This window comes from Tachypleus tridentatus, chromosome 13 (genome assembly GCF_004210375.1).
Source record: "Tachypleus tridentatus isolate NWPU-2018 chromosome 13, ASM421037v1, whole genome shotgun sequence".
Classification (NCBI taxonomy): domain Eukaryota; kingdom Metazoa; phylum Arthropoda; class Merostomata; order Xiphosura; family Limulidae; genus Tachypleus; species Tachypleus tridentatus.
In genome coordinates this window covers 245,728,303-245,872,481 of record NC_134837.1, presented here as the reverse complement: position 1 = coordinate 245,872,481, position 144,179 = coordinate 245,728,303, and the positions used below count along the sequence as shown (strand labels likewise).

Below are 144,179 nucleotides of genomic sequence, written 5' to 3'. Positions count from 1 at the left end.
TTTCTTTCCGACTTGTTTGACAAATTAAATTCTCTGAACTTAAGTGAAAACACTATTACTGCAACGTCTAAACTGAAGGCCTTCGATGAAAAGGTGACGCTGTGAAAGAATAAGACCTCGAAAGAAGTCGTTGAGTGTTTTACTTCTGTTAACGAATGTCCGTCAAAGAAAAAAATTGTACCTCAGATTTTGAACACATTAAGCGACCTACAGTCCGTATTAAAACATTACTTCCCGTCACTTGCTGTCGACGAATATAACTGGGTGATCTATCCATTCGCAATCAACAAGACAACAAATCTTACAACTGAAGAGGAAGAACAGCTCATTGATTTACGAAACGACAAATTTTATCAGTCATTGTTTCCCGAAAAAAAGCTTGGATTAGTTTTGGATCTCCATTAAATATTCATATCCTGCAATCAGTTCAAAAGCAGTTGAAGTTCTGCTTTCATTTGCATCTTCGTGGTTTTGCGAAATTGAATTTTTAGCATTAACTGAAATTAAAGCCAGAAAGAGAGAGAGGCTTCTTACAGTCGATGATGAAATGCGAGCTTGTTTGTCTACGTTAGAGCCTCACTTCAATTTGATTTGCTCTCGGAAGCAGGCACAAACGTCACATTGAAAACATATGTAAAAATAAAAAGTTTTGATATTTCTGCTGTACCACAAAATCGTTAAAATGCCTTAGAACGACACTCACGACCAAAGCAAGTGACAGTATTGTCAATGTGCAGATGACATTATTATAGCTTCCTTTGGCCATGATTTTCGTTCTAAGGCTTTTCACACTTGCCATATAACGTGTACCAAAAAAATCATTAAGGCTTTCCAGGTGTGACGCGAAAATTTTCAGATTGTCGTAATGTACCGCAAGTCAGAGAAAATTGAGAACCACTGGTCTAGATTTATACTTTGTTCTTGAAGTAAGTGGAATTAAGTCCAAAAGATCGTTCACTGCTCTGGTTTTTGCTTCATCCAACTTATGACGTACCGCTTCTGTTACTTCTGTTACTGAAAAAGGGGAAAAGTTTTGAAAATGATGTCTGTCATCCGGAAAAAAATATTTAGCCGAAGACAAATAAATCTCATTTATACTCTTGTTTGGAAATCTCTCTGCCTAGAAGTATGATTAGCGTGGTCATTTACAGAAAAATTGTACAGAGAATTCATTACAACTTGCTTAATTTATCACACTGAAATTAGTTTGTCTGAGTAAAACACTGGATAGAGGAGTATCTTTGTGAAGAGTTTCTCACGTTAAACGTATTTGTTTGAACTTAAGCACAAAACTATACCACGGGTATCGAAACCAGGTTTCTGACTCCCCAGTGGGGAGCTAGAGGTGTTTGATTAATATTAGTTCTCTTTTGTCAAAGCCTTATTCTTGTCTACGTATTACGAATAATACTAGTTCTATGTAACTGTGTAAGAAAGTTCTATTCACCTTGTACCTTAAATAAAAATTTAGATAAGAGTTGTCAACTAAGTAACTAAAATGAGCTTGCTTGGTTTATTTATGTTTTACTTTTTTTTAACTAATTTTCGTAGAATGCCAATGACATTCTTTCTGTAACATTATGATAATATTTACAAGCACAATGGCACAATTTGCTCACGAGTCAAATAAAGATTTGTTCTTTAAACTTGAGTTCAGACTACAATATTTAAAGGTAGAATAACCATATTCAAATATTATATGTGAGTAAGAATGTTTTGAAGATGTTAATGTTATATTAGGTTTACCAGTACGTAATTTCAAATTGTTATGCAAGAACATGCAAATTTTTGATTACCGTCGTTTTCTAGTTTTAGAAAAATATATCCTAAATGGGGGTATACAACCTTTAAGCAAAATGTAATTTACAGCTCTAACAAAAATGAACAGTGAACAGGAACTGGAGGCAAAATAAACAATGTGATAAATTAATTTAAACCAACGTTAAATGAACAAAATATAGCACTTTATATGCTATTCATTTTATAGACGATTGTTTATTACAGTAAAGCTGACTTAAAATAAACCCCCTCCTGCTTAGGCTTTAATCTTGGGATAAACTAGATCACACAGTTGCAAAATGTTCCCTTAAGTGGCTAATCAATGTGTAAAATAGGTATTTATGATAGCTTGCAACGCTATGTAACGTGGTTTGTTGGTAATGCATGTTCGAAGATAAAACGCAATAGAATATTTTCATGTCTTGAATTTGTTTTTGGAACTGACAACGATACACAACACTGGGAAGGCAATGGTAGAATTTCTCAAAATTAAATTAATAATCACTTTTGATTTCCGAGTCGTTGGGAAAATGTGCTTTAGATAACGATATGAGCCATTGGGATACTGCTCTCTCACCCAAGTCGTTGCTCGTTGTCTCTTAAAAAGATGTCAAAACATCTAAATGTTTGTTATAATGTTTTGTGTGAAATAATATTCGTAAGTTGTAAATAAGGTATTCTATAAATGAGTTACATTAAATTATTTTGTTTTAGAGAATAATTCAATATTAAATGCAACTACACTTCATATGAAGAATCAGTAAAAAGAAATTAATTATATATATATATATATATATATATATACTCTTGCTCAAAAAGGGTATTACATGTTCGAAAAATGTGATTTTTGGCAATTGATATCATTTAAAAATAAATTCACTTTGTGTGTTGCTCTTAAAATTTCAAGTTTTATTTCTCTACTACTCTGCATTATCTAAGTTCATTTTGAATCGGTTTAATCCCTTGAACATGGGAGTGTTCTGAGACTTGTCCCAAACGCAGTATTTGAAGTGAGGTATAAAAGCAAGGGATTTTGGTGTTACTTTTTACCCTACCTGTTGGCGACGCGTTTTCAACTCTGTAAATATTTTAGACATTATGCCAGCTCCTACTAACGTAGGTTTGAGAAATCAGATGGTTGTCTACAACAACGCTGGGTTGAAACAAGGCGATATTGCAAGATGATTTGATGTATCCAGACAGACCGTCATCAGAGTTCTCAGAAGAAGAGCTGCAAGCGGAATTGTGAATCCCAGCAAACCTATGAGTCGTCCACGTGCCACTACAGCACGCGATGATCGCCGGATCTTCACCATTGCTCGTCGAAACCGTACTATGTCCTCCAGGTTGATCGCTTCTGAGTTACGTGCGCCACAATTGATCCGGATTTCACGCCAGACGGTAAATCGACGGCTGGTGCAAGCTGGATACAGAGCGAGACGGATGGTCACGAAACCTAAACTGAGAGCTAGACATCGCAACAACAGGCTGCAGTGGGCTCAGCGATACCTTCATCTGACGATCGCACATTGGAATCATGTAATTTTTGCTAAAGAATCCAGATTTCTGCTCTACTCCACTAATGGACAGATACGAGTGTGCAGGCTTCCTGGAGAATAGATGAATGATGAAAATTTTCAACCCAACGTCGTAGGAGACGAAAGTTCAGTGCACGTTTGGGGTACATTCTGTTCTTCAGCTATCAGTCAATTGGTCATTCCAGATCAAAACGTCACTGGTGCTGTGTATCAGGATATCCTGAATCGCCACTTATTGCCATTTGTCCAGGGTATTTTTCAGGACAATGCACCTGCTCATAATGCTCGCAATGTGCAAAATTTCTTGCAACAACGTGGTGTGCTGGTCCTTGAGCAACCGGCCTAGCATGATCAGGTGGTTAAGGCACTCGACTCAGAGGGTCACGAGTTCCAATCCCCGTCACACCAAACATGCTCGCCCTTTCAGCCGTGGGAGCATTATAAGGTGACGGTCAATCCCACTATTCGTTGGTACAAAAGTAGCCCAAGAGTTGCCAGTGGGTGATGATGACAGCTGCTTTCCCTCTAGTCTTACACTGCTAAATTAGGGACGGCTAGCGCAGATAGTCCTCATGCTGCTTTGCACGAAATTCAAAACAAACAAACCTTGAGCAACCACCTGAAGCTCAGATACCAACCCGATAGAGCATCTCTGGGATGAACTTGGCCGGGTAGTCAGGAATAGGAACGATCCTTCTACAACCCTACAGCATTTACGCCAAGCACTGGCGTTCCACAAGAGTGAAACAGAATTCCAAATCAAAGACTCCTGACGTTAGTTGAGAGTATACCACGCCGCCTAACGAACATTATTGCAGCGTGTGTGAGCCACACACGTTATTGAGTTAAATATTCTGCACGTTTGCTGAAAGTTTCAGATTGATACTAAATATTTTCACAAAATGACAGTTTATTTGTTTTGACTTAAAAGTGGAGGTGTAGAAAAAAGTCCATTTCTGTTGTACAGATATTAAGTTCTACAGAAATTTCCATAAAAAAGACATAATCACGAAATATTACACGAATGTTCATATTATAAACATACTTACCAAAAATTACCAAAGGAAAGACATTGCACACATTAAATAAGAAATAAGGGACTAACAAGCTCAAAATATCATATGATACAACCATTTTGAGCAAGAGTGTATAAATACTAACTTAACAAATACGTGTTGGAACTAAAATTAACTGTCTGGAGCAGTTTTATGAGAAGTTCGAGAAACTTACTTGAACTTTATATAACTTGAACAGAGGTGAATTGAATTTGTCATGTGTAAGTGTCTAGATCTAAGTGTGCAATCATAAGTTGAAAATAACATTTTCAGAAAAAACGACATGAATATACTTGTTTAACAAAATGAAAATGCCTTACTTTTGTTGTACCGCGGAAGTAACTGAGATCCAGTTTTGTTGGATTTCATGTATTGTAATGAACTTTGCGATACAGCATGACAAAAGCGGTACTTGTACAGACCACATATATGTATATAAAATATATATGACTTACTGACGGTAACAGGCAAGAATAAAAACTTATTTTGTTAATACAAGTTAAACAAAGCAAAATCTGAAACAAGCGTGATAAAACTCTAAGAAACTTACAACTCATGAATGTTAATTTTATTGCTGAGAAATTTCGAGAGGTTATGCCGTGGACATTGATTTCTTTTTGAATGGACAATGTTGTTCAAAAACATTTCGTCGATCTGATGTACATGATAAACACCTGTCTCTCTCTTTCTCTCTTTTGTTTTTCACTTGAGTAAGTAAAATATGTAAACATAAATAAGAAAAGTTCTCCATCGGTCGAAAAAGTTTGTCACTCGCTGGTACAGCGGTAAATCTTTGAATTTACAACCTTAAAATCAAAGGTTCGATTCCCCCTCGCTGGACTCAGCAGATGGTTTAATGCGGCTTTGCTATAAGAAACACACACAACTCGAAAAAGCTTAAAATATGTTGTTGTCAAGAAAAACAGATGGCTAAGTTTTATTATCTCTGTTGCCTTGGTGGTAAAGTGAGAATTTATAATATATGGTAGTTGTAGTGCGGATACCTTATTGTGTAGCATTGTGTTTAGTGATAATTAAATAAAGTTTTAACATTGAAAATACTAGTGCAGGAAGTTAAGTAAAAGTATATCTTTAGGTTGTTTTGAATTTCACGTAAAGCTACACGAAGGTTACCTTCTCTAGCCGTCCCTAATTTAGCAGTGTAAGACTAGAGGAAAGTCATCACCACCCGCCGCCAACTCTTGGGATACTAACGAATAGTGGGATTGACCATCACATTATAACGCCTCCACGGCTAAAATGACAAGTTTGTTTGGTGTGACGGGGATTCGAACCCGCGACCCTCAGATTACGAAGCGAATGTTCCACTACCTGGCCATCCCAGACGCGATATATCTTTACAAATTAAAATAATGTTTCGGGAAGTTTACGTCAAGTTATGTTTAAGAGTCTTATGCCAGGTTGTATAAAACAATTAGATATGATTTAGGGTGAATTTGGTGGTATCAAATATCTGAGAATTACAGCCAGAAGTTTTTTTACAGTCATCCCAATTTTCTACCAACAACGAAACAACGTGTAAATGACTAGAGTCGCCACCAAACGTTTCTCGTGTTGAGGAAAGTAATTCTATCAAACTGTTTATAACACAACAGTACTTGTACAAAAACTGCTTTCATACGAAAGGTTCAGTAAAAAAAAAAAAAATTCATACAAAATGGCGGAAGATTGTTCATGCACATTAACTCCTATTACACAGGAGATCTTCTTACGGAGAGACAAAAACTTAACCTACCCACATGAGGATATCAGTAGGATCGCATTAATATTTATTTTACAACACGACAAGAAGGTTTTCTTTTTTTACATAAAAATAGTAGTTAAATCTATTCCCAAATTCTTATAATTCACTTCCTGTAGAATGAACACGAGATTTTGTTGTTAAAAAAAAATATGCAAGTCTATGTACGAGTAAAATCGGAAATGTTAAGTAATTAGATTCAACAAAATTTCATTCCTAAGTCGTATGATAATAAATACTATTGCAGCTTCCGATTAATATACTAAACTCAGAAACTTTAAAAGAAAAACAATTTTTGTAATGTTTGTAACACAAAAATTATTTGAATGCAAGAAATCTGTGGTTGATTAAAAAATCTCTTTGAAGCCCAAACACTGTTTATCTAAAATCGGAATTTTGAAACACATCTTCAAGTTTTGTTCATAGATGGCACTAGTAGAATGGTTGTATTATTCTGTTTCGATACGTCTACTTTAGTCTTATAATATACTATAAAATAAGACATCCGTGGCATAGAGATAATTTCACATTGCTATGGATAATTAAAACACTAACGCCGACAAAAGTTATAAAGTTAAAAATAGTAACTGCTATTTTAGGCAAAATAACTGTAAAATTTAATCCTATCAATATAAAAACAATTCATGATAACATATGAAGTGAGCAAAATGTATGCATAATTTTATTGATATTCAATTCAAAATATACAAAATGTATGAGGTGTATTTCGCCCGTTTGAAATTTAGCGATAAATGTAGAGTTTAGGAATACAAATATATTGTTTCTAAAAATAAGACTTTTTATGCTGATGTGACAATGCAGTTTAGATTGCTATGTTTTACGTATTCGCAGACCAAGGTAAACACAAACAAAAATGTATATTTTATTTGTTTGTTTTAAATTTCGCGCAAAGCTACTCGAGGGCTATCTGCGCTAGCCGTAACTAATTTAGCAGTGTAAGACTACAGGGAAGGCAGCTAGTCATCACCACCCACCGCCAACTCTTGGGCTACTCTTTTACCAACGAATAGTGGGATTGACCGTAACATTATAACGCTCATACAGCTGAAAGGGCGAGCATGTTTGGTGTGACCGGGATTCGAACACGCGACCCTCAGATTACGAGTCGAACACCTTAATCCACCTGGCCATGCCGGGCCCTATATAGTTTATGAAAAGAAATATTTCGAAATGAAGACTTATGTATGTGCAAGTACTCTTGGTTCACATAATTTTCCCCAATCTATATCACCACGCTAGTATCGAGGAGCGAATTACACGTGAAAGCTATTACAGTTCCTATTCAAAATGTATAATTTGTATACAGAAATGATCTCATATTACTAGATAATTGACCAAATATTTGCATGCTGGAAATTAGTTTACAGGAAGTTAACTTTGAATTATGGCTTCCGACATAAAGATAAAGATCTCAACTAGGCTTAAAGAACGTACTATATCCATTCATATATCTATCTGTACGTACCTATTGTCTCGCTATTTGTTTTTTCTTTCCACTACAATTTGTATACATGTCTCAATTACTGATTTAAATTATTTTATTTCTTTTTCTCTATCTTTATAGTATAACAATACGTAAAGACTGTTCTCGATTTATTATAATTACAGGAACTTGGAATTTTATATCGTTGACTCTTTTATTAAGTTCTCGTCCTTCTGTAGCTCAGTAGTAAGCGAGTTGGTTTATAACACTAAAAATTGGGTTTCGATACCAATGTTAGGTAAGCACAGATAGCTTTGTGTTTAACAAAAAACAAACAAATCAAACACCTTTTCCAAACAAGATCAGTTCTATCAGACTTGCACTGGAGATGTGTGCTAAGATTACATAAACTAATGCATATAATTTTTTTAGATTTGTTTTTGTAGTAGTGACGACTCGTTTTTAAAATAACAACTTTCGTATCGCAATAAAACCTAAGATATTTGTGATATGCACTATTTAATGTTATTTAAATTATTTTAAGTGTTTGTTCCTATGTTCCTATGAACTAGTAGACCAGAAGAAAGGCAGATAAACAAAATAATTTACCACTACCTCCTATGATATTCTTATCTGACTTATGTTTTAAAAATGAGTTTTGACCGTCTCTCTTATAACGTACCCACAAACCCTAAATGAGGAGCAATTATTATGTTGGAGAAAATTTTTATGATAAAGGGATGCAAACCATAAATGTTCAAATCCAAATTCCGAGTACGTTAAGCAATGGACCATTTCAGCTCTTTTGATAAATTAAAAATGAAATAAAACAGGACTCGAACGCTTATTGCTTGTTTTTCAGGCATTTTGTCTAACACAGCTAATTGGTTTAATGTACATTCTTGGGGAAAATGTTTACTTATTTTGTGGTAAATAAAATAATAATTATTAAGATTAAATACAAATACTCTTATTGCTGTCAAATGAGAAGTGCATGTTGTAGTAAACATCTACATATGAAACTTATATAATGAGATTGAATCTATGAACCTCATAAACGATTTATTAGAACAGAAAACAATTTCATCAAACAATTATCACAACGACACTTTATCAAAACATACATAATGACAAAATATTACATCAAATTATTATAAATAGCGTCTTTAATCTTAAACCATTCCATATTAAACACTCTGTACTTTGTTAGTTCTCTTTGTACTCTATAATATCTGCAAGGCAATGTGGTTTGCCATCGACGAAGTTATTTGCATGTTCGCCTTGATTTCATCCCAGCTTGTCACCAGAATAAGCTGCAACTCTTCTACAGTAGCTGTTTTATGATCTTGATTAACAATTTTCATACTTATTTTTGTTCAACAGTCTTCTATCATTTTCCTGGTCGAGATAATCCTGTACAATACATGCACCATGGGCAGTGACATTATCATCATGGAACACATAGTTATTGCCAAACCTTGTCCTTGCATATGGCAGAAATATCCTCTCCGTGTGTTGCCTATAGGAGAAGCCATTCACGTTTTCTTAATGATATGAAAAGCAATTTTTCCACCATGATGAACAGCTGTCTAAACATGTACTGCACCACCTCCTGTGTGTTCCCTCTTCTCTTCTCCATGCAAACAACGAACGCGAATCCAACCTTCAGCTGTAACAAGCCATAAACATGAATCATTAGAATAGATGACATGTAACTAGTGTTGTAACTGTAAGTTGGCATGCTTTCTTGCCAAAGTAACACGGAGACACAGGTGAATTGTGGTTAATATTAGTTTACAGGTAGCCCTTCTTGCAAACTAACCTCATTTGGTTTGTCTCCTATTCACTGTTATTCTAAATACTCTGGAATTAACGTATTCACGCAACTCCTGTCATAAGATATTGCAATATTTCTTTAACCTTGATGTGTTAACCTGAACAAAAAACGGTCATCTCGAGCAGTAGTTTTTTTTGGCATATAACAGTAGAAAATATTTCCTGTAGCCCAATGACGTTTTCGGATTCTGGATATTGGATGTACACCACTGTTCTGGTGATGTCTGTTTGCTTTGTATAATTTCTTATCTGTCGAGCAATTTGAAGTCGTACAACTTCTGACGCGTGACAAGGCATGACTTTTCAATAAGTGAAGATAAACTGTTTGAACAAAATGTTGATCTGTTTCGAAAAATAATATTCCAAAAGCTCACCTTTTATCACAAAATAGATGAACATATGTATTTTGACATAAATGCTCAAAACAACTTATACCAATCAGAATAACAACTCATGCATGTTTGTCTGATCATTTGCTAACTTCTCTGTTACTGGTGTTCATTCAGTAACTACTCCATGTATGTAGAAAAACAAGTCAATATAGACCATTGCAGATATTTTAGCCAAGACTATATTTCAAACATATGAAAGGCCATTCAGAACATCACAAACATCTTTGTAATATACGTTACGATAAAAATTAATGAAGTAATAACTGAGGTTTGTGAAATTGCGAACAAGGAAGAATAATTAATTAGAGCACTTCTTTGGCGAAATAAAGATTGGTGAAAATCCCACTTAAATTATTCATTATATATTATTTATACACTTCTGCTTGGTACTCTTTAACATATAGTTTTCAGTGGATCAGCTGAAACTTACAGCGTGAAAATCCAAGATTCGATTCCTCGCGATGGCAATTTAAAATATATTGTCCTGAAATTTCACGTTATGTTTATAATATGTTACTGTTGTCTATGTGCAATTTACATTTTCCATTAGAAATCAGTTACTCTTTCCCGTGACAGTGAATAGAGATGTTTCAAGTGAAGTTGTATAGTGAACAGCTTTCATATAGATGATAGCTTTTAAGATATAGTAATAGCAATATATCATAGTATTCTTAGTTAAATATTTAGACATTACATAATGAACGTTACAATGACCATTTAATCTTCGAAAACTATATATAGTTGTTTGATTTACTGATTGACTATAGTATACACAGTTTAAAAGCTTATGTGGTTTACACCACGTAGCTTAAAGTTCCCCCTTCCCAAATACTCACCGATAAATTCTGATGGCTTTACAACGTTAAAAATAATATTAGCACCCGTTGTTGCTGACGCACAGAAATCCTGTTGTGTTGTTTTGCGCTTAACAACAAACAAACAAACGCGTAAATTACATTTCTTTGCAAGGAACGGTGTGAAAGTATGTATATCCATTTTTTCTTAATGTTTATTTAAGTTAACTTATAACTATTAGTTTATTTTAGCATTTTATTTGATGCTAAAATTGTTAAACGTTGTATAGATATTCAATAAGGAAATCATAACAGTTATATAAATATTAAGATTTCCGTAACTTCCATAAATTCCCCCAGCCAGTGGCACAGTGATATGTCTACGAACCTATAACACTAGAAACCTTGTTTCGATATTCGTAGTGAGCAGAGCATAGATAGCCCTTTGTGTAGCTTTTTGCTTAATAACAAACAACAAAATGTTATAATATCAAATAATTAGACCAAAAATCACAGAACACTGTACGTTAATTATGACATACAAAAAAAAATTTTACACTACAGAAGAGGGTGCTAACCTGTGTGGATCAGGAATAAGATTACGGACTTACAATTTTAAGATCTGAGATTGGATTCTATGCAATAGACAAGGCTTAAAGAGCCCATTGTGTAGCCAATCGTAAAAATAAAACACACAAAAGGAATAATAGAAAATATCATCGTAATATCAACATCGGTGAAACTAGGACTTACGAACTTATGGGAATGTATTGTTTATTACATGTAATCTCTCTTTTCTTTTCTTTTTTTGCAAGCACCAAATTTGAAATTACATTAGTAAGAACATATATAGGTTTTCAGCCTATAGCTCCATACATTTGAAACTATCGTTTACCACTTATTAAGAATTATGGGAAGTAGATTGTTCCTAATGAAACAAAACAACAATAATAAGGTAACATATTGCTAAAAATAGGTCTCTCAGGATTAGAATAGAACTGCATAAGATAACGATTACTGTTAACCCTAAAGGTCTGTTCTCATTAATCTATTTTATTTTATCGTTTTTCTGGTATATTAGATTCAACTGACTTATTGAAAATGTATTACGTCTAGGCCTGGCATATGGCCATGTGATTAGGGCTCTCGACTCGCAATATTAGGATTACGGGTTCTAATCCCGTTGCACCAAATGTATTCGCCCTTTTAGCCGTAAGAGCGTTATAATATGTCTATCAATATCACTTTTTGTTGTTAAAACAGCTCAAGAGTTTGCGGTAGGTAATGATAGCTAGTTGTCTTCCCTCTAGATTTATACTGCTAACTTAGGGACGACTAGAGCTGAATATCCTCGTGTAGATTTACGCAAAATTCAGAACAAACAAAAATGTGTTACATATAAAATATTATAGAATTCAGATTACATTTTACCTTTTAGGATTTAAGTTCTAAGTTAATTCCCTATGTGATTCTTACAAATAAAATCTTAGTCATACATACTGCTGTGTGGGATCTAATCCTATTGATATCTTTTCTATTAACAAAGCATTTATCATCAATAGATCCCACTTTTTTATCTCAGGAAGGCTATTATGGAAATTAACACTTTTATTAATAAAGCAGAAAACAACGTTTCGACCTTTTTAGGTCATCTTCAGGTTAACATCACGAAGATCCTTCTTCAATTTTTTTCTCTTACCATTCCCAGTACATAGTTATATTTGTCTGTTTGCCTTCCCAGTCCTTCATTGTATTTACCTAAACTGCGTATGTGACACCATTTATGTTTAGCCTAATTCTTTGATTATATACAGGTGCTTTTTTCTCTTAACTCTGCAAATTTGTTTCCGTTTCTGATATAGTGATGTAGTTTTATCGTCTTGTTTGATATACCTGTCATACAACGAATTCTTGTTGTGAAACTAGCTCTTTTCGATTATTTCTTTAGATAATTGTTGTTTTTAGGTGCTTTGAAATAGCAAAATCTGGTTCACATACTAAACCAATATTTTCTGTTGGTAAACTACACACACTCACATTAAATGAAGTAAACTATAGTGACACGTTGTGTTGAGAAAAATATTTTTTACATGAGCTAACCGTAAACCTAATGCATTAAACACAAAGCCTATCCCAGTTTCAATAAACATAAAGTTTGATTTATATTTTCAGTAATATATTTTAGCCGGTGCATAGCGACTCATAAAACAGGTCTGAATCTTTTGTTTATTTGTTTTTTTCAGGTACGAACTTTTATACGATAGATCATTCATCTCTTCGCCGATTTGGGATGTAATTACAGTTTTGGACTCAGGAGGTGACACTCTTTTGATTGGTGTATTTGATCATTCCCAAAGTCTTATAGATTAATTTAATCTAATCCTGTGCTCCTAAGTGACACAATGATACATCCGCGGATTTAAAACTCTAAAAACCGTGGCGAGAAGAGCATAGATAGCACTTTCCTTTGCTTTTAAACTTAATTAAAAACAAAAATTCTCTAACCCTGTCTATAAGAATTTTACTTTGATGGTAGACTTATAGAGGTTCTGATGAGTAATAAAATTGAATCGGATATACACGTGCTCCACAAACAAATAACCATATATAGGTAATAACTGAGGAAAAAGTATGGCCATAGATTAATTTACTCTAAACCAGCCTAAAATAATTTCAACTACCGCGTTTATTGAGGACTCTCGCTTGTTGGGATTGGAATAAGTTTTACATTATGAGGCGAATTTTTACCATATTTCTTAAATGTATGCGATATCAACTTCAATCATTTCTTGTGCATATTTCTTCTCTGAGGCGTAATGGGACAAACATCAACATAAAAAAGGATACATAGAGTAAGAAAGTGCTATTAGATTTTCTTGAGCAACTTTTTGTGGCAGATCTTTCAAGCCTTTAGTGTATATCATAATTTCTCCAAGCAGCTCTTCAAAAAACCTTAATCTTTCTCATAAAATCCTTAATTGAGATGCCATAAAAACATCCTCATTCCAGAATGTGGTAAAAATTAATATTCACAGTATCATTTGATTTGGCTCGGCATGGCCAAGCGTGTTAAGGCGTTCAACTCGTAATTCGAGGGTCGAGGGTTTGAATCCCGGTCGCACCAAACATGCTCGCGCTCCCAGCCGTGAGAACGTTATAATGTGACGGTAAATCCCACTATTAGTTGGTAAAAGAGTAGCCCAAGAGTTGGCGGTGGGTGGTGATGACTAGATGCCTTCCTTCTAGTCTCACACTACTGAATTAGGGACGGCTAGCGCAGATAGCCCTCGTGTAGCTTTGCGCGAAATTCAAAAAACAAAAAAAAAACAATTATTTGATTTAAACACCGAGCTAAGCATTTCTTATATATAAATCCGTCAAAAATCTTAATGACTTAGAACAAACACAAATGTTTACAGATAATACAGAATATTACTTGGTTTGTATTTTCCATACTTTATACTGATTTGGTCGCTGTTACGACATAGATTTGGTTATTTCGGATATTCAAATGATTTTTTTTTTTTTTTATAGTAAGGATTTACTTCTTAATTAGTAATTTTCACATATTAATAAAATATAAAACGCCTGGGATATATACTAGTTAAGATCTACTACCAAGTCGTGAGATATTCTAATCCGATAATGGGATTTACTGTCAATATCGTAAGGTGCCCAAACCCTAAACTGCCTAGCATGCGAACTTTGAACCCTCAAATCTACAGTCGACAGGCCCACTGCTAGGCCACGATCGACGCTTTACCATCGGAAACCGATAGTTTATGATTGAAGCGTTCTAATATTTGTTGCTCAGATATATCTTTAAAACAAGATGTATCGGTTTTTATGCTAAAGACGAATCTAAGCATGCTTTTCCATTTTTCAATTAAAGTTCGTAAATATTTACTAATGATATGTTGTTTTTTCATATTTTTCATACAATTTCTTAACTATGATCCAGCAAAGCTGTTTCTTACATCGCTAGAAACCGGATTTTGATACCCGTGGTGTGTAGTTTGTACTTTGTTTCAAAGAGAAAAGAAAACCAACAGAACTATCATAATTAAAGCTTAGTATATAAGCAAACTTTGTGTTTGCAATTTTTTTCAATGTAATTAAAGAAACAATAACTGTTTCCAGATGAGACAGAGATAAATCTACAAACTTACAACACTAAAATTCAAGGTTTGATTCCCATCGGTGGACACAATTGATAGCCCAGTGTGGTTTTACTCAGAAAAGAAGCAACTATTATCATTCTTTCTTCCAATTTTATAGTTCGTTATTACACAACAGAACATCTTTATAAACTCGTTTTTTTTTTTTTTTTTGTTTTGGTTATGGCCCGGCATAGCCAAGCGTGTTAAGGCTTGCGACTCGTAATATGAGGGTCGCGGGTTCGAATTCCGGTCGCACCAAACATGCTCGCCATTTCAGCCGTGGGGGCGTTATAATGTTACGGTCAATCCCACTATTCGTTAGTAAAAGAGTAGCCCAAGAGTTGGCGGTGGGTGGTGATGACTAGCTGTCTTCCCTCTAATCTTACACTGCTAAATTAGGGACGGCTAGCACAGATAGCCCTCGAGTAGCTTTGTGCGAAATTCCAAAACAAACAAACAAAAACTCGTTTTGGCGCAAAGTCTGTCGCAATGGACTATCAGGACTTTGTCCCTTATGAGTCGAGCCTGGATTTAGCGATTTAGTTGTGTAAACTTACTGCGAATCTAATGGGGAACCTTTTTTCTAAGATCGAGAAAACTCAAATAAACAAATATATAACTTCATTTTTCCTGCACCACAGTACGAATGAATAACCAGGCAGGTTTTTCTAGAACTGTTCCTTTCTTTAAGTACATACTATAAGCATCATACTCCTAGGAAAAATTACCAATCGAGAAGGGTTTCTTTTCGCTAGTTTATAAAACGACAAAGAATGTCCATAAACTGTGAATTACATCAAAGCCGATACGTTATGTGACTCACCTTTTCCACAAATAACATTTAATGTAGACTGTAAACGGACCATATGTTTACTTCATTCGCATAGTTTGATGTTAACAAGCGGTTGATATTGAATGAACATATCTACAATTTGATAGTAATGCGTTTAAGTCAATATCAAGTTTTAACAGTACTGAATGTAGCATGACTTTTTTGTCATGTGTTTGTGTTATAAATGATTGCGAATGTTGTACAATTGTGCTCTTTTGGATCAAAAAATGAGATTTATCTAAAAGTACCTACATCGCTTACACGTTATACGGGTAAACAAATTTTAATCGTATTTTAAACATTCGATTCTAACATTTTCGCTATTACTTGTACATTATAGACCACTGACAAAAGGATAAATGTAATACTGCAGGGTATTATATTTAATGTATTGAACTCATGTATGAAATGTTTTTCATTTTAACTAATTAACAAATGATTGTTTTCGAAATGTTTAATTTTAAAACAAAATGTGCAAACATAACAACCAATAAATAATAACTATATGCATTGCTTAAAACAATCAGAGGTGAGTTATAGTTTTTTGTTTTCTAGCTATGGCATGACACAAATACCATTATTAATGAATTATAATGACACCACTTAGCATACTTTTTATGCCAAATGACTGGCAGGTGGTCTCCTCTTATTTGATGAGGTATGCACGTTGTAAGTTTACGTAAAAGCAATAGAAAGCAAAGTTGTTGTCGTTTGGTTTGGTTTTAATTATTATTATTAGCTGTTTGAACAACATTAGAATGTGTAAAGAGATTCAGGTTGGTTATGGAACACACCAGGATGCAACAAAGACATATCGATATGATGTCAAGGACTTCAGTTTCACTAGAAGCTGGTCTAATACAACTCGTTGTTGAATGGCTACAAGTCTTACAGAGTGTGATGTAGACGTAGATGTGCTTTGAGACCTGGACATAATATACCACTGCCTGTATCTTCACGATATGAGTTATACAAGACTGATGAGTCTTGGCTTCCCATCTGAATAAACAGTTCAAAGCAGAAACTGGATAACAGGTTAGTGTGCCCAATGGTTAGAAACAAGTTTTAAAAATTGTAACAAGACACAATGATCGCTAACCAGTGTCATACATTTAGTAGTAGTTTCAAAGAGTGTTGATTCATCAAAGGACATTTGCGCGAATATATTTCTTACCGACGAATAATACTTCACATTATAGCCAGGTGGGAGACCTGTACACATTTCCAGAGTGCTCTGGATCCAGTCTAATATATATTTCAAAAGGAAAGGCTAGTTTGAAGTGGGATATGTACTGGCGGTCATATTACGTTTATGTGCTAGGCCATGCAATTATGACTGCCATACTACAAATGGGTGCAGCCTTAGAACCATTAGTGATGTCAGATGGTAGATGATAATATATATCCCTATATTTAGCAAATTTCTTGAAGAAGAGCGTATTGAACAAATGTATACTACCCAGCATAGTCACTGGATTGGAATTTAAGGTATTATTTTTTATTATTTTTCTATTCTCTTGTGGCAAATACTTCAGAATAAACAGTAACAAGAAATATGGTGATGCTCAACTGTAAAGTTGCAGTGCAATAAAACAGAAAGAAAATCTCCTCTTCACTAATTATTATTGTTGTAAAAATAATGCATTAATTAAAATACTACTTAACAAACTACGATTCACTGATTAAAGATTAAAAAATAAAAACTTAAATGGACAATTCTTACGTTTAATGTGCTGCTGTGATCAGCCAAGTAAGAAGAGCGGTTGATGTTGCAGTGATATAGTAAAATGTATGTGAAAAGTCTCTCGTGGGGAACACCAAATATGCTCGTCCTTTCAGCTATAGGCACTTTATAATAAAACAGTCATCCCACTTTTCGTTAGTAAAAGTGTAGCCCAAGAGTTCGCGGTTGGTGGTGATAAATAGATGTCTTCCGTCCATTCTTAAACTGCTAAATTGGGGATCGTTAGCGCAGATAGCCCTCTTGCAGCTTTGCGAGAAATTAAAAAAAACAAACAAACTTATTACCAGTTGATAAGATAAAATAGAATGTTTCTTTTGAATGTCTAATATCTTTCTTTAAGAGAAGATTATGAAAATGGCAGAAGTACTAGAACTGTATCTGAAAATAATCTTAACGTTTTTGTAAGCTCTTTAGAAAGAAAAGTAAATAAAAGCTCTGAGGTTTGTTTGTTTTTGAATTTCGCACAAAGCTACTCGAGGACTATCTGTGCTAGCCGTCCCTAATTTAGCAGTGTAAGACTAAAGGAAAGGCAGCTAGTCATCACCACCCACCGCCAACTCTTGGGCTACTCTTTTACCAACGAATAGTGGAATTTACCATCACTTTATAACGCCCCCACGGCTGAAAGGGCAAGCATGTTTGGCGCGACGGGAATGCGAACCCGCGACCCTCAGATTACGAGTCGCACGCCTTAACACGCTTGGCCATGCCGGGCCTGAAACCTCTAAGGAAAGAAAGTCATAAAACGCTAAGAAATAAAATAACAAACAACAAATGCACTGTTTGTGATTGAATTTTTGTGAAAGATATTAAGCTTTAACTATGTTTCAATTGTATAAACTATATAAAATTTTATAATTACGACCAAGAAAAAACGATTACAGAAATTATTTCCTGTATTCTAAACGAGCAACCAATTTGGTTTGATTTGTTTTGAATTTCGCCCAAAGCTACACGAGGGCTATCTGCGCTAGCCGTCCCTAATTTAGCAGTGTAAGACTAGAGAGAAGGCAGTTAGTCATCAACATCCACCGCCAACTCTTGGGCTACTCTTTTATCAATGAATAGTGGGATTGACCGTCACATTGTAACGCCCCTTTCAGCCGTTTCAGTCCTCGTGGAACTTTGCGCGAAATTCGAAACAAATCAAACCAAATTGCTTGCTCGTTTGAAGTTAAGCATAAAGTGTCAAAATGAGCTACTTGTGCGCTTCCCATCACGGGTATCGAAACAAGATTTCTGGCGTCTTAATTCCGCAGACGTAACTCTGTGCAACTGGGAGGCCTTAAAAAGATTACTCCACACTTTGGCAGTTTTATACACTTATTTTTAGGCCAAAGTAAAGATTAAATTTGTGATTGTGATATAAATTATTGTAAAAGCTATACCTATCAGTGGTATTAATATACTGAAAGTTTATAGATATCGTGTTCGTTCCATGTACCTCTGAAAACTGAACACATAAATACAAAAACAACTAATATTTTAGTAGAAACTAGGATTCGTTGATTATCCATAAAATTGCTATAAGAATTATGCAAAACAAAACCAATGCAATGATACTAGTTGGATAGATTCCAAACCCTTCTTTCGTTGGCATTGTGATCCGTATAGTTAAATGAAGCAGTCTAAATTTGTCAACCAAAGTAGGATTGAAAATTGTTTTGAAATATATCCAACTAGTATTATTTTACATGTTTATGTACTTTTTACTGGAGACTTAAATTCGGTTTGGATATTTTTATAGCAATTCTACGAATAACTGAAGATCCCTACTTTCTATTAATTATTTTTCCTATTTATATATTAAGAAGTTGGTGTATTAATTGGTGGAATTCAAACTTGGTAAGCTCTCTATTATTGATTTATCACTCCTAAAACGTGACAAACGGGTTCAATAATGTGTAATTTTACAAGTGTATTGTGTTCCTTGTGACTAATCCAGAAACTTAATATTTTGGGCTAGGCATGTCATACACTTGACAAGAGAGAATAAAGGCTGTATATCACAAATGGAAAACATAAAAAGAGTGATCAAATCCACGTAAAATATACTGGATTTATCCCTGATTCACTTTTCAACAACCCTGCATATTCCAAATGAGAATTTATTTTAACGAAGTCAGTATAAATGCTATATTTTAATATGCTATCCTTCGTAAGCTAAAATTATCTTAAACGAGAAATGAATGTTTTAGTACTGCTCTTAAGCAATTAATATTAATAAAGTAACAACATATATTAACATATTACTATATAAAAGATATTCCAATAGACATTTAAAACGATCTATTATTTATTAGCTGATGTTTTAAACCAGCAAATTAGAATGTCCATATCGTATATTTACCCTTTCATTTTTACGTAGGTTACCATATAAGAAGCAAAAACAGAAGCACTAACATTATACTTGTAGGATATAATTATAACATCTTCTAATTTTTTTCATACTTAATGTTTAAAGGTTATTGATAAATTAAGAATACAGTAATTAAAATCAAACGAATCAAACGAAAAAGATTATATTTTCAAACCTACAACTAGAGACTCTTAAAGATAAGTAAAGAAAACAAACTAGGGTGGAAATATTCCAAATAATATAGGAACAAGTTGAATCAAACGAAAAAGATTATATTTTCAAACCTACAACTAGAGACTCTTAAAGATAAGTAAAGAAAACAAACTAGGGTGGAAATATTCCAAATAATATAGGAACAAGTTGAATCAAACGAAAAAGATTATATTTTCAAACCTACAACTAGAGACTCTTAAAGATAAGTAAAGAAAACAAACTAGGGTGGAAATATTCCACATTATTTTCTCAACCTGCAAATCTCATGGACTCCATGTCTATAGTATTTACAAACTCCAATGGAATCCCTTTTTACAATCTCTAATTGTAGGCTTGAAAATATAATCTTTGAATTTTGATTGAGCTTGTTTCTTTACTGTTTTGACGATCCTTATTCCCTTCCTTTTAAATTAAAAAAAAATAATTATTTTGCTTCTTATGTCTTTTATGTTCATTTATAGAGAATACATTTTCAAATACATAGATGCATATGCATTCAATTAAATATCAAAACTTTTTCAACAGTTTACTACTGCACTGGCTTTTTCCCCACCCAACTGTTATTTAATAAGTCTGTCGGTTTTGCGCCTGAGGATTCGTGTAAATATACGTTTAACAAGCGTCGAGTACAAAGGAAGCTGCTCATAGCAACATCGCATATATTATGTACTTATAGCCAGATAGATAAACTTTCAACGCTACAGTCCGTATGAAGTTAGGCACAAAGCTAAATAATGGGCTATCTGTGTTCTGTCTACCATGGGTATCGAAACCCGGTGTCTAGCATTAGTCCGTAGACATGCTGCTGTGCCACTGGGATAACAACTTTCAAGAAAAAATTATTAATGTTTTAAATAGGTCATGGACATTCTTAGCGTTTCATATAATGTACCTATTTAGGTTTCAGTACAAAATACGCAGCCGATTTTGCTGTAGGCTTGTAAATTAAGAAATATGAATATTAATAATAAAATAATATTAAAATACGTCACAACTTCAATGAAGTACGAAAATCAGTAGAATAAATCGTCACTCACAAGAGTAGAGAAAACTACTATGGTAATCATCCATTTTTAGAAAATTCAGTTAAAGAGTCGCTGAAAAACACGCAGAGAAAGCGTAAAACAGCAAACTCGAGAAACAATGAGGAACAGCAAATTCGAGAAACAATGAAGATTGTTTTGGAATTTCGCACAAAGCTACTCGAGGGCTATCTGTGCTAGCCGTCCCTAATTTAGCAGTGTAAGATTAGAGGGAAGGCAGCTAGTCATCACCACCCACTGCCAACTCTTGGGCTACTCTTTTACCAACAAATAGTGGGATTGATCGTCACATTATAACGCCCCCACAGCTGGGAGGGCGAGCATGTTTAGCGCGACGCGGGCGCGAACCCGCGACCCTCGGATTACGAGTCGCACGCCTTACGCGCTTGGCCATGCCAGGCCCAACAATGAAGAACAGCAAACTCAAAAAACGCTGCTTCCTCAACGTGGCAGTTTCTAATTAACATGTTATACGTTTCACAATTTATTTTAAAATATAATAAACATTAGTAAAACAATGGATTTTTTCAATGGCAGAAAGTGAAGAACTTAAAAATATTCTTCGGGGCGAAAAACGAAGATGCTAAAATAATTTTATAACTACCCTATGAGGTACTCAGTACTGCATCATTACTATTGTCTGGGTTTCAATAAAATATTCGTGCCAATTTTTTTTTCTGTAGGAGATTGTAAAATTAAAATCAGTAACAATAAGTCTAGAAACACTGTTGAAAATATATACACTATTTACTCTAACAAAACAATGCATTTCCGATTATCAGGTTTTTATGTATGATGTAGGCAGGATTCTTTTTGCAGTGTAGGCGTTCGACTGGTAATCTGAGGGTGGCGGGTTCAAATCGCTGTTGCACTAAACATGCTCGCCCTTTCAGCTGTGGGGGCGTTATAATGTCAATCCCACTATTCCTTGGTAAAAAAGTAGCCCAAGAGTTGGCGGTGGGTGGTAATGACTAGCTGCCTTCCCTCTAGTCTTACACTGCAAAATTAGGAACGGCTCGCACAGATAGCCTTCGTGTAGCTTTGCGCGAAATTCAAAACAAACCGTAAACTGTCGATAAAAGATTCAATTTCAGATCAGATAATAGAGTGAGTATTGTTTCTAAATGTGTAAAATTGTTGTATATAAACTGTTATTTATAATAGCTGTTATCATAAAAAATATTGTTGTTTGTATATTTAAATATAACTGTGTTAAGAAAGATACGTGTGTGCATAAATCTTGTTGGTAAATATAATAAATTTGATACATATCAACATTCAATTGACTAATCAAAATCTTAATTCGTAACATAATAATAATCTCGTTCGAGATAAATTATGGTACGTAACAATATATATCAATTCCAAATATTATACAAATGGGCGTAGTACTGCGCCCGGCATGGCCAGGTAGATATGGCGCTCGACTTGCAAACTGAGGGCCGCCCCTTCGAATACCTGTTACACCAAACTTGTTCGACCTTTCAGCCGTGGGGTCGTTATAATTGTATAGTTAATCTCCCTTGTGTAGCTTTAAGCGAAATTCAAAAAACAAACAAACTTTTTGCAGTAGGTATTTGTGACTTGTTGGTGATACATTTCAACAATAAACGGACAGCACGCAGTGCACTTTTTAAAAAAAACTACTGTATGTTTTAACCAAGTCAAGAGTATATACAAGTATTTGTTAAACAGTTAATCACTACGTTTTTATTCTAAAGTTCAAACAATTATATTTTTATCAAAGTACACACAGGCTGGTTGAGTTACTTAGAATTTAACTGACACGACGAATTATTCTTTTTTAGTATGTTATCATATGACAACCGGTGATAAATTCACTTAAGTTACCCCGTGAGTTACCACAGTTGTATTCAGAGCTTTAAGTATGTTGGTTCGATCACTTTAGAACTGCCAAGAGGAATTATTCTTCTATACTCTGTTATTACAATAACGATTTTTTAAAAGTCACCATTATGCACAATTTACGGTTAAACTCACTATCACCCAATCTATATTTTTATTTCTCCTTACCTGTTATATTAAAATAACTTACCTCCTCGCACTAACTTGCTCGCCTACATATATACATATATATGTGTTGCCTGACAGAGGCCTAGAACCTTCGATAAAGAATAAGATGTTAAGATATAACAATTCTCACTAAAACAAAATGAGAAAAATTCATAAGGTTCGAGGAACGAGACATCAATTAACAATAATTGAACTACGCAACAAAAATAACCTACTTTAATATTCGAATCAAACCAAAAATACCCTCGTGTTGAAATTGAGATTAACAGTTATTATATGGCAGTTTACCATGTAACACTAGCACTTAATGCGTCCCTAAATCATATAGTATTGTATATTTATATATATATGCTGTTATGTGAATGTTTAGCCCATATGACTGGCTTTTGATGTCTCCCTGAAAAGAAAAGAAAATGTACCAACTAATGTTTCAGTCAAGCATTAAGGTACCTTTATGTATTAGGCCTAATGCTTAAATTAGATTATCTACTCTTCAGAGTTGGTATTATCACTAAATATTAAAGGCTTATTCCTTTGTCACACTGTCAAGAGCGCTTTCACGCTTCTTTTTTTTTTTTATAATGCTGAGCAATATACATCGTTCCTTAGCAACAAAATTAACACCTGATATACCTTAGGCCAGCTGTGGTGTATATGTTGAATGGTTATGTTGATTTGTTAGAAAGGTTTATTGTTGTTTTTTCTACTTTACTTATTTTTTTGATAATTTAGTTATGTAACATTAAAATAGTTTAATTCAGAAATTGTATAATATTGAGTTGTAGCCAAAAAGAAAATAAAGTTTACCAACTTGTGTTTCAACTAAGTCTTAAATAACGTTTTTGTATAAAGGCCTAATACCTAATCAGACTACAAATAGGCCTACTATTACTAACATTACATTAGAAAATAATATTTTGGTATTTTAATACATATTTGACCTAAGTGGCCTTAAAACACAAAGCCAACTAAATGTTTATTACTACCAAATATTTTTGTCCTTTGTACAGTCGAAAGAGTTGAACATTGTGCCGGAATTTCCGTACTACGTTTTCAACTTCCTGATCTAGAATACAGGAATAAGTCTAAATAGTACAATTTAACTTTATTTCCGTGTGCACACGTACTTTTGTCCACGAAAAAAAAATCATTTTTCTGGGTAGTTTTTATTTAAAATGATTAAATAATAATTTCGAGACTGAAGAGTAGGTACAATTTAGTCAAATTCGTTAAAATCTGTAATTTTCGTTACTCATTTAACAACAGCTTCCAGTCATTTTTGACGAGCTTCTATACTAGTCTTGTATATATTTTATGACTTTTTTATGTAAACTAGGGAAACGAACTTTTGTTTAGCCTGGGCATTTTCAAAATAACGTTAGTAGCAATTAAATCCATCATTCTTTATCATAAACAAATCTAGACTAATTATTTTAGACAAATATTTCTTGCGAAGCGTCGTTTAAAACTTATTTCCTGTGTTGGTATTCAAAATTGACATTATGATTGTATTTACAAGTATTCGTTATTATATTTATCATTATGAAAAACGCACAAGATAATCTCAAAAGTTTTACATTATTTACACCAGTTTACTTTATGTTCAAACATGGTTTGATGTTTAATGAATATCAATATAAAGAGTTTATTGATTAATAACTATAATAATGTTACTTGGATAAACATTTTCGATATTTTTAAACACAGTTTCAGTTTGGCAAGACATTTGGTCATCATTCCTCAAACTAAACCTAAATGTAATATAAATTAGAGTTTTCTGAAATGACTGAAAATGCAAGCTATGTATGTATAAAAATATATACTGATGTGACAGTTACTAAACACTTAATATTCTGCAAAAGTCTAAGATTAAAAACCTTTTATCGTGAAATTATATTGGGGTTTGTTTTGAATTTTTACGCAAAGCTACATGAGGGCTATCTGCGCTAGTCGTCCCTAATTTTGCAGTGTAAAACTAGATGGAAGGCAATTAGTTATCACCACTCACTGCCGACTTTTGGGCTACTCTTTTACCAATTAATAGTGGGATTAATCGTGACTTATAACGCCCCCACGGGTGAAAGGACGAGCATGTTTGGTGTGAGAAGGATTTGAACATGCGACCTTCGGATTACGAGTCGAGTGCCTTAACCACCTGGCCGTTATATTATGGAAGTGATGGTAAAAATAATGCATATTCTCTATGCCTAGAATCTATTTTAATATGAAGGTAACTCAAATGCTTTAAATTAGTTATTATGATAAACTGTGTGTTCTATTGATAAATCATCACCCTTACAATGTAGTAACTGACTGAATATGCCTGTATATTTTTAATTAACTACGCATGAATGTGGTCAGAACAAATATCAATGTTTTAGATTATTTATTTTTAATCATTCGTTCGTAACGTATTCATTCGGAAACTGAAAGTGTAAAAATAATAAAAGAACAATCACTAAAATATTAAAGTGTTGTAGTACGGCTCCCGGAATTTCTGCTAGCTTTTTTAGGCTATCTAATGTAGAAGATCTGATTGGTTTTGACCAATATCTCAATATACACCATTGTTATATACATACTGCTGTTTATATTAACTCTTAAATGAATAACACAAAAAGACGCCAGAAGTCACGAGACCAGCAGAAACACATTTACTCTTGTGACCTTTTAAAGTCAGTTGTGTTGATTCATATACACGCTTGCTTTCAATTATTGTGTCACAAGTCATTTCTTCGATTCCAGTTAATACATTCCAGAACAAACAAAAGGTGTATTTATAAGCTATTTAACTGAAGTTAAAGCAGAAAAACGTTATGAAGTCATAGAGAACTACTGGTGTTCTTATTTTCACTCGAATTCTCTGATTGTGTGTTTTCTAAGGGCTTTTGTACTAAAACGCCTTTATAGTGCATTATGATTCACGTCTAAGTCGTTACAATAGAAACGGTGGTAAAGTTTACATATATGCTAGACTGCATTTCTAGTTTCTATGAAAAAAACAAACAAAACTTTACTTTAAATGCAGCACATTTAGAAGCCTTTGAGGAAAAGGATATGAAAACATTTCCTTACTTCCACTTTAAAATGTCTATGTATTTAATAACGTATGATATTTCTTACAGTAATTCCATCCAGGTAAAAATCTTACAGCAGTTTCTTTTACAATTACTTCCCGAAAATTTTTCTATGTTTAATATATGAAACTTCTTTTTGTAAACTGAAAGTTCTACCAATACTTCTGCAACACACAAGAATGTTATGCAAGTTTGTTTTTTGTTTTTTTTTGGGGGGGTCGTTAAGATTTTGCAAGTATGTGTTATTTCATGTGTGGTAATTGAAAACCAATACAGTTTAATCAGTTGATTGTGTTTGAAGTAAGTGTTGTAACTGTCATATCTGACAGTTATAGACATATCTGTCTTACCTGTACTAATTAATCACTTTATCAGGAACCCAAAACACATACTTGTAGAGCACTACTTTGGTTGCCCATGTGATGACTCGTATAATTACATGAGTCGTATACGTCTAGTGATGAAATTGTATCTTGATTATTCTGCAAGACAATCACTGAGAGCAAGGATATCTGTGATTTTTAAAGGACGATGTGTGGATAATTATTTAGCATAAGTGTCTATATATGAATTTTTCTTTAACTATTTATTTCAAACCATCTTCCATCATCTTTCAAGATAGATTTCTTCAACAGTGAACAGCTTTCAAATATGTCAAACCGTAATATTTAAATGACATTACAAAAGCAACCGATAATCGGACCGAAAACAGTTTATCCTAAAACACAGAAAATAACTCGGCTTCCGTGTTTCTTAGAATGCAAACTATGAATATTAAATGGTTGAAAGTATAGTATGGTCTGATGAGCTATGTTTCAACATGTGATGCACTGATGATAAAATAATATATGTCGAGAGCGTAAACTGCAATAAACGCTTGAATATTATTGTATTTTTCTAACACGTTAAGTTGCTGGAAGTGCGACAACAGTGTGGCAAACATACTGTTCTCAAAAATTGTCTTCTAGTTCCAGAGTGTGTGACACGTCAAATGCATGCTGTCACCTCAGCAAAACGAAAAGGTCCATCACGGTATTAAGTACGTGGAATGTGATGATAAAATGGCCACGTAATTTAGTAATTGATAATTTTGTGTGGTATATTCTTTCACGTGACTGGTAATTATAATAAGTCACAATCGCACACTACTACATATACATTGGCATTGTTACTGGGAGGGCTATTTCATGCATTTCGAGATATTGGTTTTTGTTTTACAACAGCATTGTGAATGCCTAAGAAATAAATATCTGTTGGATGGAAATTATTGTCAACAGAACATAAAGAAGTGTTTTCTTCTCACGAAGTGACTTTATTAAGTACATCATACAAACTAGAAATGTGCAGATCACTTGCTAATGTTACACTTTATATCATTTGTTACAGCAAAAGCCAAATCTGAAACTTAAAATGCTTCATTAGAATTATATATGTTTCTTGAATTCGTAATTAAGAATGTTCACTATATATATATAAATTTCTTTAACAAATGCTAAAATCGAGTTTACATGTAAATACACTCGCGATATTTTAATAAATTTCTATTACTACAATCAGAAGTTTAAAGTAACACTGTATTTTAAATTAAATGAATACAAATACACATCTGTTTGCTTTTTAACAAATTCAATACAAAATTCAGTGTTTACAATAAGGAAATTTGAACAATCACTCAAACGTTTATCTAAACACGGTAGTATGTATTACTCAACAGTTGTATTCCAATTTTATGATATTCAGAACCCAGTTTATTTACATAATAAATCTCGCATCTTTAAAAGCTTTGATACAAAAAGAGAATTATTTAATTATGCATGAAGTAAAATCACTCTCAACTTCCACTGTTTTATTGTTGTTTTTTCAGAGATCTATAGTGGAGATTTTGTAACCGGCACAGTTACGTTCTACCTCCATTAAACATTTATAATATGCACGAAAATATATGTATGAAAAAGAAATTAGATTTCTGCTAGACTTATCTTTGACTAAGTACCCTCTTAAAAAGCGTAATTAGTGCAAAAATAATTAGATTATATTTACGCTTTATGATATCGGAAATCCTTGATTAGACTGCGAGTTAATTTCATCATGAATCAGAAATAAGAAATTACCAAACTAGAAAAGGAAAAGAGAAAGAGGTTATAATTTTATGTGTAAGAGTAAAACTTAACCTGTTAATTTAGAACTGAGGTTAGTTAGAAAATTAAGAGCGTTTACTGACTTCTTAGCTACGTTGCATTGCTCATTTGTCAATTTGGTAACATCTAACGTTACAAGATGATTAAAAGTTGTCTGCGTATATTTGGAAATTCTGGAAAAATTATTACTTTTATTATCTGCATGTTCTTTTAAATATTTTAAATGTATTCCTTGGCACAGCCAGGAAAAATAAATGTATATACTATACAAACGTTGTTTTGTTTTACACAAGTCTCCATGAAATTAAAGCAAATCTACGATTCTAAATACTGGTTTAACAAATGTACCTAGTTTGGACTCATGGATATGCTCGTTAATTACTGGGTTTTATGCCTCTTAACTACATTACTTGGAGTCCAAACCACGAAAGCATAATTTGCAGTGAATTTTTCTGTACATTGAACTGTAGAATTGTATAGTTAATAATCTTGCTTAATATTTCACGAACGTTTGTAGCAATATACTTACTACAAAATTAATTTTGTTTCAGATATCTTATGTTTAATATTTCTTAACCATAACTTATTAATAACAACATTACAAACTTGATAAATCCACACATTTACCATAATCACGTTAGGAACAAAACGATAGGTTGTATTAAGTGCAGAGAAACGTAGGGGTATGAAATTCTGATTTATAACCTGAAATTGTTTTTAGTTATTGTGTTCTAAAATATCAAGAAACGATTATTTGAATTATTCGTTCTAAGCTGTAAATTTACTATATGGATGATGTTTATTTTAGTATTGTAGAATATACTTCCTTGAAGACGTTGCCACGCTGATCGAAGCAAATCATGTTTACGAATTAATGATTAAGAAAGGTTCCTCAATTAATTATTTGCCTACTTGCTTGCTTCGAAACCTTCGAGCAAAACTACAATATGGGCTATGTACGTTTGGAAGTCCCTAATTTGGAACTGGTAGAACAGAGGAAAGACAGCAACTTTTTGGGTTATTTTTATCTGATCGAATAGTTTGATTTCAATAGTCAATATTATAACTCACTCACGGCCCCAAAACTCGTTTTTGCAGAAACGGGTCACGAGCCATACATCTCCGCATGCACAGTCCGGGCACGCTGACTTCTTTAACCCTTACACAGTGGCCATCATTAGTTGGTGCTGCTACCTACAACTTTCCCACTGTTTAAGGGATAATTATCAAATTCAAACCAACTCTAAAACACTAGAAATCACTTCTGCACATGTACGCTCTTGCCTTATTTTGTTTTGAAGTAAAGCTTATTAATTGTATGTTTTGAATTTCGCGCAAAGCTACACGAGGGCTATCTGCGCTAGCCGTCCCTAATATAGCATTATAAGACTAAAGGGAAGGTAGCTAGTCATCACCACCCACCGCCAACTCTTGGGCTACTCCTCTACCAATGAATAGTGGTTTTAACGTCACATTATAACGCCCCCACGGTTGACACGGTAAGAATGTTTAATATGTGACGGGGATTCGAACCCGCTACCCTCAGAGTACTAGTCGAGTGCCTTAACCACCTGGCCATGTGGACCCAGTTTATTAATGATCATTATGATATAAAACTGACTTGTTTAAATTGAAATTATAAAATTTGGCAAGAAAGAGACATGAATTATTCGGAAATACTGAATCTTTATATTATGATATTCTGATAATGTTCAAAATGTATCATAACATACAGATATAGTTTGTAAATCGCTAAACGCATTTTTCTTCTCTTAATTTCAGAGTAAACATTTCATGATTTTTGTTTTTTAAAGTTTAATATTTTAATAATATTTATTCAATCGTGTACTATATAAGCTTTAGTCTCTTATACTTTTTTTAAATAACAGCATGGAATTTCTTAATGTCTGAAAAATATTCATATTGTCTCGAAATAAAATATCGAAATAGAATAAAACCATTTAGGTGCAATTTATGCGAATATCATTTTCTTAAAGTAAATTATTACACTCATTACCCCCCCCTTCCCCTGTGGTTCTGTTACGTCCGAGGGCTTATAACAATAAAAATATTAATATTCAAAGTAGGTAGATCACAGATAGCCCATTGTGCAGCTATACTCTTTAACAATAATCAGACACAAACAGTTATGAAATAGATGTGTGAGCGCGCGCTCAGTGTATATCTACATTTAAGGTATCTTAAGTATTTATTTAAGTCTTTTTACGATGACACTGCTTTGCTCATTCATTCAGATCCCAAATCCTTATTGTCTTAGCAAATATAATACCAATCTCAAAACATAAGAGTATTTTATACCTTCGTCTGAAACACAAATAAATTTTATGTGGTAGAAACACATCAATACTAATATAAAAAAATGTCTGGAGTCCTCAGTCAGCCATAAAAACACACGAATAACACTTATATTTAGTGAAAATTGTCTTTAGCTTTAAATTATTAACACGTGGCAAGGACTACTAAAACACCCTTTCTACATCAAATATAATAATTTGGTGTTATAAAATTCCTCTAGCCATCTGCCTTTATTAACACGGTTGTCATTAATACTTTTGTTTTCATAAGAAGTTAATTTTCATCTATGCTATGCCAAAAATAACCTATTAAAAACATTATAAAACAGTAGTTACTCTTCGGAAATTCATCGGTAGAGTTTCTTGGAATGATTATAATGATACGAAACAAGTTGACGTGGAGCATAAATGTAAGTTCGACAGTTATAAAGGTGTGCTATATACAGTCAATATGATGTATAGTGACACTAATGAGAGCTAGTCTACTACAGTAAAACATATGACAAACAAGTGCACTTTAGGTAAAATCTAAAACCTGAAAACGGTTAAGAAACGCTGTCAAGGAAAGAAAAATATATATATATTTTAAGTTTTAGTTTTTGACAGCGTTATTAAATTTTTCTTTTTGTAATTGCAGAGCATAATACATTACACTGTAAAATGTTAAATAACGTATAAAACTGTCATAAAACTTTCAGACTTGTTGTTTGAAAGCTAAATATACTACTACACAATGTATTATTAGTAATTATGTAAAGGTAAAAAAAAAATAAACACCTTCTAAGTATGTTTATAACAATCTTGAGGACCATATGATGACAATAAGCTTCATTGTATAATGAAGATAGTTTATTAGGGGTCAAAGTGCTTTTAAAACAGAAGACTTGATGATCACGAATCTTTTATTTTTATTCTACACGTGATTTACCATATTCACTAAATTTGTTTCATTGTAAAAAAAATTGATAGATATGAAAACTATGATGATGATTTAGGTAGTTTATAGCTCGTAGGAAAAGATACTTTAAAATTTCCAACAAAAAATGAATTGCTGTTTAATAGCCATTAAATAAGCGACATGCTTAGTAAAATATTTTTACATGAAACAATATACTTATAATGTATAATTACTACTGCTGTCTCTAAGTGAAACACACACACAAAAGACGAAAAACTGTGGATTTCATACAAACCAGTGAATTTTCCATATCATCTTAATGTCATTTTTTTACCTGTAAAAAAAAAAGGACGGAATGAATACAATAAAGTAGAAGTTCACGCCACATATTTCTGAAACACCTTTTATAATTCATTTAGGCAGAGACGGTTAAGGCAATAATATATAACCCCATCTCTTGTTCAAAATGTCACTAGCTAGATACCCGAGATGACTGAATGACATGTTTTATGGTCACTCTGAGACAGGGTAATGAAGACTGGTCGCAGAAGACGAAGAGGATGGTCTAGCCGGTGAAAAAGCTGAATTAACACCTCCCATTCGTGGAATATTGTCGCTAGGCTTCGGAGCTTCTGCCTGTGACTGACTAGAAGGCGTTGTTGGCTTGAGAGAAGGTGAAAGGGGACTCGAAGGTCCTGGAGACGAGGTTTCTATTCCGTTCATAGGCTTGAGGATGTTCATCCGCTGATGACGACGCCACTTCGCTCGTCTGTTGGAAAACCACACCTGTTTCAAACAATTAACATTGGTATTGTGGGACTGGAGGTTATTGTTAATGTTATAAATCAGAAACTTCCGACATCAAGTCAAGACTAACCTGTTTAACATGCTTGCACTGAGCGTATTACCCCACGACATTATGAGTTCAGTTATAAATGCGATTTTATGAACAAGCATAGAACAACCGCAAGTTTAATAAATGAATTTCGTCATGATGATTTCTTGACAACTTTTATTTTACTGTTATTGGGAATACAACATACAAACATAATGTTCTTGTATAAATATACAATATAATATTCGGTGATTCAGAATTAACATCTACAGTAGATGCTACTATTTTTGTTTTATTCTTGAATTAATTCATCTCTGAGTCTTTATGGAAACATCAGAATATGTTTTTACTTATTGATAGGGCTAAAATCAATTACTTCGGTTAAATGTAGTCGCTAATACTGCAAACAGTAGAACCTCTGAATGGTTTTGTGTAGTTAGGCAAAAGGTTTATGCTTACTCTTTAGTATAAACACAAAAAATTATTATAGATTTGTAAATTTCAGTTAAATTACATTTTACCTTCTAGACGTATTTGCCCTCAAGGTAAAAAATACCTAGGGTACATTTATAGTTCCACATTATTGTTTGTACCCTGGGATCTTTCCAATTAGTGCAGCGTTTTTGTTTAATCTATTTTAAGTTACAACAAACTAATATAATTAGTCAGAAGTTTGGATTTACTGTTTTTAATGCAGTCCTTCCTTATAATTTTCTTAACTTTATCAAAATGAATTAATTTAAACTGAAATATCTATGAACATAGACACACATATATATACTATGATTTTTCATACATCTAATGCTATTTCAGTTTCCATTTCTAGTTAAAGTACACATAAATAATAAAATCAACATATATTTTTCAAACATGCGCATACACTTGCACCACATGAGATCGGCTACCCAAACGTACGATAGTCTCTTCGGACAATGAACTTGGTTAAACATTAGGTGTGGACATATACAACAAATCAAATCAGTTCTCATTTACTAGTAAGAATATTACGTCGGAAAATGAAGAAGGCTAAATACTGAGTCTCGATGTAAGAATGTGTTCTTTCGGATGAAGGTAGCTGTAGTTTCACTAGGTAAAAGAAGTTAAGAACTAGTTGTGATATGAAACTTCTACGAAATTAGTTTAATTAATTAACGTCGTATTTAGTTTGATTGGGGAAGAAGAGGTTATTAATTGGGCGTAAGAGTAACAAGACATAAATCAGTGTGAAATTATTTTATAAAGAGATTACTAACTCTTTGACGATATGTTGAAAGTAGTTTTCGATGGCATAGTCCAATAAATAAATTATGATTGATGAAATCATTTTTACTGCCCATTCAACAGCTCTTTTACTTGTTTGGCACATGAATCAATCTGTCAATGTTTGCGTTACATTGAGTAGTTAGTGCAATATCTAATATTTTCGAACAATGCATCTTCAATTATCAAGGCCTCCAGCTGATGGGGAAATGGTGAACTACTGAATAACACATCAACCATCTGGAGGTAAGATAACACATATGTATTTCGTATCTATGTAACAAGACATCAAACACTCATTGGATGATATAAAGCTTCCTTTACACATTTGCGTTATTATTACTCCCATTCAACATTCAACTATGTTTTCTAAAATATCACACATTGTAAAAAAAAATAAAAAATAGATATATTTTGCCAGAACCGTTAAATATTTTCAAGTGTACTGTATTATTCAACGTATTATGATATGAACATTACATAACTAAACAAATGATGTGATTCAAGTATCTATTTCTTTGTTTTTTGTTTTTTGGTATTCATTACAAGTAAAAAAATAAACTCCTATTCTACATATAAGAAATTATAATTCCTGATAAACATTCATATCGGTATATATTTAATTCAGGAAAGAATAAAGATAGACGGTGGTAGTTGGTTACAGATAAAGCTTTCATTACTGATATTTAGGGTGGTAGTAACTTGTCGTAACTGACAAGTAGGTAATAGGTTGTCGTTACTGGTGACTTGTGAAAGTGATAACTAATCGTTATTGGCTAATTAACGAAGTAATAATTTACAGTTACTAATTATATAATGAAGCAATAACTAGTCGTCACTGGAGTAGTAACTTGCTATAATTTATCAGTTAATAAACCGTTAATTTTCCTTTACTTAAAAGCTATTAAAATACTAGCGTTTTCTTATTATTCAGCTAGTTAAGTGTGAGTTGTTTATAATAAATTATATAGTCAATTAATTATTACACAGAAGTAAATTCTCAGTTGTTGTAGCTAATTAATTAGTGAGCTAATAAAATCATCATTATTGGAGACTTAAATCATTCCTCATAACTTTTATGAATTAAGTATAGCTCTTAATGTTAAGTTTTTAAGAAAGTTATCCTTATTCGATTGTTAATGTCAAATATTTTATATTTGTTATAAATGTACTTTATAAAACTTTCAATGAAAATAAGTGATATACCAAATAAAAGTAGGTCAGACTTTTGTAAAATGAGTTTTATGCTTTCCATACTAAAACAAATTTTGTTTCTGGAATGTTACTGAAGGAAGTTGAATCTGCTGAAAGACCACATGATCATTATACGGTAGGAATGAATATAACTAGGTAATTATATGTTTGTGATGACGTTAAGATATGTGTACGCTAAAATAAATTATATTCACCCAGATTGTGTTTATGATTTTTTAAGTTGATACATTGTTGTATAAACGATCAGAAAGAAGTGTCATGTCTGTATTATTCTAATCAGTTTTATTTAGCTTGATTGGGGTGTGTGACACAAGTAGCAAATATAGAAGTAAGTTTTAATCATTTGCCAGTTCCTTCAGGAAGCGACATTGAATTAACAAAGTAATTCATAAACACTTTATGATGAAAACATAATTTATATTGTTCTTGTATAGATGGGAATAGATTGCTGTGATTACCTACTGAAATAAATCAAGTTGTTTATTGTATCAAAATGTCTAATCCTAGCAATATATAGATTACATTGGATTACATTTAACATTATTAACTGATAATTAATGCATAATAGTTAACATTTAAATATATAAATGAAGTTGTTAGAACAAAATGCTGGATATGCAACGTATTTCTTTTCGTAATAAGTGTAACACATTTATCATATGTTCATTTTCCAGGCACATTGATCTTTCTTTAGAACTAATAATATAAATAAATATAATGAAGACAAAATGCTAGATAAACAGTTGGTTTCTTTCTGGATCATGGTAAAAACATGGCGCATATATTAATTTACCACGTACACTACCTTCTCTTTTAAAAAAAAATGTTTATTAAAATCAAATTTTGAAGAATCTTTCTGTAATTTTAAGAATGCATAAAATTCATTTTTTTCAAGCAACATAATCCTTTGAAAAATTGTTATAAGAAAACAAAAAGTCAAACTTTGTAAGAAACATTTCTTAGATAAATACACAGTAATTAATGTTAGTGAAATTACTGCTACCTCCCTTAATTAGTTCTGAAAATGATATTTAATTTTAACAAAGCAAAAAAATCCGTTTAATGAGTTTCGCTGCAAATTAAAATATATTCTGATTTGGGGATTATGACTGTTTCGAAAGCCTTTGTTGTATTTTTATGTCTTATCAACATTAGCTTTCGAGATATATGAGTTTAAAGCTCTCGAAATGATTTATATGTTAATGTAACAGTAGTTTTTATCTAACAAATGTATATATCTTAAAATCTAGTGTTACATATAGAACACGTTGTCACCAAACGATAACGAAATAATGTAACGCTTGCTGTTATATCCTAGTTGCCCATACTGTGTGAATTTGCCTGATCACCCTCCCAGTTTCCGCAACCAGCTAAAAAAACTCACCAACCAGAAACCACGTTGGTTATGGTTATCGATTGCTTCTCCTATAGCAGAAAACGAAACTGACTTTCAACTGAAGTAACAACTACCTATAGAGTCGCTCTCGGTCATTGCATACCCGCCCTTATAATACCAGGAACTAGCTCTGTGTGCGTAGCTAACAGTCGCACTAGTCATTCTCAGAGAATAGGTTTAGATATTGGTGATGAAACACTCACAAGAAAAAAAATGGAGATATGTACACACTGAGAGACACTTATTATTATGCAAATACCTGAATCTACAAGTTTGAAATTATATGCAAGTATATATTTCGAAATACTGACAGATAAAATGAACGTTGAAAAATAACATTTTTAATTGAAGCCAGTAGTAGGAAGATGGCTAAATAATTATATTTTCTTGAAGAAAAGTAGTGAAATTTACGAACGTTCTCGAATTTTGGGTCTCGTTTGAAAATATTACAAATTTTGGAGGTGATCCTGTATACTAACAGGATTGATTATATGTAAAAAGTGTTATTTTACAGTCACTTCTACACTAACGGTGTAGATTCGTAGTCACTCTTTCACTGGTTGTGTGTGATTTCATACCTTTCGTACACTGAGTGTATAATTCCATAGCTTGTTCACAGGGTGTGTATTTTTGTAGCCTCTCGAACTTTAACTGTATGATTTCATAGGCCTCATACACTCAGTTTGCAACTTCATAGTTCTCGGTAAGCAAACTTTGAAATATAACTTAAGAAGAAACATTGCTGGATATTGTTAGTTTAAGATCAACTTCTGTTTAGCATTTACTCGACTCTCTCGGATTAGAAGTTATTGTTTATCTTCGGCTCTTTGAATACCTGTCATAAAGTTGTAGTTATGGTAACATTATACCTAATAAAGATTAGATAAACGATAAAAAACATCAATGTTTGATTCATATCAGTAGCGTTAAGGTGACTGATTGATTATATATAAGAAATGTAATTTGTAGTCACTCGCGCACTGACAGTACTCAATACTAAATGCAGTTTTAGGTTGCCTAGAGCACATTCTTACACGAAAACAAACAGAAACCTAGTAGTGAAGCCTATGCATTCAGCCGTTCAGCCAAACATATAAATCATAAACGGTGGCTTAATTTATACTATATTATACTCCTTGTATATCTGAGAACTGAGAAAGAATGGAACAGTAGAAGGTATAATATTACATATACTCTTGGCATATTTGTTATAGTTAATTCAGCTGAAAATGAGCAGGTTTTTACTATGTAATTACATTCGCAGAGACATGTGTACTGACAGTAAATGAATAAGATATGTTTGTTGGTCTTGGTAAGTTACAATATTATTTTGCATAAATAAATGGTTCATTATAAAAACAAAACATTCAAAACCTATTCTGTACTACTTAAAACACACCCGTGACTCCTACGGTTTCAGTAATAGTAAAAGTGTCGTGGAAGTAAAGCTTAAACATATATCTAAACAGCTGACAGTATTATACTTATATGAATGTATATGTTTAGAGAACTGTCAGTGTTACGTAGGTATTGACGTTTATATCAATGTTCAAGGACATCCGTGTTACGAAACATTAGTAATTAGAGGTATCAATGTTGGAACGATACTTACATGGACGTTTACAGAATTATCAATGTAACAAGATTCTGACATTTCATGTCTGGTTAAAGACCTATCAGCATTAGAAGGATAATGGTGTTTATATAAATGGTTATGATAGTTTTCAATATTAAACAAAATTTTATCTTGTGTTTATGTATTTATAGAGAGTATAAGAATATCAGAAGAATATCAACGCTTATATTTGTATTTTGAGATGTACAGATAATTGTTCAGAATTTCAGTATTCCTCTAGTCTCTATATTAACACGTATTTTTAATTTAAACTGTTCTGAGAAATATTTATTTTTAAATTATCCTGCAGTTATAATATTAGTGTGTGCATTGACTATCTCGTGTTCCTACAATCCTTGTATTAACATGTGTGTTTAGTTTACCACGTCCTTACAATTCTCTTGTTAATTTCTACGTTGAGTTTGTAATGTTCCTTCAACTTTTATGTTCAGGTGTGTATTTAGTTTCTAGTAGTTTGATAGTTCTTATGTTCACAATTTGCATACTATAGTGTATATTTAGTTTCTAGTGTTTCTTTACCTGTATTCTTATAACTAGGTGTTAAAGTGTTTATAAAATTTTTAATATTATGAGGATTCCCTTTTTGTTTCTGAATGACTGTCAATTAACATGAATACCTATATTAAGAGATCTCAAAATATAGTTAATGAGATAACGGTAGCTTACGATTTTAACAATAAATCGTATTGAAAATTATTTAAAAAACAAGTACTAAGCACGACAATATTATATGCTCTGCAAGATAGAGACATTTTCGAAAAGCTTTGTTAAATGAAATTAACAAGGCAAACCAAACCAATATTTTTTTTGTTGAAATGTAAGTAGCACTGACTGTAGCAAGAGAAAAGCTTTAAAGATACGAAGAAGTACACACCTGAACCCTTGCTTCTGACAGATTTGTTTTGGTGGCAAGACGCTCGCGCGTACTGACACAAGGATAATGCGTTTTTTCGAATTCTTCTTCCAGAATTTCTAACTGTTCAGGATTGAAAGTAGTTCGGTTCCTTCGGAACTTAGGTCTATCACCTGTGTCCGAGCTTGTCCCTTCTTCACTGTCTTTATCAGTAAGGCCTGAAACCGAATTTATAATTAAAACAATCTTCCTGCTACGGAAAACAGAATCAAGAACAGAAACTTTTTTTTTTTTTTTTGCTGGGGGTGAAATACAGATATCCCTCCCCTGATGCAGAAACAGAGTTGATAATAATAATAGTTGATTTTTATTTTACGAACCATTTATGGTGAACGAAATACATAAAAAATAATTTTTAGACTGTGTAGAGAAAATCCAGTCTTAGCTGGAATTGTTTAAAAACTGGGTAAAGGCACTACCAACCCAGATTATTAATATTGCTCCCTTGCGAACTAAAATCCTGAAAACGTGATATACACAACCAATTACATTTATCAATTAGATCCCACTGTTTAAAAGTGACATTTCGATCAGACAAACCACTATGTTTACTACGTGTTTATAGATCTTTTTGGAGTTATATTTAAAAATTAGTATTGATATAGATTCAAAGCTGTTCTTCAAATACATACAAACGCAGACTTTGTTTCTAGTTGTTGCTTTTTCTGACACCAAATGGAGCAATTCAAAACTATCAGAACTTTTGTACTTGTGGATGAACTACTGTTTCATGAATAGATGCAAAAATAATGCAAACTCAAAATGATACGTCGTATTATACTAACATATAAAGCGTAGGGATAGTGTAAACAAACTCGTTCTTCCTTCGACACACAACTATTGCCTGTTCTAACAGAATATTCTACGTTATACCACTTGTCATCTTTACATTATTTGTACTTGTTTACATCACGACTAAATTTATGTCAAATGTCTTAATATCTCCCATTACTATGTAAAATAAAACTATTATATACATCCTAATATATATATGTATATAATACAGAGAGAGAGAAAAATAGCCAAAGTTCGGATTATCTCTTAATGACAATTTTTCGCTCGAAGTTACTCGAAAGGCGAGAAATAATACGTGTTAGGTACAAACAGTATTCTGAGAGATGTATTTATAAGAACCATCTGAGACAAGAAGTGAAAATTGAAAACGTACTATGCAGCATTTCGACATTTTCTCACGAATATATTCACACAGCTACGTTTGTAAACAGCTGTTTGTAATTTTGAATCAACAAAATTAAAATAGCTAACAGCTCCCATTATAACTCAACGTTGGTCATAAAATTCAAAGTACGATATTTGTGGCAACGGGACACGAATGATAAATCCTAAGATTCACAGTCGGTATATTAATCACTTTCCGACATATTTGCTGAATGATAAAAGCTAGCTTTAAATTTTGTTATAACTTATTTATTTAATAGTTTTAATTTGGTTTAGATGATGCGACAGTCGAGATGGACCAACAGTTCCCTTTTTGTCTCTTAAAGTTATATGTTTTGATTACGATCCGATGAATATGATATCATAATATTTAAACTGGCGATTCCCGGCTTGAAACAATTATCCTGTCGAGATACAAACCACTTAGTTACATTTCCTCAGCTTCACTAGTTAAATGTAAATAAACAGAAGTTTGAAGTAGTTTCGTATTCATATATTTTTGTTGTTTTCTTAGAAATAACTTTGAAAAATTAGCATTACTTGTTTTCTCTCAGAATATATTTTACTGTTTAGAACAGCCTTTAAGAAACGTTTGTGTATTTATTGAAAACTGTGGCAAAGTTGCATTAATCAAGTCGGAGATTGATGTTATATCAAACATTGTATCACTAAAAACAGGTTCACAATAGTTTACACTCTTTGATAACTTAGCTGTAATCAGTAGTGCATATTTTGCAACAGTTTATTAGGATAGTAATAGTGTAAAAACTACGTACAATTGTAATATACTATAGAACAGGCTGTTTTTGATATATAAGTTTAAAATGTTATTCTTTGAGTGAAATACAACCTATCATCATTCATTATGATAACTTTTATGTTGTATTAACCACTTCAAAATCTGAAATTCCTCTTGTTTAATACATAAGCTAAGCATAATATTGACAATATAATTTTATATAACCTCTGTAATATGACAATATTATGTATATATGTGTGTGTGTGTGTGTGTGTGGGTACAATAATTGATATCCTTTACAGAAGGATGGAATTCTGGGTTACTGCAACATTACATAAAGAGGTTTCAGAGGTTTTGTGAAGCCTTTGCATCTTTCCTAAAATGAAAATCGCTTTCATAGAAACTATGGAACATCGTGTAGATTTTACACTTAAGTCAAACACCAAATATGTTCAGACCACAAGCAAAATGAGAAAAGAAAATGCATTTACTTAATCTTATATTGTGAATATTTCACACACATTTGAAATAGCCTTACTTTTTGAGATAATAAAAATGTTTTATATCTAAAATAATACATGCTACTTACTACTCAGGAATTAGGCTTGAATGTGATTATCTATTTGTGTTAAAACATACAACATGTTAAATCAAAATTAATTTAACCCACATTATATGGTTTCTGTTTAAATTTTTAGAGGGGACAGAAATGTATAGCAGGGTTAGTTGATGAAGATATTCCAAAACAAATCACTGGTATTTCAAACTCTTCCCCGTTTTTGTTTATCTGTTTGGAACTAGCTTCATACCTTCTTTATAAAATTTTCATCATTTAATGAATCATAACATCTTTAGTATTTTTATTTTGTATATCAATAGCAAAGCAAGCTACTAAGGCCACCGTTCCTATATTTCGGTTACTGATAAAGCAGAAAACATCTCAGCAGCACCAACTATTCACCATCCACACCAAGGGAATGACTACCATTCATATAACGCACCTTTAGCTTAAGGCACGTGTAATATTTTGTGGTATCGCGCGGATTGGAATCCAGCTTGCTAACTCCGAAATTCAGAACTTTATTACAGGACCAACTGGCACCATATAAGCTAATGATTTGTATAAAGTATATGCACGTTTATAGTAAAAATACTTTACCTTGTTGTTGTTTCGAAAGTTCAATGCTTCTGAACATATGAAACACAATGTACTTTGTTTGTTTCTGGACTCATAAAATTATTGAGTCCATTAATACTCATCCCAAATGGTCTGATGCGTTGAAGGCTGAATATGTCCACACCTCAACTAGCTTTTTCAGTGGTAATATTTTAACAAATGCAGTAAACAAAAGGCGTCTTTGTATCGAAGTTTGATGCGTACTTCCAACACAACATAAATAATCCAAGTCAAACATACCTGTTGCCCGGTGTTCTTTTAAAGCAGTCATTGTAGCAAGCGCTGCAGGATCGGTCGTTGTTCCTAGTGGAAGATGTGCTCCAGGGAAGGACGACCACATGGGTGGAGTTGCTGCTGCGGGTCCCCATGGAAAGGCCGCTGCGTATGGATGATACATAGTGTAACCGGCAGCGCGAGCAAACTCGGCCGCCGCTCTCTCAGCTGCTCGATTTCGCAATATTCGATTAATAGAACTAACACTTGGTGCAGTGTTATTGGTGCAAATTCCTAAAACAGAAAGGTAATTTTTGTAAATATATTTTGTTTTTCAAAGTAAGAAATACGAACAAACATTTTTTAGTTTACTGATACTATTGTAAACAAATATACAAGTGTTTCAACTTATAACTGTCAATGTTGTTTGTTTTTTTCGTATAAAGCGGTATTCACTATGTAAACATTTTGAATATATAACTTAATTGCCATTTGTTTAAAGTTTCTAAAAAAAACATCACTTGCTTTACGAATGCGAGAAATAAATGCACTTATTCCAACGTATATAATAACGCTAAGTTGATGTATACGCAATAATGAACAGGAAATGAGTTTCATTAAGTTACATTAAGAAGCAAACTTGTAGCAAAATTATGTTGGAGACCAATTTTAAAGCTGAAGTATAAACTAAAACAGTAAGTATGATATATGTAAAAAAATGTTTAACATTATACCGAAAATGCGTTGAAGCTTGAACTTAAAAAGACATGCCAAAGGTATATAATATATAACGAAACTGTTATAAACATTATGTGTATGCTGAATATTTAGGTATGAGTTAATTGTATAACGCATGCTAGAAAAAAAAAAACTTAAATGGAGGTTTTGCTTTACCTTGAAGAAGAATAATAAAGTTACATTACTTTTGGTTAAAGCCGAAAGAAGTCTATAACAATATAAGCTTGTCATTCATAGTCGTTAGGCCTAGTTACAAACAGCTCACAATCAAACGTAGTTGATCCATGTGACTGTAATATCTCCTAAACTTTCACTACGCTTAGTCTGTTGTGCACAAGCTACTTCAGAAAATAAAACATTTATTATGTTCTCATTGATCGCGATTACAGTAGAATTTCAAAGGCCATGTGAAATATAGTGTATAAATATAAATCATTTATATCCACAACACTGACAATAAATGTAACCGCCCCTTGTATGAATGATTTTTTTTTTATTGTTAAAAGAACGTCCGAGGTAAGCTCTGGCATTTTAAATTCGAAATAGTGATTATGTCTTATGGGTCTAGCTAGCTAGCTACATGTGTTAGGCATTGAATCACTCGATTTCAATAACAGAAACACAGAACCCCCAGACAAAAGAATTAATCTATGCAAGTTATATGGAGCTTCAAAAGCATTTAAGTGTAAATTATAAATGGAACAGTGTATATACTTTTTTAAAATAAGTTGGCTTTTCACACACTCAAGCTCGTTTGTGTAAGTATGGTATATACAAAAAATGAAGTGGAGTCGAAAAAAACAAAACTTGCGACTTTCAACAACAGTCAGAATAAGCTCCGCCCATGTAGTTGTCAAAACTAGAGACTTATATGTGGCTACTGCAAAGTTCCATTTGGCATTTCTGTTGCTTATTCTACCTTCTCGTTGTATTCCCTTTGTCAAATTTCCAGCGTGGGAAACAGCAGAAGGGTGTACGAACTACAATTACAAACCCATTATCTTTCCTCACACTGGACGACACCGAAGTTCTCTGTGTAAATGATTTTTTTAAACTAATTTTGTAAAATGAATAAAATGTAACTAACCTAAGCAGGTTATGAAATTGGCTATAACTTAGACCGTGACTATAAAGTTTAGTTTGGATAATGAAATTTAAAATGTTTTAAACTATTTTTATTTGAAATATCTGTATTTTTCAGTCTTGAATTAGTCTCATAGCAATTGAAAAATGTTTTTGTCCTGCATTGCAGACAAAAATTAAACAGAAATGAGTACACGTAAATACAGTTATGTTTTGTCAGTTCTTCATACTAGAATATGAATACATCGATTGCTGTTTTTGACTGAGAATAGTTATCTTAAACTGAGTTTTGATCAGATAATATTTTGAATATTAAGAACACTGAAGAAAGCGCGGCATAGTCAGGTGGATAAGGCACTCGACTCCTATTCTGAAGGTCATGGGTTCGAGTCCCCGTCACACCAAACATGCTCGCCATTTCATCCATGGGGGCGTTATTATGTTACGGTTAATCCCACTATTCGTTGGTAAAAGACTAGCTCAAGAGTTGGTGGGTGGTAATAACTAGATGTCTTCCCTCTAGTCTTACACTGTAAAATTAGGGACGGCTAGCGCAGATAGCCCGCGAGCAGCTTTGTGCGAAATCCAAACATGGAAAATAATATTAGATTATTTAATTTACATTTACTTTGAACCACAATAAACGTGATATAAAGCTGTTGTCTAACGCCTTACACAATAAAGCATCTTTCATCTCAATGAACAATCGATATAAAGATTATGAATTAGGGAAAAAGTGGGAAATCAAAGTTACTTGATTATTTTGTGCAAACAAATTTAATACGACTAGTTCATGCGTGATGGCCATTCATATCTTGATACATGATTTTCTAGGTCATTCATGTCTTCATACCACAAGTTTTGTATCACTGTGTTTTTTGATGAAATGCATTATATATTCTTGTTCTTAATTTTCCGAAACGCAAGCTATTTGGGTACATAAAACAAGAAAAAAGTAATATATTTATATTTATTTATAGATATTTCAAATGAACGGTTATGAACTTGTTAAGTTGACTAAATCTCTTAAAAACGAAAATGTGAAAGTTAAGCCTTTTTTCTGGCATTATAATGATTTTCACTGATGATCGAATTATCTTTACAAATGTGATTGCTAGTGATTTGTAATCAACAGCATTTACTGTTTTTCTACAAATATTACTTGTTAGACTAGAACACATGAAATCAATCAATCATGTTTTTACTTGTTTAGCGAAAAGCTTCAAAATGGACTGTCAGCAGTTTCCACTGCGAGTAATCGAATTCCGAATTTTTCAATTTTAAGCCTAGAAACGTACCACTTATCCATCGAAGTATTAACATACCTAAGCTCACATTTTATGCTCTGACCAGCTGAGATTAGTTATTTTGATCTATAAATTAATTCAGCTAAATCGATTTTAAGCAATGTCCTTCCAAATAAATTTATTACTCTTGTTTTGGATAAGGTGTTGTATTGATGTATTGTAAACTTTATTTATATAAGAACTTCTATACTTAAACTTCATTGCAGAAAAAATAAGAATGCAAATAAAAATTATACTAGCTCGCTTTCCCCACCTAAAATAGTCTAAAGTTATATTGATTAATACACCATATCTTTGACCGAGGCCCGGCATGGCCAGGTGGTTAAATCACTCGACTTGTAATCCGAGGGTCGCGGGTTTGTGTCTCCGTCACACCAAACATGCTCGCTCTTTCAACCGTGGTGGTCTTATAATGTGACGGTCAATCCCATTATTCGTTGATAAAAGAGCAGCCCAAGAGTTGGCAGTGGGTGGTGATGACTAGCTGCCTTTCCTCTAGTCTTACACTCTATATTAGTGACGACTAGCACAGACAGCCCTTGTGTAGCTTTGCGCAAAACAAACATCCTTGACCGAAATAAAAAGTAGTATAGTCCTCAAAACTACAGTTATCAAACGGTTTGATTATGCGTTTTTTGTTGCTCTGACACAGTGTGTTGTTAAACTATTCTTCCATTTGAGAAACTCACAAAGTATTTCGTGTTTATTTGATTTACTTGGTATTATTAACATGATTAATGAACTCGAGTCACTCTAGGAGTTCTTTTGTGACAGTCTTTGAAATTACGTTGTCATTACATCAGACCCTTAAGTTGCTTTATTTAAGCAAACGCTGAACTATTGCTTCTTGGTCGGGTTATTTGAAGATTTCTACTCTTCTATTTTTATGAAAAATTAAAAATCATCACAAAAGTGTGTTCTTCAGTAGTCCTTTTTATGTCTATCCTAAAGACGGTAGGATATAAAATAATGATTGTTTAATATCTAATAATAAAATATTAGTAACTAATTTGTAATTATATTTAAATGACAACAATAAAATTTTAACACGTTTTGAAAATCAATTATTCAATGCTTTGAAGTCCTTTTAATGCTAACATCTGTTGAATATCAACCCACTAAAATAATATAAAAGCTCATTGAATGGTATAAATATAAAACTTGTTATGCTAATTTAATGATACAAGGAAAACTTACAGTTTTAACATGTGCTTTGCAGCAACAATAATGACCGGAAATACGTATTTTTTTCTGTCATTAATAATATTTCAAGATAGACACAATGAATTTTTTCATCATTCATCATTATTATTGTTTGTTTGTTGAACAGATTTGCCTCTTGGGGTTAATTTTCTTCTGTTACCGCTTCAGTTGGCGCGCGAACTTAGTTTTTCGTTGCCCAAAGTATTCCGCCAAATGAACCTTATTTCTTATTTATCCCCGCTAAACACTTAACTCTCTCCCTGCATTGTAATTGTTGAGCATATGGAGAAATAGGTTAAATAATGCTTGTTTTTTTTGCGTCAGATGTCATTACATAATATTTTTTCAGTGGTGTACCTCAACTACGAATATCAAAACAATAGCGAAGTACCATTTAACACACGTTTTCTCACTCAAGCGCACGTGGTAACGTGTTAACAATGCATAATACTTTGGGACGCTCGAGAGACGATGCGCAACTTGATCCGAGACGACACGCGATGAGCGCGTGTTTAATATCGTTAAAGTGTTTTAATTAAACGGTTAAAAGAAATGTGTAGTGCTTTTCTTATAACTTTATACCCAATCGTGCAGGCAATTTTCCAATAGCAACTTTCAATTCATACGCATTGAGCCTTTCGATGAAAAGATACTAACTTTTTTCATTGTACACAGAAATAATGTAGTATTTCATGAAGTGATTCAACAAGGTACCAGAAGAATTTTTGCTTGAAGATAATTTTTGGTGACAACATGCTGTGAACGTAATTTGATGTCACAACAACATAGATCTATCCAACCATTTGTTTATCAATCTATTATTCCTCATCTTAAATATTCCATAAGCTGTATACACTCAGACTTTCTTAATCTGTATCTATAAAGTTATTAAGAAGTTCGTTTAATATCAAAGTAAATTATTATTGTAGTAAATATATAATAATTGCACTATCCCCCTGCGGCACATCAGTATTTCTGCGGACTTACAAAGCTAAAAACTGGGTTTCGATATCCTTGGTGGGCAGAGCACAGATAGCCATTATATAGCTGTGCTTAATTATAAACAAACAAATGCTAAAGTAAGTAAAGATAATCTTGAACATTTCGCAGAAATAAACATTTCTTAACGTAAAATTAACTTTTGTATTAAGAAAACAACGTTATTTCGAAAAATATTATTCATTGTAACGTTGCCAATACTTCATAATTGAGTTGTACTAAATCCTTTCTGCAATTTAAGTTACTATAAAAAAGAAAAAAATATTACTAGTGCAAATTATCTTCATCTGTTGAGAGTCCCCAGTTGGGACAACGGTAAGTTTACTGAGTTACCAGGCTAAAATCCTAAGTCCGATTGTTTCCCGATGTTCAAACAGCAGATAGCTCAATGTCGCTTTTATTTCAGTAGTTCTGTTGAGAAAAAGTATCGAATGCAAATGCAACATCTTAATTATGTATTTTGTGGAGTTTTTTATGTAGATTTTAAGTGTTTAGTATTTTTTTACCAATAATTTTCTTTTCTTTATTAGTAACTACTTCGTCATTATTGTCATAACAAAAAAAATATTATTATCACAAACAGTGTACTCACTGGATGTGACATCATTTTACATGTAAGTTACACAAAAAATTAGGTTCAGTTATATATTTTGTCAACTGAACAAAGTTTTTGTGTTATGGAACCCAGTTTACCGCGAACCGTATCTAAATAAATTGATTATCAGGTTAATTAAAGACTGTTCAGAGATACTTCGTTCAAATTACCTCAAACTAAACTATCGTTTTAAGTAACCTGTTTTAATACAACACTTTCTGAATGATAACATAGCAGTATGGAACTATTTATTAGAATTGTAATTCCTTACTAGGGTTAGGTACAAACTTGAACGTTGACTTTAAGCCTGCGGCTGTCTATTCGGAAGTAGTTTCAAAATATATTACAGAGAAACGAGTGCGTTTGTTAAACCAATTGTTAATAGGCAAATCAGCAAAGTCCGTGACAGGTTCAGTTAATATATATACTCGGGAACGTGATGTATCAGAACTATATTTTGTCGTGGATAGCTTTTGGATAGAATATATAATAGCCCCTTCAGTCACAAAATATTTATAAACACAGATAATTGAGATGTGTTCTGATCAGGATTTAGAATTTCCAAGATGGGAATATCCCTTGCATCAAATAGCATGGGGAATCAAATGAATGTGGGTCAATTTGGGGAATAACCATCCATAAAGGGACCTGAAGCAAGTCGTTCCCCAGTTGTGGTAAGCAAAGTGTGACGTCTTGTAACAAGTAAAAATCCACGAACACAAAGATTGGTAGCAAACAGCCGTCCACGTGTCCTAAGAAAGAATTCATTCTGAAAAATGGACATAAGTTTTTCACGCCATATGCATTAAACTGTCGTATACCTCAAGCAACTGAAAATGAAACAGTTATTTATGCTATTCCATATGAAGAAATATTGGTTTGTTGAGACGGATGATGAGAACAGTCGTCCACTTATACTATATTGCTAATGGAAGACCTCTCGAAAAGAAGGGTGTGTTTTGGAGAGCACAACGTAACTCTTTTCAATAGAAACCAAACTGCAGTATTATTTTTAAAATAAACGATCATCAGAGCTCACATGTTCAGAAATGGTAACATGAAATGTAATGACATGCTAATACTCCAAAATCGTTTTAACGTAACGTACTCAATCTTTATATTGCACATAATTTTGAGACAGCGTAGCATTTGAAAATTATAATATTCTTATAAGGGAAATAATATGTTACCTGCTACAACATGTTACATTCTTCCAGTTCTTTACCTTTTTTTTTGTCGAATCTCCAAGTTGGAATAATTACATTTAATTTTTCTTTACAGTAATATCCCTGAACACAGCAGTATTCTGTCAGAATCTCATGTTTTTAGTATTAATAACTATATCCATTTTATATAATTTTTTATTAATTTAAACCTCTGACTGTTTTCTAATTATCCCATCAAATACCTTGCTAAAAGATAGGAATATAGCCACAGTTATAGTTCTGACAGCTAAGCCACAATAAAATAGGAATTTTGCTTTAAGATCTTCATACTTCAGGTCAAATAAAGAAAGTTTAAAAACACATTCATGCATGCCAATTAAACTTTTGAAATATCCCACAATAGTTGACAGAAAATATCTTAATATATGCTTTTTGCTGATTAAATGAGCATCATAAGTCATTAAATGTAGTTCAGGGTTCGCGTCCCTTTCCCTTCGTACTATGCGGCCACGGATACTCTATAAAGTTGTCGGTCAGGTCTCATTATTTAATCGGCCAAGAGTGGTTAGGAGTTGGTTGTGAGTGCTGTTATCTAACTGCATTCCCTCTAGTTTGTCAATTCAATATTAGGGTTGTTTATTCGCAGATCGTTCTCATGTAACTTTCCTCAAAAATCCACCCGAGAAGTTCGAAGGTAAGTCTGAGGCTGACATCGCCTCACATTAGGTTTTGATACTCGTGGTGAGCATAGAACAATAACCCATTGTGTAGCTTTGCACTTAACAACAACATAAATACACAAATAGTTGTTTAATAATTCTACAACTAACATTATTTAAGTACAAGTGAAGTTTTTGCATTATACATATATACAAAAAAAAACACGTTGAAATACATACTCTCCTTCATACACACAAATACATCTACATTTAATACATTTAAAATACTAAAAGATTAAGTAAAGTGATTTGCTTCTGAAACCTGCAAGATTATATTAAATTTGTTTATAGGGAACTTGTATGAACAATATAAAAACTACATAATTCAGAATCGGACTTTCGGTAGATATACAGAATTTTAAAACAGTCGCGTCTTCTGATTTTGTTTGTTTGTTTGTTTTGAATTTCGCACAAAGCTACTCGAGGCCTATCTGTGCTAGCCGTCCCTAATTTAACAGTGTAAGACTAGAGGGAAAACAGCTAGTCATCACCACCCACCGCCAACGCTTGGGCTACTCTTTTACCAACGAATAGTGGGATTGACCGTCACATTATAACGCCCCCACGGCTGGGAGGGCGAGCACGTTTAGCGCGACAGGAATGCGAACCCGTGTCTTCTGGTGGCAAGAAAATAATTTTATTTTATTAGCTTTCTCTCATTACTTGGGACTAGAAATGACTTAGTGATTATTGTGGTGGATTGTGAATCTCAGAATCTAACCTTCGCGTCCGTTTGCGCAAAACAGGATCCTACATTTTGAAGCCGTAGTTGCATTTTAAAAGTCACTGTCCAACAGTTTGCACTGGATATTGTACCTTTTCTGTAATCTGTCAGATTAACTTTGTGCGACTGCTGAAAACCAATAAATCGATTGACTGCTGACCAGTTGCATGAGATACAAACGATTTACCAACATACTTCTGACACAACTTAAGAGTTCCCTGCTGGTACAACGGTAAGTCTGCGGATTTACAACCCAAAAATCATGCTAAACGCAGTAGATAGTCTCCAACGTGGTTTTGCTCTAAGAAAACACACAACTTAGATGTTTTTGTTGTTATGCTTTGAATGATTTAGAAAATGTGCTTTAGATTAAAACTCAAGCTTTAAAGCACAAAGAGTAACAGCATACATTAAAAATTGAAAGAAATAAAAGATATGATTGATGTTAATAAGTTAATTTTTCAAATTTATTTGTCTAATCCAAATCATGCTTTGGTTTCACAATTTTTTCGTGATGTATAGCTAACCCTTTAAATGTGCTCTCGTATCTAAAGTACATCTTTATATAATACTCTGTTCATGTTTTAATGAATTATATTTTAAGCAGTTTTGGATAGAGGTTGAATGCAGAAATAGAAAATCCTGCTCCTAGAACATTATACGATCGTCGCGAAAGAGTGAAGTTTCGTAAGTGCTTACCATCTGATGCTTGTGTTTTAGCGATTGGTTATCTCCCAACGTGTTTTTAACAATCACTGTTTCTTTGATCTCTTTACTTCTGCACCACAAATGTTTTAGAAAGTCATACGATTGTGTTTTGACTACAAATTTATAGAATAATACATTTAGCAACTATCTAAACTCGCATTAAGGCATTAATCACAGCAACCTTACTGGAGAGGAACTGCTTGACTAGCAAATTGTTTTACTTTAACAGTTTCTGCTGCAAAAATATTGCGTTTTATATAATTAAAGTCCTACATGAAATAACTTTAAGTAATTCGATAATTCATATCTTTCTTCAGTGATGTTAGGTACAGTGTGAAGCAATTTGATTTGTATCCAAAATCTTGTTTGTAAATTATTCAATTAATTAGACCAGATAGTCAAGTAATAACAGGATACCATTACGAAACTAGCTGAGTTTCTAACGAGTATGATATATTTTGTCTCTCTTTTTAAGCACAGGCAAAACTCGCTGCAGACTACCCCGTCATTTTAGGTTATTATTATGCTATTGATATAAGATGCCGCAGGCAGAGAATTAGAGTACCCGTACACCTATATCTGTGATACAAGCGTTAGTACAGATGCAGAAAGGAAAAACCTTATTATTTACGTAACAGCTCAGTACCAGTGTCCGATACTTTTGCGACTTGTAAGCAAATTCAGGTCATTCGTTACAGTAAATTTGAATACGTTTCGAATGTATTAAGGTATACGTTTAGTCAAAGATTATTTCAGAAACGTGATTTTCCTTATAATTTTTTATTCGTTGTTTCACTTTTTCGAAAATAAAAATGGTTTGTTTGTTTTTTAATTTCGCGCAAAGCTATACGAGGATTATTTGCGCTAGCCGTTCCTAATTTAACAGTGCAAGATGAGAGGGAAGGCAGATATTCATCACCACCCACCGCCAACTCTTGGATTACTCTTTAATCAAAGAAAGGTAGGATTGACTACAACTTCATAACACCCCAAGGCTTAAAGGGTGAACATGTTTGGTGCGACGGGAATTTGAACCTGCGACCCTTAGATTACGAGTCTACTGCCCTAATCGACTGGTCATGCCAGGCCAAATAAAAATAAGCTAAATAACATAGGATTTGAAACAAGGTCATCGATGATGTACAACGGAAACAAGATTTGAAATGTACAGAAATTGTTGCGCCATTTAAAATCCTTAGAATCATTTGTTCACCTTAAGTATATAAGATTGTCACTGTGGCCATATTAGTATTGTTTCTGACGTTATAAGTGACGACAGCTTTGATCGGCGAAAACCATTGGCTATTTTTATAGTACTTATAGAAATGCCTTAGCGGAAGTGTTTTTTAATGCTAATATTTTTTACTGTTTGTTCGAGTTCGCGCAAAACTACACAAGGGATACCTGCGCTAACTGTTCCTAATTTTGAAATAATAGACTAGGTGGAAGTCAACTAGTCAACACCACCAACAGTCAGCTCTTAGACTACATTTTATCAGCGAATAGTGGTTTTTATAACTGTCTCATGACTGACTAGCAGCTACGGCCCTTAATCACCAGACCGCGCCATGCCAAGTTTGAATACTAATTAACCTGTTATTTAATACAATGTAATATTTGAAAAGTTACATAACTCTACGTTTTCTCCTGAACATACACATTTATTCGCAATAAGTCTTTTACACGTAGTGATTTTATTTGCCTTATTTTTGTAGTTGTAGGTGCCTTAGCACATGTGCCTTGTAACATTTATAAAATATAAACATATATATGCATTGCAAAATAAAATCTTAAAACTTTTCAAAGAAACATCGACACTTATGACTAGCTTGATTTTGCTTTGTCGAAAGATTCTCCACTTTATGTACTTCACCATTTAAATTCTGATAATTTTTACTCGATTTCATTAATATATTTAACAAAATGTGTCCGTGTATGTGTTCAAGTCATTCTCTTATAAATGACGATAAGTCATCGTAAAATCCAACAAAGCAATGAAGTATGAAAGAATGACGCGAACATTTATTACTCACGCTAAATACAATAAACTTCACTCTGTAAGAACGTTGTTTATCAACGTCATGAAACAAATAAACGGAAAGAACGTATTTTACAAGTTTTCTCTGTTTACTTTCTCTCTTGGGATATTATATTTTATAGATGTTCTTTAGAAACCTATATGGGCTACTTTAAGATGTCAATTTAACCAATCGTGGCTACCACTTCCCGTTCATCCGGTTCATTCATTCATTTATACTTAACATAGAAAAAAACAGCTTCTGCTTCTCCGCTGCCAACATTTTTCTTCACACTAGACTCGTGTAGCTTGGTAAAGACAGCATGTGTAAGATATAATAGCTGTGAACATTACTAAAAATGTTTCTGCTACTTCATTCCACGGCAGGTGCTTCGTGTCTGAAGGCGCCGTGTATGTCATTTACCAAACGATTCAAATACTTATTCAGGACCGGAAATACTACAGCACAAGGTAATCATGGCCGGCACGAGGCTGTGACATGCTTACTCAAGCTAAGAAAACACTACACATGTTCTGTTACAGTGAAGTACCTTCTATGTTTCACTACCTTTATGTAATACAGGAAGGGAGAGTTTTTTGCTGCCTTTTTGCAGGAAACGGGTGAGTAGCCTCTTGGAATCAAGCTTCCTCTTTTTGGTTCCTTACCAAAAAATATTCTGAGTTCAAAATGTTTTGTTACACCAGCTAATAAAATGGCTAATTACGAAGTTTAACACTTGTTTCTCATGGTCACTATGACTCTACTGTATTGTTTAAATTACCTACACAGGTTGAAAAAGGCTCCAATGTAATAATGAAGCTCCTCCGTTATCCCCAATTCTATAACTAAGCAAAGGAAGATGCGTAACTGAAATGAAAAATACATCAGAATACCCGTTTATCAAATTTATGTTGAGTACAGTGGTCGTATGAAAACGGTGACCCCAGTAAGAACACTTGCTGAGGTGCCAAGTTTGAGATCAACGACCATGAAAACGCACTCTATACTATAATCATGCTTGGGTGACCTTACGGGAAAGTTTTAGTATTATTTGATACACACTCGACCGTAAAGGGACAATAGCATATAAATAAGAACACACACTTCGCATCACCTCGAGACCGCCTGTCAAGTTGGTCCTTCTAGCTCTAAAACTGATCGCAGGGTTTACGGACAAACCAATAAATTCATAAGTATGCAGAGTGAATAAATACAGAATTTTCTTGTTTCTCTCTTCAATGAATCCATAAAAGATGGAGACAATATTTATATCACTTTGGTAATTTCAGTTGGTTGTACTAAGAGCAACCTTCCACTTTAATTCTCGACTTCAAGATATTAATGGAACGATTTTTTTCTGTATGTAACGAAATATAGACGAGATTATGCTACACTTTTAAAATAGGAGGAGTTCAATATATTTCGTTCTTTGTATGTTCGCAAGATGGAATATAAGGTACGTGAGACATGATTATGTACATATTAGCCTAATTTTGTATTGGAGAAAGAAAACAACACGAAAAATCCTCGCTAAGAAATAATTGTTCGCACTCGTTTCTTACAATCCCTGTAATTAAAATCTCTGTTTGCATTGACGATTAATGACTATCTATTCAGTATTTAGAAAGGAAATGCCAGTTCACTTTCCTAACTACATTGGTATTTGTAGTTTCTCTCGCATTCTTCCCAGTTGATGTTCCTAACACAATTTCTGTTCCTCGCTTGTACAGAAGTAAGTCTACAAATTTACAACGCAAAAATCAGGGGTTCGATTCCCTTCGGTGAACTCAGCAGATACCTTGATATGACTTTACTATAAGAAAAACACGCACAGACACAACTTCTTCGTGAAGTTGTATTTTTCAGTTTGGCAGAAATAAACGAAAATGCAGCTTGGGTTCTTCTTGAAAATAATGTTTCAAGTGAGAAATATGCTCAACAAAACTGACTCCAGTTAGTCTAAACTATTAGTCTAACATTTGAGATAGACGTTAGAAATTATTTTCCCCCAACATTTCCATATGTTAGCCTATCAAGTACTTAATAGCAGACTAATTACTCGCATCGTTTGTTGAACCATTAACTTAAATTTCTGAAAGAAAATTAACATTTAAATAGAAATAAATTTACATATTTTAACGATGAGAAATTCAAGTAATTTGCTCTGATGTCTATGTCAAAACATACTAATTGTACACACATGCACATATACATGTGTAATTGTATATATACTTTATAAACAATGCATGTGTAAATAAAATCAATACATGAAACTACTAATGATTAATTTTACGTTCAGTCTTGAATAAGATACATTTGTTATTAAGTGTTTTCGATAGTCCACCTGATACGTACAAGTTACAACAAACATTGAGATTATGACACCGTGCAGATTCACGAAAGCTAGTTAGTGGTCAGGTTGTGGCTTAGATTATTCCTTGGTGTAATAAAATGCCGTCTTAGTAATTATTTGCGCTGTCATTAATAAGGAGCTCAGGCTAATGAAGTAATAAAAAGAAACAGCTATATGCTTGGTTACACCAAGGAGGAAGCACATCCGTTAATTTTGAACAGACCAGAGTGACGATGGTTCTACCTGTGCACAAATAACTTTAAATTATTGGATCCAAAAATGGAAGCACATTGACTTTTATCTTTTTTAGAAGGGGGGGGGAAGGATACTAATTATACTTGGATAAATTGCTTGCCCTTGAGGCTTTTGATATTATACACACAAGCAGTCAGCCTCCAGAGGATTGGGTGATGCTATCGATAGGTACGCTTGAATAGGTTCGTGGTAAATAATTCAGGCTATTTTAGATAGAGAAAAAAGTGATGTGTCAGCAGTAACCTGCTGTCCACACCCACTTGTTCTACTAGACCCTCGTCTTAGTTTGAAATTGTGAAACGCTTACCACAGAACTAATGATAAAATGTGAAGTCGAGCGAAGTGATTACTAGAAGAAGCGTGCAGTGTTAATAACAGAGGTTAATTGTATGTTAAGGGGTACGTGGGACCGCAAATTGAAGAAAATTGGCAGTTTAAGGAGAGGGAGTTGGCAGGGGTCGGGCGTTAGCCTCAGATAGCTCACTGAGTGCATCATGAATTGATCTCCGAATCTGCGGGATTCTCATGAAAAGGGATCATCCATTCACATTCAGGAAACTAAAAGTAGCTCACTTGACAGAAGAAATGATTAGATTATGCATATGATGTTTATTTGGTTATAAAAAATACAATAATTTATCTCTAACAGCATGATACATATATATATAGAGAGAGGGAAAGAGAACTAAATCGATTATTTATTTGTGTCTCCCCTTTAAAAATCTACATCCTGCAAAAATCAAATCTAATTAACAAACGTTATAAAAAATGTTTTGGAAAAGTGAAAGAAGAGAAAACAAGCATATGACTTTACCTTGAGTTAACCACAACACAAAACGATTTCTAACGTGTGTTGACGCACTTCATCTTTACAACTGGTGTTTTATCTACTTAATAAGTAGAAATAGTTGCGAAAAACCATTTTACAAAAACGTATTCACACTTTCCAGTGTAATGTTGAGCTTCTGTTGTTCTGGAAACAATTCTTTTAGATACGAAATGAACAAGTTTATAGTTGAATTAATGAGTGAATTCAATGGCTTCACTAAAATTAAAATCAGTTCTTGACTTATCATATGTGATCAGTTTGTATCGTTAATGAGACCAGAAGCAACAGGTTAAATGCAAGTATAAACTTAGTATTACCTACCATAAAGTTATATAAACTTCATAATGAAAATACTTCATTAACACTACGTTTTGGTCCGTACTTTTGATAACTTATATCCTGCTGTTCTGATGTTTGTTTGTTTTTGAATTTCGCGCAAAGCTACACGAAGGCTATCTGCGCTAGCCGTCCCTAGTTTATCAGTGTAAGACTAGAGGGAAGGCAGCTAGTCATCACCACCCACTCTTGGGCTACTCTTTTACCAACGAATAGTGGTATTGACCTAACATTATAATGCCCCCACTGCTGAAATGACGAGCATGTTTGGTGCGACGGGGATTCGAACCCGCAACCCTCGGATTACGAGTCAAACGTCTTAACCCATCTAACCATGCGGGGCCGCTGTTCTGATGAGAAAGTGTTTTAAAATTATCTGATTAAACAACAGTATTTTGTTTCTATGTTTTTTCTTTATATCGTGCAAAATTACAGTACATAAGAACACAAACGTCTTTAATCATTTCTTTAGTTATGTTTTGGCAGAAATTTCGTGAAATGCAAGTATGAAAATATTACCACATGTCTCTAAAACTTATTCGTTCCAAATACAAGAGCGGTAACAGACATGGAAAGTAACAGATTTATAATACTTATTTTAATGAATTTCTACACGGTACACGAAAAATGAAAATGAAAGAAACCAACATTTTTGTATTCATTAATAAGTATCCAGATATGCTCCTTACGTGCTATAAAACTGTTTTTCTTCGTCTCTGTATTTTCTTATTTATCTACAAGACTTTTTTATCACCTATCTGTATATATGTATATGCGTCTGTCTTTGTCTACTTTATTACCTGTTTTACCTATACTGTATTTTATTGTCTGTTTAGCTTAATGTCTTATCCTCAGTTTTAACGATTTATGTTATTATCTCATTATCATTTTGTTTGTAAATCTGCATATATATATACACACACACACACGTATGGCTATGATTTCACATCTGTTAACCTCTTTATATATTTATACGTATAGTTGACAATATATTTATATGTGCACGTGATTATCCATACATCTAATTTCCGTTTTTTATCAGTTTTATCCGTACAGTGGTTAGCGTGTCTAGCTGCGGATCTCGAGGTACAGAATCTGATTCGCAATACAGCGCTGGATACGTTGTACGCCTTCAGCTGTGAACGTGTTTTAAAAGTGACAGTCAGATATTCGATTAAATGCAATCATATAAGCTGGGGATACTATTAGTGGCTTCACACCTTATATCCGACTGTTCTTAATCATAGAAGGTTATACATGAACTTTAAGGTGTCCGGCCTAGCGTTCAGCCCACGTGTCATATAAATTGCCCTTTCACGTCATAAACACCGTCTATTATATATCTGATACTGTTTTTGATCCTAGTTATTTATATATCTGGTTTCCGTTTTTTTAATTTACATTTTATATTTGTTCTTCTGATTACCATATTGTACGTATTCATCTATATATCAGATATTCTGTTTATCTGTATAACTGAATGTTTTTATCCATATCTAGCATATAATTTTCGTTTCCTTAACTCATACGAATATGTCTGTTTGTCTTTGGTATTTATCGGTGTATTTGATGCCATTATATATAACTTTATTTAATAATACATCACTTTGGATATTCTGACCTATGTAATATTTAAAAGTTCTAAATATTTTTACAAGTAATTCTAATTTTAAAATAAATCATATTAACAATAATTTGTAGAAGAATAGCTCTCTTCTATCAAGACTTCTTTGAACCACGTGTTTTTGTAGCATTATAAATAACAGTTTATAATTTGATAGATTTGAACAAGTGTTTTTTATTAAAAACCAATACATGATGTCTTACTTGTTTTCCTTGCTGACGAAAAAAGAAAAAGAAAATAATACCTATTTGATTAAACATAAATTCGACGTTTCTAATTTATACACAGTTTTGCGGGCACATTTTCGCTACATATTATCTGCATACAGGACAACATGCATATCACTAAGACTGATGAAAGTATTAGACAAAAATTGCGTGGTTTTGAAGATAACGAAAGATTTATGTCGACTATTTAAAATGAAAGTAATTTTAATCAAAAGATAAGAGGATGAAATATTATTTGTTGTGAAGACTGAGAAAGCTTTCGGTGAACCTATCAGAGGGAGTGATCGTTCTCATTTATTATAGTTTTGATAAGAGACTGTTAATTAAACGTGTACTAAAGACAGTCATCCAAACAATTGTTAATCGTGTTCAAGAACGTAGTATCTGGATCTCTCATGCAGACCTTATAGCAGGGCACATTTTTACGGTGTAAGTCTCGACTTATTTTTCAAAATAGTTTATATAAAAGTCGTTGCAAATCATTAATCGATGAATTGATGTTTACATTGCTAATGGGGGAAAGTATCATACGAATTATTATTTTTAATATAAAATTCAAAAGACATGGACACTCCTTGATGAAGACTATTGCAGTATGTCACAAAAAACAATGGTAAATATCGTATTACTTTAAACGTGCTTAATAGATAAGGTAACTACGGCAATTTTCTTTTATTACGATTGCCTTATACAATGTTCAAAATACAACTTATTAACTTTTTATAATTTCTTTCGTTTTATAACTAAAAGATTGGAATTCCCTAATAATCTTCGGAAATTGTTTGTGAAAGTGTATTTCGCAATTATACACGATCCCTATATGATATTGCAGAATTATAGATAAGTTTGATTTGTGTAAAGCACTTGACTCGTAGTCTGGGAATTGCTGGATCGAATCTCGTAACTGAACATCCTCGTCCTTTCAGCCTTGGGGTGTTATCATGTTACAGTTAATCTTACTACTCAGTTAAAGTAGCCCACAAATTTGCAGTAATGGTGTTGATTAACTGCTTTCCTTTTAGTTATTACTTAAAAATGAAGGACGATAAGAGTAGATGCATTTCCCCTAGCTTTGCTCTCAAGATAAAGTGTAGTGTACTTAATAAACATAAGTACATGATAAAATAATATTATTTGATTAAATAACCGCAATTATTATATTAAGTTATCAGTACAGCATTTAACTGCAATTTTGTCCATTTGATTTTTTGGTTTAATTTTCTAACTCGAGATTTATATCTTTTGAAAGATTTACCTTATAATTAACATAATTCTTGCAATAAATTCTCCATAACTGTAACTTGACGAGTAAGTTTTTCTCAAACTCAACATTGGTAACTATTTAACGTAAAACTCATATTCTACTTGTTTTCTTATCTAATTATTGTATATTGTCAAAATTTCAATATAATTTCAATACAATATTGTTAAATTCAGTAAAATTTCTCATAAGAAGTTCTTGTTAATCTCTTGTGATTAATGGTTAAATATTTTAACTACATTTCTCAATTAACGTTAGTCTTGGTGAAAATCAAACACCAAATCTTCTCATGTCAAACAACAATTTATAAAGTGCGGGGGGCAAAATAGTGATTTAGATCTGTTGCTTTCATAATAACTAATCTTAATTCATTGAAGAGAGCGATATCTTAAGAAAACAACACAAAATATAACAGACACAACTTCATTTCCTCTTATTTTTGAAGATAATAATGCACTCTACAATTTATCTTTTATTTGGATAGAATATTTTATTTACCCTATCAAATAACTGGTAAAATAATAAACGTTAATAAATAGCGTAACTTTAAAATACATATAGTATTTTTTGCAATAAAAACTTACTATCGGATTTGCTAATTTAAATGGCAATTAATAAAGATTAAGATTTATTAGGTGAAATTTATTTTTTATAGAAGGTGTAATGAAGTGTTTCAACACATGGATATAGTTTTCCAACTAGTAGAAAAAGTATAAAAAATATTTCTATAGAAACGCTATTAAAAGATTTACTGAGAGCTAAATTATTTGTCATGATAAAAATTTTAACTTATTGGACAGTCGACTTCCTACCTATGGAAACGATTTATGAAGACAACTACAGAAGTATGCTGATTAAGATGTTAAATAAAACGTTTTAGTGGGTGGTTACGCAGCAGTACGCCACGACGTAATTCACGTTCAAACTAACGTTAATGACGACTTCCTGTGGGGCTTAAATACTAAAAGTCTGTCTGATTTAAACCTCAATACAAGCGGGTTGGACTTAGAGAAGTGATGGAAGATATAAAGCGTTTGATCTATAAACTTTATTTTGAATATTTATGTGTTATTGATACAATAATTTAAAATATATTTTTAAACTAGCCTTTACATTTTTTCATATTACCATGATTTGTTTCTGATGTCAGTAGCCCCATGTGTGTATATATATATATATATGTATACATGATTTTGTTTACTTATTTGGCTTAATTTGGATGTATTTATCTAATTTCACTGGAATATACATATTTGGTTTTGTTTTGAGTTTCGCGCAAAGCTACTCGAGGGCTATCTGTGTTAGAAAATTAGAAGGAAGACAACTAGTCATCAACACCCAGCGCTAACTCTTGGGCTACTCTTTTACCAACGAATAGTGGGATTGACCGTCACATTATAACATCCCCACGGTTAAAAGGGCAAGCATGTTTGGTGTGACGGGGATTCGATTCGCGAAATATATATATATATATACACACACAATTGTGTATAGGTGTGTGTGTATATATATATACACATCAAAGGATAAATAAAAATGATAAAGATTCTTCATGCACAAAGTTTCACTCATTATTATATATCATATTCTTTTTTTCCTTAACTCTTTATAGAATATTAGCTAAGAAACAGAACTTATGTTTGAAATGTGCCTCTTGAAGGAACGTAAATAGATGCACTGAGGAACATTTTATTTAATTCTTTTTTGTGTTACTTAGAATACGCAGACAAACTGACACATTATAAAATAAAACTCTATGTAAGTCAGGCTGAGTGCTCGTTGCGTTTTAGATAAGAAAAACCTTATTTGGAAAGGTACTCTGTTCAATTATCTAGCAAAAAATAAAAATACAAATTAAGGGGCTAACAAAATAATTTCGGCAATCAAGCAAACATGGGAATGTTTGCATTTTCAACTAAAATAAAACATTTTTCAGTTGTATCAAAATGCTTCTCATAAATTACCGTATGGCTTACTATCATGTGCTAAAACATTATCTTCTCTTTAAAATTAAATTTTTAACTACATAGAAATAATCTATAAAATATATTAGTATGCGTATAATTCTGAGCTTGAACATGTGTTCAGTCTGGTAAAAAAAAAGAAGAAAAGTATCTTTCCAACCAAAAAAAAGACGTAAGTATATTCAAATATAACTAATAGTGACTGCTATACTATATGTAGAGCTATTCTTTAAGACAAAGATGACGAATGTTTACCATAATACATCGAGCTAATATTACACAGTTACGAAGAAATAATATTAAGAATTATCTTTCACTATTTATTTTAACATTTTTTGAAATATTTCTTTGCACTACAGCCGTAAATATGCTTTGTGAAATTAATTTAAATACAAACCTCTTAAAACCATGAAGTTTCTGATCGTCGTTATTATGTATACATCATACGATCAGAAGCGTTAACTCAATTAGGTTTATCCGTATTAATCAGAAAAATGAAATTGTTATCGGGTATAATGTTTTTTATTCCCTTTCTCAGACATTTTCTGATAAGCAGTCTGAACACCTAAGCTCACTACCCAATCTGCCAGTCATTAAAAAAGAAAAATACTTATATATATTACAAATAAACTTTTCCTGATAGGCAGTATCTCTCATTTACCTTTAAAGTTTCAAAATAAATGGGCTATTATTTAGGATGAGGACATGTTTTATTTATATATTTTCTTTGTAATTTTCGTATTCATTGATTATATTTCAAATTCAAAATATATCAATTTTGCAAAATGGTTAACCAAAATTTGCTTCGCCATTTCTTCACTTGGAACGTTTCAGAAGAATCAAATATCTCTTTATATGTTTTACACAATGGGTAAAAAAAAAAACTCCTTCTGGTCACAGAAATAATTAATTGACGAATAACTGAACCATTGATTTAATTCATCTAAAATATCACCTTTTAGTGTTCGCTCTTTTCAAAAACAAAATCTTGGTAAGGAAATTACTTAGATTACCTATATGCTTTGTCTTCTTTCTCTAACTGTACAATTACAGATATTGATTGACATGAGATACGATAATCAATATCTATTGATGTTTTAAAAGAGATTGAATCTAAAGTAATTGATATAGAAGCCTGAAATATATTACTTACGTTCAGAAATGAGACGTTCTCTGATTTCCCAAGCAAAAATTGTTGGATTTTCTCGCTTGTACTGCTCTATTTTAGATACTACCGCTGGAGTTGCTACCTTTGGTTTGCTTCCTCCTATAACACCTGGTCGTAAGGATCCTGTTTCATAGTATCGTCCTACATAAAGAAATAAGTTTTCATTCTGAAAAATATAGTAGAAGGAAGTTGAAAATCGTACAGTTTTAAAATTATGTTGTTGTTTTTTTAATATTGTAAATGAAGTAATTTTACTGGTCGTTTATCTTAAGTTGTTAGTAAATAAAGTTTAAAAGAATACATAGTTACGAAGACAATAATTTCGTATTCTTATTTGCCAAAGTGACTTTAAAGAGAAATATATGTTTATAACACTTTTGATTATTTCAGGCACTGTAATTATGTAATTCTGCTTGATGAAGGATAACTACATATATATATATATATATATTTTGCCGTCTTGAAAAGATGGCAAAATAGAACGTGTATGTGGGACAAACTGTATACATAAAAAGGGACTTGAAGCACAAAGCGACGATTCTAAGATATGATTTTTCAGAAGTTATACTTTAAGAAAGGTTAAACTTTAGCGATTATAAAACATTTTGCTATTGTTTGTTTGTTTTTGAATTTCGCACAAAGCTACTCGAGGGCTATCTGTGCTAGCCTTGCCTAATTTAGCAGTGTAAGACTAGAGGGAAGGCAGCTAGTCATCACCACCCACCGCCAACTCTTGGGCTACTCTTTTACCAACGAATAGTGGGATTGACCGTAACATTATAACGCCCCCACGGCTGAAAGGGCGAGCATGTTTGGCGCGACCGGGATGCGAACCCGCGACCCTCAGATTACGAGTCGCATGCCTTAACACGCTTGGCCATGCCAGGCCCTAATTTTGTTATTAGTACTGTGAGTGTGAACTGTACGACTTGGAAATAATTGTATATATTTTTGGCAATTTAAATAGATGTCTGTGATTCAATGTCAGTTAGGCTACATTTTCCACGCACACACACGACGAACTTGTGGTAAAACCACGTGCATTGTTTATCACTCTTGTTTCTCGAGTTAGCTGCGCCATCACGAGAAAATATCCAAGACATATATATATATATTTAAAATTTCTTGGTGCTATTCCCAGAACAGGTAGAAATGTTATCTCAACAACTATGAAAAAGAGCAACACACTAATTTGATAGACTGTTTTTCTCCGGTTATAAGTTTAAACTTGTCACAGAGAGAAGAAGTTTTGGCTAATTATTTTGTTTGCTTTTTAAAAATACATTGTAACATTCCGACGAGTATAATGTGTGATGTTTTGTATGATAGATATGTTCTGTCTTAACTTACTTTATCACAAGCAGTTTACTAACATTGTTTCACTATATCAACTACACACAAGGTGTTGGATGTGTAAATTCCATGTTATATTTCTAGTTATTCAGTCTATTGATTGAAATTACACGGACTAATTACTTTTCATGAATTACAGAATGAATGTGGTTAGCAATCGTTTAGAAACTGATTTTAGTTTGCTTACAAGTGCAAAGCTACGCGATAAGCTATATATGGTATGCCCACCGTATGTATCGAAACTCGAATTTAAACATTATAAGCCCTAAAACTTACTGCTGAGCCTCTTGAGTGCTTTTTAAGTAGAACAACAACTATAATATATTACAATAATGTTATCTACTCGTGGTATTTTTTAAAAAATAATTTGTTATTTAATGTCAAATTTTAAATTCCATAAAAAAGTGAGAATTTTAACTTGAAAATTTGTGTTTAATTTTTATGAAGAAGCTTAGCTTAAATTTAAATATACTTTACTTAAACTTCATCTAATATTAAACAATGTACATAGCATAAAATTGAGACTTTCACATACCTAATATTTTACTGACTGCAGTTTGTGACGTCAGAAGGTGGCGTGCAAAATCATAAGGGCGAAGTCCGTAAGGAGAATATTCAGAAGATAATGCCCTAGGTGGCGCCAGGGTTTCGCTTAATCGAGAAGTTAAGTACATCGGATTGAGGCTACCTATTAGATATAAACAATAAAGAAAATTCAAGACATGAAGTGAGAGACATCGGGGGGGGGGGATAACAATAGTTGCAAGTCGAACTTCCGGCTAAAACAATAAGAAAATGTAAATGTAAAAAAAGTTAAAGTACGTGATAGAGAAGATTATCCGAACCACATTTTGTGGTTATTTTATTATCTGTAGAATGTATAGTGATATCATTTCAAATATCATTACGATATATTCTAATCTACACAGGAAAAAAATCCCTGAAATATCTAGTACCTGTTTTCATAGTAGTTTGACACCTGTAGGCATTTATGCTGCTTTGATTTCACTGCTCAGTGTTGGAGTAGTTTTCTGCAAAGAGTCATCTTGCAATAAGGTGAATTCGTGCATATTATAATACGTTATTCGATACATTGCTCTTGGGTATGGCTATTAAAGCACACTTTACTGATAAAGAAAGTTGGATTTTCAAAGACTGAGTTTACTAAGGTAATTACTTGAGTATACCTTTAAAAGACAACAGTGAAATGAGTTTTTTAGGTTTCTAAGCATAAAGAGTTGCAATGTGTTTTCTCGCGAATATTCCTTGTAATATTTGTGCACAAAGTTAGAGTACCAACTGGAACCTGGCAACAGTGTTCTGACAGTTAAATTGCAGTAATCACTTAACATATTACAACTCATTCGACGGAATTACTTTTAATTTTCATTCAAAAGCAAGGCACTGCCATCTCAGTTCTTCACGAAGGCTATTCGAATAACCATTAACAAATATCTTTCACCAAAACAAGGAATGACTAACAAGAAATTATTGCCGCATGCAAACAAAAACTAAAAGTGGTCTATAATAATAGCAGAAACAATGCTAAACTACATTTTTAATCTTTGCCTGAGAATAACTGACCAATCTGGCCTGAAATACCATAGCATTGTCCTACTGGAAAATTATAAGATATCATTTGTATAAAAAAAAAATTACATTGTTACAATGTACATATAAATCAGAAAAAAAATATAATAAACGCGTTATTAACTTATGAGATTGCATTATTAGAGAAGCAATAACAGCCTAAATTTTAGCGAAATTGATAAATCAGTAAGCAGGCAATCTCACATGTGTTTTGTTATTTTATTCAGATGTAAATATATTTTATCCCATTTTTGCCGATTTCAATATATATTAAGTGGAGGCATCTGAGAAAGTCCTTAAAATAAAATAAACAGACATCCTCTCAACACATCAACAAACAGGACTAGTTCCAGAAGAAATGATCAATTCCGATATTTTTATAACTACGTTCCCAATATGGCGTTGACGTGAATATGAAGCCATGCCAAAAGAACAAATATATGCTTGTCGCTTATCATCTACGCGCTTCTGAGACTGGATCAATACCCATGAATCTATACATTCGCCAAATGATTGGGTGAGGGAAGCGTGGACTTTGGTTGCTAGTTTCAGCCCTAGTTATCTGTTTTACGGTGGCTTCGAGGAATAGGCCAATCAAATATTGTTTACGTCTATTATAGCCTTTCCTATGCTGGAGCAAGAATATTGCGTGATTTACAAGACTTCATTACTTATGAACTAGGATAGTTTAATCCATCTTTTATTCGATGTTGAAAGTGATGTGTTGTTTCTGATTCTTGAAGGGCGGAGTAGTTGAACAGAAAGTCGTTTAAGAAAGAACTACGTCAATCATTGACGTCACAAAGTACTAAGTATTTTGGTTAGATGGTCTGTAAATACCTCGTACATGAACTAAGGACATGATATATTCAATATTTCTAGAATTTTCAACCATAAAACACCTAGATATCTCTAATTCCCATATTAAAAATGAAATGAACTGGATTGAAAACAAAAAATTCAATGCAAGTTAAAATACGAACCAAACTTTTAGATTTTTAAAGATATATCATTTTGGAGAATTGATATTTGCCTTCATACTAACACATTTTAGATTGCCAAGTATTACATTCAAGGTGGATTTCACTAGATACACATTGATGTAATATATCTGGTCAGGTAACATACCTAGAAGTTTATTCACCTTTTTTCTTGGTCCAAACTCGATGAAAGTTAACTTTAAATTTTTATATTAATTAATCGAAACAAGTTTTACAGAATCAGTCTATTCAGAATGTCTTCTGCTTACGTTAAATAATTTTATAACTTGTAATCCTTGGAATAGTAGAACAGAGAAAAATTTAATATAATTTTTACGTCATATATTTTATTGAAATCTTTTGAAACAAATTTATTAGACTGAGCAATATTTTAAAGTTACATAACTATTTCTTTTTATTTGAAATTATCAAAAAACGCAAATCGTTCTCTTAATAGAAAGATGGAGTGCTTTTATTCACGATTCTTTGGCTTTTTTAAAACTTCTTATTCAATTTTTTCTTATTGGATAGTCACTAATACAAATACATAAAAACGTATAAGTATATTTACATATATTGTACTGGTTATTTGTATGAATTTCTGGAGCATACGACTAGTGTTTTTGTTTGGTAAATGATGACATGCTCCATCGTTCTCTGTATTTAGTTTCATTAAATTGTGTTATTACTTAAATGTTACTATTTATTGGATACTCTTGTTTTATTCTAAATATATTACTTTTGATTGTGATATTAATATGTAGACTTAGAAGCAAACTGATTATCCAAATCTGGACGAACATCATATCAGGTGTTATTAAAAGAGTATCAAACTACTAATCTATAGCTTTCCATCCAATTTGACATTGTTACATTTACACATTGTTTTTCAGTTCTGATCTATTTAATGAACTTATTGTTTTAATATTTTGTAGAACACTTTGAAATGTGTATTTATAAAACGCTTGTATAATTTCTAAACTGTATTTTGATGACGTGAAGTGAAAAAAGTTAATATGTTCATATAAATTGTTAATGATGTTATATTTTATGTTTTTAAATAATAGAACAAAATACTTTAATTAAACAATATTGTGTTTAAAAGCAACTATCGATTTTATTTGGTAGTTAGCTTTAATTTACCGAAACTTAAAACTAATTTGTCTCAGTTAATTACAGCAATGTACACATTATTCAAGGAGACACACAATTATCGAAACATTGCATCATACAATATTGAACTGAGCAACAATTTAATTACCACGAGGTGGAGGAATGTCAGACATTTAAAGTTATACTCAATATTACATAAGTTAAGGTAAATTAACATTAAGGTAATTCATTTCTGTTTATATAGCAATGAAAAACAAAGAAAAAAAAACAATAAAATGTATCATATTACTTTCTTAGGAAGTGCTACATTAAAATGGCTTGTTTCTTAGTTTTGGTTTTTATAGTGTCATATCTATATATGAAAACAATCACTAGGTCACTGTTTTAATATGCCTACAGACATACGTAGTGATCGAATTACTTTACTTTTATTATTTTATCGTTAACGACTGGGGATATTAATTTCTAGAGAATCGTATCTAATGGTACTCGAGTTTTCAACCAGAATGGCAATATATTCAGACTCAACATAAGGCGTCTTGTCAGAAACTCCTAATACATAGAAATAGGTTAAATATTTCTGTCTGGTTGCAGCAAAAATGTTCTCCCCAATTTACGACCGTGGGTACGCTACAGGAGGGACGAGCAAATCCCGTTGTTCCGTCACATAAGAGAAATCTAGGAATTTGCACATTAGAGATGGTTACGCGCAAATAGCTTTTGCTTTAGCTTTGCCCTAAATTTCCGAAACAAACTTATCCGTTCTAGCAATTAGATCTCTAGTTGCTGATTCTAGTGATATAACTTGAAGAATTAAATCAATTTACTATATATCTGTATAACTATAATAGTATTGTCTGTTATATGTCCATGTAACTACCTCGTCCCTTGTAGATGGACCCTCACCAAATTTGGTATGGAGATTCATGGAGACAAATACAAATTTTCAGTTTTTGCATTGTGTGGCTTTTATAGATGTTTTTTTACCACTACTTTGACCCCTGTTGGTGTTTTTTTACCGAATTTGGCATGAAAGTTTGTTGGATTCAGAGATATACGAGTATGTAAGTATGAGGTTTCACATTTTGTGTTTTGCAGTTTCTATTATGGTTTTGCGTTTGCTGATAATTAAATATCAGGGAAACAACTTTTCATGTTCTAAAATAGCCTTTAATTATTCTTGAATTGAAGTAGCTTCCTTCCAGGGGAAGGGTATACCAGTTAGTACTATGTGTGTAAATATATATTAATGTAAGCTTGTGTGTGGGTGTGTGCTTGTTTTGAAATCGAATAAGAAGAGAAAAAACAATAATAGATGTGTTTATATAATAAAAAAATTTAGTGATGTTATACAAGTTAAACAAAGAAATAAATAAAGTTAGTTACCGGTGTTTACTTTATTATCTTAATAGACCATCTGATTATATTGTCTTAATTTTGACAACGTGTCTAGAAACAACTGAATGAAGTTAGAAATAAAAATATTTAAAATAGAAAAAGTTAAGTAACTTTTTGTATTAATAAAATTTCATCATGTCACAAAACAACATAGTAGTTCACATAAGCGTAAACTATAAATTTTCACAGAAAAATATATTAAACCACAAAAACATACAAAAAATAAAATATTCCAAACCACCAAAATACAAATAAACAACCATAGGGTGCGCAAAACAAAGAAAGTGAGATTCATAATCAATTATGACAATTACTTTTATTTATTAAACACAAATACCTTAATTTAAATGCAAAAGCCAAACGACTTCTTACTCAAAATGCATTGTAAAACTGCGCCACTACCTTTGATTGCTGGAATTTTACTTTTCATGACCTTTTATCAACGTCATTTTTTGTATTGGTGTAAAAGTATGTGTCTGTATTCAAAGTAATTGGGATATATTCATAGCATAAAAAGGACGTAAGTGAAAAAATATAAAAAATTGATAAAATAACTTAATAAGTCAACCACATAATTATTTCATGTTGCAGAAATATACTATTAAATAGATCGATTTAGGCAAGAACAAATTAGGTTCGTGTTATATGAGATTAATTCTATAAAATGTGCATAAAAATTCATAGTACAACGACACCTTTTTTCAATACTTTTTGTCACTGTCATGTTCTTTAATCTGTGATATGGGATTTCGGTTTTCTTTGTGTGTGGTTTGGTTTATTTAGAATTTCGCGCAAAGCTACGCGAGGGCTATCTGCGCTAGCCGTCCCTAATTTAGCAGTGTAAGACTAGAGGGAAGGTAACTAGTCATTAAAATCCAACGTCAACTCTTGGGCTACTCTTTTTCCAATGAATAGTGGGATTGACCATTACATTATAACGCCCCCACGGCTGAAAGGGCAAGCATGTTTAGTGTGAGGGAGATTCAAACCCGCCACCCTCGGATTACAAATTGAGTGTCTTGCCGAGTCCTTTGTGTTTGAAAAATGCATTCTAATTCGACGATAAAAAAAAAATCAGCTACGCTTGATAATGATCATAAAGACAAATAAAATCCAAATCAGTTTGAGCCAAATCTTAATTTTAAGCTAGCAATACTTAACCATCTTAGAAACTGGATCTACAACACTATTATACGTTCCAAAAGAAAACATTTTACATAACCACAAACTACTCATTTTCACTTATACCATGTTTCAATAAACATGACCACTAATGTCATAGTTACATTTTGCGCAAATCACATAGTCTGTAAACGAATATAACATTTTATATTTATTTTCTCTGACGAGCAAGCAGTAAGTATCCGGACTTGTAACGTTACAGTCTGGAGTTCGATTCTTTTTGCAATAGCTCATTGTATAGCTATTGGCTAAAATAACAATAACTCTCTGTCTAGGTTTCGCCCTTTTAGTTATGGATAGTATGATCGCTTAGCCCATGTGCGCAAAAGGTACCTCTGAGGTTAAAAATGACAATACTTCTCTCTTTATGTGCGATCCGGAATGGCCAGGTGGTTAGAGCGCTCGACTCGTAATCTGAGGGTTGCGGGTTCGAATCGCCGTCTCACCATACATGCTCGCCCTTTCAGCTCTGGGGGCATTATAATGTCACGGTCAATCTCACTGTTCGTTGGTAAAAGAGTAGCCCAATAGTTGGCGGTGGGTGGTGATGACTAGCTGCCTTCCCTCTCCTCTAGTCTTACACTGCTAAACTAGAGATGGCAAGTGCAGATAGCCTCGTGTAACTTTACGCGAAATTCAAAATAAACAAACTGTCTATGCGCATCTACCTATTCGTATAAAATTCTTCGCTCTACATAACTATTTATATTAATCAGCCATGGCTTACGACAAATCCATATAGCTGAAATATCAATTTTTATTTAATTATGGAATATTTTTGGTTCTTTTTGTTTTGAATTTCGCGCAAAGCTACAGGAGCACTATCCGCACTTGCCGTCCCTAGTTTAGCAGTGTAAGACTAGAGGGAAGGCAGCTAGTAATAACCACCCACCGCTAACTCTTGGGCTACTCTTTTACCAACGAATAGTGGGATTGACCGTCACATTATAAGGCTCCCCCGGCTGAAAGGGTGAGCATGTTTGGTGTGACGGATATACGAACCCTCGACCCTTTGACTGGAGGTTGAGTGTCTTAACCACCTGGCCATGCCGAACCAATTATGGTATAACAATAAGTATTATTTTTATATTTAATTTGTGTATATCATCTTACTATTGATAATCCAGACATACGTATATTCACAGTTTTAATGAAACTCTAGCTTTTTGCAAAGCTATCGTCTAAACGCGAGAAAAATCGTGAATACAAGGTAAAAACCAGTTTTTCCACGCTTAAGTAGAAGAAAAGCCTTATTAACAAGTTTCCAAACCTTTCTCAGTCATGAAACATTTTAAACCGATGCAAGTCGTAAAAGAAGGTTGAAAGCTTTGTCAATGAAGTTCTGAACGTGGCCAAACCTGTTTACTGTGTGCTGCGTTGCGTGAATTTATTTCATATATATTTTTTTAGTTCACCATAAGAAAATAAAAGTACAAAAACTGGCCAAATAACAATTACACAAGAATATTTCTGCATCTAAACTATCGTTAGTTTTCAATAAGATGAAAAACAAAACATTAAATAAATTGTTAACTAACTAAGTTTTGACTAAGGACGACCGTGACCCAGGAATTAATTAGCATACTGGAATCTGGATGTGTAAGTCTATTGTTCCCGTTTCATTACTGCAAAAAACAAAGCAAAAAATATTGTTCCTTGCTCTGAGGCTGTGGATACGTTTTCGATGGTCAACTTTCATTATTTTATCAGACGGAAGTCGCTCAAAATTTGGCGATTGATACTGTTCACTAGCTGCCATCTCTGTGGCGTGCATAAATCAGGAAACGGCAAATAATGCCCTGATTTCAAATGTTCCTTCAAGTTTAAATAAACCAACAAAAATTTAAACGTTGGAATAGTAACAAATAACAAAGAGATAGCTAACAACTATAAAGTTATTTTGAAATTAATTTAGTTGTATATAATATGTTAGCTTGTTTATATGCACAGAGTTAAACAATGGATTGATTTCACCACTGGTATTAAAACCTTATTTTTAGTGTTTATAAGCCCTTAGACGTACTGATTTTTTTGAAAAAAACAAATAAGGTATGTAAACTATGTACCAGCTTCTAAAAATTAATTGACAACTAAGTGTTTGTTTATTTAGAATTAAGCACAAAGCTACACAATAGGCTATCTGTGCTCTGCCTACCATGGGTATCGAAACCCAATTTTAGTGGTGTGAGTCCATAGGCATGTCGCTGTGCCACTGGTGGGCGAAAACGTAGAAATCATGTATTACATATATTGTTTATTTGTCGTTAAGTAAAAAGCTACACAATGGGCTAGTTTTCAAAAGTCAAACTTGCCGATGAGCAATTGAGGGGTGCAGTTGCACATAATTTCAGCCGACTAGTGGTGTTAACATGGTTAATTATATATTATCTCTTAAAATTTTCTCTGATATGGTGGTTGTAAGATATAACGATATTATGAAGCACGAGCTTATCAAAAACAACATAAATAAGTTGACTTTTGGGAATATAATCAGAAAATATGACAGTTTTCCTTTCATACATTATTCTTCCACGTTTGTTTTTTAATGAAAACAGTATTTTATAAATGTCATTAAAAATCGTTTAAGAAATTTAAATCTTACTAAATATAAAATTGATACTTCTTTCACATATTCAAAAATAAAATAAAGAAGGTGCCAAAATAGTTTATTATTATTCCTTTTGATAAAGCATATTGCAATTACGGATTTATTTGTAAAAAAACCACCTTGTGTATGAATTCTAGTTGAAGAAATTAATAATACAAGTATATTTAGCAAAAGTACTTAAAAATAATAATATGGTTACTAATATAAAGAAGGCCATAAAAATAGAATATACATATAGACTCTTCATCTTCTCGTGTACTATTTTTATGCAGATCATAAATTGCATAAAAATCCCATTAAATTCAAATTCATAACAAATAATTTAATTACAGTTACTAAATCTGTATTAATTACTCTTAATAATATTCTGTATGTTGTGTTTAAAAAAATAAAAACAATATGTTTAAATAATTCAGATGAATACGTTTGGATTATTAAAAATACTATTCTGGTTTTGACATGTATAAATAATTTAAGTATTTCAAATAGGACTAAGAATGTTTCTAATTACCATTTCACTAAAATATATCTAAAAGATCTAATAAGTGTTTTTAAATACCTGTTCGAGAATTTTATACTTAGAAACAAATATTTCTAAATATAAATTGTCTAAAATTCAGCATAAAAACATTCTTCATTTCTGTGTCTATAATAGTAATTTTTATATGCAGTTATATAAACAAACTGTGGATATTCCAATTGGAACTGGCCCGGCGTGGTCAGGTGATTGAGGCCCTCGACTCGTAATCTGAGGATCGCGGGTTCAAATCCCCCTCACACCAAACATGCTCAAATTTTCAGCTGTGAGAGCGTTATAATATCACGGTCAATCCCACTATTTGTTGGTAAAAAAGTAGCCCAAGAGTTGGCGGTGGGTGGTGATGACTAGCTGTCTTCCTTCTAGTCTTACACTGGTAAATTAGGGACGGTTAGCTTTGTGCGAAATTCAAACAATCCAATTGAAGCTAACCGCTCTTTAAATATAGCCAATTTGTATTTTTTAATGAAAATGCATCTATAAAACAGGTTTCAAATCGTATATAGCATAAATATACTTTTCGTTATAAAGTTGATTTAATTGGTATAAATAACTAGTACTTTTCACTAAGTTTAACATATCCAAAAGAACTTGAAACAGAACAAAGTAACAGTTATCACGTATATGCTAATTATCTAGATTTAGATATTAAATTAATAAATGGTAAAGTGCAACTGAGTATTTTTGATAACAGAAGTGTATTTAATTTTCCCATCCTCGGTATATCCATCCACACTAGTGTAGTTCCACGTATGATGCTATAAGTTATCATTGTTTCACAATTAAAAATATTTTTAACTGTTTGCAATAACACTAAGTTCTTTATGCAAAATTTTATATTATTTATAACCAAAATAGAAAATGGTGGTTACAAATACTGGCAAATAAAAGAGCTTTTTGCAAGGTTTTATAACAAATTTGAAAATACATTACAGATAAATAGTCAATGAGAGAATAAATCCTTTTTGTCACCAGAGGTAGTAAGCTACCTTCAACATTTAACATTAAAATTGTTTCAGTATACATGAAATTTGAAAAACTAACTTCAAGTAGCTGTACTTGTATCAATTTTCCCGTGTTCTACTTGAATAATGTTTAAAAAAGTGTAACGGATTTAATGTTATGCATTTTTTTTAATTTCTTTGCTTGTTTCAGTTGTGATGCATGTGATGTATATTGTTGGATGTGTATTGCGCAACTCCAGCCTACTCTCTAAATTTGTAGAAGATTCTTGAAAGTAGAATTCAATAAAATATGTTTTATAAGAACACTAGCGTATCTTCAAATATTGTTGAACATTTCAAAATCTCGCCTAATTGGTTTATTATTATTCTAGCCGAAAGAGAGTAAGAGAATACTGTTGGTGAGCTGCAGTTGGTAAGCCTCGGAAGTTAAAATTATGGTTAACGCTTATTAGTTGAAAAAAAACAACTTTAGAATTTGACCAGAAACGTTTATAGATTTTGAACATTACAAACCATTCAACTTCAGTGAATTAATCTCGGATGTTAATATTTCTACGAGGACATTAGATATCTTCGTCAGTAAAAAGTTAGCATGTAAGCGGTATGAAGCCAGCCAAGAAAAGACAATGCTAGTTTAAGCGAGGTGTAACAGTATTAACTCAGAATTAATTTTTGTTCTAGACCACATAGAAGATTCAGTAAAGAGTGTAAGTTTGTAAAACTCTCGTATATAAACTAATAGTTGTTTTAACTCTTATTACAGATCGCATTGTTTTTTGTATGTTAAAATATATTCGTATTAAGAAAGAAAATTATATGTATCGATGTTGAAAAATATCATACATTTGATACATATTAACATTTAATTAACTTAAAGTTAAAATTTACGGCTATTTTAAATCGTAATATAATAAATCGGAAACTCGTCCGGAATAAATTATAATACATAACAAAAGAAAAATATTTAAGGTAGGTTTTACAGTTATTTTTAAAATATATTATAACATTTCTTGTTTTAAGATCTTTTATAAAATATGTCGTTTTCAGAAAAGAAAGGAGATTGGCAGTAACATGTAGTAGTAGAATTTTTAGGGTGGTTAGTATTCTACTTTTGACTTCAATACATCTCCTTTAAAAATATCTACCTCCCCACAACTGGCCGTAGACAGAGAAAGGCAGTAAAAATCGAGGCGTTGTGGGTGTAAGCCTCAACTCTGTATCATTAATCAATTTTCCATGACTGATAACTGGTTTTTCATCTGCTCTTTGGATTTTGTCTGATAGATGAGATATTCCCAACGATTTTGGGTGCTATTGTCACAGGCAATCTTCGTCATGGTTTTTGGATTACGGCTGGAAAGTGTGATGATTTTTTTGTAAAAGAAAATTATGAATTTATATATATATATATATATCGCATTGCAAAATCAGTCAAACAATGCAAACTTGCTATTATCGCATACCTTTTTTGAGTGATAGTATTTAAATGTCTATTCTAGTTAATTTGCTATGGTCAAGGTTTCTTCCACAGCTTGACAAAGAACTGAGTTTAGTCGTTCTTAATTTTGAATTGCTAAACAAGAAGGAGGGCAACCAGTCAACAGTAATCGCCACCACATCTTGGACTACTCTTGATTGACCAAATAATAAAGGGAATTGTCACTCTTGCAGTACACCTACGTCCCGAAAGTCCGGAGCGCATTTTTGCGGCAACGAACCGTGAACTATGGACTCGCGCTAACCATTTGGCTACGCCCAACCCTCTTCCTTCAGCCTATATCGATAGATCTTTTGTTGTATACTACCTTTACAATGTAACGAAAGCGGTGGTGACTCCATAAGTAACAGAATCTGCTATTATATTTGGTGCTACTAAAAATTCTAGTGCGCACGACGTGAAAAAATACACGTTGTTATACCACATGATGTGAATGGACTTTTGATTCCAACAATTTAATATAACTTGATTTTTAAGCTTATAGCTTGAAGAGATCTTTCATTTATATGGTAATTAATTACTTTGTCATCTTAGGAAATGTTTTAATCTCTGAAAAATGACGAATGATTTAGTCATATTATGTAAAAGATGCTGTTATTTTTACAATTATAGCACAAAATAAAATAAATACAACTGATTTGTAGAGCCTTCCGGGATACATCGACTTGATGGTACTCTCTTTAGATATAGCTATTCATTAAGTGTCTCTTGTAAACACTTTAAAATTGTGTCTCAATAATACAGATTGCATTGAATGATGTATTCGAATATAATAAAAAATAATTAAAAACAACCAGTTAGTATAATTTTTTTTTTTTTACTTTCAGCATTAGAGATAATTGTTATTTACCAAATAGTGTATTATAATAGTTAGCACAATATGTTTTCGACGAGATATGCTTGTTGAAAACAAGAAATATTCGAGCATGTGCACAGAATTAGGCCCCTAAATGACTTTAGCAAAATCCCGAAATCAGTTATCAGACTGTATACGTCATTATGAAAATTAAAAAGCAATAAAATCATTTTTCAATAATATTTGACTCGAATACCGCCAATGTGAAGTAATTTACTTGTTCAATGGGGAAGAAATATTTCCCTACCTTTCCCTATTAATTACTATTTTAACCTAACAATTAAAAAGTTATATGTTTTTTCAAGGTCTCTGAAGTTATTTAGTATTGGTAGATTTTCATTCTTTTCTATAAATAAAAATTTCAAGTTGGGTTTTTAGATAACTTTTACATGCGTTTCTTCGTCAAAACAAGTAGAAAACTGTTAGAATCTACAGACTTGCGCACTCGGATTTGAAATTACTATTAACGTCAAACAAAAGGTCTTGCCATCAACAACACTGCTTAATTAAGTTATCTGTGCCACCATTATTGAAACTCGTCAAAGCAATATGGTGGCACAAATAATAATCAAGCAGTGTTGTTGAGAAGTTTTTCTTTTAAAACTACTTGTATATATATCAAATGTTTTTGTTTTGCATGTTAATAAATACAGTTTATACTCACAAAGTTATTTTAAAATGAGTTCTTAAGCTTGTGTTAATCTTAAGTGTACCCATCTCAAAATTCTTTGTGAAATTAATTCTTCAAAGTAGTGAGTCTTACATAAAAATTCCGTATCCGACATATCTATTTTAAAACAAGTTAGTGTAATATTACAAGTACAGGTCCAGAAATTATTTAATATCCCAGTCTATTATTAATATGTCACATATTTCTACTTTATTTTAGATCTTGGGGATGTAGGACGAATATAATACACAGAAATTTCAGATATTACAGTGAACGTAAAGATAAGAAACAAGTAGTTAAGCGTATATTGACTTTAAACTCGTGGGATATGTCCTGTCACGAGGTTAACCTTCCCAGCAGTGATTAACAGCAATACATGAAAGGCAACATATTAGTAGTTCTACTTAATAATAGTAAACTTAATTTAATAAAATTGATAAAAGGGTTATTGTATATTTGTATGCGTAATTTGATTGTATTGAAACAAAAATAGTTGAGATACTTTTTACTAACTAATATTTACAAACTATAACAGAAGGTGTTAACAACTAAAACATTCTGGCTATATAAAATAATTACTGTTCGATGTTGTAAAATTATTTACTTTTATTCTAGGCATTTATATTATGCTATATTGCAATATAAAACCTTTACGAAAAACGCAACTTATATTTTATGGCAGGTGACAGGATTTATAAAGATTTTTTTTTTCTGTTTCAACGTCAATAACTGTTTGGATTCAATACTGACATCTACCCGACGATTTCGTTTTTAAAAACGCAAATAACTCAAAGACATAAGTAGCCTAACAATATGTTTGTATTAGATAAGTGAGTTTCTACTTTGTGAGACTCGTTTGTCAAAGACTTTTGTTTCAGTTAGTACACAATATACGGGTGTGAGAAAGTATTTCCTGTTAAAGGTGGTTAATTATCAAAGAACTACAATCTTGAGTGTATTGTTAGATTTATACTATTACTTCTTTATACACCTGAAATAATTGTTTACCATCTAAACGGTTTAGAATAATACAACAAATAATTTACTTTTATTCACAGGTACTAAACACTTAGAATTCTTTGGCTAAACTGAATTAATGTTTTACCTAACAGCCAAAGTTCAAGAAATATATTCCAACTTGTCCATAGATTAGATTAACTGTCATCTTTATACAACGAATAATAGTAGTTAGAAATTGACATTCACGCATACACACACACGCAAATATGCCATATTTATCTAACGTTCCATCTGGTTTTAACTGATATATTTGGAGAAATGAATAGAAAATGTGATGCTAAATTCTTTAGAAAACAACTAAAATAAGTCTTATAGTGAGAACACTATGATATAAGCAATAGTAATATTCTTCATTTTGATCACAAGGATCCATGCAAGTGATAGTATTGAAAAAACATAACCAACATGCAGTTCATAAAACAAGATCGCGCATTTAGAAAGTATACATTTACTTCAAAATTGAAAGACAAATGAATAAGAAAATATATAAATAAATATCCATGGAACGTTGAATACAAACTTGGAATTCTTCAGATATAGTTTTTATATAGTGTCAGATCAAGTCTTTCAGTGTGTAGTTATCAGATGTGGTACAGTTGTATCTCAATAAATAAATATTTGTAAAATACATCGCAACGTCTTTACAATTTATAAATATTTATCATATTTTTACTTCAATTTTATCATAATCATATACGTATATATATATATATATATATGATTATAATGTGACATAAGTAATCTTCGAAAATTCAATACAGAAAGTGCATCATCATTTCTGTCTTTGTCATTTTCTGTACTTTGGTCATTAAAGTATATAGTAGGGTGTGTATAAAATGTTCAGACAAATAAAAGAAACTAACCCAGCTCCACTTTTTCAGATCATTAATCAAATAAACCCTCATCAAGATGGATGTGTCTGAGGAGCTCATTAGGCATATAATACTTTATGAGTTTAAAAAAAGGCAATAGTGCAGCAGAAAATACCCGAAACATTCAAGGTATTTACGGTGCGAGTCTTTCAATGAAAGAAAATGTCGAAGGTTGTTTGAGAAGTTCAGATCAGGTGACTACGACTTAAGTGATGCATCACGTTCATGTCGCCCTTGTTAAGTTTAATAATGATTTGCTGCTGGCTGTTCTTGATGACGATTGTGCTGTAACAGTTGAAGAACTAGCACAGAAGCTTAATTCAATCCATTCAACAATTCACCGTCATCTGCAACTGCTTAGAAAGGTGTCAAAACTTGGAGAATGTGTTCCCCATGATTTGACAGAAGCCAACCTTAGAGCAAGAGTGGACATTTGCACTTCTTTGTACTCTCGTGAACGTAACTCACCTTTTTTCGGACAGGTTAGTAACTGAAGATAAAAAATGTTAAGTGCTGCAGACAATGGCACAGTGCAGGTACACTGGCTAAATCACAACCCAACATGGACCTCCACCCTAGGAAAGTCTTGTTAAACGTTTGGTGGAATATTGTTGGTGTGATCCACTTTGAGTTGCTGCCACTCAATGTAACAATTACATTAGAGCTCTTGAATGTTGCATTGAAAGAAAAAAGGCCTGCTTTGATCAGTCGTAAAGGTGTTGTGTTACACCAGGATAATTCACGGCCCAATACAACAAGGATCACATCTGCATAGATTGAAGAGCTAGACTGAGAAAAACTTCCACATCCTCCTTATTCTCCAGATCTTGTCCCATATGATTGTCATCTATTCCAAAGTTTACAGAACTCGCTTGATGTTGGAACATATGAAGATGTCAAAATTACCCTCTCTACATTATTTTCCTCCAAGCCCCAAGAATTTTATAGAAGTGGCATTCAGAAGCTTACGAATCGTTGGCAGGAAGTAATTAATAATATTGGAACATACATTATTGATTAAATAACATTAAAAGCGTTTGAAATCCTTTCTTTTTTACTTAACCTAAAATCGGACATTACTTAAGGGATGACCTGATATATATATATACATACACGCTGAAAAGAAAGATTTCAGATTTTAATGGACGTGAAGCACTGGTATAGGAGAGCACCCACAAATGTATGAATTCACATATTTCTCCAGAATAATTGAATTGGAACCATCAAGAGGATTGGAAAGTATCAAAAATTTGTATTTTCAAAGAGACACGTTTTACAGAGGTAATCTTAAACGACACATTTTGAAGTTACTGTTCTCAAGTAATGTTCGTACTTTTTACAGAAATCACAAAATTAGTGATGTTAATAGTTGTTCTTTTAATTTTTCACCACCTATGGGACCAACTGATCTCTTGTTGTCCTTATATTTTATGTTGTATATTAAGTCAGTTAAGGACACATTACTCTGGAATTCCAAAATTATTGTCTGACAAACCTTGTACTTTCCTTTCTATGTCATAAAACTATAAATCGCTGGTTAGTAGAAAACCGAATTCATTGAAATAAGTTTTATTCATCTTTTACGTGATTAAAGGAACTAAAATCGATTGAAATAATTAATGTAAAAGTTATTTATATTTTATGCAGATAAAACAAAATGGTTATTACAATTTTTGACTAGATAGGTAGAGATCTATAAACACAAATTTTTTCCATTAGAGCAAAACATTAGATTATTTGTTGTGTTCACCCACGGTAATCAACCTAGAATTTTAGTGTTATGAGTTTATAAACTTATTGCTGACATACGGGGAATGGCCCGGCATGGCCAAGCGTCTTAAGGCGTGCGACTCGTAATCTGAGGGTCGCGGGTTCGCATCCCCGTCGCGCCAAACATGCTCGCCCTTTCAGCGTGGGGGCGTTATAATGTGACGGTCAATCCCACTATTCGTTGGTAAAAGAGTAGCCCAAGAGTTGGCGGTGGGTGGTGATGACTAGCTGCCTTCCCTCTAGTCTTACACTGCTAAATTAGGGACGGCTAGCACAGATAGCCCTCGAGTAGCTTTGTGCAAAATTCAAAACAAACAGACATACGGGGAACTCCTAATCAAAACAAGTGCACGACTTAATGTAAATTTTAATAATATATTTATAAGATTCTTTGAATTATGATGTTTTGATTAATTCGTAAAAATAGCATAAAAGTAAGAATACTATAAGTAATCACGAATGTCCAGAAAAGTTCATACATGTGTATATATTATGTCTAAAATCAATTGCGTATACGTTTAACTGACTTTTAAAGTTCGTCGAAAAACTAGTTGCAAGTCACTGTATAAACTAAATATTAACAACTTTTACCTTAAATATTAACAACCTAAGTCTTAATTCAAAAGTGAGCTTGCAATATCTGTGTTAATTAACATCCGGGAATAAAAACTGAGTCATCGACTTAGTAGCGAATAAATGCTGATCTGTCATATACCAACTAACTCTACACATTTATGTTCACTAACAACGTATTTAATTATCGTTTGTTTCCTGGTCGATTTAGTTCTCGAAAGAAGAACATGTAAGAAATAAGAAATTTAAATTTAAATACATCTGGGGTAATTATAGAAAACTGCGGTAAAATGTATATGAATAGGGGTTGGGGGATATTGAATATTAAACCCAAACATCTTTAGACAAAGGCTTTATCTGCCTGTGACTTTCAAGAATGCCATAAGATCAGATGGAAATCTAATACACAACCTGTATATTGTCACCGCGCACTTAGTTACTAAAAGTTAGTTTATTTGGCATGTGCGGAAACATACGAAACAATTTTACCTTATTAGTACGTTCGAAAATGTAATAAGTTTACGTTCGACAGACAAGGACAAAACCGTCACTGTGAACCACTGCAACGGCTGGTTTTTATTATCATTAGAGCACTTCAAATGTCATTCAGTATGTAACATTAAGATTTTCCTGCATAATCATAACTTGGAATTGCGTTTCTTATTTTGGTTGAACAATGACTCATTAGAAATCTGAAAACTTACATTTGTATGCAAACTATGTTCCAAATTATTTTAAATAGGTGCCATGTATTGGGTAATCCCAGGTAAAAGGAAAAAAAAAAGACGTGATTGAATTGAGAATTCTAAAATGTTCTGAAATATGTTCTATATACATATATTATCTAATTCTTAGATACTTAGCTTAAATTTCACATGTCACAAGTAACATTTAAATCGTGTATTGATATTATGCAACGACTAAGCTGTAAATGTTAAAGATCGCATTTACTGCATTGTTAACCCTACAATGTGAGCTATTGTCCATCGTAGCTTCTACATTTTTATAACGTGGGGCTCGTGTAGCAGTTACTTGCATGAATATTCTATTTTATGTAAAAATTATCCGCATTTAAAACTGTTACCCTGTGAAGAACACTTGTATAATAAAGTGGGCAGATACTTTTACAAGAAATAGCATTATAATATTGTTAGATAAAAAATGTACTGCATTCCTACCTGACAGTAATGGAGAAGTCGTGACGTTACAAGTGAAAGCTGGTGGCGTTGTTACCTCGCCGGACCCGTACACAGCGTTCGGAGAGAAATCCAAGGGCCGCTGAGGAGAAATCGCCGTTGGAGCCGGAGCGAGGGGATAGTGCACCATGCCGGGCACAGCGGCCGAAGTTACGGTGGATGTGCCGGCAGACGAGGGAAACGAAAGAGCAATGCCTTTTCGAAAAGAGGGCGCCAAAGAATGTGTAATGGGCACCGCGGGTGGCGATATGGAACGTTTAGGAACGCTCAAGTCCATTAAAGTTGTGGGAAGATACTAAGGATAACAAATCCGAAAGACAGAGTTTGTTTAAGACAAGTCTTCATAAGCTTACACTGATTACTTAACAGTATGACGATAAACACTGTCTTGAATGGAACCGTACTTGGCCGAAATAATTGCAATTTAGTTGCAAGTGAAAGCTTGATTTTTGTTAGCTTAGGAATGGTAATTCAAGGGTTAACAATTATAGTCAGAATGCAGTGAAGTTCACTTGAAATAAGAAAATGTAACGGACGTAAGTGGAACGTAGAACTATCTTCTTACTTGATAACCCTCAAAGATCTATCTTTCAACAGGTGTAACAGTTTGTTCGTAGCTTGCGTAGACAAGTCTCTTCTCTACTCACTATGATGGCTCATTAATGTTCATAACGTAATTAGGTTAAATGTGAATTTTCATTGGCTTTTGCGGCTCCCAACCTCAAGCCGTCTAGTCGAACGCTTGGCTGTCTCTTCGGCTCCACCTGTCAAGAAACAGAGAACGAGAATATAGTGAGAAAACCAGTAGCTGTTGGGCTCGTGGCGTGCAATCTCCGCCTCAGGCTATTGAATTCACTGCTTAACTAAGTATCTCGCTATCCAAAAGGAGATCAAACAAGTCGGCGCGTGTTCGTGCAACTGCATTTAAAAACACAACACGACCCTATAGCTACCCGTTACCTAAAAGGATGTGCAAAAGCATGCCCGAGTCCTGTCCTTTCAATTACTATAATTCATTATCATCGAAGAAGCAGTTTACCTACCATTGTAGCACCTAAAGAAGGATTTGAATGTGTTATTGCTCTTTCAGGTGTCATTAAGATTCCTAGTGGATGTTTATTTAAAATATCAAGGACACAAAAATAATGTCATTACAATATGAATCTTGATAGTAATATGAAAACCAATATAAAACTGATAAGGCTCTAAACTAGCATTCCCTTAGGAGTTTATGGTGTAACGACAGTAAGTCTCAAATAAGTTTAAACAAACATACAGGTGTAAGCCATATGTATAAGTTTGTATGCTGATGTAACTTTACGTAGCTATGACAGATATATTGTTAAAAAGTTGAAAAGTTAATGTTTACCATTGCTTTTGCTTTTATCTTTTTCATGTTTGCTTTCGTTCCTCCAACAAATAATCTATGCTGATATGTAAGTTATACAGATATGAAATTATTGTATGTTTTGCACATGCATAGTTCCCATTTAACAGCAAAGGAATACTTCCGTGTTATTGGCAGTGTAACACTGACTATTTATGTTATGAATTCGATTTGTCTGTTTTTCTACTAATTAAACCCTCAGTAAATCACTTGTAAGTTTAGTGACTTATCACACTAAAAATCTGGTATCAATACCCACGGTGGATATGACATAAATAACCGTTTAGGGGACTTTGCCAACAAACAAACGAAAATCTACGAAGTCCGTACTTGAGTCTTCTTGTGAAAAGTAGTGCATAACAGAATATTTAAATAGAGTTTACAACACTATGAATGCATACATACATATATATATATAAGAATGTGTATTTTTGAATGGATATAACGTGTAGCAGATCAGGACGTGAGCCACCTCATTATATTCCTTCTGTAATTCAATATCATTAGTTGTTATAATGATAACGATCTGTATAACCAAATTCTAAAAATATTAGTATTGAATATTAATTAATTGATGGTTCAATTAGTTTTAATGACAGATTCTTAATTCAGTGTTAATCAATAGGAAGTAGACAATTTTGAATGTAGACTATTTATTTCTAGTCACGATTAATCAATTATAGTATAAAATGTGTATCTGGATAGAAAGATATCTAATTACTCTCAACAGTAAAACTGTCTATATGAATATATATGTTTTGTCACTGTAAATTGGTTTGTTCGTTTATATTTCTATCTAAGTGGTTATTGAACTGTATAAACGATACACGTCTATACTGAATAAGAGTAAGATATATAGCTAATTATAAAACAAAATGTTTGTATGCAATGAAACAGATATAAAGTTTATTTAACTGAAAATCATTTTAAAATACAAATGCAATTATAAAATACAATAAGTTTAATCTACGTAATAAAAAGTGTTTAAATACAGCCTTGTTGGATAGTATGTTTAGCAGATTACGTAAATATATATTTTTGTTTATAGTGACTCAGGGTAAGACTGAAAGTTTATAACCCAAAACATCTGGTGGGCACTGTACAAACAGTCCATTTTGCAGCTTTGTACTAACAACAAAACAAATAGTATTCAAAATAAAACATTAATCTATCCAAAGTAAGTAGTGTTAAATATCAGAACAAGATGTTTAGTTAACCTATTTTTACAACACAGTATTTAGTTTAATGTTAATCTGATCACGATATATAATGTTATTTATTCCGTTAATTAAAAAAAAATAATTTAGTTACAATAAATAGCGTTCCATTAAACTTTGAATAGTCACAATAAATTATTCTCTTTGGTATAAATCACATGAGGTTAACCCAATGGTAATAACTGATGTTTTTCACTGATAATATATTATATTAAAACATTGAGATAAATGTTTCTATTCATAAACAACAAAATACTCAGCCAGTTTAAAAATATCTGTGTAGCCTTTATAAAAAGATATGATGGTTTATAGATAACATATATTGATTTTAACCAATTTTGATGACACTTCTTTTCATTAGTCACAGAAAATATGTATCAAATTCTAATTACAAAATATGACAGCTACAGATGTTTTTTGCAGTACGGTAAATAGCGAAATTTACCATATTTTGGGTAACGTTATATGCCATGATTATTTGACGAGCCAGTCTTTACCCTTCTGATAAGTGTTCCAGGTTGCGGATCAGAAAGTCCAACGTTCGAATCGTGATATGGCGCTAAATTCGCTCCTTATGTCAAACAGCTGGAGGATTATAAACAAAGACTCTGTAAATGTTTACTATACGTATAGTTGATGATGTTGAATGGTTGCTCTTACTCTCTACTCAGCATAATTCTAAATAAAGGTGGCTATTCTCGAACCTTGTAGTCTCTATTCTGAGATTTTGACCTATTAAGCACTGCTAGGATTGAGAATATTGTGTGCGGGTGTGTTTGTTTTCTTATAGCAAAGCCACATCGGGCTAGCTGCTGAGTTCACCGAGGGAAATCGAACCCCTGATTTTAGCGTTGTAAATCCGTAGACTTACCGCTGTACTAGCGGGGAACTGAAATGAGTTAAGGTTTGTTTGTTAGTTTGTTTTTGAATTTCGCACAAAGCTACTCGAGGGCTACCTGTGCTAGCCGTCCGTAATTTAGCAGTGTAAGACTAGAGGGAAGGCAGCTAGTCATCACCACCCACCGCCAACTCTTGGGCTACTCTTTACCAACGAATAGTGGGGTTGACCGTCACATTATAACGCCCCCCACGGCTGAAAGGGCGAGCATGTTTGGCGCGACGGGGATGCGAACCCGCGCCCCTCAGATTACGAGTCGCACGCCTTAACACGCTTGGCCATGCCGGGCCATGTGTTAAGGAGTTTTTTTTATGGTCACTAGAAGTTGTTGGGAGAGATTACAGAAAAGCTTCGCTTATATGGGTGTTTCACGTTTAAAGGGACAAAGAATCGGTGATAATACGTGAAATAAACTCTATTTTTTATGTTTCTTATGCAGGGGCATTTGAGAGTATTGAGAATGTGTATACCTAGGCAATTTATAAATCAATATAACACAAAAGGTTTCAATATTTTCTTTATGATTGTATGTAAGAAATGTTAATTATGAATCAAAATTTATATATCACCAGCTTAACGCTGAATAACTGTAAACAGGGGGGAGATGCACTAAAGATTACGATTCAAAAATATTAAAACGGTTGATTTAATGTATGTCACTTTAACTTGTTACGTGCCTATGTGAAGACATCAGTTCACAAAGGAAAAAAATTGGTTTAATAAATGCACTTCTAATACACATTTTTTGTGTAGAACCTTATTACCTGGATTATGCATTTGCGACGAGGAAATGTAAGATAGTTATTTCGATTTGTTTTGTTTTTTGATAATCAATTTAGTATTTGGGTGAATATCTAAATATCCCACAGCAATGGGACTATGACCAATTAAAATAAATGGCTATTTACTGTCTGTAAAAGTTTATTTATAACAGAATTAGCATTATGTTTTTCTCAAGTTGTTGCTAAAGTTCACTATTAATTTCTGGTGGTTTTTAATTCAATACAAGATACATTCCATGCACTGTTGTTATACATTATTCCGAAAGAGCTTAGATTGTTATTAAATTCATTCTGAGAAAAAAATAAAACTTTTAAAGTTTAACCTTCTTTAGAGGTATGTGGTTCGACAAGTTCGTTAAACTCCGAACACTTTCTTTTTTAATTTATAGTTTCTTTATCATTACCTTCTAATCAACATAGATTCGTGACTGGAATGGCGCTTATGGTGACCCAGGTCAATACAACGACTTGCCATGGGCGAGGCAAGCATCAAACAATCAAACAAACCAGATCAGACAACCATGGAGAGAAGTCAAAGCTTGTGTTAACTTGTAAGTTTGCTTTCATCGTTCTTTTTTTTTTTTTTTTACGATAACACCGAATAGGATTTTCGGTCTGCTCTCTCTTATTATGGAATAGACCTATTTTACCATGTATGGAAGCAAAGGAAAGTATCACTGCATCTTGAGTGATTCTTACCTCACCCAAACCACACAAGACAGAACAAAGATTTATTTAAAAAACTGGATCAAAACAACAACAAACAAACCGAATGTTTACAACGAGGAAACAACCAACGAATTTATTTTCAAACCTTAAAAAAACTGTAAAAGAGCAACTCAGAAATTAAAAAAATGAATAAATATAAATAATAAAACAAAAATGATTCATCACAAACGCAAAATGGTTAGAAAAGCGCCTTCTATATTATAAGTTTGTTTATTCCATGTGACTACTTACTTTTCGCTTTTGTTTCTACAGTCCATAAATATAAATAATAAAACAAAAATGATTTCACAAACGCAAAATGGTTAGATTTGAATGTTTGTCACATAAGCATGATCCTCAGTAGATAATATATTGTAAAACAAAATGATTCATCACAAACGCAAAATGGTTAGAAAAGCGCCTTTATATTATAAGTTTGTTTATTCATGTGACTACTTTTTTCGCTTTAGTCCATTATATATTTTGGAAGATTTGAATGCAAGATGACAGAAAGATAGTACACAAGTTTTATTATCCACAAAGACATTTTTGTTTAGAGAACAAAACAAGATGACAGAAAATAGCACAGATGCGTAACAGCAGGAGTCTTGGCTGATTATCAAAAAGAAAGCAAAACAATAAACACAGTAAAATTTTAAGTTTTCTTTAAGATGCAAAACAAAAACAAAAATAAAGCCATATTTATTATCGTGTTACACCTCGTGAATTTAATAATACACACAAATGTACAGGATGAATCTTGGAGAATCTCCCAATAAAAGAAGACTTATGATTTTAAACTTTCTTTATGATTTTGTAGTATTTTAATGAGTATTAAATCATCTTAAATGTTCAAAGTTCCCACCCTAGTCATGCACACGTTCACATATAAAGAAGTTTCAATAAACAGAATAAAATTAGTATATTTATTAGGGCGTACAGTACGACCGACTTTCTGTGACTGATGTTGATGCGGGAGAAAATATAATGAATATATTTATATACATAACAAATAACAGAACAATTATTTTGTATCAGTTTTTAATGTTTAATGCTCATTTTTATAGAATTAGAAAAGCATGGCATTAATACATTTAAGAATATTTTGTACTTTAGAAGAAGTAGGACATATTTGTGGAAAAATAGCTTCTAAAAGTCCCAGGGAATAATCCATCTTTTCAATTGTGCATTAAATCGCAGAGTGAAGAACAAATAGACAAACTGCATAAAATTAAAACTTACGTGGGTTTGATTACTCTCGCCATCTTGGAAGCTATCTATGTAAACATATTTCTCCAAAGTTAATCATTTTTGCATTTGTGGAGATTGTATTATTTAATTTCTCTTATTTGTCTGTGAGATTTTATCGTAATCGATTCTGTCCTTTAATTTGAAAATATAAAATATTAGATATGAATCAAACAAAATTACCGCATTTGTTCTTTAGTGCTGAATACTTTGTTCGTACAGATTATTGAGTTAAGTTATAGCCAAGGTGTTTTCATAATTAATATGATGATTAAATAATCTTCATAAAAACGATATTTGCCCAAGTTTTCTTCCGTCGTTTGACCACACATCTTGGTAGACTTTCCATGGAAGCTCCATGCAGGCCCGGCGGTTAAGACCCTTGATTCGTAATCCGAGAGTCGCGGGTTCGAATCCCCCTCACACCAAACATACTCGTCCTTTCAGCCGTGGGGCGTTATAATGTTACGGTCAATCTCACTATTCGTTGGTAAAATAGTAGCCCAATGAGTGTTAAATTAATGACGGCTAGAAAGGATTGCCCTCGTGCAGCTTTGCGCGAAATTCAAAACAAACCAAAAGCTACATGCAGTGTAGCTGAACATTGTTTCCGCGAGCCACATTTAAGTAGATCAAAGGTGAGAACATCTATTGGAGAACCTGACAAGACAGATAAGACTGGTGTGAGTCTGGCTTATTTGTCTAGCTTTCTCATAAAGATAACCGTTGATTCTCGAGTGAGGTTAGAAGCTTGTGAGTTTTAAACGTAGTAATCGTTGTCAATCTCAAAACCTACTTTCTAGTTCTGTTAACATTATTAGGGTCGTGTTCAGATCCGTCGTAATAACGTTTGGAATAAGAAACTTTTATTTTGCAATCATAACTTTCACTTCGCAGATGTGGGCGTTGCTCTAGAACAGCTTGTAATGCGGTTTCGAATTCCATCACTATCCTAAAGTGTTTCCAAACTGTGAAAGTCTTAGCAGCATTGCACTAGCTAATCATGTCGTACACAAATCGTTTTATGAAATACAATTAACTGTCTACAAAACTACAGAGACGGGAATACTAATAAATAAGTATACTCTAAATAGTGCTATTTATGATATGTATAGAAGCGGTCGACGGAATTTTTGTGCTTCTATAAAATAGCAACAAAGAGGATAGCGTTACAGTTTCACTTTTTAAAAAGTGTGTCCGGAAAGATGAAGAGACCTTCGAGTTTGATGCTGTTGTTTAATAACTGTTTAAACATTCCACATTTCATACCAACTGATCACAGTTTATTAACATTTAGGGGATTGTCTTCCTTAGTGAAGGCTTATGTAATTTAAGTGCTGACGTCTAATATGAATGTGGGGAAAATTAAAATTCTGTAATAAGAACGTACTTTGTTTCGTGGAGGAACACGCTTCGGACTATGTTGAAACCGCTTGCACATTGGCTCTTTCATTGACTTTTGACTCATTCGACGTTTAGAGCCCAGAGATGATGCACACTTTAAAAATATTTCAGTATATAGGAACTGATTGAAAACAATAGCACTTTAAGAATTCGTTGTCAAGAGACGTATTTCTTGTGAGTTGTACAAGAAATTATTAGGCAATTTGTGTTTATCCCTGAATCAAAAGAATTAGAAACGTAATAAATATAAAATGGCTCTTGAAATAACGTTGCTTCAACGTACTTTATAGGAACCATTTCATAAGTGCGTAATATGTTGAGGAGACGAATTTTATGTAGTCTTCAGTCTTTATGGAAAAAAAGTTTTGAAAATATTGCAAGTATTTATATTTGTCACACAGTTTCTCTGCTTTATTGAAAATTGTGGGATAGTGGATATTGAGGGGCTGGAATATCTTGCTGGCTGTTTTGCTTTGGTTTCTGAGGAAAGCAATGTTTCAGACTATGTTGAAACTGCTTCCACCTTAGTTCTTTGGGGTAGAGGGGGGAGGGGACACGTTTGAGCGAACGCAGAGACTGCTTCCACCTCAATTCTTTTGGGGTGGAGAGAGGGGAAGGGTATACGTTTGAGACAACGCTGGGACTGCTTCTATCTTGGTTCTTTGAGATACATGTTTAAAATAACGATTGTCTCGATTCATTCGATGTTTCGAATCCAGCGCTGAAGCGTGTGTTTAAAAGTTTTCAGTACATAGAATTTGAAGAATCATCAACTTGAAGAGCAGTCTTAGCGTATTGCAATTTACTCATCCCAAGATTTAAAATAAGAATATTACCCAACATAATCCGAAACATCGTTGTCTCAAAAAGTAAATCAAGTGCAAAATCCATAAGACATTACAGCCTTACTATATTTGCAATTCTTTATGTTATATGTTAATATTTATTACCTGTTTCCATATTATTTTTAAACTATAACATCAACAGTACAAATTGCTGTTTTTATGAATAATTTACATGCAGATTACACTAATGTATTCCCCATGGTCATTCACGTACAAACTATTAGCGCAGTGTCTATTTGTTGCCAGTCTTTATGGATTATAGTGTTTTATCTTTCATTTTTGGGCGGTCTCACCTGTTTATGAGTAATCAGTCAGTGCGCATGCTCTCGTGAATATGCATACTATTACACTTGATACGCGTCATAGACTCTGACAATAAATTGTCGTTGACAGACCACTTCTTTTGGGTTGTCGTTGTCCCCACTGTGTACAAATTATAGGTGGTTGTTGCCATGCGCGGGTGTTCATTGGTTGAATGCGTGTTGTCAGCAGAGCTGATACGATTAGATTTTTTTTTTATCTTCATCCGGTTCATACTACCAGTAGTACGTTATGTGTAGAAAACTGCTGGCTATTCCATGGCCAATTGCAAATGAAGGAAATGGATTATTAATGAAACGTATTTTTACCGCCTGTCTTAAAAACTTATGCTATATAAACTTGTTCTTTGTAAAGGAAACAATGGAAATTGTTTTTAAGTTTCCGGTTGAAAGACTGAAATTTTCCTTATTATTTTTTTGTAATAAATGGCAGGAAATATAGATGGAATCCCAAAACGGTTTCAATAGAAGGTGACACCGATGGGTACAGTATAACAATGCATTTGCTTGAGTTTTTCACACTCATATAGAAAAGTTATTTATTAAATAGCTCTTATTCACACTACGTAAAATGTACCACTGCATAAATCCGTATACCAGTTTTTGTTTTTCTTTCTTACGATAAAACTAAACTGGATACTTACACTGTGTATAACATTTATTAGTATCTATACGTAATATATCTATAAGATGTTAAAATCTTCATTTTTCACTATGCTCAAATGAATCATAAAGCAGTAAAGTCATAAAAAATAAATACCAATATCAAAAACAAAATTATATCACAAACATGTTCCAGTTATATTTGAATAAACTTCATGAGAAATAATAGTTTTAACGTTAGTTTTAGCGCATGCTTTGTTAGAGAATGCATTAAAAGAGTTTCTTGCACTCACAAACAGTTCTATTGTTACTATTGTAGGCATGTTGACTGGTTAATAAGTGAATACGTTTAATTAAGTGCTATGAAGCGATTACACGCTTAATTACTATGTGTTCCCTTTACGTTGAATAATTTATTGTTAAATTGAGAAATAATAATTTCCCATGGTTATTAGATTAAAAAAAGATTAGCACAGTGTGTTTTAAAATTATGTTAATCGAGCTGAGATTAGTTAAGAAAATGTTCTTATTTTGACTTATTGTTGTTTATGATTGAGTTTTATAATCAGTCTCAGACACAACCGGCACGCCTTCCTGTTGCTGCCCCCCGAAAGAAAAAAAAAAAAAAAAGAAGATGGGAATCGTCATTAGCCACAGCACTTGAAATTCTTTTAGGCCGGATTAGGGTAAATTAATCTATGAACACTCCAATGTGATCGAATACATTAATTGAAAAAGTTTGACCTCCTGAGTCAAAAACTATAATTATGTATCAAATTAGTCATGAGATGACAGAGCTATAATCTAAATTATTGTAACTGATAAATTCAGAGCTAATGTTAAGAAAAAAAAAAACAACCAAAGTAATGTATGTCGTGCAGATACCTTGTCAGTTAACTTCTAAATCTTGAATTATATGATTATCATAAGTTGTTAAAATACATATTAAAGAGGCTTTTTGCATTCACCAGTCTTTCTGTTTAATGCTTTAGCTTAAAAAATAACACTTTTGGTAATTTTTAAGTTTTGCCTCTGTTTCTACTTCAGCAGTTAAGTTTACGGACTCTCAAGTACCCCAGTGGGTCAGTGACAAGTTTACAGACTACAAGTACTAATCTCAGGGGCTCGACAGAATGCAGATAGTCAGTCCATTGTGTAGCTAGGTTCACATAACTGATGTTTTGTTGTTTCAGGGTCATAATCGGTGATCAAATTAAATGGTTTATTCGACTAAAAATCATGTGTTTTGACAAATGTAAAACAATAAAGTCAAATTTGTCACGAACAAATGTGAAAAACCATCAATTGTAAAAATTAAATTCAGTCTTAACTAAGAACATAATTTTTCTCATCACGCATAGTGTTTCAAGGTATTCGTATTTTTTACTTGTATACAAGAAATAACATTGGGGAGGGATGTAAAAAAAAAATCCCGGTTGCAGCTGCCCGACTAATGAACGGTTCCGCTTCTTTGAGCATCCAAATTTATGTGCGCTTATGAGATGATTTTGTACCACAAAACCTAGCCTTGGTAAAGAAACTTTCCTGAAATTTGAGCTTACCATCTGTTTGTTTCATTTGTTGATTATTGTTTCCGTTAGGACGTGTGTGCACTGTTGTTGAGAATATATTGTTATTATAATCACAAATAATGTAAAAAAAAAAGACTAATGTGCTGAGACCAAAACATGATGTGGGAACTGGGACAACAGGGAAGGCTGAAGAATTGCAAATCAACAGGGGAGGATAGACAGGTGTCTTCTAAGAAACAACTGAAAACACTGAGAATCTTTTTTCTTAAAGAAAGAAAAAAAAACACCCAAGACCGTAATAGAATTTACAGAATATTTTAAGATCTATTCTATATATCAATTGAGCAATTTGTCTCGAATAAGCTCTTAAGTTTAGATTACAATTGTCTTTTAGATTCATTAAACGTACAAAGTAAATACTATGCGAAATAGTAAAATATATAAATTCTATATTCAGTATAATTTCAGTTTTTTTTAGTAAGAACTGTAATATCGTATACTTACTTACTAGGTTCTGAAAACTTTCTTGAGAAATAATTGGGAAACCTTGAAATAAAATCACAAGAAAGCAACTTACCATTTCTGTTTTTAACTGCAATGCTTACAGTTTTATAACGCAGATTATAAATTTGTACAACGTAGGAACCAAAACATAACAAATATGTTCCAGGATGTTAACCTTCAGTTGATCGGGTATATTTATTACAGTTAAACGGTAGCAGCACTTTTTCTTTAATTTAATTGTGAAAGGAAAATTATGTACATATTAATACTAATGGCCAAACACTAGTAGTTATGTTTGTTATTTATTTTAAATGTTATAGGATAACTACATACATACTTACATAATATTTGTTTAGATTTTGTCTTTACATGGAGTCAACTAAACATTTTCAAAGATCATTTTATTATAATTTTGATCACCTCTTACCGTTCATTACATCTCTAGTCCCATTCTTTCAGTTCAGATAAAAAAACTGACCACTTGCTTCCAGCTAATTCGTTGGTTGTATACACTTATAATGTATTTTTTATTTGAAACTTTTAGGTTTCTCCGCGCCCCCTCCCCCAGTGGCAAAGCGTAATGTCTGCGGTCTTACAACGCTAAAAACTGGGTTTCGATATCCGTGGTGGGCTAAGCACAGATAGTCCATTTTATAGCTTTGTACTTAATTCAAACCAACAATAAATTTCTTTACCTCTTTTTGCGTAGCCTTTTTACTCGTGTTACAGATGTCCAAATTTTTGCTATCTACATATATGAGTAAATTAACCACTAAAAGACGTTGTGAGTCAAAATAAAGTACTTGTATTAAATGTAGTTCTCGGTGGGTCAACAGTAAGCTTGGAGACTTATAACGATAAGATCCCAGGTTCCATTCCCCGAAGTGATCGGAAAGCAAATAGTCCATGGTGTATCTCTGCGCTAAAATAACAACAATTAAATGAATGTTCAATCTAGTCTTTGGCTATATTGGCGTGAAGTACAATATATGTATGTATAAAGAAAGAGCTTATGAGATCTAATTCTTTCTACGAAATAGATTAAATCTACATAATATAAACATATCGATTCAGTTAATTGTCAAACATTGTAAAAGGTAATTGCAGGTGACTTTTGGAATGACGAAAGGAAACGAGCAGTTTTCTAGTAATTTATTGTTTTACGAGGCTTATTCTCGTCATATATAATTAATCATGCTATTAATTCCACTTCCATATGTAGGCAGCATAAGGTAAAATACAGTGAAACCTCCATGCTTCTAGCGTTGTGTGGTTGGCGCTACACTGGTGCATATCGATTCGTTAGTAATTATAGTCGTTTGGTCTCATTTGTAGATGCTATAGCCCTGTTATGCAAGAGAGTTATCAGGTTTGTTGTGTCTCTTTAAAATACAGCGAATGAGGAATTCTGAACAAGGGCAATTACCATAAGCTGTGCCATGTGTACGTATCATGTTTTCTAACCCTATAACGGTTGATCCCGCCTCTCTGGTTTGACGTTTGTCGTCATTATGTACTCTAATTGTAACCAATTATTGATTCCTCCAGTCCTCTTCTTTACTGCCGCGTCTCTTGTTTAGTTGTGAATCGTAGCTTGTTGATTATTAGAACACTTCAAAAGGGCACCTCATTTATCATGTCTATTGTTTTGTTTTGTTCTGTTGCACGATAGAATGTTCTTAACCGATATTAGAGTGTTTCTATATACATATAATAAACAAAATAGTACACTAATGCACGTGTTTGTTGCTCTGTTTTTGTATTTTGCTGGTACACTATTATACAAGCATCGTTACGTGTGAATTTCAAACACTTAAATATAGTCAATACATTTACTTATTAGAGGGAATCCCAAATTTTAGTTATTATATTTTAACTTTTCTGGACCACTTATGAAGGCTGTACCTAGAAAAGTAAAACCTTGCCAGTTAATCAGGTGTTCAAAAATATTTGCAGAGGTTTATTTTAAACAAAATATTATTTACCTTATTGCACCTTCAAATAAATACTTTATTTCTATAAGTAAGTTTATTAATTTATTTATATAAATTCAATGAACAAATGAATAGTCGGAACGAAAACGAAAAGTCGTGTATCAACTAATTTATAATAAAAAATTAGTATACTCGTTAATCAACAGTAATGGCGTAATATTACGTATTATTCAACGCGAAAATATATATACATATGAATAGATATATAAAAGCCTTGTGAACCATAGATTATATATAAATCACAGATGTCTTTTTTAAATACCACTGAATCACTGTAGGACTGTTAAAGTAACATACTCTCCTTGTCTTAATCGTTACAAATGTCTCAAAATAATGTCTTGTCTAACTTTATAATTGTCCAAAAACAGCTAAAATATAATGTTAGAAAAAAACTAACCCATTAAAAATGTTTTTCACGTTAACTGTAGGAGTTTCAAATTATCCAACATTAAGTCAAAATAAGGGTATTTCTTTGGGTTACTTTAAAAGATTTGAAAAATACATATATTCAACAAAAGTCCAGATTGGGATATGAAGAACATTCGTAAAGTTACTAGTTATCCCAAACTGGACAAATACAGGAATAGTGTAAACCGCTTTTTACCCAACACTAGGTTTTTATGAAAATAAACTGTATAAGTACATTCTAAACAAGCACCTGTACAATTAAGACTTCTTACAATATAATCAAGTTATTGTACGAGTATTTCAAGCAAACTCCTGCCAAATAATCAGGTATTTGTCACAGCATTTGAAAAAGCTACGTAGAGATTAACTAGGTCACTGTATGAATTCTTTCTAAAGTAGATAGTTATCAAATATTGTGAGGATAGCTGCTGACGTTTTGCTAGCATAATCATTCCAATTTTATATTTAACTTTGGAGGAACATAGGATGAGCTGATTTTATAAAGAATATTTCCAAGTCACACCTCGATAAGCTTTAGATCAGAATACGACCGTTATTAACAGCTTTTTGCCCAATAGGTTAATAAAGAATTATTCTAAGCAAATTTCTTTAAGTGATTTTAAATGTTTCCTTGTAAAAAACATAATTAATTACCATATTATCTAAAACACTTTTTATTAAATTTTAAGATGTTTCTTTTTTTACCAATACTGGATCATTATTACATAAACATAAATATTATTTGGATTATTGTTTATTTATCATGTACGTTATGTAAACATCTACTATAAACAGTATAAACAACTCAAAATTAATTGCAGATTTTCTTTAAGGCGTTAAAATGTTATTTTCAAATAATGAAGCTCTTTCCCCAACATGTAGGAATAGGTATCAAACCACGTCTTTCAAATTGATTTCACTTGTAATATTACATACAATCCACATAGTATAATGTGTATATATTGTATTTATCTAAGGAAAATATATCATAACAGTAATAGAAAAAAATGACAGATATTCTTTGGTAAATAAGGTTTTATAAAGAGATAGATAGACATTCTTAAGTTTTTATTCAGAGAACCAAGCTGTGTCGAAATGGTTTCGCATATTCTCAAATCGCATATAATTTCATTCAAGATTTTGTATTAGGGAATCATAAGTACATATTTTTTTCATTCAGTATTTTTAGGTGTTGTGCTCTAATGCGCACAATGTTGTAATGTGTAAAACGATTTCTTTTCACACGAAACGGAATGGATGAAAGATGGCATTTTCATTATACATATAACAACGTGAAAACGATTGCTGTTGTATCAGCAGGAGTCATGGACGATAAAAAAACAATGATTTGAATATATAATTTCAGATGAATATTATAAATATGTCAGTAACTTGTAATTACACCTGACAAATGACCTGAAAAGTAAGAGCCTACAGAACTCGTGGAAATATGAAGATACATATTCATATGTTCATACTTCACACACAAAACCTATTATTTTAAAAATATAGCAAACATCAAAACATAAATGAATAAAAAATTAGGTTTAAATAAAGGAATATGGTTTTTCATGAATTTCATAGTGAGCCTTTTTATAATCTACGTTGATATAAAATTAAGATTTTTATACACACTGTTAGTTAAACACCACTAGAGTTGTCAAGCAAAGATAAATATATACGTGAACTAATATATATATATATATATGAAAATATACTGAATGCTGTAAATATGTTGTGTTTATTGTATCATATCTAGAACATTACGTTGCTTGTTTTAATCCTTTGTATTTTTAACTTAATATTTTGTGGGAGTCAATGCTATCAGTCGTAGGACACTAACGTTTTCATTGGTCAACTTGGATGAACTGCTTGTAATTCATTCCACACTACTGTATATGTCAATTTTCATTTAACTGAACAAATTAGAAACGATAAAAGGGTAACAACTACGCAAATCTTTCAAGACACAAATATCACTTGATAAACAATGGTTACAAGGCAAGATTCATTAAAGATGGCTGTAAAATAAATAACTAATTACATTTAGTTTTTTATAGATTATCTGTATTTAATTTGACTTAAATTCTTAATTGTTTGAATATAATGAATGTATCTGATATCATTTCCGTAAACTTGAATTATAACCTATTCGCTACTATTGAAAAGAGTTTTTTCTGACATCTTTGAGTCGATATGTAACTTACCTTAATGACGGCTATATTTGAAAGACTGAGTAAATCGATGCGAGATAGTCGGTGTTGGATGAATGTGTATAGAAAACACTCGAAATATGGCTGTTGTTTGTAAAGTGTAATTTTCTTTTCATACAAATACTGGCTTAAGCACAATGCATACCACAACCGACTCACCTGTTCTATACGTGAGCATTGCATAACTTTCGTCCTGAACAATGGCTACAATATACGAGTTGCAATCTGCAAAGAAATCTTTACTAAAAGGAATGAGCATAGCGAGCTGAAAAGACTGACGTTCATTATGTGTAGCTTACATATAATAAAAACCTTAAGCCTCGTAGAAAAACTTCGTAACATTTCTTAAGAGGCTGTTGACCAGGAAGCTTTTTATAAGTACTTTTTAATTACCTACAGCAAGTTAGTAACGTATACTTTTCTATCGATATATAAATTTAGTTTCTTTTACGATTGGTTTGCACGGTGCGTCTTTAAATATCATTCATATTGCTATTGTGGAAGAAACAGCACATATACGGCATTACAAATTCCTCGTTTACAGTCAGATACGCTTTACTGTTTATCTCGCTCAACCTTCATGTTGAAGAACTGACAGCTTACACAATAGCTCAAGAACAAAGTTCTAACGGATCTTCTTCTTAATGTAAGAATGATCGAAGAAAACACCTGCAAGATGTATATGATATATCAATAGGTATTTTGAAACTCATGATACATAAACATTTTAATTGAACAATAATATCAAATTGTACTGTTTATAGTATTCACCTGTTGTATAGCTCTACATATACTTTGGAAAGATGTCTTATAACATTGGAAGTGTGTGAAAAGTTACAAATTTACTCATGTCGAAAGTCGTCAAAATGATTTCAGTTGCTTCTTTAAAAATTTAGTTTCACATAACACTAGTGTCAAACAAATTGTGAGACACTAGTCTCAGGAACCTTTGATTAATATTAGGTTCAGAGCAAGCTACCTATTTCGAGAGAAGTTTAAAATCAATCTGACAATGAATAAAATGAATGAAGTATGCATTATTTTACGTTCTTGCTTGTAATGATTAGAATGCTTTATTTTCTTAGTTGAGCATCCTCGCTCTAAACAGTATTATTGGCCATAAATCCAATGATATCTCGCAAGGTTCAGGCAGCTTAGGAAATTTAAGTTTATCCTAAATTCATATATTAAGCTAACAACGCAAAACAAACTCTATGTTATTTTCAAAAATGAGAATACTAAATATTTTACCACTCTAACCAATAATGTTAACGAACGAAAAAGAAATGGTAAAGTAAATCTTGCTTATGGAACATACATACATTAGTTTTCAGCTTCTAATACTGTTGTAGATTTAATGAACATTTAAATACTTTTTTATGTTTAAAATATCAAATGTATACTGCATTATCTTTGTTTAAATTTTCATCTGGATTCAATTAAAAATTAACGAACCTTTGAAAACGTCGAATGTTTTTGAATAACCGTATAATTGTGTGTTTTTGTTTGTGGTAAAAAAATTAATCTGTTTTATTAGTAATGTACAATTGTAAACGTCTGTTAGAATTTCCTTGTATATTGCAATGCATTTCAAACTGTTATTTCTCTTTTCAATATCACACCTTCAAAAATTACGAAATTTAATTTTAATAAGTCCTTCTGAAGGATCAAGATAAACAAGGTATAACCTTGAAGTTTTTATGACTTCATCACTTCAAAACTGGTTCTGTTCGAGCAATTCATTAGAACCTACTAGATCAGCGCACGCATGCTCACAATCTTTTGATACGATCGTGGACCATTAAGTTCTGCTGAATATGTTTTTTTTCTCGATTTTTTCTTCATCGGTGTGTACCTTCTTTTTAATAGCAATAATGTGACCTTCAGCATATCTTGATCTTTGTATCGTCGTTAAGAAAACCCTGCATGCAAGTTATCATGTTGTTATGTGTGTGAGTAGGTATCTTATAACGTCGTGATAGCTGTTTGACAAAGGTATAAAGAGAAACGAGAACGGAAACCTGTTTTCTCTCAGGTAAAGACATTTTTTTCTTACTCACCCATATGAAATATTATTGTTTAACAACATATTTTACAACAATATTTATATAAACTTTTTAGCATTATATAAAGACAATATTTATATTAATAGAAAAGTGTTCAAGGTACTATAATAATTTATATGGTTAAAATGAAACTGAACTTGAGAATATTACGAGAAAACGATCACATTTGGAAACAAAGTTGTCAAAATGAAATGTGCTTCGAGAAGTTGGTTTCTTAGGCCATTCCTTATGTACGCTTATCATAATTATCACACGTGATCGGAGATGCGAGATATAACAATGACCCAGTTTATATCTGAGGTGTATTGTATGCTGATCCTACTTCGTATATTACTCGATATATTATTGTAATATTTAGCACAGTTAATTCATATTTGGAGGTATACTGTTTCCACCGCCTTGAACACTTTCCAATTTCGTTTAATGTCAGCTCTCTCGTCAGCGATTCTAGGTCAATAGAACAAAATATCAAACAAAAGAGCCTTTACGATCGTAGGTGAGCAAGTTCGAATAGTATAATTACTATTTAAACACCTTTCTTAACAGTTCGTTCAGAAGAATGTTTTGTTTTTTTTTGTTACTCAAATATGAAACGAAACACATTAATTCTCATGTATGTTATAGTAGGCTTAATTAACTGGTTGTATAAGAAGACATTAGTGATATAACTAGATGGAAGACTGCATAGCTTTAGATACATGTTTTAAGTAAATAAAGACTACACAAGAGTTTCTTAATTAAAAACAACCAATCAATATTATTATTTGATCTGTATTATTTTGTTGTGTGAAAAAAAAATCGTAATATTCAACTGCTATAAAATAGTAGAGCACTTCAAAAGAGCGTAACTACACATCGTTAAGCAGTTTATATAAAGTAATGTTTATATACAGAGTTATATAACAGGGAATATAAATAAGAAACAGCAAAGAAAGGAATCTAGAACTTTTATAACTCCATGCTTAATTAGAATAGTGGTTAAGATTTCACTAGAGTTATTCTTTAAAAACTGCATTATAAACAATTGGTGTAGATATCTAATCACACATTTTCAATATATTATATGTGCTCTATGCATATATATATGGATTAAGTGATATATATAATGAATTAGTTATCGGCGTCTTTGAGAAAAATACTGTCTTATGTACATGCACTTAAATTAGTCACAACTATAGATTTCGCGTGTATAATCGATTGGAAATTATTATTTTGAACATACACGAAGTAAAATTTCGCAGTGAATCTCGTTACACTTAACAAACCTACCAGTCGCTTGCTTTAATGTAAATACTTCCAGCATATTTCTCATGAAAAACGCCCAGATGTCATAATGCGTCGAAAACAGACACGCGTATATACCCTTGAACATCTCTCCACCGGTTATTTAAAAATGTAGTTCAAATCACATGATTCTATGTTATTTTTATAGCATTAGCATGTGCAAAGTGTCGACTTCCAAATAGACTTGGGAGTGGCTACAATACGACTCCGCCTGTCAGACACGTTAATAATTCCTTGGCTAAGTTCGACTAGTTTTTCTGATAAGTTGTATTTAACAGGCGCCATCTAAATTTCTGGCAGTCCTGATTCTAATGACTAGAACTGTGTGAAATGAAGGATGAAATCAAAACGCAAATTACTTTTATTCCTGTTTCTTATTTCTCTTGAACTCAGGTTACTTAGACTGTGTAGTGGAGATATTGAACTTGTTATAAATGTTGTTCAGTACTTTAGCCCCAGTGTTAGAAATACACTTATACTTTCGTTATAAAAATAAGGCAGAATCTTATTTAGATAAAGAAACCAGTTCGTCAAACATCAATAGAGCGATTAATCTAACTTGAAACGCATGTTTGGTGACCATTTACCCATAAAAATAAATGGTCGTTTTGATGATCAAGAATCAGCCTACGGTGCCCAACGCTAAACAACATACACTTTGCCTTGAAAACGAAAGGGGGAAAAAAGCAATGCTTTCTAAAATATTACTCTTCCCTGCTTTTGGGCCAAGCGGTTAAGGCACTCGACACGTAATACAATGGTCGCGGGTTCGAATCCCCGTCCTTTTCAGCCGTGGGGGCGTTAAAAAGTTACGAACAATACCACTATTCATATGCAAAAACGGCTTGTTTGGGTTGAGAAAATATTTTACATAGAAGAGCGAACAACGTTTCGACCTTCTATGTAAAATATTTTCTCAACCCAAACGAGCCGTTTTTGCATATAAATTTCTCAACTAGTGGGTTTCTCGACATCACTGAATACCACTATTCGTTGGTAAAAGAGTAGCCCAAGAGTTGGCGGTTGGTGGTGATGACTAGCTGCCTTCCCTCTAATCTTACACTGCCAAATTAGGGACGGCTAGCACAGATAGCCCTCGTGTAGCTTTGCGCGAAATTCAAAACAAACCAAACTGCCATGCTTTTGAGCAAACGGATGGAGATGTAAACTCATAACAAAAGTAAATGTTTGGAATTAACGACATTTTTAGTACTAATTCTCTTGTATATAAAATCAGTGTAATGTTTCAAGTATATAAAATTTTATCCATTCATGACTTGAACAGTTTGCGCTCGTAAAGCAACTTGTAGATATTCATAGGACAAAGTGAGCTTATATTGCACAAAAATAAACAGTAGATGTCTACTTTCGGAGTCTGCGGATTTACAACGATAAAATCAGGGTTTCGTGTCCCCTCTGCAGACTCAGCAGATAGCTCGATGTGACTTTGCTATAAGTAAGCACAAACAAATAAACAAACACTATTTTCGGAAGAAGGCGCTACAACTAAATGGCATCAAGAAGCCAATATTTACCTTACAAGAATACGAAGTTACTTTCTAAAGAAACGAAAAGTTGGTAAAGGTAAATAAATGCACAGAATATATTAATAATCTCGTTCACACATGTATTTTTTAACGATTATGAGACAGTACAAATTTAATTGCTTAAGAAAAGACGTAAAGACCACCAACAATATATGGTTCAATAGATTTATTTTATCCGCTAACGAACCCTTATTATTTTGTTTTCTCTTAATTAAGAAATATTATTCAAAGCCTCATTGTTTTTCTGAGTCATCTTGATCAAACAGGTTTTAAAGATTAAATTGGTACCTGGTTCCACTTGTTTTAGCAAAACAAGGAACGAAACAAATGTATTTTCAAGAGCACGATTCCAGCGATGCGTACGTTATATGTATGTACTTCATACATGTTTTGAAAATATTATAATTTAATTAAAGCTTAACCTATGTTACCGCGACAATTTGCACGATAAAACATATCACATAGAGGAAAGTTAGGTGGGCATGCTTGCTTAGTTCTATTTCAGCTAAGTTAGTACTTTTAGATTGTTATAATTATTTCAAAAATGAGCCTTACGTAAATTCTCACTTAGTGGAACACATGTAACTATAAATATATTTATATAGCTTTTAACTGTTTTTCCTAAGTATTTTCTAGAGATAATCTCCAAACGCATAAATACATGTTCTCTAGGTAAATCAAACACTGATAAATCAACCTTTATGTCCGGTTCTTTGATTTTGAAAAAAAACACACCTTATGATAACCTTAATTATCACTACAATTTTTTTAACAGGTGCTTAAAGATTACTTCGTTTACAATTGCTCAGTTTGTCCTTCAGTTCCTTGACGTGTTATTTCTATTAATAAAAATTTCAGTCGGAGGGAAATGCGTTCCTTTTGTTTAAGTGTTCTTGCTGACATGTAAGGTGTTGATATAATCTTTGTGGTTCTCTCTTTACCCTCTCTAATACAGCAATTGAACAATTGAAGACTATTTTTTACGTCTCCTATTCTCTAATTGTTGTTGCTCTCTCGCGTAACGGTTATTGACCCCAGGAAAATGCATAAAATTATCAAGGAGCGACTCAAGATACCTCCCGTGATTCCTCAAATAAAGGATTCGTTCAGCTTTGTGTCCGCCCTTTTTTATTCTTGACATTTATTCATCAATAGTAATGCATAATATGAACAGAAATCAACAAAAGCGCCCTCTAACTAATAAAATGATACAATGTTCTCATGAGCAAAAAATAGCCTATACTTATTTAGCAAACTATTTAATTTTGCTGGTCGTTTTAAACTCTAAAACATAAGAACAAAGAAATGAAACAAAGAAAACATCTGATTTCTTTAGTAGTAGAATAAATAGAAACAATCGTACGATTCGCTGTTTGACCCAATCACATTAACATTGTTTTCGGATCGAAAGCTGGACACGGTTAAATGGTTAGTATGTCACATTGCAGCTAGAAGGATCTGGAGTTCGAGACGTCATAACACTAAACATATTTCTCATTTTCAGCTATAAATGCATTATTAAAATAAGAGTCGATCCCCATACTCAGTTCAAAGGGAAGAGCAAAAATCCATAAGGCGGTGGGTACTGCTAGCAAGTTGCGTGCCATCTGGTCAGTCACTTAAAATTATCGACTACTATAAGTTCAGCCTTAGTACAAGTAAGGTGCTGTTTAGCTTGAAATTTCCATTTGCATTGCAATCCCTTTCAATTTAACAAATATCTAACACTCTTGGCCTCGCATAGCCTGGTAATTAGAGCACTCGACTCGCAATCTACAGGTCGCGGAAACGAATCCTCGTCGCCAAACATGTTGTCTCTTTTAGAGGGCGTTCTAATGTAAACTTCTACATCACTATTTGTTGGTAAAATAGTTTGTTTGTTTGTTTGTTTGTTTTGGAATTTCGCACAAAGCTACTCGAGGGCTATCTGTGCTAGCCGTCTCTAATTTAGCAGTGTAAGACTAGAGGGAAGGCAGCTAGTCATCACCACCCACCGCCAACTCTTGGGCTACTCTTTTACCAACGAATAGTGGGATTGACCGTCACATTATACGCCCCCACGGCTGGGAGGGCGAGCATGTTTAGCGCGACTCGGGCGCGAACCCGCGACCCTCGGATTACGAGTCTCACGCCTTACGCGCTTGGCCATGCCAGGCCGCGAAATTCAAAACAAAACAATTTTAGTATAGTTAATGCCTGCAAGTCCGGAGAAAATGAGGTAGAGTATGTCCAAATGGATAGCCTACTGGACTGCTAAACTGAGATTCCGTGGTGTGTATCTTGTTACCGCTAAAACAAATATCACGCTCCGCACTTCGGAGTCGTGCATACATCATAAAAGTGACAGGCAAATCTCATTCTTTGCTCTGGTAAGAGTAGTGTACAAGTTGACGATGGGTACTCTTGAATAACAGTATTTTTAAGCTCAAAATTAAAGATGGATATTTACGGATATCCATTGTATAGTTTTGCGCGAAATTCTAACAATTTTTTTCGTATTGTAAATGTTTGAGTCATTAGATTCAAAAATTGTGATTTCCAACGATGCTATTCAGTTATTATTTTTTAATATTTTAGTTTGTTTGTTTGTTTGTTTTTATTTCGCCCAAAGCTAAACGAGGGCTATCTGCGCTAGCCGTCCCTAATTTAGCAGTGTAAGACTAGAGGGAAGGCAACTAGTCAGCACCCACCACCGCCAACTACTGGGCTACTCTTTTACCGACGAGTAGTGGGATTGACAGATCACATTATAACGCCACCACGGCTGAAAGGGCGAGCATGTTTGATTCGATCCAGCGACTCTCAGATTGCGAGTCGAGCGCGTTAACCTTAACCTGGTCACGCCGGACCATAATATTTTAGTAATTATTACAAACTGTAAATATAATTTTAAAAAACAGCCTTAATTAAGTGTTATGTAAACTTTCAAAATGTTGCTCTAGATATGGAATGGAATTTGGAATTTTGCACAAAGCTACTCAAGGGCTATCTGTGCTAGCCGTCCCTAATTTAGCAGTGTAAGACTAGAGGGAAGGCAGCTAGTCATCACCACCCACCGCCAACTCTTGGGCTACTCTTTTACCAACGACTAGTGAGATTGACCGTCACATTATACGCCCCCACGGCTGGGAAGGCGAGCATGTTCAGCGCGACGCGGGCGCGAACCCGTGACCCTCGGATTACGAGTCGCACGCCTTACACGCTTGGCCATGCCAGGCCTGCTCTAGATATGTGTTCATTTAACTGGTAACATTTGTCTTTTTTTCCATTTGTACCTGATATCAAAGTAACTTTGGGTGAGTAACAAGTGCATGTTAGGTTGTACATGTGGTTGCAAAAAATTACGTACACTGTAAAGCACCCATTTCAACAGAGTAGCGGTTACAGAGTGTTAGGTGATGTACTATTTCATTAAGAGCAAGGAGTGCGAAACTCTATTTATTTTTTGTTTGTTTTTTACTCATTCGTAGGTAAAATATATTAACAATAGTGGGCTTGTAACAACAAATTAAAGCAATCCTTTCGGATCTACAGTAATCTTTGCTATTTTGTTGTTGTTGTTCAGGTCCTTTTCTTTGCAATGAAGCAGTAATCTTTCCAGTGTTGATTGGTGACGCTTATTAACATAGTTTGAATAAAGGACAGCGTGAGCCTCAATACCCGCTTCTCATTTAATGCTTTAATTTAACTTCACAATGTGAAGCCAACAAATAGAAATTAAAGCAGGTGAGAGACGAATCCATTGTGCTATATGACTCCTACCGTTTGCAGGTAATTATGCTAAAATACATTACATCAGTTCTATAGTATAGTTTGTACAACAGTTATATACAAGTCATATATGCACAAGACTTTGTTTGTAGCTTCGCTGACTGTCTTGTTTTTTGTTGAATTTCGTGCAAAGTTTTACTCGAGAGCTATCTGTTCCAGCTTTTGTTTGTTTGGAGTTTGAATTTCATGCAAAGCTACACTAGGGCTATCTGCGCTAGCCTTCTCTAATTTAGTAGTATAAAACTGAGGAAAGGCAGCTAGTCATCACCACCCACCGTGAACTTTTAGGCTACTCTTTTATCAACGAATAATTGGATTGACCGTCACATTATAACGCCCCCACGGTTGAAAGGGCGAGCATATTTGGTGCGACGGGAATTCGAATCCGCAACCCTCAGATTACGAGTCGTACGCCTTAACACACTTGGCCAAAGCAGGCCCAATCCAACATTTGAAGAGATTGACTAAAAAAGAAAGGAGCTAGTCAGCAACACTCAAAACTAACGCTTGGACGGATAGTGATATCGACTGTGTTATAATAACATCCTTATAGCTGAATGTAAGAGAGCATATTCGATAGCAGTTTCGATCGCGCGACCCGTTAATTTTGTGAGTTGAGCGCCCTATCCATCATGACTTGATAAGCTTTTTTGTCAATTGAAAGGATAATATATTTATTTATAAATATCTTTAGATAGTGATAAGAACGTTTCATATTAATATCTGATGGATATTAATCGTCACCCTACAGAATATTATTATTTGTTTTAAATAACAAGACATATATGTTATAATGCCGACGAAAAGTGTAAACTCACACAGAGTTCAAAATCTCTCACAAACAGAGTTTAAAAATTAAACCACTACTACTAGTTATTGTTATTTAGCTCATTTGTAATAATTACTGTTCTTTTAAACCACAAACTGTTTTTAGTCAAACATATTAGCTCTTCATGAATGATGAAGCAATTATGACGCCGTTGTTTTTCTTTCAGTAATATTAGAATTTAGCATTTTAAAGTAAAATTAATACCAGAAATTAATCATTTTGCAAACAAAATTGTGGGTAAAAGTAAAATGCCTGGTTATAAGTAGGTTTGTTCGTTTTGAATTTCGCACAAAGCTACACAAAAGCTGTCTGCTCTAGCCAATTCTAATTTTGCAGTGAAAGACTAGAGGGAAGGCAGCTAGTCATCACCACCCACCAGGCTCTTATAAGTAGAAAAACATTAGTTATGATACAATTGTATATGTGTTCTGTACAGTTAAATACCCAGATTCATGTTTAATAAAATCTTATCTTAAACACTTGGTTATTTACTTTTATTTTTGACCTCTGTATATCTGAAAGTAAGCGACATTATATAAATTGAGATAACATTTCATTAATACTAAAAATGTACAACTTTTCAATCCTAAAAACTGTGTAGCTTTATAGCAGTAAACATTTTCGTTCATGCATGGATACATACTTCTGTATAAATCATAATAGCATATGTATTTTTCAGTTATAAAAATGACAACAAACATGTTTCAGGACTTACAGTAAAATACATATTCGCCTTCTTTAGAGAAAAACAACAAAACTTGTTGAAGAGGTTTTATAAAAACACCATGGTGAAACATTGAACCTGAAAGCTCAGCACGTAAGTCAAATTTCAAGAATTCCCTCATGAGTGTTAATATTATATGATTACTTTTCGTCAGAAAGTGATGAAACATATTCCACTTCACGTGACTTTCATGTACAAAGCATGGCTATTTCTCACACTAAATCATTGGATTTACATTTTTCATTACGTTTATGGATATTTTATATATGAGTCTTACATAACCGATGAGGCGGGTGGTGTAAACTATTTTTGAAACATCTAAATATTTCAGGAATTTAAAGTTTCTCTCTTTAACGCTCTTTCCAACGAGTGAATGTGGGATTTAGTAAAAAGTTTGATCAGTTTACACATTTAGCCATTAATGTATAAAACTCAGTAACGGATGCTTATAAGATGGGTAAAAGCAAAGGAAATGGATTTAAAATAAATATAGTGGAAAATACACCTCATAAATAGTCACTTACTCAATTAAGATTTATCGATAAATTTACATTGGGCAGTTTATTATGTGTGTGAGATATTTTCAATAAATATGTATTTAAAATGTTGGCTGATGTTATTTTATGCAATTTAAATTAAGGTATAACTAGAAAAAATTCTAACGTAAGAATACATCAAAGCAGTATCTTCTATATATTTTTTATAGAGAGACATTAGTTAGAAATGATTACTGTTAAAATAAAATTTGTTTTGAATCAAAACAATATCAAAATGGTATCTGTACGACGTGCTTCCACGTTGGCTTGTTGTTTCCTTATGTTTGTTTTTTCTTTCTTGTAGATCCTACCATATCTACATGCGTTGCTTCTCTTGTTGTTTCCTTATGTTTGTTTTTTCTTTCTTGTAGATCCTACCATATCTACATGCGTTGCTTCTCTTGTTGTTTCCTTATGTTTGTTTTTCTTTCTTGTAGATCCTACCATATCTACATGTTGCGTTGCTTCTCTTGTTGTTTCCTTATGTTTGTTGTTTCCTTATGTTTGTTTTTTCTTTCTTGTAGATCCTACCATATCTACATGCGTTGCTTCTCTTGTTGTTTCCTTATGTTTGTTTTTTGTTGTTTCTTTCTTGTAGATCCTACCATATCTACATGCGTTGCTTCTCTTGTTGTTTCCTTATGTTTGTTTTTTCTTTCTTGTAGATCCTACCATATCTACATGCGTTGCTTCTCTTGTTGTTTCCTTATGTTTGTTTTTTCTTTCTTGTAGATCCTACCATATCTACATGCGTTGCTTCTCTTGTTGTTTCCTTATGTTTGTTTTTTCTTTCTTGTAGATCCTACCATATCTACATGCGTTGCTTCTCTTGTTGTTTCCTTATGTTTGATTTTTCTTTCTTGTAGATCCTACCATATCTACATGCGTTGCTTCTCTTCCTTTGTTTTTTTCTAAATAGTGATTTTTTGCTTACTAAGCTTGTTGTATTATTATTTTAACCATGATTTAGTAAGGCTGTATTTTTGATTAATTCTAAAGTTAATACAACACTACAAGAAACGGAAAAAAAAAATCATTATAATCAAAGTTAAACGATAGGAAATCCTCTTGTTTGTTTGTTTTTTTTGAATTTCGCACAAAGCCACTCGAGGGCTATCTGTGCTAGCCGTCCCTAATTTAGCAGTGTAAGACTAGAGGGAAGGCAACTAGTCAGCACCCACCACCGCCAACTACTGGGCTACTCTTTTACCGACGAGTAGTGGGATTGACCATAACATTATAACGTCCCCACGGCTGAAAGGGCGAGCATGTTTGACGCGGCGGGAATGCGAACCCGCGACCCTCAGATTAGGAGTCGCACGCCTTAACACGCTTGGCCATGCCGGGTCAGGAAATTCTCTAGCTGCGGTGCTTGAAATTCTTTTAAGCACGATTAAAGGAAATTAATTAATATTTCTTCCTCTTTTTATTACGTATATTTTATGCGCTAGCAATACTAAGCGAGAAGTACTCGTATACCCGATTCGGTTTTGTTACCCAGTTGGATTTCTTAACAGCCTACCCTCAAATTGAATTTAAATTAGGCGCGATTAAGAGATTTGATCTGCTGAGTCGAAAAACCGTAATTAGATATTAAATCGGTCAAGAGATGACGGAGCTATAAGCTTTAAGTTCGTATTTAAAAAGAAAATTCAAAGCCATTATACAAGCCGCTGTACCGCGGTTAAAAAGACAGATAGCAAAACACACAAATACAAATATGAATATAAAAAAATGGTGGCATACCTTTATAGCTAATAACTAAACTTCTTTGGATGTAATATATTACAATTATGAATAACTTCAAATACAGAAAGAAAAGTCCCCCGCTAGTACAGCGGTAAGTCTTCGGATTTACAACGCTAAAATCAGCGGTTCGATTCCTCTAGGTGAACTCAGCAGATAGCTCGTTGTGGCTTTGCTATAAGAAACACACACACGCACACACAGAAAGAAAAAATATTCTGTTTGAAAGTAAAGTCAGCCTAAAGCACTTATATACTTTATCAAAAGTAATTCAGTATTAGCTTGTTTTGAATTTCGCGCACAGCCACTCAAGGATTACCTGCTCTTGCCGTCCCTAATTTAGTAGTGTAAGACTAAAGGGAAGGCATCTAGTCGTCACCATCCATTGCCAATTATTGGGTTATTCTTTTACAAAGGAATAGTGGGATTAACATTATAATGCCCCCAAGGTTGAAAGGACAAGCATGTTTGGTGCATGGGGGATTCGAACCCGCGACCCTCGGATTACGAGTCGAACGCCTTAACCCACCTGGCTATGTCGGACCCAGTATTAGTCACTGATGATATACATATACTTGAAACCAAGCTAGTTGTTAGACTTATTCGTTCATTGTTATTAATGTGACAAAACCAATACTGAGGTTATGAATGTGTTATATTTTCTATTATTAACAGTTCAGATTACGAACTGGAATATTTCCTCCATTTAGATGAAAACCCCTATTTATGAAAATATATTGCGGGAAATCAAATGTTACTCTGATAGAAATATATTTAGCGTCAACAAGACAACTTGTAAAATGATAACTACTGGCTAACAACGGGTGTGAACAACAAAAGCAATAAAAGTTAGTTCTGATTTCTTATTATAGAAATCTCATGTCGTGGAAATATATAATTAGTATGGTATGTCTTGTGGTAAACGATACACATAATGAAAAGATACGTTCCACAACTCGAGTTTAATAATTACTTTATTACTTTTTTTTCTGTCAAAATCCCATTGTAAGTTGTTAATTGTTTTGACATTAGTCGATATAAATTACACGCACAAACTTTTAAATATCACTGTCTATATCTTTCTATGACGATAACATGAATATTATTATCTGAAGACGCTTCCTGCGATAGGTGTACAATATATTAATAAATAATATATTGTGTTACGTTCGTCTGCTGTTTGTATATTACTGCTTTTCTTCCGCATATTGCTGATATGAAAAGCTTTTCCGTAAAGGTTAAGTCTCATTAGAAACATTAGCGGTCCTTTGCGTGCTAGAAAACGACCATTCCCTAGGCGTGCGAGCATATTCTGCTTATGCTAACATTATTCCATATCAGCCTCATGTGGCAGGGTTAATTGTTAAAAGTAGCTCTTGCAGGTGATTGGATGGGAGTTAGTAGTGCGTGCAAGCCTCGTGAAATTCTCGTTGCGGTATTGATTCGATGCACCTTCTCTTATTTATATTAGCCTTTACTAAATATTCGTACAGCGTAATAACCATAGACGTCACTACAGCTGTTTGGCGAAGCTACATATTAATATAACTAAAGTCTGTTTGTCGTTTGTAGAACAAGCAAGCTCACTATGTGGCCTTCCTGAATAAAGCATAAATCTGTAATATCGAGGAACCAGTGAACAAACACTTCTTTTCATTTTTTGCTGTAGTTGTTTCGTAAAAGAGGTGGGACTGTAGTTGTTATGTTCATATTGTTGTAGCTACCGTTTTACTTAAAAAAGTTAAGTTCTGTGAACAGAAGCAGCGGACTTTTCGTATTACAGCTGAGTTTCAGAGCGCTCATTCTATGTGTACATACGCATACGTATGCACTGAAGAAAGTCTAAATGTTATATTTATGCTCTGTTTTCAATACTTTTAAAACTTAAAGGTGCTTTATTGACGCAATTAAACATTAAACGTAAAGCAAAAATTAATATACATCTGTAAGTTATATTAATCATAATATGAGAACATAGGCTATTCTTTTAGTATAACCATGCATACCTCGTTTTTTAGATGTTTTCACGCTTAATATCTCAAGTTAAAACTCTTTTCTCCTCAGCAATGCATAGAAAACGTGAAATGTTGACAGAACAGCTTCTTACCAAGTGAAAAATAGTTCAGGCCCCTCTAGAAGCTGCTAGCAATATGTAATTAGAGAAAACTATCAAAATTTTCTTTATCAAAACTGTTAGTGTGAAACTTTAAAACAGTGTAACAAAACAGTTACGTATCTGGGTTTTTTCTGTGAAGTAATTAGTGAGTTATTTTACTGGCTAATTTGTTAACCTGTTTGTATATTTAACTGGTTAGGGTTAAGTAACCTTTAAAAGTCTCCATTGGACACACTTTCCACGAAAATGAAATATTAATTTGGTGAAAACAAAAACTTGTATAATGAAATAATATCGGTCTGAATCAGCAAAAAGAACCTGCTATTCTACTTACAGCATACACTGTCAACATAGCAAATATTGCAGGGCCTCCATGGGATTTCATTGCAAATTCCAAACAACCATGATTTGAATATTTTCGTTTAAGTTGTTGGTTTTCGTCTTGTGTTGTGTTCTGAGGCTTGAAACTGACTTGTTAAGATAACGAATCTAGATTTCGTCTCTAATGCACATTTGTATGTAATTCCTCAAACATTTGGTTGTGAAACCTAGATGCTAAGAGCCATACTCATTGCTTTAAACTACGATGAAATAAGCACAATAAATGCTAAAACTCCATGTTTAATCTTTGCACAACGGGCATGTTTGTGCAAATATTTGAACGTTGAGAACTACAATATAGGTGGACTGTGGCGATATATGCGTGTGTGTGTTTTCATATAGCAAAGCCACATCAGGCCAGCTGCCGAGTCCACCGAGGGGAATCGAACTCCTGATTTTAGCGTTATAATTGTATAGGTAGCGATATATCTACAATTCAAGTTGCAGCGCTTATACAAAATAAATCATTAAATTTTCACATTTTAAATAAGCTCAAAGGTGCTAGTGTATTGCAAATTCAAATATATCCCAAACCACTTATTATAGGGATAAATGCAAACATACCAATACGTACAACACATACTGTTACCAAAAGATAAACAAAAGGATGTGGTTGTTTGCATTCCTTTTCTGTTCTTTCTTATGGATGTAAACAGAGGCTTGACTTTTGACTTCTTGGACTGCTGCTAATTTTAGTGGTTTTAAGTATATAGATAACTTTCCCAGTTCGTTGATTGTTTGGAATACGTTTTCTAACCATTTGCTATACAACTTAACTGAAACTTCTTAACATTTGCCCGTTCTTTAAGTTAACTGAAGAGGCAAAAATAATTCAATAGATAAAGGTTTGGTTTGTTTTGAATTTCTTGCAAAGCTACAAGATGGCCATTTGTGCTAGCCGTCTCTAATTTAGCAATGTAAGACTAGAAGGAAGGCAGCTAGTCATCACCACCCACCGCCAACTCTTGGGATACTCTTTTACCAACGAATAGTGGGATTGACAGTCACATTATAACGCCCCCACGGCTGAAAGGATGAGCATGTTTGGTGTGAGGGATCAGTCATGCTGATATGCATTACATTGTTACCATCTATAACTTTCCCTGTACATCCAAATACACTGTTACATGCATTGCAAGCTTACAATTCATTGTATAGATCTTGGTCTCTGCCATAATCCCCTCTCCTTTCTTGTGGGAAAATTAAAACAATTATTTACGGACGATATATCATATGGATATTAAAAATATGTCTATTTAATAGGACATAATTACATACCTGGTTCTAAAACAGGCATGTAGGGGTTTCCATCGATGTACTTTTATCGCTCATATAAAATATGAGGATATGACAAACATTGAACTTTGTGATCTGAAACCCAGTCTATGTTCATAAGATATTTACCAAATTGTTATTCAGCCAGGAAAGAGAGTCACCTGTGCATTCATGTGTAAACAAATATGCCCGTCGTAATTATGTCATGTACATTATCATGATGTTATATTTGTGACATAATGAGATATAGATGTAAATTTGTCAAAAGCAAATGATGATAATAAGTGTCAGAAGATTCACCTTCATTTTTCAGGTTATAAAATTCATCATGAGATTTATTAAGCTGAGTATATCCTAAACATAGGCCTAAGCACGCATTGCAGAGTCGTCCGACAAAAGGATCTGCATAATTCATTGCTCTTGCAACATGTCAAATACCAAAATAAAAAAACTCTACTGCAAAATAGTATTCAAAGAAGTATAGCTATTAAACAATCAACTGAAAGCTTGTAGATCCGACTGGTTACCATTTGCCAAAATTTATCAGATTCACTTGAGTTAAAGAGATGGTGTTACCAGAATTTTACGAACATTAATCTTCTGCAGGCTAGAAAATTTAATGGGCATGACATAAGTGCATAAAAAACTAATTTCTTCTAAGAAAAGAAAATTAACACGAACATAAATATGTTTTCATCTAATAGGTATATACTGTGAGAAAAAAAGCAGAAGTAAAAAAAAGAAAAGGCAACTCTTTCCTGTAGACCTGTTCGCATATGAAGAGTGATACCATAATATTTACCATTGAGAAAACATAAAAGCTCAAATGTCAGCATGTTTTTAAATATATCGTTCTTGATTCATAGATTGAAAGTTTAAAAATTATTCTACCCACTTCTTCTATCATCAGGATTTCTGGATTCAAATATGCTAAGGTCCAATTTCTAGAGTTTAAATGGGTACAACTAGCCGTGTCATGATTAATAAAAAAGAAAAGCCAATTGATCGAACTTTTTAACATTAAAGTTTGTGACATTAACATAGTTTATTTTTAGACTTTAACAGCTTTATGATAGCATATTAAGGTAGTTTAGCACTTTATTTTACAAAATGCTATTGTGCCTGAAACCTGTAATATGTATTTATAGGTTGTATGAAGTGGTATTGTATTCATGACACACTTTGATTACTTCCATATCCATAACATGATATTATAATTAAACACTATTGTCGTAATTTGTTTGTTTAGAATCTCGCGCAAAATTACACGAGGGATATCTGCGCTAGCCATCCCTAATCTAGCAGTGTAGGACTAGAAGGAAGGCAACTAGTCACTACCACTCACCGCCAACTCTTTGGCTACTCTTTTACCAACGAATAATGGGATTGACTGTCACATTAAAACGCCCCCACGGCTGAAAGAACGAGCATGTTTGGTGTGACGGGGATTCGAACCCGCGACCCTCAAATTACGAGTCGAGTGCCTTAATCACCTGGCCATGCCGGGCCCCCTAATAAGAAAAAGAAATGTATTTGATTATCATGACTATTTCATGCCAAAACTGAAAAAGTTGTCACCATTTTATTTTTTATTTAACAAAAAAGATATCATATTGATGCCATACGAAAAAATGACACATGTTTTTAGCACTTCATTATAATTTACACACGTATGAAATGATAGTATGAAAGCTGCCAAGAATGTTTCATCTAGAAAAATATTTATGTTTTACATACATACTATTTCATTTCTAATATTTTTCATGGAATTATGGTTCTAGCAACTATATTCAAACTTTTATGGCTAAATTATTCTATAGCGATAACTAAAGTTTCCTAACAAGTAGGTATAATGTTCTTTTGCCATTTGGCCTATGCTAGCTTATACTCTAATACATTGTGTATATGATATGGTTCAAGAGTTTGCTGTGACATAGCCCTAAGACAGGCCTTCTAAGTTTTATTGTCTTGAAATTTTTACATGTTCTACAGCAATTCCTATACTCTGGAATCTGAATATTATTTTCAGAATCTCATAGTTAAGTTGTGGTAAATCCATCATTAAAATCTAAACAAGTTTTATAAAATTTATGTTTTCAGGCCCGTGTAATCAAATGAAGCGTCGGTGGGTGCTCTGGAGGAAAATTGTTAAAATCGTTGTGATCTATTGAAATAAAATTTGAGTGAGGAAATGGGAATATATTACTTTTACATTTATTTTCACTTTTTGTTTATAAATTAAATACAATACGATTGTGAAAACTCTGTAGATGGTAAACATACGGGTGGGCATGGCCAGGTGGCAGCACTCCGTTCCAAGTGCTCGACTCGTAATCTGAGGGTCGCGGGTTCGAATTCCCGTCATACAAAACATTCTCGCCCTTTCTGCCGTGGGAGTGCTATTATGTTACTGTAAATCCCACTATTTGTTGATAAAAGAGTAGCCTAGAGTTGGTGGTGAGTGGTGATAACTAGCTGCCTTCCCTCTAGTCTTACACTGCTAAATTAGGGACGGCTCGTGTAGTTTTGCGCGAAATTCAAAAACAAACAACGCTTAAACATAAAAGTATACATTGTAACTACATCACTGTTCTATTTGATGTATTGCTGCACACACTTCACTAACTGTGGAACATCCTTCTACACAATTGTTCTCTCTCTATTTACACCGTGTAAAACATTTTTTTGCTAAATTTGAATATTGTATGCATACCACAAGGGCGTCATCTATTTCACAAATAGTTTTTACTCTCAACTTTCGAATCAAATATAGCTAAAAGTGATTAGTTTCATCTTCAAGTCGAGTTTCTAGGATTTGTTTTTCTTTCTGTATGCCTTATATAATATGAGAAGTGCTTATTACTATCAGTATATTTCCTAAGTCTGAGATTTCTGGAGCTAACGCCCATAATTTTGTCAATAAGTTTGAAAGGCTTGCACGTTTATTTCATATCAAACAGCATTCTGATGGCTTTAATGGTCTTTTAATATAGAAATAATTAAAAAAGACTTTGAAGTTTATGGACCAAAGTTTAACATTTGTATTAAGTTACGTTCTTAGAAATTCAGTTAAAAAAGTAAAATGACTTCGAAAGGAATCCAAGAAAATGTATTGTACTTGAAACTAAGTTGAACTAAATTTCTGTGTCTTATATTACAATCATAGATCCAGTTAACGGTCTGACATAAAATAGAATATAGATTTCCAATATTGTTCATGAGAAAACTACATACTTTGTTACATTACGGAAATCTTTATTCATAATTTGAATTTTTAACTACACTGAAATATTTTAAAATATCAAAAAGTACGATTAGTAAATATAGTTTCAAATTTATTAAGATAAATATACATTCCTCTGTCCCAAGATCTACTATAGAAACAACAACAAGAAACGTTTGATTTCTGTGAAATCGGAATAGCTAGAAAATCAAACTGAAGGAACAGAATGAACATATTTATGTTACAAATGACTATTTTTCACAAGGATTTGTATTTCATTCCATGTTTATTTTGTTGTTGTTTATTGCAGCTGATCCAAACAAGAGATGAATGTGTACAAGAAAAATCTGTGTCGTAATCACATGTTCTGCAATAGTGAGTCTACTGGTTATGAGCCAACAAAAGAGCAGTTAATCACTGTAAGTGATTATAGGTTATAAATAGAGCACATCAGCGCATCATGAGCTTGGGACAACTCCATGTTATAGTCTTCATCAATTACATGGGACCCAGAAATGTACGACCTGTTAACACTATCTTTCAACCTTCTTTTGACGGCTCTAAAACTTTGTCCTTTTCTAATGGAGCAGGGGAAATATATTTTATATGTTTTTGCACCTTAATAGAGAGGCCAAGTATGTAATAAGCATGATCACCCAATATATTTCGTCTTCTTGAAAAAAATAAATATCCGGTTTATTTTCGTCTGTAGTGGAGAAGTTCTCTGACGTATTATGTTTGTTTCGCCCGCATAGGAAAGAACCTCTGGCATAATATTTTTTTTTTATATTTTCCTCCCCGTTGGTTGTTTTCTCTACAGTTGAAGACGTGCAACTTTCATGAGGTCTGGGGAAACTCCCCTGCCCTTGCCTCTCTTGTGACATACGCTCCCTCCCCCCCCAATGGTATGTTTGCGGACTCACACCACTAGAAACCAGTTTTCGATACCAGTGATGGGCAGAGCACAAATAGTCAATTACGTAGTTTTGCGCTTAGTACCAAACAATCAATCGATCTCTTGTGGCGTACGAATAAAGGGAGATTATTCAAACCAAATTAAATATCAAATTTTGAATTTATAAAGATCAAAGTTAAACAGAATTGTAGGGTTTAGCTTGGAATATCACATTGTCTACTAATGCACAAATCGTCTTTAAGACTGAAAAAGTATTTCCCAGTTAATAATATAGTATCCTACCTAAAAAGAAAATCTGGTGTTTTATATAACCAATAGGTAAGTTGGAAGACAGATCCGAAACTATCTAGATTAACTGAGTATGACTGCTTCAACTAGTAAAACTGATGACATTAAAGAGCTCAATTAGATGGAGAGCTCAGTATAATAGTAGGGTCTGTTTATTTTCTGAAGTTATATATATTGGTAAGACAAAGTGTACAAGAAGTAAGTCTACTACTGTAATTACCACTCATTTTGTTTTTTCATTGTGTTAACAAGAATTTCACACATGTTTAACGAAAAGTCCAGATGGTACCTCTCCACTCCTTTACCACTTTTTACACAATAACGAAATCCACTCACCAAATATTTTGGTTGTTGACCTTGCCTTTTACCTATTATAATATCACACTTTTATTTCTTTATCTTTGCGCCTGACCTATATCTATATGTTTCTGTTAGTTCACCTGTTTATCCATCTTTTATATGTATGTATAGATTTTATTTAATCTTTAATAACACACACTCCTTTTTTGATGACTGATGGAAATCATGGTTACCTAATTAGCAGAAAACAATTTGTTTGAAAAATGAGGAAACATTAATTCATACGAAGAATATTGATTCTGTTCATTCTTGTAGGAAGTAATTGGAGCTATTTAATTAATTTCTGGAAACTTCATAATAATGAAGTCATCAGTTGGCATATATGAATAGTTTTCAAAAACAATGAGACTAAAATGTTCATAATTCTATATACCTTTGAAAGATAGTCCTTTCTCTGATATGTAATATCAGGCTTTCATTGTGTTACCTAGAGATAAAATATAGACCACAACGTTTTCTAGTAAGTCTACTATATTCACACATGTATAAATTAATGATTTTTTACACTTATTTGTACATAACGTTCATGCGTGATTTAAATATATGGTTGGAAGAATGTTACTTCTCATTTTACTTTGTGATAGTGATAGTCCATTTATGTAAAACAGTGTGAGAAAGTAATAAAAAATTTGTATAGTATAGAAGCTATTATCACAATAAATAAGGCTGAAAAAAACAGTTAATAATGTCATTTGAGGTGGTTGCTATCCACTTTTTTCTAATTACCCACTAAACTAAAAGTCATTATGAATGAATAATTTAATTTGTTCAAGATAATAAATGGATGGATATTACTTAAATAAATATAAAGTTTACTTCATATTTTTATATGTAGCGCTGCCTTGCAATAGGAACTCGTTTATGTACACTCACGGTTTAGTTTTCAAAGGAAGTTTTTGGTAACAAACAAAATCTATGTACAGTAAACACTGCGCACCTGGAGAAGCTATCAAGAGATTTATGAGCAGTAGACAAATGTTTTTTTATGGAGTAAGTCTTGCTTTTTCTTATTGTTGTTTTGTGTGTGTGTATAAAAAAATAAAATGTTTTCGAGTTATTGACTGAATTCTCTATTCTGTAATTATTAAAGTGTTAATGCGTTTATTTATAAGCAATTCATTTGTAACATAGTGTTTTCTGTTTGTTTTACTTACTTTAATATATAACTGCTGTGATTACAAGATTTTAATAATTTTCTATTTTCATCATTTTAGGCGTCTTTTATATTAATAATTATTAATAATCATCTCTTGAGGGAAGAGTAGACAGAAGTTTTCACAATCAACATAATTTTAATATTAGAACTAGATTTTAATCCAAGATGAGCTTTGATGGATGAGGTTTCAAAAAGATGGGTGAGTTTAATGTACCTTGAACTATAAGTTTGAAAAAAGGAGCGACTCTAAAATCTATTGAAGACTGAGGAGTTAAATACAGACAGTTTTCACTGTGCAAATAAGGGCAACGCCCTCTATGTATATAATCAAGGTCGACACCCTCTAACTGTTTTGTTTTTTTCATTGTAACCCGTACGAGATTTGTTTCTATTAATAGACATGACTACTGCATGGATACAGCTATAAAATAACTCGCTATAGTATAACCTTTAAAAAATTATGTACGCAAGTTAAAGGTATTGGACACTAATCTGAAATTATTAAATACTACACCGATCTGCATAGCTGTTAAATAAATTGTGACAAAAACAATATACACCTAAGTTACGCATCTTTTTCATTTAAATAAATGAATAATGATAGTTACCATAATCACAAGATGCTTCTCCTAAACATAATGTTTAAATTATTAAAATATTTTATGAAAGCTTTATTGTCGGATTCCATAGCTATCAAACTGAAACAACTGCTATGTGTGATTCATCATTCGTTTTCTCTTTTATAAATTCAACTTATTTAGTACTGTGAGCCGAAATGTAATACTTGTTTATCAAACTACTTATTTTCATTTAATAAAAACTTTAATTTATATCTAAACAAATACGATATAAGTTTTAGATGTATAAAAGTTTATTACTTACTTATGATGAAGGATTAACCTGGTTTTATTTCAGCAAGAACTTAGAAAGGATTTGATACCTGTTTCAAATGAACAAATTATTAGTTTCTTAGAAAGGTCATTACTTTTAGTGAATAAGCTTCGTGATATTACTGAGAAAAAGGAAAGAGTTTGTAAATATCTTCCTAATTGGTTAACTGTACATAAAAGATAAACAAGGATATATGATCTGAAACCTGTTTTATCTTGCTTGTCGCAGGTCCGTGAACGGCAAAGATCAAACAGAAATAAGTAGGAGTGCAATGAGTTGTAATCCTCATATGATATATTGTAAATGGTTGCGTGACTTAAGCAAATTTTATATTACGTACAACATAGTTCTCGGTTATGATTTAGACAAAAAGTGTAGTGTTACACATACATAGTCGTTGGTAAAAGATCAAAAGCGGTTAAACAGAATGTGTGTCAGCTCCCATCCTTAGATAAACCAATGTTTGTGGTGATTATGAGTTAATGTCCGACCACAGCATGTCACTGCATTCCATATGCTGACAGTTTTTTTTTTATTAATTTTCCTGAAACCTCTTCCCATGACAATAACAATTCTGTCTTCATAATATTGTACTAAACACGGAATGACACCGTAATATTTAATGCACAATTTTTCGTTTTCCATATGTTGCAGTTACTTTATTCCTTGTAGCACAGTTTGTTTTTAATTTCACGCAAAGCTACTCAAAAGCTATCTGTGCTAGCAGTCCCTAATTTAGCAGTGTAAAACTAGAGGGAAGGTAGCCAGTCATCACCACCCACTGCCAACTGTTGGACTACTCTTTTACCAACGAATAGTGAGATTGACCGTCACATTATAACGCCCTCAAGACTGAAAGAGCGAGCATGTTTGGTGCGACGGGAATTCGAACCCGCGACCTTCAGATTACGAGTTGAACACCTTAACCCACCTGGCCATGCCGCGCCTTGTAGCACTGAGCAAAACCCGAACATAAAACATTTGAATTTAGAAGCCAATACTAATTATCTATCTGGTTGTTTTACTTTCTGTATTCACTGAAAACAATTACTAATGTATGACTGGGAGCAAGTTTTAGATTTTCTTGAAATTATAAAGTTTGTATAGAGCTTTGAAAACTTTGGTTCTACTGTTTCTTGTGTTATCTAAATATTTTGTTCCAGTTTATATTTTCATTTATTTAATGACAAAATTCTTTAGAGGAAAGGTTGTAGCCTGGAAGATATTGCTTGTTGGACGCGTTTTTAGGAAATGTGAGAAAAGAATATAAATTTTGCTGGGAAATCATCAAAGAAAATTATAAAAAAAACAATATGCCACAGAGAGCCATTTGTATAGCTTCGTGTTTAACAACAACAGTTATGAGCCTGATTGACTTATCACACAATTAGCATCATTCAGTGAAAGCGAGTAAACAAAAAAGCTAATTAAATATGCATTAGAAATAATGATCAATATAATCATACGTCAAAATTAATAGGGGTTAAATAATATTGCTTTAACATTACTGTTATTAATGTTTTGCTAAAAAATTGAGAAACAATGTTATAAAATAAACAATAAAAATCTTTATTACATTTTATTAATTCCACCGGAAAGTTTAACATTTTAAAGCTGTTTGTTTTTTGTTTTGTTTTTCTTATAGCAAAGTCACATAGGGCTATCTGCTCAGCCCACCGAGGGGAATCGAATCCCTGGTTTTAGGGTTGTAAATCCGGAGACATACCGCTGTACTAGCGGGGGGCCATTTTAAAGCTAAAAAGTGTTTCTTCAATAAAAGCGAATTCCAGGTTTCCATTTTTTGTATAGTTATTTATCCATACGTTCAATGTTTCAGGAGTCCTTGTTTCAGGGAATTGAGTTAGCAATATTTTGCGTGACTTGTAAGTACCATAAAAGTTTTGGAATATAATTACGTTAATTTACGTTGTGTGTGAATTTGCTTATTTGCGATCTTTACTTAAAGTTTTGGAGTTAGGAGGATTAAACTTGGTAAGCGGATTTGAGGCGGATCTGAGTGTTTTATTGTTATCTCTGTGGCGTAGCTCCTTACCAAGAGACGCTAAAAAACACCCGGAAGGGTCACCCAGCATAAAGGAAAGCTACATGTGGGTTTTTAGGATCACTGAAGTCTAGCGTCGCATGTTATGTTTCTTTCTTCCTCTTGAGCCAGAGGGCACTGTTTATATAATTGTATCCAAACTCTCGTTCACAAGTTAATGGTAAGAAGCGTAGCACGTGTTAATCAGTATGGCGGGGCTCCTGTGATTCATGAGGGGGTTACTTTATGTTAGTATTTGTAAAACCTATGCATTCATCCGTTATATTTGTAGCTACCGAAATCTTACTCCTGATACACAAGATAACCGCATAATGTAAATAAAGTTTATTATGACTATTGCCTGAGTTTTGCAAATAAAAAAACCATTAATGTATTTTATGTTTTACGTTACACGAGAAAGGTCTGGTTTTGGTATGTTTTGAATTTCGCGCAAAGCTACACGAGGACTATCTGCGCTAGCCGTCCCCAATTTAGCAGTGTAAGATTAGAGGGAAGGCAGCTAGTCATTACCATCCACCACCAACTCTTGAGCTACCCTTTTACCAATGAATAGTTGGATTGACCGCACATTATAACACCCCACGGCTGAAAGGGCGAGCATGTTTGAACCTGCCACCTTCGGTTTACGAGTTGAGTGCCTTAATCACCTGGCCATGCCAGGCCTACATACGAGAAAGGACTTTTTCTCTCCTTTAAATAACCTTTGACCCCACTTGAAACGATTTCATGCGTATCCCTTTATGTAGTCCCGTGACAGTAATGAATTATATTTCTGTCTCCGCACAAAGACATGCTGTTTTTCTATTGTTTCTTATTTTGCAAGTGCTTTTCAAGAAGCATTTTTTTTTTTTCATTTTCGGGCGTATTGATTTCAAACATGATACTGTTATATGTTGTTCCAATACCTCCAGGCACCTATTAAATTTTTATTTAGGCCTTTTATGAGGTTAAAGGTAAAACAAAACAACCCAAAAAAATGTATATTTTCGGCCTCTTTGAGGTGATATTTACAGCAATCATGCAGGAAAATAAATATTCATGAGTCCAACTCATCGATTTACAGAAATAGTTGGATATGCAAATTTCGAGTCTTTGCAGGGATTCGGAGCTCACAGAAAAGCGTACTTTAGTGTTAGGTCAGTTTACGTGGGATTTGGTACAAAGATATTTTTTATGGGTTTCAAACAGAGATATAGAAAATGTTATCATTTTTATCTTTTGATCATTTTTTTCGGGGAGGAAAGTACAATTTCGAGTTTTCTGGAACTATTCGTGTGTATATAAACCAAATTACATGATATTTGGTATAAAGATACCTTCTTGCAGGTCATATATACAGTGATATAGACAGTTTGCAATTTTTCTTTGTTTCTAATGATTTTTCTGATGTCAAAGTTCACCATGTTGAGATTGCATGGAGGTGACATGTTGCATTCGCCTGTGAATGCCGACCTGTCTAATTTAATTTATTTATTTCGTATGTTTACAGTCATAATAATAATGTCTATGCAGTTCCCAGTCACCAGAATTTAAACATTAACAGTATCTTATGCTAGCATGTCACTCACGTACAATATCACATAATTCTTTTTTTTATATATAAATGATTTATTTATTTTTTGACACATGGTTTAGGCAAAGTATTCTAATGCAACTTGCCGGAACACAAGTATAGAGGACAACTTTTCCAAAGTCTACCTTTCAATTTCTGGTCTTCAGGTTTATACAACAAGCAGTTACTATCCATGCAACCACATTTCATCAGGAACAGTTTAGTCTAATTCTGATAAAAACCGTTGGAGCAATGTACTCAACGTGGTGGTTTAATTTTTATTTTACTACACGTTTTCCTGAAACAATTGTTTGTTCGTTGTTAAGTAAAACTTCACAATAACGTAACAAAGAGGCTAACCTGAAGAAGACCTAAGAAAGTCAAAATGTTGTTCTTTGCTTTACTAGTAAAAGTGGTGATACCCATACCAGCCGTTTTGAGATACATATTACTTCAAGTGGGTTTATCGTCGTTACGAAAGTTTACAATAAACTATCTGTATTCTAATGCACAGAAAACATCGAACCCCGATTCTTAGCGTTATAATTCCTAGATTTATCGCTGAGCCACAGTGGCTTTCTGCAATAAACTTATTTAATGTATGATTCAGTAAGCTACATTATTAACTTCATAATAACATTCACTATTTAAACTGCTCTGAGGTATTATTATACTTATCCACTATTAAGTTCATTGTGGTACATTTGTGTTTACAGATGTCAAAACCACGGCTACTTTATTGTGCTACTACCTATATTGCTTCTGCAAAACGCGTTGTAAATAATTATTTCAAACTTAATTTCCATATTTGTGCTTGCCCTTTCAGTCGTGGGGGTGTTATAATGTGACGGTCAATCCCACTATTCGTTGGTAAAATAGTAGCCCAAGAGCTGGCGGTGAGTGGTGGCGACTAGCTGCCTTTCCTCTAGTCTTACACTGCTAAATTAGGGACGGCTAGCGCAGATAGCCCTCGAGTAGCCTTTGCGCGAAATTCAAAAACAAACAAACCATATTTATGTTACGAATAGCATGTTTATATTAATTTATTAGTTTTATTATATTTATTATATCCTTAAAAATAATTAAAATTCATAAACTTTATGAATACACATAGTTATATGTGGAAAGCTATACCTTAAATGCGATCAAATAGTCTTGCGATTTATTGAACTACAAACTAGTATGCATGAATAAGCTAACTCAATGCGTGAGTCACTGAACTAAAGAACAACTGTCTAATCATTTTGGAGAAAATATTTAATAAACAGGCTCAGAATTTTTCATAAATTAAAAAGAGATACATTCTTAAATAATTATTTTGTTGCTTTATATTTATACACATATACATATATATATAATTGGCAAATGTTTTCAATACATCAAATTTAAGTTAATTAATGTTACAGTCCTTATATTTTAAACTCCTTACATTCTGCACTTTGTAATTTATATGGGGTTCAATAAAGTGCCCAAAGTACAATTTGCAGCTGTTATTGTAGCCTGAACATTTTGCGCTGTGTCTTATGCACACACAAATATATTATACATACCATGACTTCTTTCTTTGCAGCTACGTTAATTGTCCTATAGTTAACAAACATTCAGAATGATAGAACGAACAAAGTGACAGTCACGAGTCAGGATAACACAACCAGAACATAGCATGCTGTCATCTTTGGTCACGAACTGGCCCGAAGCCTACGTTATTATTATTACTAATTAACTCATTACTCAAACTCGAAGCAAAATTATGAAATTATATAATACCTGAGGCAATATTAGTACAACAAAATATCACTGTTTGTCACACTCTACAAAATTCGGCACATTATTTAAGAAAAAAATTGTTTAAAGGTCGTCTGGCTGACCTGTAGAACAGTTTTCTGCGTACTGTATGAATTTTTTGACGTTATTGATTTCTTAAATAGAAAAGTAAAAAAACTATAAACAGAAACGCTAATTTCACCGTGTATGATCGTCAGAAAGTATAGATATTGCACGTAATGTTTTGTGAGAAGTTGTTTAAAATTATTATCATTTTCAAGTTAAATAAAAATTATTTTATCCTTATTTAAGTAGAAGCTAATACTTATTAACTGTGGAGTATAGATTGTGCAATTATTATGAGACAGGTTAGCGTTTCTAATTTTGGGTCCAAGGTCCTCATCTCTTACCGTCTTAGAAATCGTGGTTCGCATTGGAGCTTTGTAAGAGTGATGGTCAAATCCCACTATTGATTATAGTAGTCCAGGAGTTGGTGATGAGTGGTGTTGATTAGCTGTCTTCCTTCAACAAAATAACGATTATGTGTTTGTTTTGTGTTAATTGTGTTATAGATCAAACATGTCGTTCATTTTTCTGTGCTGCGGCTTTAATTTTAAAATAGTTTATGTTGTCACCAAACTTGACACACTAATGTTTATAATATTATTTAGTAATGAGCTAAATGTTGCAATTTTTTAAATTGCTATTATCAAAACGTTCATTATTTCTACTGGAAAAATCGTAACAGTACGAATAACTTGTTTTATTCTATTTGCATATAATGTAGACACCTTTAACGTACACTTTATATTTGTTCTTTCTAAGGTTCTGAACGACAGACTTAATACCAGTAATGATTAGTTTATTAATAAGACATAATGTTATATAGATTGAAGATATACCCAACTGTGTCCACTAGTTAAGTTATTATTTAACTACAAACTTATGTTAAATAGGGTGAAGTTCTACCCACCAGTGTTCACTTGTTTAATTACAAAATATTATTTTTAGCATAATGTTTTTCAAAACAAATTGTTAATTATTCGCATAATATTTTGGCTATAAACGTTTATTAGAATTCGTACGTTTTAGCGAGATATTTAATTATTTGTTAAATACTAGGTAAATCTTATATATTCAGTTTATTAATAACATATTATTAATAAGGATATAAATAACTTTTGATCAAAGAAAGTTACCTTACACATTGATCGGAACTGAACAGTAACTGTTCTCATCAAGGGTGTGTAAAGTCGAAAACTAAAACTTGAAACTGTCAGAATGTACTGATTTATCAGTTGGGTACTCTTGCTATTAATTAGCAATACTTTCGGCCGTAATCCCAATAATTTTCCACGTCGTTCGGCCTTTTTAGGGGATATATGCTACTCTTAAATTCAGATACTAAGTCATGTCAATAAATAACACATAATAACAAAATGCATGAATAAACGTAAAAGTTAGTAAATAAAAATAAATGTTAGTACTAATGAACAAAGAGAAATATATTTGTATATTAAAAATATTAATTAATGCTATTAATAAAATCACCATCACAAAAAGGGTAAGCTATAATGTACTTGTAGGACACATAAAAAACTAGTTGAGTTGTTTGCTTCATGTTTTATCACTAACTCCTTCACCTTTGTAAAGTGATGCAACAGTATACGCAAAATATTGCATTAATCTCCATACGCCAAGTGAACAATGGAATCCAATTAAATGGCTTAGACAGTATAACTTTACAGTAGTTCAACGACTAATATAAACTACCATGACACATGCGTAATTACAGCGTTGTATTGCTGGACGGTACAGATAGTGTAGTAAAAAATAGAAAGCAAACTGATATTTATAAAAAAAAATGATAAAAAAGTTAAATTAATAACAGCATCGTGTCAAAAAAGGAAAAGTATGAATACTTCAATTAAAATATCTAAGTTAATTATAATTAATAGAAACACGATATATTAGATATGTCACGAGATAAGTTTAACATTCTTGTTATTTGTTATTTTGAACTTCACGCAAAGCAACTCGAGGGCTATCTGCGCTAGCCTTCCCTAATTTAGCAGTGTAAAACTAGATGGAAGGCAGCTAGTCATCACCACCCACCGCCAACGCTTGGGCTACTCTTTTACCAACAAATAATGGGATCGACCGTCACATTATAACGCCCTCACGGCTGAAAGGGCGAATACATTTGGTGCGACCGGGATTCGAACCCGCGACCCTTGGATTATGAGTCGAACGCCTTAACACACTTGGCCATGTCGGGCTCTAACATTCTTAATCCGATTTTATTCTCCACACACACATGATAAATTTACTAAACAGTCAGCTTAAAGTAATAAATAAAGTTTAAGCAAAAGCTAAGCCAAAATTTACAGCGGTAGTAACATAGTAAAATCACTGCAGTGGTGACAACAGTTAAAAATAAAAAGAAGAATCATAAATATCACACTTACACTACTTAACAGATGACGTATGTAAAGCACTGTTAAACAGTTTGCATGTTACTTATGTTTTCGATTCTAATGTGTAACAAAAGACGTAAGTTTGTTTGTTTGTTTGTTTTGGAATTTCGCACAAAGCTACTCGAGGGCTATCTGCGCTAGCCGTCCCTAATTTAGCAGTGTAAGACTAGAGGGAAGGCAGCTAGTCATCACCACCCACCGCCAACTCTTGGGCTACTCTTTTACCAACGAATAGTGGGATTGAACGTAACATTATACGCCCCCACGGCTGGGAGGGCGAGCATGTTTAGCGCGACGCGGGCGCGAACCCGTGACCCTCGGATTACGAGTCGCACGCCTTACGCGCTTGGCCATGCCAGGCCCAAAAGACGTAAGAGCATATTAACAGAGAAGTTTGTTTTGAGCTTGCTGTTGATAAGAACAGAGCGATACAATGGGTTTTGACTACCACGGATTTCGAAAAACAAAATTTAGTGTGGTAAGCCTATAGGTTCCTCGAAAGGAGAATGAACATGCTTCGCCTTCAATTTAATCCAGAAACACTACTCTAAACTGAATAATCGGGATACACTAATGGTGATAATTCAAGCTGTGATAAACCTTTATTTGGGAAAAGCAGCCATGTAAATCCCAGCTAATCTATCAGTCAGTACTGTAAGCTCATTATGTAATTAAGCCACTTTAACGTTTTATGTAGAAAGGATTTATATATGATAACACGGTGGCGTGTCGTTAATTGTAAATGGAAACTGTGATGACGCACGGACAACAACGTGTTTAGCACCTATATATCTGATTTATGGCGATTTTCCCATCATTCAAAAATTCAATGTTGCCACAGGTATTCGCGTATAGCTGGTAAAATACATCACAGCCATTTTTGATGAAGAATACTGGTGAAGCAAGACTGTTAAACAATAGGAGCAAAGGTCACAACATTAGAGGAGGGAAAGGTTAGGATTGTATTCTCAAGATGGTTGGCATGGGTATTAGCACATTAATTAAAATAAAGTACGGAACAATGTTTCAACCTTCTTAGGTCATCTTCAAGTTAATAAAGGTTGACTGTACTTTATTTTAATTAAAGTGCTAATACCAAATCAGCTGTCTTGATAATACATTTTTACTTCAAGTGGATTTCTTCTCATCACGAAAGACTTGAATGTTCAGAGTCACTTATAGTGCCCATGCCATCATTTCCACTATTAAATTAGCTGAGTTCTTTGTGAAGCAACATGACAAATATGTGCACTAAAGTTGGATTATGTTAAACAAAAGCGCATTACAAAATTGAATTTGTAGCTTGTTTCCCTATTAAATTATGTATTTTAATTTACTAAACACTACGTTGTCTTATTTTATCTTGTTAATGCTTATGCCATAAGTTATGCTACAACCTGAAACAAGTTTATGAACGAAAGAGTAAAATACGAAAATTTTGTATAAAATAAAGTGTAAAAAATCGCCTAAAGCAACTCAGATTCCATTTACGTATGTTTGGTAAATTAAGATATATAATTTACTTGGGAAACATCTTACACGTTATAATTTTGTAATTATGACATTTAAACAAAACAAAAGAAGGAGGCGTCACCAATTAGAGGTTGACAGCTCAGCTTAGTTATGATTTTCTGTTGTCAATACCTTCGTAGCAGCGTTAATAATAACATAAGTTGGATCATTTTCTTGTGAAGCTATCTGATGTCAGCACAAATAAACTGGCCTCATCTAGTGGCAGGACAAAAGTCAATGATGTATTAACAAGAGATTTACAATAAGCCTTAAGGTAAAAATTTGAAATAATGAAACCCTTCTAAATAAGACTTGTTCCTCAAAAGGCAGCCGAGAAGAAATTAGACGTGATTGGAATATCTGAGTAAGAGCTGGTTTGACAAAAAAATAAGCCTGTGGGAAAAATAAGGGAACAAATCTTACGTACTCTCGGATGATGTCTGTCATTACAGACGTCTTAAAGGGCGAGATACAGGGAGGGTGCGGCCGTCGGCGTTAAGATCACTGAACAAACAATCAACATTGACGAGTAATGGAAAAAAATGAAGACGACTTTTATCTCGTCCATTCACTTTGACATGACGACGCTGTGCAGTGACCCATTACATGAGCAAGACAGAAGCGCCGCCAAGTTTGCTGCCCCAGGCTTCGAGAACGTTTCTTCGATACCTGTTCTCTAGATGGACTTTCAAGATTTTTATCCTCCAGCTTTTTTGCTAAAAGATTAGTCAAATAAGAGATGCTTTTCTTATAATGACAGTGGTATGCGAAACATCCTCAGTTATCAAGAACTGGGTTAAGAAAGAATAAAATGAATTTGGAAACCTCTACTCTACTTTGAGAGAAATTTCATTTAGGCAATTACCACATAGATTTCAAATACTTAACTCTCGTCATTGGTTGGGCATAGCTTGTTACAATTTTCATTTCTGTCATCGTTATCTATCGTAGAGAGATAATATAGCCCAACTTATTCACTGAATATATATTCGACCTTCGCTTTTTCAATCGTAATGTCACGAGTCAGTACAGATAAACTTCCCTCAGACTGTATAGTGTTTAATTATTACTTATTATTAAGAAGTGATTTTTTTGCAGTTAGTTTATATACAGACTTGAAAACACAACAAACTATATTGTGTAAGTTTCGATTGGTTTAATATTTGCACGACCCAAAACACATTTTCGAGCTATTTAATATAAAAGATAGGGAGTAAGACATCAATCATAATTTCATACAGGAAAAATAGCATAAATAGAAACTAAACATATACGGATTTAGCCGAGATATTTGTACAAGACTTAAAGTTCTTCAAAAGCGAAGTATAAGAAAATGTTGTATGAAACGAATAACATGTGAAACATTAATGTAAAAAACTGCAAGAAGTAAGTGCGTTTACGAAAGTAATATATAATGATACTTTGCCTAAAAACGTGACATCTGACCCATCTTTTAAACAAGATAATCGCATCGTTAAAGATGGTCAACAGCTCCATGTGACTTTTATGTGACCAAAAACACTAGTCTGAGATTGCTGCTCGTAATTATAATTAGTTAAAATGTATTTTACTGACTAACTGATTAATTTTGAAAGTAAGTATCTTAGAAACATCTTTATTTTAAGACATTTATTTAAAAGACGGCTGGTATGGCTATTAAAACTTTAAAATAAAGTACAGAACTTTTCCACTCTAAATAGAATTCTCGTCATCTTGGAGTTGTAAAACATTTCAATTCTAAATATAAGCATACTGTAGAAAAAAACACGGAACAACTATGTGTATATTGTATTTAATTAAGTCAGTACTTTGTATATCTAGTAGAATTGTTTCTATGTCGTATAGATAGTTAATTGTCCAAAGGTGTTGAATTTAACAGAATATGAGCAGATTTGGTAGGGCTATAACAATATTTATACTGCTTAAAAAGAGAAAGAAGCATAGATTACAATGTGCGAAGTAAAATATTCAAGAAAGATCAACATTCAGGGTATCCTTAAAAGTAACACTACGTTTTATATGAAAGTGCATAAAGTAGCAATTTGGTTAAAAAATCTGTTTTTTTGACATGTACATCATTCAGTGACACTTAAACAGACACAATAATGATAATTTAGTCTTTAGTTTCTTCTTATCCTGGTTCACATAGTTGGCATTGGACACCATAAGTTTTGTAAACATTAATATTACTAAGCTCATAGAAGTAGAGAAACTTCCTACAAACTCTCATGAGATAAAACCCAAGATCTCGCCTTCTGCACATAAACACCTGGCGGTCATCAGCGCTCCATTAGCTTGTAATTTTCCACTCAAGTGGCCGTGTGGCCAAGTTCAAGACGAAAAAAAAAAGTTCTGCTGGATCTTAGTGCTTGCATCCTGAGGAAACAGAAACCGTTGTGCACACATTGTCCTAAAGGCAAACTCAACTTTGAAAACACACCAATACTTTATGCTAATGAATGAGCTTCCACTCCAGCTTTTTTAGATCCAGGTGTTTGTTCTTCAGCTGAATTATTTCAAGAGAAAGCCCAACTAAAACCTAAGATGACTAATTATTAATTTGGATTTAGTCTTACTAAGACCTGAATCTTTTAATTGGAAAAATATTAACTTATACAACGCGAGAATGAAACAAGTGTTTTGAAATAAGACGTACAGAGAGCAATATAGTTATTTATTAAATAATTTACCTACCATGAGTTTCCATGAATTTAAAATACTTCTTTCATTGAAATTGCTACGACTAGCAATTAAGATTCGGTTTTGTTCATAACTGCGCTAGTTGTCCCTAATTTTAAAGTGATAGGCTGGATGAAAGATAGCTATTTAACACCACTCACCATCAGTTCTTGTGCTGCTTTAATCTAATAGTGGGATTTTATCGTCAGTCTTATAATACACCATGGATAAAGAACCAAGGAATTTCAGAAAGAATAGTCCTACATGGTAACTGATAGATTTCACTTGGCTTATTAACAGTGATAAATGGCCCGGCATGGCCAGGTGGGTTAAGACGTGCGAGTCGTAATCTGAAGGTCGCGGGTTCGTATCCCCGTTGCACCAAACATGCTCGCCTTTTCAGGTGTGGGGGCGTTATAATGTGACGGTCAATCCCACTATTCGTTGGTAAAAGAATAGCCCAATAGTTGGCAGTGGTAGTGATGACTAGCTGCCTTCCCTCTAGTCTTACACTGCTAAATTAGGGACGGCTTAGCGTGTAGCTTTGCGCGAAATTCAAAAACAAACAGTGATAAACTATCCCATAAAAGTATTTTGCTTTTGTTTTAGCCTAAAGCTAAAGAGAAACAACAGTAAACAAAGAAACTTAGAGCCGTGCTGTAATCCTCTCACCTGCGGCTAAAACAAGGGTAGGTTGGGATCAAACCTGATGTATTTGAATGACTTATGTGAGTTTAAGAACGAATGATTAACTTCGCCTGAGTCTACTGATCCTGAAAATTAAAAGGGTTAACTGTTTATTAATACATATTTTGACGCTCAACCCATGTGTTAATTGTACATTCCAGTGAAGGTTTAAGGCGAAACGTTGAAAGTAATAAATTATTTACAAATCATCAATTATTATACTCTTATATCTATGTGCAAATTCCCGAGATATTTCAGGTAACATTATGAGAATTAAAAAAACGTGTATATTGAAATTCAAATGATGTAAATCAAAATATACCTTCAATGCATTTAAAGTTTTCATTTCTAATAAATATTTATCATAATTAAGTATTTATTACTACGCAGATTAAGTCTTCCTCTTCTTTATTATCTGAATTATTTCAATTTCTGATATATTGGACGTAGTATGTACTAAAATATCTGTCACAGTATTCGTAGTGTTAAATCATCATTAATTTTCCTCAATACGAAATATAATCTTATATATGCTTATTCTTACCATATATTTTTATTCGTGCATCAAATTAAATTAGTGATGTTAAAACGAATTCTAGTTCGTTGGAATAAAAAAGATTATTTAAAGATTAATAGTACATATATATATAAATAATTCCTAAATATTTATCATGATATTCTAGGTTATTTGAAGGTATTCTGCTAGTTTTGCAATAATTTCTTCAATACTAAGAATCGAAATTTTCAAACCGAATGAAAACAAAGAAGAAAATAATTATATTTTAATTCAGATTTAAGCCAAAAATAACATATATTTACCTATTTATGTTAACAAGAATTACATATAGATATTAGATGGCATTCTGCAAAGGTATGGAAGATCAATATTTCTTACGCTACACACTTTACATATGAGTATGGGTAATGCTGTTTTTGTGCTATCATTTCAGGTCGATGCACTAAAATGTTGAGTACTTTGACGCCGGGGAGGCTAATTTCCTGCAACATTAAACAAGTAAAGGTGTAAAAACGTTTCCCGAAGTAGACCCTGTACAACGACAAGGACAAGCTGTCTCTGAACTTTCAGTTTGTGAAACGTAAGAATAATAGGAAACAGCTTCGATCTAACCGAAGAAATAAAATAATGTATCAATATGTTTTTAGTGATTTTTTGCCATTATAGACCAAATAAAATATGTAACGTTTAGACATTGACAATTACATACAATGAATAAAAAATATCTATGTGAGTGAGTACATTTTTCACGCTTTGAACTTCAAACGTTTCGCAAGCATATTGATCTTGTTTGAATAGTGTAGCGTATCGCCATCTAGAAGCTACATATAAAACTATCGGTTTAACGCTTGTTTCTGAATTTTGTCATTATAAATGACTTTTTCAAAGAAGTTCTCATTATTCTCAATAAATAAAATTTATGATTTAAGAATTATCAAATCAGTATAATATTTTTACTCTAAAGCACGATCTATGTTCAAATTATACTTAGTGTGAGTGAAATGTTATAATTTTAAGATTATAGCCCTTCCCCCCAATGGCTCAACGACATATCTGCAGACTTACAACGGTAGAAACAGGGTTTTTATACCCGTGATGTGTAGAGCACATATAGCTCATTGTGTACCTTTACATTAAGTTACAATTTGAATAAAACGATAAACATATTTTAACATATCGAATTATCAGTTTTCATTATTACTTTGTTTTGTATTTAAAAACATTAGCTTCATTTTTCAGGTTAAGGAATTATTTTTATTCAAAAAGTAAGACTTATAGTGCTTTTAACTCACCATTAACTACTTTCAGTCTAGATAAATGAACAATATGACATTCTGCCAAAATTATTATTCGGTAATATTCAATGAACCCGCTATTTGGGTATAATATTCCAAGTTTCTGTTTACCAAAAATGATAAACATTTAAAATATGATGCAGAGGTCTTAATATTAGAGGCTTTATTGTTTTTATGAGCTTTGAATAGCGAAAGTGTAACCTACAGAATAAGTCGCAACAAATCAGAGAATACCCTCTTCACGTCACAGGTTATTTTATCTAATTTTTATATTTGGTGTCTGTTTTAAATTTCGCGCAAAGCTAGCCGTCCCTAATTTAGCAGTGTAAGACGAGAGGGAACCCACCGCCAACTCTTATTACCAAGAAATAGTGGGATTGACCATAATATTATAACGCTCCCACGGCTAAAAGGGCGATCATATGGGATACGACCCACGTCCCTCGCATTATAAGTCGAACACCTTAAGACGCTTGACCATCCCGGACCCCTTTGGTGTTACTAAAAGAAATTTGTAAAATCATTAATTCAAAAAAATAGTATATTACGTTTATTATAATTGCTTTACTATAATATAAGTAACAAACGTAGTTATAAAATATTCGCTGTTGTATTTATTTGCATATCATAAGTTACGATAAAATTCGTAAAAATATATAAAGTTTACCACTTATGTTTTATGGATTAGCAAAATAAAGATGAGCGCCATCTAGTAGGAATAAGCAACAAGTCAGATAAACTCGTTAAACATTTGTACATGTGTCACTTCTCCATTACTACCACATAAGTTCGGTTATGTCTCACGGTTAGTTTACGTACTTACAACATATACCTCGCGTTCGACTGACAATGTCGTGTAAAGCACAGATAATTCATTGTGTAGTTTTGTGTCTAAACAACGCATTATAGGTTAGCAACGTACAATTTAATACTGCATATTTTGTCTGTTTCCTTACACGTAGAACATTAAAAGTTGTTGATCTATTTAACCACGCTTACGAGACACAAAAGTACATAAAAAATATACATTGTATATGATATAAATATCTGAATAGAAAGTTTCATTATTTAAAGGAATTACATATATTTGTGAAAAATAGTAACACTATTTGTTCACTAGATGGCGATAAATCATGTTTTATCTCAATTTTTGCAAAATGTTTTCTTAATATCATATATAAATTATTACTTAATTGCTATTTAAGTGGGTAATAATGAGTAATTATGATGAAAATCTATAAAGAAACAATTAAACCATTTCATCTAGACACAATAATATTTTTTGCATAAAAAAATTGGAATGAAGAAATGTAAAGAAATTTGAGATATGTTTTATCAGACTTGATTAATTTGCCCCGCTGATAGAGCGGTAAATTTACGGATTTATAACGCTAAAATCAGGGGTTCAACTCCCGTCAGTAGAGTCAGCAGATAGCTTGATGTGGCTTTGCCATAAAACGCACACACAAAAACATCATTGTTTGTTTTTGAACTGCGCACAAAGCTACTCGAGGGCTATCTGTGCTAGCCGTCCCTAATTTAGTAGTGTAAGACTAGAAGGAAGGCAGCTAGTCATCACCACCCACCGCCAACTCTGGGGCTACTCTTTTACCAACGAATAGTGGGATTGACCGTAAAATTATAACGCCCCCACGGCTGAAAGGGCGAGCATGTTTGGCGCGACAGGGATGCGACCCCGCGACCCTCAGATTACGAGTCGCACGCCTTAACACACAAACATGATTAAAAATAATTCTTTTGGTAAAATGAACTTTTGAAGTTTTGGCAGAATCATAATTTTCCAATTTATTTTTAATTACTACTTTTTCTCTTTTGTTGAGATGGAAGTACGTTATAATATACTTAAACCACAACTTTCGCTTAAAATATGTAACACCCCCTTATTGAATGTGTTTGATAAAATAGTCTGGAAAGTAATTAAATGATTATTTTGAGTAACAACATCAAAAGCTTTTCTTCTACAGCTATGAACAATATTCATGAGCATAAATACAACATTTTATGTGTGTTATATCTGTGGCTTCATAGATGTTGACTGTAATAATTGTGAACCATTATTTTTAAAATATCCGGATAAGATCTATAAGATTCTTTTTCACATAATTAATTCATCTTTTTCCATCAAATGCTCTTGGATTTGTCAGTTTGGTCTGATGTACTAATATGGTGTGTGATATCATTAAGGTTGACATATAATTAAGTAGTAGCTTATTTTACTTCGTCATTAAATACATGTAATTTGTAAGTCATATATATCACAAAAATATTTCAAAGCGCGACTATTCTGTTCATGAACAGAAACTTCTGTGTGACATCTTCTTAGCATTTCTCTTTTTTTCATGCAAAACATTTTAAACAAAATCTTCTATATATTATAATAAAATAAAATTCTGCAGAAACTTGCAAAAACTGACTGTCCGACGATGTGAACAATATATATATATATTCATGGAGATGTCACTACACATCTTTAAGTTATGTTTTCGACATTACAAGAAATCAAGATTTACTGGGTTCTTCATTGTAATATCATTGCAAAATCCATTAAAGCTTTGACATTTTATGTTGAAAACTCGAACATGAAATCCTAATATGAAGCAAGCAACAATAATATATTTAGTTCCAGTTTATTTATTTTTTTTTGTGTGTGTAAGTAGAGAAAAGAAGTAAAACTTAATTTATTATGGTACTAGTTTTTTGAAGAGGTGATAAATTTTAAATATTAAGTCAAAATTGACAGAAAACCATTGTTGAATGATTAATGAATATTGTGGATTTTAACTAAAACGAATTTGTCTGTATCCTCAAAATACTCCTAAGAATTACTATGAGACTGATGAAATAAGTGAAGCTTAGCCTTACTTTACGTTTATGTATTAGACATAATGCTCAAATTAGACTACAAATAGGCCTACTATTACTGATGGTATAAGGTTAGTGTTTATAAAAAAAAGTTTTAAGTGGTGAATCAATGTTAATTAATAAATATTCTTTTGATATTTTAGCCCATGTGTTATCTACTTGGCCTTTAAACATAAGGAAAAATAAAGATTTACTAATACCAAATATCTTTTATCTTTTATATTATCTCTTTGAGTAAAGAATTAAAATTTGTGACGGAATGCCCGCACTATGTTTTCTATACCCTGACCTAAAATATAGTGAAAAGGCTCAAAAGTACTATTTAAGGACCTTTCAAAGTGCACGCGTACTTCTGTTCCTTTTAAAAAGATATTTGGTATTAGTAAATCTTTATTTTTCCTTATGTTTAAAGGCCAAGTAGATAACACATGGGCTAAAATATCAAAAGAATATTTATTAATTAACATTGATTCACCACTTAAAACGTTTTTTTCTAAACACTAACCTTATACCATCAGTAATAGTAGGCCTATTTGTAGTCTAATTTGAGCATTATGCTTAATACATAAACGTAAAGTAAGGCTTAGCTGAAAAAATAATTGGTAAAATTTATTTCGCTTTTGGCTACAACCCAATGTTATAAAACTCATTTAAACTCTTTTGGTGTTAAAATATAAAAGTAATAATAATAAAACAGTTGTAACAAATCAACATGAATATTGAAGATTCAACATAAAAACCATAGCTAGCTTAAGAATAACCAGGTGATACTTTTCTTACTAAGCGATGATGTAAATTGTTGAATATTATCAAAAAGGAAGCATGAAAGCATTTTCGACGGAATAACAAAGTAAATAAGAATTTTATAGTTAGTGATATCTAGTTATCATGCGTTATGTATGACTAACAGGTTGAAACATGCTGGACAGAGGATACAGGGTTCATGGGCTGCAGCCCCTTGCCACAAAAATCATGCTCCGCACTTTAGGGCCGTGGTTTCGTTTTAAAAGTAACAGTTACGTCTTATTATTATGTTAAGTCGGTCAAGAGTTAGCAATGGATGCTGTTGAGTAGTTACCTTCGCTCTAGTTTATAAGTTTGAAATTAAGAATAACAAGCCAGATTGCTCTTGTGTAGCTTTGCGTGAATATTGGAGACAATTACAATTACAATTCTTTCTAAAAATGATATCACGCGTTTTAGTTTTTAGCCTAAACCGTTAATGCGTTTAATTTAAAGCTTGTTTTAGCCTTAATTTTCTGAAAGAAAGGAAAACAACTATTGGGACACTCAAAAAACCAAAGTTTGACAAATATTACAGTATAAGTCTTCTATTATAAAGTAATGCTTAAAGGCCTATAAATGATTAAATCAATTTATGACCTTTATTGTTCTATACATTTTATGAAGCGCTGTAGTATTATACTTTATGAGACGTTAAACTACAGAAGAAACCTGCATTATTTATTGCTGTAGGTAATTTGTAACGCTCTTTATATATTTCAACAAATTGAAATGTGAATCTCCTACTAATCGAAAACTCAATTATCTTTTTAATCGAAAATTTGATACTGCGAAATCTATATCTAAATACGTAACTTACCTAGTAAATACGAAGAAGTGCTTGGAATAAAACCAAATTTTCGTTATTTAAAAAAAAACGCTTAATTAATAATCTTTAAGTAGTTTCCACAGCTTCCATGTATTTACTGTAATTCGGCGATATTTTACTCTTTAACTGGCTCACTTATTACAGTTTAGCTTGTTGTTTGGTAGCGCCATCTATATTATTTCTTCATAGTTACAACTTATATCATCGTCCAAAGGCTAAAGAAACCGTATGGCCGTGTTTTGCTTGCAACGATTCAGCTCTGGTTTAGTTGTCAGTACCTGGTGATGTCGAAGTGTGCGCTAAAGGTGAACCTGCACAGGGATTAATACCTAAATCCAATTTCCGGTAGCCACCTGACCATGCTGAGAAAGCTTGTAATAGCTACCCACTGATACAAAGGCCACGCAAAGCGATCTTCATTCGCTTTCCCTTTAGTCGTGATGTGGGTAGGTGCATTCTGATTGGATGTCTATAGGGTGCAGTTCAACTGCGGCTGGTGGTAAGTCAGGTGAATCTAAGTGGGGGTGTAGTATTGGGTAACGAGCTACTAGCAGTACAATTATCAGGCGGAGCTAGCAGGGTATTAACACGAATCATGGCCAAACATGCTCTGCTGCCTTTCGTTAAGTGTTGATCGCAACGGAAACCAAACATGTTCTCTTCACAGCAAGTATTCACGGTCGTCGCTTCGTGTTGAACACCACAAGGTCTACCTACATACAGCTCTAAGTAACAACTGCAATACTGCTGGTTGTTAGTATGATTAATAGTAGAAGACATGATGGACCACCCGTTTAAACTAGTTTCTGAGCTAACACGTCACGGTAATACGGAGGATTATGTAACAAGCAAAACTTCCCACGCACAAATTCACATTAGCTATTATATCAAAAAGTCATTTCGATCTTCTTTCTAACTTCGCTCAGCGTTGCCAATTCGCTTTGAAATTCTATAATGACAGATAAACGAGCACCAACGAAGTCTAAAACATATTTAGATACTAGCAACAGTCAATTTTCACAGTATATGAGCAAATATCAATTTGACAGTCAGACCTAGCTTTTGATAATATAGCACCTGATTAGACTTCAGTATGAAAACTGATACAAAGTTAAACGAGACTCCAGCTTGACATTTTACATTTTGACGGTACAATGCCTAACGAAACTCTGTCTTGATACTTCACACACATTGACAGTATCGTGTCTGACGGAACTCCAATTTGACAGTTCACACAGTGAAAGTAGAACGTTTTATGAGACTATCTTGACAGCTCGCATGTTACCAGTACAGTGTATAATGAGACATTAGCTTGGTATCACTTCACACTGTGTAATGTCTACGTTCAATTCTTAGTTTTTGATACACTTAGCTTAGTAGATACAGACGTAACCAATCAAATGTCTTATTTAAAAGTAAGAGGAGCACTCAGTAGCGCGAATATCTCCGCCACGTAGTGTTAATCAAATTTGGCCCTCAAAAACTAGAGAAATGTGTCTGTATGTCAAATCATTTTCAACGAACACGAATTATTTCTGATAAGAAAATTAAGAATAATAATTTACACATGTCCATCAAGTTTCGTCAAAATCCAGTAATAGTGATTTTAGGCTAAGTTATGAAGTAAATGTAGTGTGAAAAATCCGTCCCCATGTTAATTAACATAAACTGAATTTTTGGGATGTTCGTAACCTTGACCTATACTCTCCAAAATCTAATACCTTTTCAGCTGAATCATGTTACATTTCTTTTTGAAAAACCATGCTGACAAACGCGCACATAGGGTTGAAAACATAACCTATATTAACCTTTTGTAGCGGGAGGTAATAACCCACTTTAGATACTAAATTTGTAAATTTGTGTTAAATACAATCATTCTACTTGTGTGGAAATCATTATAGTATGGCGTGAGTTTATAATCTAACGCATGCTGTATGTATTCATATTTTAACTCGTGCAACTATAAAGTGAAAATTACCTTAATACTAAGTTAAACTGATAGGTTCAGTATGCAGCCCTCTTTTGCAGTGAACGAACGTAACTGTGTCCTTAAAAATTACTATTAGTAAATTAATATTATTTAGTGAGCGCGTGTTCTTATTAGTTCGGCAAGTTTCAAGCAAACAACAACTTGGAATTATTTACACCAAAAGCCAAACACTTTTTTATCCACTGACTGTCGTCGTGAAAATCATAGAATATTAATTACCATGATAAGTTTAACCGTTTTCTTGCATTCAAGGAAGAAAAGAAAACTGCCAGTATAGATAATAAAGATTTTAACAATTGACAGTGGACTGTTTTATACAAATGAGAAGTCGTAAGGCATTTCGACAATAAACGATAGGAATATATTATAGTAATGAGAGAGAGTGTTGTGTTTTCTTATAACAAAGCCACAGTGGGCTATCTGCTGAGTTCACCGAGAGGAATCGAACCTCTGATTTCAGTGTTGTAAATCTGTAGACCTACCGCTGTACTAGTAATGAGATGTATAACACACACGTTCAAGAATAACACACAAGAAGTATA

The 144,179-nt window shown here is 33.0% G+C and overlaps 1 protein-coding gene and 1 long non-coding RNA gene across 13 annotated transcripts; one reads left to right on the top strand and one right to left on the bottom strand.

Moving 5' to 3' along the window:
• Window positions 1-27,671: 27,671 nt before the first annotated feature.
• Window positions 27,672-142,376, bottom strand: LOC143237279 (paired box protein Pax-6-like). Of its 2 annotated transcripts, XM_076476351.1 has the most exons (7): window positions 141,639-142,376; window positions 83,418-84,199; window positions 65,142-65,294; window positions 63,239-63,394; window positions 42,004-42,270; window positions 38,630-38,826; window positions 27,672-32,199 (listed from the first exon to the last, which is right to left on the bottom strand). In XM_076476351.1, the coding sequence occupies exons 2-7, from the start codon at window positions 83,710-83,712 to the stop codon at window positions 31,927-31,929; spliced, it is 1,341 nt and encodes a 446-aa protein (XP_076332466.1). In that variant the 5' UTR covers window positions 83,713-84,199; window positions 141,639-142,376; the 3' UTR covers window positions 27,672-31,926. The 2 variants fall into 2 exon arrangements, with proteins under 2 accessions (XP_076332466.1, XP_076332467.1); XM_076476352.1 differs by lacking the exon at window positions 141,639-142,376 and having other exon boundaries at window positions 31,923-32,182; window positions 83,418-83,712.
• On the top strand, window positions 42,176-137,031 carry LOC143237280 (uncharacterized). 11 transcript variants are annotated; one of them, XR_013019965.1, is made up of 5 exons: window positions 101,242-101,533; window positions 109,738-109,812; window positions 121,396-121,550; window positions 135,263-135,342; window positions 136,291-137,031. It is a non-coding gene; the product is annotated as an uncharacterized LOC143237280 (long non-coding RNA). The 11 variants fall into 11 exon arrangements; XR_013019966.1 differs by having other exon boundaries at window positions 109,704-109,812; XR_013019967.1 differs by lacking the exon at window positions 109,738-109,812.
• Window positions 142,377-144,179: the final 1,803 nt, after the last annotated feature.

Bases quoted from the DNA above. Each gene is read 5' to 3' on its own strand.
- LOC143237279 (XM_076476351.1), bottom strand. From the start codon at position 83,712: ATGGACTTGAGCGTTCCTAAACGTTCCATATCGCCACCCGCGGTGCCC. The intron at 42,271-63,238 runs GTAAGTAATATA...TTTCTGTTTTAG, and splicing joins AGAACGTCTCATTTCTGAAC to GAATTTGCACCAATAACACT. The intron at 32,200-38,629 runs GTGTGTACTTCT...TGTTTGAAACAG, and splicing joins TGTCAGAAGCAAGGGTTCAG to GTGTGGTTTTCCAACAGACG.